Here is a 143279-nt window from a genome sequence, read left to right on the forward strand (position 1 = left end):
GGGGTTTGCATGTTTTCCCTGTGTTTGCGTGGGTTTCCTGCAGCAGTGCAAAGACATGCAGGTTAGGCTGATTGGCGATACTAAATTGACCCCTGTATGTGTACTCGCACTGCGATGGCCTGGCTTTGTTCCTGCCTTATGCCCAATGCTGGGCAGGGTAGACTCCAGCACACCCCGCTACCCTGTTCAGGATGGTTAGACACTGGCTGACTGTTTAAGTACCCTCTCTAGATAAGCACATATCCGTGTCAAAGACGATACGTCCTTTCACATACCTGCTAGCATGTCAAGGTGACGAGTTCGTGGAAGGAGTTTAATTTTGCATTGAATATGATCAAAATTAAGTACTGTATATAACAAAACATCCATCCATCCATCCATTTTCCAACCCGCTGAATCCGAACACAGGGTCACGGGGTTCTGCTTTGTGCCAATCCCAGCCAACACAGGGCACAAGGCAGGGAACCAATCCCGGGCAGGGTGCCAACCCACCGCAGGACACACACAAACACACCCACACACAAAGCACACACTAGGGCCAATTTAGAATCACTTGTCAAGTATTTCTGGCAGGTGAGCACAAGGATACATTTCATTTCATAACAGGAATTAATTTTACTTATTAATGTCATTTTCTAACCCGCCTAGTCCTGAACATGATCGCGGGGACTCCTGGAACCAATCCCATTTGGTTTAGGGCGCAAGGCTGGAACAAACCCTGGACAGGCTGCCAGTCCATCGCAGGGCGAACACACACACACACACACCCCAACCCCACACTAGGCTAGGGCCGTCATTTCACCTAATCTCCATGTCTTTGGACAGTGGGAGGAAACCAGACCACCCGGAGGAAACCCACGCAGATTTATGCATTTCCAGAAACTGACGCATGTGTGAGATTAACGCTTGCAGATTTGCATCTTCGCTTATTGTGAAACGGACGTACAGCACGCGGCTAGCAGTAACTCCTGACACTGAAGAGGAGCTCGTCGTTTATTGAAAATTGTGATTGTTTTCCAGCTTTTCTTGCTTCTCTTCAGCACAGCTTAAGCGTCCGGAGGAAGTCTTCCGACACGTACGGGGGGAAGGGGGGCGTTAGGCGTGGGAGGTTTCACCCACCAGCTGCCCCTTTTACTCTCCCTGCACCTCTTTGGACGGAGCGCCATCTATAGGTGGATTGTAGAAACTGGCGACCAGAAGCGTCTAGTCGCCGAACTTGTGGCTGCGGTCCCGCAGCTCCAGCCCAGCTGTTAGGCTTCCTGTTATTAACGTATTTCCGAAGAACACGCCTACTCTTATTTTAGTCACATCCAGTTTTTTTTCTTACTGCTGTTTGGCTCAGTTCAAATTCAAAATTTGGGTGAATCACATTTGGAATCTGAATGCTCATGTACTCTTTCCGGGGAGTCACCGTTCAGTTCTAATGAATAGCGAAGGTGCAAATCCAGTGCCGGATTAACCAATAGGCACATGTAGCATGGTGGATGGTGGACCCAATATTTAATGAAAAAGTGTAGCATTGAAAAACTGGTCTTTAAAAATATTATCTTTACGTTTTTAAACTGTAAATTTCTTACACAACAAAACTTTAGGGGCCAAACACATAAAATTCACATAAATATTATAAGATTCTTATTATAATCAGGAGTAAAATAATTATTTAGAATCTAAACTTCAGATGACGCAGACCAAAAGGGCCCCCAAATTTGAAATGTGCTACGGGCCCCTAAAGCTCTTAATCCGGCCCTGTGCAAATCCCTCACGTCTGTTTGTTCCGTTTAAAGGACATCCATGGTGAGGTGCTAGTTTGTCAACTATTTCGTGAAACGCTTATTTATTTGGAAACAGACAGAACAATGTAGGCCATTACTCAAAGAAATACAGACTGCCGTTAGTTGCTGGTGGCGCTGGAAGGCCAGAGGTAACATAATTTAGAACATACTGATTTTATAAATGCATCCCGAATATCTATATACACTCCTAAAGACAGTGTCTCTTTAATGGTACTTTATGCTTCTTTATTGGACTGTGCAGATCCTCATAGCTCCATTGTTTGACAAAGCACCATTTCATTCAGGGTTCCTTGCATATGACGTTGGTTCTTTGTGCCTTGAAAAACTTCCTAATATGTAGAAAAAAACTGGAAATCTTTAATGTATGGTAGGCCACCTAAAAGGTCATTAACAGATTAAGAAAACTTGAACTTAGCCTGTGTTAATGAACGTATACAGTAGAGACCTTTTAAAATTAGGAACCCATTGGTATTTCACAACTTTGTTAACCATCTAGTCATGATTATTTACTTTATGGAGGCTATCACAGATTTAAATAAATAAAAGTAATTTTTGCAACTTTCATGTGGCCGGGTATTTTGGGAAAAGAAGAAACGGTTCACCTATGGCATCACTCTAAAGGACCACTCTGGCATCTTTATCCAAATCTTTAGTCCGAATCAGTCCATTAGTGGATCGAAAGCACATCCTGGGTATATGGCAACTTTGTGGTCACTACTGCTCTGACAACCTATTAATGTTTACTGCAAAAATAGAGGGTTCAGGTGGTGGAGTGCTGTGTTGATGAACAGGTTACACGAAAAAACACAAATCTACAGATTTCGGAGTAAAGATGTGCTCATGAGTGACTTACTTGTGAGGAACTGCTGTCTCATCAGGGTGGGTTCATGCTTTGTCCCATTTGCTGCTGAGAAAGGTTCCAGCTTGCCACAGTAAACAATTCACTGAAACAGAGGTGCTAAAATGTATGTTTGTCCACACTAGGACACATTGTAGGATGTAAAATAACTAGGGGGCTCCGCCCCCTGCTCGCTTCGCTCGCCAACCCCTGGTGTTGGGAATGACAAAGAGCGTGATGTATGAATGAGATATAGAATAGTGTGACGGTGTAGATGATGCAAATAGAAAGCAAACAATAAAGTGTGTGGCACAGTGTAAAGGTTTATTTGAAAATTTCTTTGTACACGCCGTTTAAGTGTAAAAGGTAATTCCAGCTCAGAACTTGTAAGGTCATTTAAGATGGTTATTGTTGTGATCAGAGTCAAGTTTGTCAGAGCTTAGAAAGAGTTGTGTCTCTCCAGGAAGTAATGGAATGACTTGGGTTTTATTGTTTTCCATATTAATATTTTTTGGACATAATATAGTGCGTTGTGTTAAAAGGGGCATTTGGTCTAATGAGATTGCTGTTCGAAATGTCTCTGTAACTAAGTTGTCGCAGATAAAGGCTTGAGGAATTGTAATAATATGTGCCTGAAGTCCAGCTGTATTGGTGAGTGTACCATCTCTCAGTTGTAATAAGCAATTGTTATGATCTGGTTCTGGACATCGTATCTTTTTTACTAACTGTATCTTTTGAAAGCAATGCCAATTGTCTGCGTATTTTAAGGTGCACTGAACAATAGCTGAGTGCATGGCATCTGGAAGAATAGCTAATCACTGTTTAAAATCTCCTCCTCATAAAAGTACCTTTCCTTCAAATCGAATATTATTATTCATAAACGTTTGTAGAAGTTTATGAATGGTGTTGAGTAAGTGACTTCATGCCATTGAACATTCATCAATAAACAACATTTTTTCAAGACGGATGTCACGTGCAGTGCCACCGTTAATGTTCATAGTGGATACCGATTTGTAGGATCTAATGTAGTTGATAAAGATTTCACTTTCAGGTACATCGTCAGTTATAAGCCTCTGTAGATATTCAGTATATGAATGTAAAGAAGGCAGTCTAATTTGACCCTTTTGACAACAACGTGTAAATGTATAACTTGTATTTCCAGTTGTTTCTTCAGGGAAGTGAACTGAATGACAATGATTGCAAATGACATTCATTAATCCGAATGAATTTTACTGGTGTATGTTTTGCTTGTGCCGTTTGAGAGGCGCGTTGTTGCATGTGTAGTATTTGGGACGTGTTGTTTTGGAGCTCTAATCGATTTGCCTGTGCTGTGTGAGAAGCCCGTTGTAGTCTTCGCTGCCATTAACGTATGTCTGAGACGGGAGGTGTTTCGTTTTGAATCCGTGCCTGTTGCGATGCAGCACTTTGATTGATAGTTTGCGTCATGTGGATCTAGGATGTAGATTTGTGCATATTTGCGTTGTTGATTTGTTTCAGGGTGCACTGTTCCAATGCGATGCAGTATTTGTGCACATATGCGAAAGCAGTATGGGCCATTGCCTTTTGGTGGCCTGATATTTACTCCGGTATATGCAAAAGCAAATGAACCATTGTAGGATCTAATGCAGTTCATAAAGTTTTTACTTTTAGGTACATCGTTAGTTAGAAGCTTTAGTTGAGCTTTGCGTTTTTGGAGTCGAGACATTTTTTCTTTTAGAAATATGGATAAGTAATAAGGAGAATTGCACTCACTGTTAATATGGAGCCTTTTCTGCGGTTGAACGGTTAATAGTGCCTTATTGTAATGAGATCCACCTATGCCGCATAGCCGTCTATTTTGTTGTTTCTTTCGTGTTCGTGTGTTTGTTCCTGTTATCCTTTCCTTTTCGTTTTGTACCCGTGACCGTGTATTCATGACTTGTTTCTTTCTCAGAATGCGAAATATGGATAAGTAATAAGAAGGATCGCAGTCACTGTTAATATGTTTCTTTTTCTGCAGTTGAACGGTTAATAGTGCTTTATTGTAAGGAGATCCACCTATGCTGACACCTATGCTGTCTAGTGTGAAGGTGTTGATGTTCACTTTAGAATATGTGGCTTTGGGTGTCACTTCTTATGGATGTGTGTGTGTGGGGGGGGGGTTGAGGATTGTTGTCGCGCGAGCGTCTTCTTTCTTTTTGTGTTCCTGTGTCTTGTTGAATCCCCCTCTTTGTGTGTGTCCCGTCCCTTGCTTGTAGGGTCTGTGGGGTGGTTTTGTGTTCTTTTTTTTGTGTTCCATGGGCTTGTTGAATCCCCCTCTTGGTGTGTGTCCCGTCCGGTGCCTGTAGGGGGGGGGGGGTGCCTTGCTGTTGTGCGCGAGCCTCTTTTTTTTTTTTTTTTTTTTTTTGGGTCTAGTTTCGTGTGCAATGTGTTTCGTGCTTTGCTTGCATTTGAATACTTTTTTATGTGCCGTTTCCTTTTTTCGGTGCTCTTTGCGCCTCATTTCACAATTTTTCCTGTGCTCACTCCTTTTTTCTGTGGTCTTGTCCGCCTCTCGCGGACCCTCATCCGCCTCTCTCGCCCTCTTTTGTCCGCCTTTCTCGGCTCCTGAGCCGACCCTCGCGGACTCTTTTTGCGCCTGCGCAGTACGTCTTTTTGCAGCTACGGCCCATTGCCGGATGTGCCTGCGTCCATCATCCGGTTTAGCATTCTCGGTTAGTAATATGGATACTCTCCAACCACCTTAATCCAATTCTGGGTAGCACAACCCCAGCAGCACTGGGTGCAAGCCAGGATGGGACGCCACTGAGTCTGAGGGTCTTCTCACCCATACAGGGTCAGTTCAGAGTTTAGTTAAATTGGAAAAAAAAAAACAGAGCATGTAAGCAAAGGAATAAAAACATGCAACTCAATATGAGTACACTCACAATACTGGAGTCCCAAGAGGCAGCAATAACATGTTTAAATTAAGACAAAGATTAAAAAAAATAAACTTACCAGCAAAGTATGATTTTTAAAACACACATCTACAACTTGCAGTTTAATAAACCTTAAATCCAGTCTGGCATTAGTTTCTGTTTTGTGTCAGTTACTGCCAGGATGTGCCGTACTTATCTTGTTGCTGTACAACAAAAAATTGAGCACAGGAAACGGCTGAAAGGATCTTTAAAAAAGAAATTATTGTACTCAGCTGTGTTCAGCAGGAAAAGGCAAAAGTGAGTAGCAGGGTGTTTTTTGTTCCACCCTGTGAAACACAATATGGAGATACAATGCCTGCCCTGCTTCTAACAAAGCATTAGCTGTGGTAAATAAGGGATGTTAAATGCCTTGATCACTCGCACATGAATACTAGTGACAGAAAGGAATGGTTAGACTGTCACACAGCAACAGGACCTGCAGAACTTGTCCTGTCTGATATCTCACATCTCATTTCATGATAAAGCATCACACCTAATATGGAAATATTTATCATTACCATCCATCAAGGAAGTAAACCGGTCATTTTCTAACTCATTTTGTCAAAGAAGTAATTTTACAAAAAATAATAGGGCTGTTATCAGTGAAATGAGCAAGGAGCAGAAAACGTGACAAACTCCTCTGACCTTTAACGTTTTCATGTCGCTGTATTGATGTAAGTTCTTTATAAAAACAGAAACATTCTCTAAGTGTGCTTAAATTTTCTTTAGCTTTTAGTTGGGTATACTATACACATTAGAGAGTAGGTACTGTGGCCGGGTACAGGAATCATAAAGATAAAAGTTGGGACGCCAACTGGGTTGTCCCACTTAATCAACAAAAAAGAAGTCCAACAATAGAAAAGCCTTTAGGCATTATGTTCCCAGCCCTTAAGCAAAATATAAACAAACAGATTTGTCTCTCAGCCGCCGAATTAGGGGTCATTCACAGTAGCTATATCTAGTGGGTTGCTCTCGTCGTAAAAGATGCCACCTTCTGGGCAGCTGGGTTTCTTATAGCGAATAAACCGGAAGGAGGGGGATTAACTGTATACGCTGGACAGTTTCTCAACGCTGTGGGAAGAGAAGGAGAAGAGAATGTTAGTGACAGCGCCCCCTTTTGCCCCGACAGGGTTATTACAAACCTTAATCAAGCCTGTGAGGAGATCCTCCGATGCTCATGCGTGACAGTATGTATTATGATTTTATTATTATTACCCTTCAATCAATTTTCTAACCCTTTTTCAGTATCACAGTGTGCTGACATCTATAATAGTAACACTGGGAACAAGGCTGGAACTAAATCCATCCAGAGCAGATGGATATTATTATTATTAATAGTAACAATAATAATTATTATTAATATTTTTAGTACTATGCTTAACATTTATTTCTTTTCCCCTTTGGCAGTTTGCTGGTAATTCCAGATCTCAAAAAGACAGCAAAGCGATTTACCCAGACACCTTACAAAGAATGTCTGCTGTGTCCGTAAGTGGGATCTTCTGCACTTTGTTAGCTTGATGGATGGCCCAGGAGCGTCTTTAGGTTCTGATCAAATCCCTTCTTCAATGTGCCTAATGCCTCTACTATAACTGGCACAACTCTCATTTCCAAGTTCCACATCCTGCTGCTCTCGTTTTCCAGGTTATTGTATTTGCTGAGCTTTTCAGTTTCTTTTAGCATGATGATTGTTCAAATAATCTGGAACGGCTATCGATCAACAGGCAGGCTTTCCGTTTTTCATCATGCAGCATGATCTCAGGACGATTAGCTTAAATGGTTCTGTCAGTAATTATTGGTATATCCGACCTGATGATAGAATCATTGATGTTAAGGACCTTGTCAGGACTGTGTTCATAATATTTATCTGGCACTTGAACACCCAGCTGCTTGCATATAGTCCAGTGAACACAGCTGGCCACTTTATTACAGGCGATGCAAGTGTTGTACAACCTGCAACAATATGACTTATGTGTTCTTCTGCCTTGTTGCAAAGTCTACATTTACTGTCTACTGGCCATTTCAAGATATTTTTCTGGTGGAATCTGGTGTTTAGTGCCTAGTGCTGAGCTGTGATTATCAGACTCTGTCTCTCCTTTAAGACCAGTGCTGCTTAGCCACTGCACAGATGCTTCTCCATCATCATTATTATTATTATAGCAGCATAATATTACAGGTGGACAGAGCCTCTCCACACAGCACTGGTTGCAAGGTAGCAGGGTGTACACCAGTCCATCTTAATGTATTTACAAATATTTTGGGGCCACCATATTATCATTATCAATCCATCCCTTCTCTAACCTGCTTGTCCAGTTAGGGGTGACAGCTCACCCGGTGTCTATCCTGACAGAAGTAGGTTCAAAAACCTGTACAGGGTGGAAGTTCATTTCAGGGCACTCACACATTAATAAAAGTCTCAGCTTCTGCTGGTTGCTATTGACCAAGAATCCTCTGGATTCTTTAGGAGCCATTACTGGTAAGGATCTTACAAAGTATGTTGGCTGTTCTTGAGGAAGAAGATCTTCTGACTGCATGTGAGCAGCTTTTGCTATGCCAGGCAGTTCACCGAGGTACTTCTGGACTACGACTATGATAGGAATCACCTTTGGAATGAGCCTTTGTGTTCCGCATGCAAGAAAGGTCTTCTTCTTGTTCTTCTTATTTTTGTTCTTCTTGTTCTTCTTTTTTAGATCATTGCAACATTTATTACGTGAAGAGGCCATTTAGCTCAATCCTATTCGCCTAGATTCTCCAAAATAACTTCGAGTTGAGACTGATCTTTGGCTTTGATGACTCAGGCGCCGCCGAGAGTGGCAGCCTTTTCAGCAGCTCTGTGTATGTGAATTTCCCCTTGGGATTAATAAAGTATCTATCTATCTATCTCTATCTGTCTATCTATCTGATCTTGCTATTGTTCTGCTAAACCTGGCAATAATGTAGAAAAATGAAATATATATTTGTAAAATCTGCAGCCATAGCACAAATGGTTAATTTTTTCTCTTTAGTTTTGTGGATATTTAAAAAAAATTAAAAATGCTAATTTCATTTTATGATAATATTTTGACATTTGGATTGAAGGTGGTACTTTTCTGATCATTTGCACACATGATTGCTCAAGGTTCTGGCTTATATCCCACTGAATCTGATATTTGCTGGCTCATTTGGCCCCCTTTATATTTGACTTTTTTTGTGTGTGTGTCATATACTTTATAAAAGGTCATCACTAGGCCCTGTAGCCTTAAAACATCTTATAATGAAAATAACGGGTATGCATGCTGTGCCAAGATTCAGGGTTTCACTATACAGTATATCACATACAGTTAGGTCCATAAATATTTGGACAGAGACAACTTTTTTCTAATTTTGGTTCTGTACATTACCACAATAAATTTTAAATGAAACAACTCAGATGCAGTTGAAGTGTAGACTTTCAGCTTTAATTCAGTGGGGTGAAGAAAACAATTGCATAAAAATGTGAGACAACTAAAGCATTTTTTTTAACACAATCCCTTCATTTCAGGGGCTCAAAAGTAATTGGACAATTGACTCAAAGGCTATTTCATGGGCAGGTGTGGGCAAGTCCGTCGTTATGTCATTATCAATTAAGCAGATAAAAGACCTGGAGTTGATTTGAGGTGTGGTGCTTGCATATGGAAGATTTTGCTGTGAACAGACAACATGCGGTCAAAGGAGCTCTCCATGCAGGTGAAAGAAGCCATCCTTAAGCTGCGAAAACAGAAAAAACCCATCCAAGAAATTGCTACAATATTACGAGTGGCAAAATCTACCGTTTGGTACATCCTGAGAAAGAAAGCAAGCACTGGTGAACTCAGCAACGTAAAAAGACCTGGACGTCCACGGAAGACAGCAGTGGTGGATGATCGCAGAATCATTTCCATGGTGAAGAGAAACCCCTTCACGACAGCCAACCAAGTGAACTACACTCTCCAGGGGGTAGGCGTATCGATATCCAAGTCTACCATAAAGAGAAGACTGCATGAAAGTAAATACAGAGGGTGCACTGCAAGGTGCAAGCCACTCATAAGCCTCAAGAATAGAAAGACTAGATTGGACTTTGCTAAAGAACATCTAAAAAAGACAGCACAGTTCTGGAAAAACATTCTTTGGACAGATGAAACCAAGTTCAACCTCTACCAGAATGATGGCAAGAAAAAAGTATGGAGAAGGCGTGGAACAGCTCATTATCCAAAGCATACCACATCATCTGTAAAACACGGTGGAGGCAGTGTGATTGCTCGGGCATGCATGGCTGCCAGTGGCACTGGGACACTAGTGTTTATTGATGATGTGACACAGGACAGAAGCAGCCGAATGAATTCTGAGGTGTTCAGAGACATACTGTCTGCTCAAATCCAGCTAAATGCAGTCAAATTGATTGGGCGGCGTTTCATGATACAGATGGACAATGACCCAAAACATACAGCCAAAGCAACCCAGGAGTTTATTAAATCAAAGAAGTGGTAAATTCTTGAATGGCCAAGTCAGTCACCTGATCTTAATCCAACTGAGCATGCATTTCACTTGTTGAAGACTAAACTTCAGACAGAAAGGCCCACAAACAAACAGCATCTGAAAGCTGCTGTAGTAAAGGCCTGGCAGAGCATTAAAAAGGAGGAAACCCAGCATCTGGTGATGTCCATGAGTTCAAGACTTCAGGCTGTCATTGCCAGCAAAGGGTTTTCAACCAAGTATTAGAAATGAACATTTTATTTCCAGTTATTTAATTTGTCCAATTACTTTTGAGCCCCTGAAATGAAGGGATTGTGTTCAAAAAATGCTTTAGTTGCCTCACATTTTTATGCAATCGTTTTGTTCACCCCACTGAATTAAAGCTGAAAGTCTGCACTTCAACTGCATCTGAGTTGTTTCATTTAAAATTCATTGTGGTAATGTACAGAACCAAAATTAGAAAAAAGTTGTCTCTGTCCAAATATTTATGGACCTAACTGTATACAGTTATATGCGTACAACATACATTGAAATGTCAACCTGGTTGGTTAGTCAGATTATGCAAAAGAGATTAATATATAAAAAAGTATAGTGAAATAGATAAATAAGTTAAGACTATAAGACTAAATTTTAAACACAATATCGCTAAAGAGAAACAACTGAAATTCTATATAAAAAATAAATAACTGCAGTGGCAAAATGACATCATTTTATGTGATCAAATGAGACCAGTGAGTAAGTAAAGTACAGAGGCCGTCACGTAGATTGGTGTTACAACTGTGCCAAGTACTTGCAGCCATGTGTAACGTGTTTCCTGACAACTTTGGAAAACTAAGACTTTGACGTGAATGCAACCAAAATGCATATATAATTCAGAGAGCTGGTTCTTTATGAAAATTTTTCAAGGCTTGAACAATTCTGACAAACCTTATCGGTATGCCTGGAATCAGCACTGTCACAGGGAGAACTGTTTAGGGTCCCAGACAAATTGCAAATTACATGTAAATTTAGTTTGTAATGGAGAAGATGCAAAGCAGTGGAGGCAACACAACTCAGTTTTCACCCACAGATGTTGTCAGCTAGTTGGTAAAACGATGTGTTGGGTATAGAGTTCCCATTCTTGAGCAGGAGAATTGAGAGTAGTACAGAACGCCCAAAAATGGAGGAAGAGACCACGAGGATGGAGATTAGTGAGTATACTGCAGGGTGAAGAATCCTATAGCTTTGTTACTTTGGGGTCATTCCAGAGGCCCAGAGATCAGTTTTCGTCTGACAGGTGACAGCGGGGTGTGCAACAGTTTGGGGTAATAGAAAGAGAAACAATAGTGCCCTTAGGCATCCTTCATTCTGGAGCGCTCCACAATATTAATTCTTTCTAGAGTTACTATAATGAAGGCAACACTGTGGTTAGAATAGGCTAGAGATGGTTGGTGAACAGGACACAGACCAAGCACAGCCTGTACTTTATTAGGAAGACCTGTTGTAATGTTAGTACTGCTAGAGGGCTATCTAGTTCCCAGAAATGTGGGAAGGCACCTGATAGAAGGCTGTAGGCCCTACACGTTTATTAAATTCCCCAGAAGTAACTATTTTGTGGGTAGCAGACTAATAAAAGGCTATGGCAGATGTGCAGAAGTTTAGGAGAGTACACCCAAACTGCCAAGGTGGCAGGACACTATGTCCACATGGGGCAGCTACAGCTCTGTACCATAGCATGGTAAAAAAGGAGACAATGACAGGTGAAACAAAGGTGCCTGATCCATCGAGTATGTACTGGGATTACAGGAGTCTACTGTATGGCATTACCATTAGACACATGGCAGAAACCAAACGTGGACTTGGCATGAGTCCATGGCAGGGCACAGGTAGGCATACACCCACATTCACTCATACTGGGTGATTTTTGAGTGACGAGTTCACCTGCAGATCTTGAGGATGTACCAAGAAACCGAGAACCCAGAGTAAGCAACGCAGACTCAGCAGGCAAACTACTGTCCAGCGCACCACCATATTTAAACTGCAACAGAAGTGTGCAGATGGGCTGTCTATATAGCAGTCAAAAGTTTTAGAACACTTCAGTTTTTCTTCAAATTTAAGTTGTTTATTGTCATTGTATAACACTATGAAATTACTTTTGTGACAACCCCAAGGTGCATTTAAAATCCAATGTCAAATAGTTCAGATAGATAACAATACAACAAATAAATACAAGAACTAAAAACAGAGTAATCATACAAAATATGTCTGTATATATTAGCAAGATGCCATATACAGTGTTAAATGTTCAGTAACCAGGACGGATTATTATTGCATATACATACAGCAGCATAGATTATTATTGCACATGTTAGTAAACAGTATATTACACACTACCTACGTAACTTATTGTACATGTTCAATGAAAAGTGATCTCAGAGTGAGGAGATATCACAGTTCAATAAGTTTATAGCAGTTAGGAAGAAGCCACTGTACATGTACAGACTGATCTGAAGCGCCTCCCTTGCTTAAACAAGTTATGTCCATCCAGGACTACTGATAACCTTTAAGACCCTTCTCACACAGCGAGTCTTGTATACAAGATGTCCAAGTGAAGTGCCAATAATGTCCTGTGCCTCTTTTACCACCCGCTACAGGGTTTTTTATTTTGGCATTGGTGCAGCTGTTGTTGAAATGCAATGAATGACTAGGGGCGATACCTCCCTAGCTGGAATAAGTTCTTTTGTAATTGCGGCATTTTAAGTAACCGAAAACTATATAGATATGATATTAAAAGGCGATATCCCTCCCATAAGTGATACGGCGGTAAAAATCACATAAGAGAAAATAGCTTTCTTTAATGACGATTTACGTGGCATAACAGATGAGAAAGCCATGACAACACTTTGTATATAGTTTGTCATTTTCGTCACTGTGCTGAAAGGATTTTCAGGACGGATGACATTATCACCCATCCGTCCATCGGCTTCGAAGTGTTTGGCTGATGTCCAAGTCTTTTATACTGGTTCCTCCATGTGCAGGCCCCCACGTCAGCAAATAGCCCATTTCCAAACAAGGAAAGAAGATTCAATTTCATCTCTAACATACAGAAATAGTACAATGGCCATTTTTGTAGTTGTACCTTTTCTATTCAATTGTTTGCCTAGCAGTTCTAAATGTTCTAAAAGAGCCCCTGTGTGCTAACTTTGGTCTGGCCTATACATGTGAGTGGATTTATAAAATAATGTTTGTACAGAGCACATTGACATTAAACTTATTTTCTTATTACAATGACCTAAAATGGTGAAAAGGTACTGTAAGCAGCATCCTATAGCAAGACAATGACCCAAAACATACCTCCGGGCTATGTCAGAACTACGTTAAAAGAAAAGAACAAGAAGGTACACTTCAAAACATGGACTGGCCAGCACCGTCTCCAGACTTGAAACCCCTTTGTGTTAGCTTGGGATAAACTGGACAGAGAGTGCAAGGAAAGCAACACCCATGTGCAACACATTTGTGGGAACTTCTTCAACAGTGCTGGGAAGACAGGAGGGGGACTGGACATTTATGTGAATAAGGAAAGGCGTAAAAGCGAGCATATATATAGTAAAACTAGTATGTGGCTTTGTCACCTGGACAAAGCTGGCAGCACTTTGAGGATTATGTTTTTTGATTTCTCTAGCACCTACAATACCATCCAGCCATCCATGTTAAGGGGTAAACTCAGAGATATGCAGGTGGATGGCCCTATGGTGTCCTGGATAATGGACTACCTGATAGATAGATAGATAGATAGATAGATAGATAGATAGATAGATAGATAGATAGATAGATAGATAGATAGATAGATAGATAGATAGATAGATAGATAGATAGGATAGCCTTTTACAGAAGCTTATTAAATACAAGAAATGCAGAGCTTCTGTAAAAGCCTGCTACTTACACAATGCCCGGAAGTCATGGAGTTATTTTGTCCCAATATAAGACTAATGGAGTGCTGTTGTCACTTAATCAATTTGAAATTGTTCCTTTTTGCTGAGTGTGTTTAACCTAATTTCTATTTTTATTTATGGACATCACTCAATTTGGATTATAGCTGTAAGCTTGTTACATTAGGACACCAAAGGAATGGCTGCTGAAAATGGGGCTTTGCATTTGTATGCAAATAATAATTAAAAAATCCGTCATTTCAAGCAGTGATGGCTATTAGCAACACTAGTAATGCCTTGGTTGTATTTTTAAAACAATTTAAATGTACTTTAATAAAAAAGGAGTCATTTAATAACAAAAATATGAGCATTTCTGGGTGATTCTAAACTTTTGAATGGTAGTGCATATATATATCTAAGATATAAAGCTGACTGTGTGTTGTGTGTTTATACACAGTGTTGCACTTTTCTCTTCCAAATTTTGCACAGATTCCCCATTTGTACAGGGGACCATAAGCTGTGTTTCATTGAAAAATTATCATTTTGATCGTTTAGTTTTATTGTTCTATTTCCGTATCAAAGCAACATGCAAAAGCACAGCGCAAACTAAGACTTAGGAAGACCCCGTATATGTCCTCAGATGGTAAGACCAAACATCACTTGCATGGAAAAATAATATAAAACAATATAATCAAACAGATGTATTGAGTCAGAGTGTTCATTGAGTCCGAGTTTATACTGTTTAAAAAATGCCACCTTCCCAACTGAGCTGCCAGTTTGCATAAATGGTAAAGCCAACCCTGATTCTCATAAACAATGACTCGCTTTAATATTTTTACACTTATTTTCCCAGAATTCTTTTCTATGTCCATTTTGCATAATCAGAATTTTATCTTGTCCACTCTTGTATTGTACCTGCCAGCTGTTTCTGTTACAAAACATACATGTAATACATTTTGATTTCACAATATACAAAATGTCAGTTTTCCCATATGAGTTATGAGTTCACAACTTAAGAGCCATTATCTTGATGAGCTCTACTGAGTAGAAGTAGATTTCCCTGCAAGCACCTCATACCATATGCTCTATTTCACCCAAGGTTCCTCCCCACTGGGGTTCAAATGAAATTGTGCCATGTATTTTGTGGGCGATCCCCACCTGCCCATCACCATCAAGGCCTATAAAAGCCGGTATAACCCAGAGTCCTTTGCGGTTGATTGTCAAAGTGCTGATTTTTTTTGTGATTTCTGGATTTTTGACCATTCTTGGATTTCATGTTGGGTTTTTGGTTGTTATTGGTTTTGCCTCTTTTGAAGGCATTGCCTTCTATGCTTTTGTGCTCCTCAGATCTTATTTTTGTTCGACAAAGCTTCTATTAAATGAACCCCTTTTATTTTATAAAGATTCTTTATTGCTATTTTTGTTTCTAAACAGAGTTTGAAGGTATATTCCCCCTGTGGACTTTTCCGAGTCACTGTTTGGGACATTCATGCTTTGGGACTCTCAAGATTATAATACCATACAGGTGAACTGGGAAGTGCTGAACTTGCTGTCCTTCCCAGTACTCTTGTAAGCCATTGTGGTCACTGAGAGTTTAAGTAGCTTGGGGTCACACATTGAGCAGCAAATGGTAACTGAACTGGCACTGGACCGCATATCCTTCCAGGATTAATTAAAACTACCCATCTGACCCTACTTTATGCAGTTCAGGGTGGCACAACAGTCAATCCCAGGGTGCTTTTACTTACACCGAGAGTCATCTTTAAATGAATGAAAGGGAATGTTATGTTTAATAATGATATTTCTCAGTGGAAGCTTGTAAAGTAAAAACAGCAAAGGTCCGAGTACTGAGCCCTGTGCAATACCATTGAAGTTCTGAATATAATGACGGAGACCTGTCAAGAACTTCCTGTAAACATTGAAATCAACAGTAAGCATGAACTAACAACAAGCAAGGCTGGTGCCTGACAGCTCAATGTAATTTGTAAGCCTATGTAACAAAACAGAGTGGAGAATGGTGTCAAAGGATGTGCTTAAATCGAACAACATAATTACTGTAGCATTGTCTTCTTCATCAGAAGAAATTAAAATGCCATTTACAACACGCGGTAATGATGCCTTTGTACTGTGACCGGTGTGAAAGTCAGAATGGAACTTCTCAAGTGAAATGTGATGCGTAAGTTTAGAATGAATCAGTGTGGCACCTATTTTTCCCGATAATGCATCCTTACTGCTGTCACACACGTGCTTGTAGGATTCAACTAAAGGGCCTGAATAATGGCAATTCCACGTCCGACCAGGGGGCGGCGGGTGCACTAACTGTTTGTCTTGATCCCTTGCAGACCATTCGTGGGAAATCCTGCAGGGTTCCGATGCCTCAGATGACATCACGTCCAGCCCCTGCCTCTGATGACATCACTTCCGCTTCCGGCCCTGATGACATCACCACTTCCTACACTGGCCTTTAAAGCCGCCATCTTGATTCAATACCGCCATACAACTCACTATCTTTAAATACCTTTTTGCAGCCAAGGCACATTATACGGGTGGCTGCCCCAAACCTTTATGATGTCTAGTTGTCGTTCTTGTGACACTGCTCAAACCCCCAGAAAGCCACAAATAGCTTAATACAGCTTGGGTGAATGTAAAAATAAATAATTTCTTGGCACACAGCATCTATTGTTTATAAATATTTTCATTTTAAATGTTAGCATATAAAAAAAAATAAAACTCCAGTGTTGCTTGGCTGTGAGGCAGAAACCTGTTTCAGTATTTATTAGTAAAAAGCAAAGCGGCTGGGCATATAAAATTTATACACAAACTATAAGCTAATTTTCATGATGGCACTTGATATAGTTTTTTCTTCTTTTATAATGTGTATTCTCCAGTTTAGTCCTGTTTTATTCTACTGGGAGTGAGAACGACCCACAGGCAAGCTGTGACATGAGAGGCTTTCCAAAGCTGGCATACAACCCCTTCAGTAGTTAACCATACAAAAAGAAAAAATGACGCTTTCCAATCATCTGAAAGCATAAAAATTGCATTAAGTGAAAATGATATTTTTATATACAGTAAATAGTTTATAAAATTGCAGTATTACATATTTCTCAGCATATGTAGGTAAGTGGCAGGAGCATGATGCACTGAGTATAATAATCAATAATAATAATAATAATGATTACCGTATATACTCGCATTTAAGTTCTCAAAGGGGCTCTCAGATCGGCACAAGCTGAACTTTCCAAGTCCACCAGGAAATCTAAATTTAAGTATACAAAGAAGATTAACAACAACTTCTGTGACTCAAAAAATCCTAGGATTATAAAATCTCACCACAGGCCAACAGCACTGATACTTGTCTCCCTGACATGCTCAATAATTTCTAAGCACATTTTGATGTTCAAAGTAACACATGGGCATATAAGTTCACGCACTCCTCTGACCCTGCCGATGTAAGGCAGACGCTTTCCAGAGTCAATCCACAGAAAGCTGCAGGACCGGAAAAACACTCCTGGGTGTGTGTGCTTAGAGACTGCGCTCACCAACTGACTGATGTCCTCACGGACATCTTTAACATCTCCCCACGGCCTTCAAAAAGACCACTATTATTCCAGTGCCAAAGAAGTCAAATTAGACTTAGGGGTCATATAGCTATTAGGATAAAGTTTTGTGATATGCTTTCCATATTAAAATATAGCATTCATCTTAAAGAAATAGCATAAAGGGTTAATACATGTCAGAAACCTGTTGAGGCATATCAGGCCTCCAGATAAAGGTCATATGAACAACAGAGACAAACATGTAGTACATAAAATGTACTGAAAGATGACTAAGAAGTTGGAAGATGTGTTGTAAACAACCAGAATGGACAGTTTTGACATGCATAGAAATGTCAAAGGTGATGGCTAAAACCAAAGGGTGTAATAAGAATAAGAACAGACTATTATTTTATATAGATCATTTGGGTGTGAACCAATCAGAATACATATATGCATTGATTGACACAGTATGTAAATTCAATAGTTTATAAGATGAACCCTCTATCCTTTGTTTCTCTGACCATTTTCATCATGCTGTAGAAGCATTAGTTGAAGAGTAATAAACAACACAATGAACAGCTTTTCTCCTGCCTGATTGCTGACTTAAAAGGTTTTATCAGACTTGTCTTGTTAGAGGATAAGTTTCTTTCTTTAATTAAAATAATGATTTCTGCCATAAACACAGTTTCTTATCGTGATGAAGTGCTTCGAGCGGTTGATCAAAAGACACAACAACTCCATCCTCCCCACCTTACTGGACCCACTGCAGTTTGCTTACCATCCATCCAAACCACTCCATTGATGACGCCATTTCCTATACCTTTCACGCTGTACTGTCTCAGCTGAACACCAGGGACACGTATGTCAGAATGCTGTTTGTTCAACATGATCAGTCTCCAGCAGTTCGTGAGGAAACTCTCTCTGCTGGGCCTTGACACTCCATTGTGTAATTGGATTCTAGACTTTTTGTTAGTGAAGGTACAGTTAGTGTGAACTGGCAGCAGAGCATCAAACACCATTTGACACTGAGCCCACTATTGTTCACGCTTCTCTTCAACGACTGCACCGCCAAATCAGATTCCAATGTCATCATCAAGTTTGCGGATGGTACAACCATAAAGGGCCTCCATCGGCAAAGATGATGACACATCCTACAGAGTGGAGGTTGAACATCTGGTGAGGTGATTCAGTGAAAATAGCCTGCCTCTAAATGTTGGTACGACAAAAAGTACTCTTGTCCCTTTCAGGAGAACATCGGCTGACTATTCCCCACTGCTTATAAATGGCTGTACTGTGGAGTGAGTCAATAGCAACACGTTTCTTGGTGTGTATAGTTTTGATGACCTCTGCTGCACAATCAATATCAACTCTGTTGTCAAGAAGGCACAACAATGCCCTTTTTTTCTGTGGAGACTGAAGAAAATCGGCTTGCCAAAACCCATTCTTGCCACCCTTTGCGGAGGAACTGTGGGGAGCGTCCTGACATACTGCATCATTGTGTGGTTGGGAACAGCAAAGCCCTTGAGCACAAGATTCTGGAGAATGTAGTGAGGACAGCTGAGAGGATCATAGGGGTCTCCTTCTCCTCGAAGCGCTGTCTGCACAGAGCCTCCGGCATTGTGACAGACATCTCTCACACGTCACACATACTGTTTGACCTCCTATCAGGTCCTACAGCAGCTTCTTTCCCCAAGCTGTCAGACTTTTGAACTCTTACATGTCACCCAGTACTATATCTCTATAACATTCCCCCAATTATGTACTGTCACTCTACACTCGACTGTGGATACTGAGCATGTTTGAGCTTCATAGTCCGGCATCTTTTATTTTGTTACATTGTATTGTTGCACTGGTTTTAGTATGTTATGGTGTATGTTAAATGTATGCATCGAGGACTGTAAGGAATTAAATTCCGTTCAACCATATACTATGTATGTGGATGAATGACAACAAAAGTTGAGTTGAGTTGAATTGAGTTGGAAGGACCAAATGAACGCAGGACTTGGCCGAAGAATGAGGTGTTTTATACAAAAAATAGAATGAGTATAACTATATTGAAAATTTGGCACATGTACCGAATCACATGTAAACAAACAAAAAAAAATTGACTGTTTATTCTTGTATTCACGTTGATAGGTCTGCTATTTCTGTGAAAACACTGAAACTGAGCTACATTTACTTGCAGATCAATCTGTCCATAATGTGCCATCTCGCATGTTCTCCTATCCCCATGTCAAATTGATACTGGCTGTGCACTTTGTATACTGACAGCTTTACGGCTCCCAGACGCTTGGCACACTTTGATGTTATCTGTGTACTTTGTATTCCAAGTTATGTGAAAAGCCTTAAATGCGGAGTGGAGCATTTTACGTGTAATGAGCGCAACACGAGAAGGCAACTTTCTCACATTTCAACAGAAACTGCATACAAGAAAATGAAAATGCGGAATTAAAAACATTCGACTTTCTTTGCTTGTGTATGCAACTTCCGTAAAACCATGTGTGCATGTGATTTAATATGTGCACCAACCTGTTAAAAAACAAAGAAAAATATCAGAGAAAGAATTTCAGAGTTACAAAGGCAGGGGCAGCAAAGCAGGAAAAGTCCATGATGGACAGGAGCTTGACATGCACACTGACAAAACAATTAAAAATTTTAAAACACAATACCAAGTGGCATCAGCCACAGAATCCATCCATCCATCTATTATCCAACCCGCTATATCCCAACACAGGGTCACGGGCGTCTGCTGGAGCCAATCCCAGTCAACATAGGGTGGAAGGCAGGAACAAACCCCGGGCAGGGCGCTAGCCCACCGCAGCAGCCACAGAATGTCTAGTGTTAATTCATAAACATTTGTTAGCTGGTAAAGGCATAAATAAATGTTAAGCATAAAAAACTAAATGAAGTGATGCTGCATTTTGGTAATAAATCATATCATATATCATAAACTAATGTGTGTTTGACTTCAGTAATTAAAGGCAGTTTACAATGTCTACATTTGTATCGCAGTGGAAATCTTAAAACTACATACATAAATTGAGTGTTTGTTAAACCAGCCAATATCTAAAAGCTCTCTTGGGTTAAATATAGAATAATTTTTCAATGATATTGATATCACAGTTGAATAGTTGAAACTTACCTAAGTTTGTTGGCTCATGCTCAAAAACTGTTTAACATGCTGTATGCTGCTGCTGTTAGGAGTATTCTTACTTCTGGTCATTTTTTACATCTTTTATGTTGAAATTTGGAATCGTCTATTATTTTAGGGCCGTTTTGACCACTATTTAGGATTGCATATGTTCGACATCATTCTCGGTGCTCATCTTTAGGGCACATGTAATTGTCATGACCCTGATTTCAAATGAAGGCATAAAAGGTTTTCCAGAGCAATCCTTCTCTATCTAAAACTCTTTTCAAGTCCTGCTACAGAAAATTCTCTGTGTATGTTAAATCTCTTGTATACTAACCTTTGCTATCACATTTTGTCTCTGAGGTCATCGTTCCTCATTGTTTGATACCCTGCTTTTTCTGGTCTTTCCAGTTTTGGCCCCTTGCCTGTTTTTGTGCGCTCCTCCCTTGGTCACTGTCAAATATCACCTGATTTGTAGCCATAACATCTGAGAAACTTAACAACAAAAACTAAACGAAACAATAGACTCCAATTGCAGACTTACAATGATAGAACACTTTGTTGCTGCTCCAGCCGCAGGGCTGTGGCATCATTTCACAGAAACAGTATTGTAGCAGTCAGCTGTTGGCCCCCGAAAATGGATGGAGCTGGACGCCTGTTTGACAAAGTGCTGGCACACAGGTACATGGAGCGCTGCATTTCAGGAAGGAGCTACATTCAAGAATGCAGGCAGATACTTTCAGAGGAGAGAATAAATGACACCCTCATGCAGAACATGACAATGGTCTTCGGGGGACAGAATGGAAAAAGCGTGCATGTGAGCAGGACATAGCTAAGCGCATATTTGTTATATTATGAGCCATGTCCCACACCCAATAAGAACAGGAAAGTGCATGCATGGGTGTTAGGCTTCTTGACAGATATATATTGTGATGCATGAGTCCCTGTCTTGCACCCCTGAGGCTGAGTCTCAGTACTTTAGCAAAAGCAGCTTTATTCAGCTTGAAATAGGAACAGCAACCGCTCTCCTATACACAGACACAGCAAACGAGATAGGGTGGGGACCAGGTTAGTGGCCAAGTTCTACTGTTCCCTGTATTTGTAATGTCCCTTGCATGACAGGACAGGAGCTTATAGCACGATCTCGTTCGGCTCCTAGTTAGTTCCACGGCGCTATGCTGCTGCACTGCAAACCTGCAATTGCCTCGGCGACAGACAAGCAGTCCTCCACAGACGGGGCAGTCACACTTTGGCGTGTTGTCCAGTTGGCATGTTGTCCCGTTTCCTAAAACAGTTCAGAAACCTCACAACATGAAGATCTGTCATTGTTAAATAAACATGTCGAATATTGTTCTATTTGGTGTGTGCCTCCCTCTTTCCATCTTGGTATTTGTCGCAGAATATTTAATATGTTTTGGTCCTGTGGACCAACCGGATGTCTCATTTTCAACAGAATCTTGTTCCAGGACCCTGCTCTTCACACCTCCAGTTGCAGGGTCCTCTGGCTGAAGCAGAATCAGAGGGGTCTGTCAATGAAGGTCTGCAGTCAGACATTTTCAAGGACTAGGAGTCCCAAGCTCTATGAGCATTTCCAAAGATGCCCCATTGGAAGGATTTATTGTCAAACCCCGGGTAGAAATGAGGGCAAACACAGGGCCTTCACAAAAGTAAAACGTTTATTTTCAGAAAAATCCACTAAAGCAAAAACAAGCTCTGTAAAGGAATTTCCTGAAGCAATATGGCAATCAAACCAAACAAAAGTCTCATACAGTGTCCAGAAACACAGTCAAAAACAAAGCGACATGTCAAAACACAGAAAAAGGCACAAGTAAACTTCCTACTTCCAGAAGTGTTTGAAATGAACTGCCAGGAGCCATGGGAGAGCCTCTGGAATTAACGGGTGGAGGGCAGTTTCTGGCAGTGATTGGCAGGTGGCTTCGCCTCTTGGGGGGGGGCCAGTCACAAAGTGCATGGAACATAATGCAGACAGCTTATAAACATAGACAAAATCAAAAACAAACAATAATGTACATAATCAAAATTAATAAAATAATCAAGAAAGACATAAAACATGAATTTGAACCCCTGCTAAAGGAGGCCTCTGGCTCAAATATATCAATAGTTCATAGCATATTTGTTGTGGCTTAGGAGTCCCAAAACACATAAATCCCTAAAAAGCACGTCCAAAAATGACCACTAGAGGGGAAAACCGTCAACCCTAGCTAGTAACAAGACCAACAAAGAACTTCATAAAAATAAAATGGTTTTATTTCCACAGAAATGCTCTGTGAAACAGTGAAACTCTGTAGAGCACAAAAGCTATACATGATTTGCCTCAGCAAGAAGGCAATCCCAAGCAAACACTGTTCCAAAAATCACAAATTCAAAGCAAAGTCAAAACAGAAAAAAAGATCAGAAATCCAGAAATACCAAAAAGCACAGTAAAAAATACATAAACTAACCCTAAACTCCCAAGTGGATTCGAATGAACCACCAGGAACTGTGGGAGGCACTGTAGATATACAGACAGTGGGCAGTCCTTGGCAGTGATTGGCAGGTGGCTCCGCCTCTTAGGGGATTTCCCACAAAACACATGGAGCGTATCCAGGGCATTGATGAAAAACAAAGAATACAAATAATAAACTTAAGCAAAAACAACGTAGTAGATGATTCAAAAATGGACAAAAAGGACATAAAACAAAGATCTGAACCTCAGCTAGAAAAGGAATCCTGGCCAGAACATAGAAATCGTGAACTTTTTTGTAATTTTTTTCATGGATAGTCTGAAAGTGACAGTTTTAGTTCATTAGGCTCTTGGCGAGTTAATGATGATCTGTTGTTAATGCTGACTGCTAGAACAATGATTAACCTTTTTGTTCATTTTGTGTTTACACAGCCTAAGGGAAAGGTAGGTATTAAATTATATTTCAGAAATGAAAGCAATTATTTTCTTGTTCTGCAATCAAGTTAAAATTTTTTGAGTAGTGTGCCGCAGGTGAGAGAGAATTTGACAATACATTTACTTTGTGAAACAATGACGAAACTGAGGATCTGATATTATCAATCGTATCATTAAAGAAGTTCTTAAAGTCTGCCCTGCTAAACTTTATAGACACATGAGGGTTTTGGATTCCAACAATAGTAACTTTTCTACAAAGCACCCAAGGATTATTTCTTTTTGATCTATTAATCTGGGACATTAGTCAAAACAGGCCAGAAAAGTGTAAAAACTGTCAATGCAGTTTGGAAGAATTGTAACTTAGCTGCTCTCCATCTATTCTTGAGTTTTCAGTATTCTAATTTCAGAGTGCTCTCATTAAATGGGTTTCTTTCTACTGTGTGTACTCCAGTCTCTTTTGTTTTAAAGGGAACTACTATATCTAAGGCCTCTTTCAGAGACACGTTATTATTATTATTACATGTCAGCTTGTCTGTGGTGTTTTCCATAATGAAATTTGTCAGATGTGCTATCGAGATACCACACAATGTACAGCAGTGCGATTGTATTTGTAAGGGCAGGAACAAGTCAAACATAATTAAGTAATGATCAGAGATAATTTCATTTAGAAGAGTGGTACTTACATTTTGTAATGCACTAGCTGCGTGTTGTCTTAGGGACAAAAAACAACCCAAAGACTCCCTAGCAGTTTTACCGTATTGGTGAACTTGCAGTGGTGTCAGCTAAGTAGGCCAGGACAGGTTGTATCCTGTGCAAGACGGACATGTAATTACAGTGGGACAGGCTGGAGCTTGTCTCAGGCAAATGTATGGCAGCTTGTTGTGTGACATACAACATGCCTGTACTACAAAGCTGAGTTTGTCCACTTGGGTTGAATGAGAAGTGAGGTGTAAGCACCAAAAAATGTAAATGCACGCACCATCTCATCAAGTGCTAATCACACTTGTATAACCTGTACATCTTCAGTAGAATTCACACCAACTCCTGTGACAGTGGCTGAGCATGAGCAGAGCGGACTGAAACCCCGATCGACATCTATGGAGAGACCTGACGATGGCAGTTTACCGACACTTCCCATCTAATCCAACAGAGCTTGAGTGGATCTGCCAGAAAAAATGGGATAAATTACCCAAATCCAGGCGTGCAAAGCTTGTAGAGACTTACCCAAGAAGATGCAAAGCTTTAATTGCTGCAAAAGCAGCCCTGAATTAAGGGCCTAAATATTTATGCTGCTGCTTTGCAGTAAGGAGACTGTGGAAGATTGTGGGTTTGCGTCCCGGTTCCTCCCTGTGTGGATAGCGCTTTGAGTACTGAGAAAAGCGCTATATAAATGTAATGAATTATTATTATTATTATTATTATTATATGAATAAGAGATTTCAGTTTTTGATTTTTAATAAATTTATAAAACTATCTGAAAACATCCACACCATCCTTCCATTTTCTAAACCCGCTTAATCCTGAGCAGAGCCACAGCAGAGCTGGTGCCTATCCCAGTAAGTATACTGCACAAGCACAAGCCAAAAACAAACCCTAGAAAGGGTGCCAGTCCATCGTAGATTTGAAGACATGTTTTTACTTTGTCTTTATAGATTGATGGGCAAAAATGACAGATTTAACCATTTAAAATTACACCTACATCATCATAAAGTGTGCAGTAAGTGAAGGGGCCAGAATACTTTCTGAAGCCATTGTATGATTATGTCATCCTTGCTTTCTATAATTTCTTTGCTTTAAGTATTTCTTTTGTGTAAAATTAAGGTAAAAGGTGCTTCCAGGAAGATTTTTGTAATATATATTTTTTTTTTATTGTTGCCTGTGAATTTTAATAATTGTTTTCTCTCCAGGGGCCGAAATACTTTCTGTAGCCACTGTATGATTGTGGCACCCTCAGGATATTGACTACTAGATTCTGAAGCCTCATGTATGAACGGTGCATACGCACAAAAATGTTGCATACACCCATTTCTACGCACACTTCAAGATGTATAAAAACTAAACTTGGCATAAAGTCACGCACATTTTCAAGGCAGCCTCCCCCTTTAACTACTCACTTTTCTGCTCGGTTTTTGCGTCAAAGCAGTGCTACTGTTTCTGTGGTCTTTTCTTTTTTAGAGTCACATCTATGATGTGGGTTTCATCAAATACACTGAAATTAATTGCATATCATTTACAAATGTAATTCACTTGATTGTAATCATTCTGTAACAATATAATGGTGCATGGAATGGCCAAACTATTGCAACTACCATAGCTGCTTTGGTGTTGTTAGAAGACATCACAAATGGAAGAATTAGAAGAGACTGCGTTATTTATAAATGATGATGACTGTCTTCTAAGTCGATTTCGATTTCCAAGACCTATCCTATTGGAGCTGTGTGCTGAACCAGCGCTGACTTTACAAAGGCAGACTTTGAGGAATTGTGCTTTACTTGCTCCTTTACAAGTTCTGTCCACCCTCAGGTTTTTAGCCATAGGAGCTTTTCAACAAGAACTTGCTGACTGATCGGGTATTTCTCATTTATTACTGAGTTGCGCCATGCCAGCTGTATAGGATGGTATTATCCTCTTGTCATCCAGATATACAGAATTTCCTTACACTGTGGTTGAACTGGAAAACATAAAAGCGCAATTCACAGCAACATCCGGTTTTCTAAATGTAATTGAAGTGGTCAACTCCACGCACATTGCTATTGCACTGACACTGGACAAGTTACATCAGCCAGGGATAAATCACCAAAACAATGAGCTGGCATTACATCATATATAGCTGGAGAACCTATAAAATGACAGCTCTGCACAGTCACAGGTGCTTTTTCCAACTAGTGTGTCAAAGGGCAAGCAGTCCTTTTAAGGATAGCGAGGCACCAGTAAAGAGCAGAGAATTGATCTGCTGTGGCGCTCGGCACCAGCGTTACACTATAAAGGCGCCTTCAGAGAATGAATCTGGTTATGTAAATAGAAAGCATTTCCACTCTATTAATGTCTGCTCTATAGTGTGTTGCATTGTGCAAGCATGTAGTCTGCTGCATATACAATGTGGCACACAATCATAGCTATCCTGTACCTGAGGAGATGCAGTATGATGAACCTGACCCACCAAATGATCAGCCAGATCAGACAGCGTTACAACTTCGTTTGAATGTCATCAGCAGAATGTAAAAACAGGCAATCACATGCAGCATTTATTTTTTAACCAATTCATTTAATTTCCGGTCAGTATCACATAGTTACAGCCCTTATATTTCTTGGTTCATTGGCCACATCTCTTAAAACATCCACTTTTGCATTTTGTGACTCCAGAACAGTCCATCAGCACACAGCCATGTGGCCTCCCAGAGGTTTCTGAGGCAGAGGTGTGTTTGCGGCCAGCGCCGAAGACGAGCTCGGCACAGCAGCACTAATCATGTCATTGGAATGGGGTCAGTTTTTGTAATATTGTCTGAAACAGAATAAACAGATGGTGGGCTATGACTCGCCTTTTCACGTCAACTGTAATATCTGACCACTTCTTTATTTCGGGCACTGTGCGACTTTCTGAACTTGAACTTTTGAGTGTCTCTGCCATGCTTTTGTTGTTTACAGTATACCACTGCTTAAGCCAACAAATAGTTGTTGTTTCCTTGCTTCCACTTTGCATTTGCTGAAGTTTTTGTTTTTTTCACCTGCTTTTGCCATTGTCTTACACCTAAACAAAGAACGGAAGGTGATTTTTATATTAATTTGCATATTAAAATATGCAAAATTCTGGGAGGAGTTGGGGTGGGGTGGCAGGCAGGTGCACGTGCGTTACATTTCCCACTGACTGGGATTTATGGAGCTGAAGTGCGTAGAAGATGGCTTCTGCACAGTGTTGTGCATCTGGATATTTTTGTGCATACGCACATTTCCACTTTTGTCTGTACACCATGTTTTAGTGTGTATTCTACACACAGCGTTATACATGAAGTCTTTTTTTTAAATAAAATCCCACAGGCACAGTCTTCCACGCGTGTCTTTAACAGGTTCCTTTAAGTAGAGAATGCTTCCACTCGGGTGCTGTCATTGCCAGCATTTCCTCACTGATATTTTAGAGCTGCTGTACTTCCTGTTCTTTTACTTTGAACAGATTCCAATATTACAGCAAAGTATAAACCTGGGAAATTTGAAGAACTGCTGGAAAAGCAGACACTGATTGACAACAAAAACTATTCAGAAAAACTGGACCAGTCTTCAAGAAATAAAATAAAATTTAACATATAAATCTTCAAAATTCAGCATGCAATGAAAAGAAATATAAAGTTTAAATACCAGAAGGGGACAAGAAGTGCATCCAGGGATCAGCTAGCTGGACAGAAAGCAACTAACTGCTCCTCAGTGTGCAAGACTCAGAAGACTACAGGAAGCACAATACAAAAAGAAACAAGAAATTCACCTTCTTTTTAGCTTCACAACAACACCCTCTTGTGTGCAATTTGTGCCATACAGACATCAGATCCACCATAGAGACTTACAGAATGCTTTCTGAAAAGATTTGTTGAAATCCTTATATGAAAAGTGTGAACACCTATTAAAATACACATTTCAGAGAATCCACATTAATATGGAGGAATAATTCAGGCAAAACTAAATAAACGAATAAATACAAGTACTGTGAAATGTGACAATAAATAAAGAAAAAGAGCATGAAGTAAAGAAATGTGTCACAGAAAATGTTTTTTGTTGCTTATTTTTTTATTCCTCCAAACAACACGAAATAAAGCTGTCGCTTTCACTCATCAAAGCCGAGAGGGTGGGCTCTAGCCAGGACAGCCTTTTGATTGGAGAATCGTCCAGGAGAAAAGTTCAGGTACCCGGGCCAGGACTTGCTGTCCTCCAGAAACTCAACTTTCTGCTAGAAAACTAGTAAGGTGTTTGAAAAGTAACTGGGAGGAAAGATGTAGTCTGAAATCAGAAAAGAAGTCAAAACTGGAAAGAAGCCCAGATCACTACCAAAGACAGAGAACAATAAGGCTTAAAGGTTTTATTTTTTTACTCACAAATTCAGATAGAAGGTGAACTTCCTGAGGACCCGTCACGTCATCACATCAAGCAGAAAATGGCGGCAAGCATAATAAACAAAGATGAAGGCAAAAACAGTGCGATAAATTTATACAATCAAAATCAAGCCACCAGTCACCAAACTAATATTAGATTCATACTCTTGGGTATAAAAAGTGTCCAAAAAGTGTGGGATTACAAACAAAACATTAAATAAAAATGCAATTCATAACATAGCTTCCTGAACTTGCTAATCTGGTTTCTGGGGGATCCTCACATGGGGCCGATTCAAGGCGTGTGGCACATAAAGAGCCCCAAACCAACCCAGGAACCATTCAGTGCTGAACCCCAACTTCTTGAGACGAAAATGGACTGTACCTTATATTCCTCTGAATAATCCATTGACACTGCAGGAGAAGGAGAAATGCTTCAAATTAATGTAACATCAAAATCAAACCACGGATCACCAAACTAATATGAGGCTCATTATCTAGAGTTGAAAAACCTCACAACAATGTCCAAATCTTTTCCAAAAAGTGAAGGATTACACAAAAACAAACAAATAAATAAAATACATAGAATCACACTTCATATTTTCTGGATGGAGTTCAGCTGTGTCGTCTTTGTTAAAGTTTTGTTTTGGTTTGAGTTAATTTTATTTTGCTTTTTAAATTATCTCTTTTATTTATCAGCGGTGAGGTCTGCAGCAGGAGTGACAGATGAATTCAAGGTGGAATTTTTGCAATGGTGATGGACAGGTTGACAGACGAGATTAGACAGGAGTCCCCGTGGACTATGATGTTTGCTGATGACATTGTGATCTGTAGCGAGAGTAGGGAGCAGGTTGAGGAGACCCTGGAGAGGTGGAGATATGCTCTAGAGAGGAGAGGAATGAAGGTCAGTAGGAACAAGACAGAATACATGTGTGTAAATGAGACGGAGGTCAGTGGAAGGGTGAGGATGCAGGGAGTAGAGTTGGTGAAAGTGGGTGAGTTCAAATACTTGGACTCAACAGTACAGAGTAATGGGGATTGTGGAAGAGAGGTGAAAAAGAGAATGCAGGCAGGGTGGAATGGGTGGAGAAGAGTGTCAGGAGTAATTTGTGATAGACGGGTATCAGCAAGAGTGAAGGGGAAGGCCCCCTAACAGCAGCAGCCAACAGAAGAACAAGACTTCATTTCCATTCCCCACCCTCATTAATGTCAATACCTGATCTTAAACTGCAGTTACCTGCGTGTTCTATTTAAGACTCAGCCATCCAAATGCGCCTAACTGTGGCTTTAGTTAGAGTCAGTTGTGTTTGGTCTTTGTTCACTTAGTTTTTGGTTAAGAGACGTAGTGCTCTGTTCTTTTGTATGTGTAGAAGGATATAATTTTGTTTCCGTGTCATATAAAACTTAATGAAAATATTATTGGGGTCTTTTTTTTTTAATTCAAATAAAGTCACAGTGCTCTGGAGTTTTTGAGTATTTGGACTTTGACTTTATGATTTTAGTTTCATTGTAACTCCTTTTCTTTTCTTTCATTATTATGTTTTCAGTTTATATTCTTGTTTTCACCTTTTCATTTCAACTGCTGTATACTTTTTACTGCCACAAATCTATGGGAGACAACAACAACAACAACACAACAACAACATTTATTTATATAGCACATTTTCATACAAAAAGTAGCTCAAAGTGCTTTACATAATGAAGAAAAGAAAAATAAAAGACAAAATAAGAAATTAAAATAAGACAACATTAGTTAGCATAGAAAAGGAGTAAGTTCCAATGGCCAGGGTGGACAGAAAAAACAAATAAAACTCCAGACAGCTGAAGAAAAAAATAAAATCTGTAGGGGTTCCAGGCCACGAGACCGCCCAGTCCCCTCTGGGCATTCTACCTAACATAAGTGAAATACTCCTCTTTGTAGTTAGGGTTCTCACGGAGTCACTTGATGCTGATGGTCATACAGACTTCTGGCTTTTAATCCATCCATCATTGTTGGAGCATCATGGTGCTTTGGGTAGTTTTTACCAAATCTTTTATTGATGCCATCAATGAATTAAATGAAAAGTTTGCTCCTTGTAGTTCTTCAGTGGTTATGGTCTTTCTGTTCTGAATTATATCCACAGTAGCCTTCTTACCAGTGTGGTGCCCACTCCCAGCTCCTCTGTTGTTGTTTCCCTTCAGACTGCCCTTTATCCCCTTAATGTTTTACTTTCCCCTGCCAACCTCTGGCTAGCCAGGCACTCATTTATAAAAAGCCATAATAATTTATTCCAGAATAAAGCGCTAATTATTGCTTGACATCCTGTACTTCCTGGAACAGACAGGATATGTCAGCCTCTACTGAGCGTGTCCCGACTTATTCTTAAAAAAATATTATTTGTTCCGTGACTGAAATGTGACTGATTTCTCAATGCAACCTCTCTTGGGAGCCACTTCCTGCCTTGATTGCATTCTCATAAAGCCTGCTTTTCAGACTCGGCCATTTTGAGACGTCTTTCTCACCTCCTGTCTGCTTTTTGACTACCATCATTGGTAGACAGGCCCCTGTTTCCTGCTGTGAAAACATAGTGCCTGTCTTTGAGGGCGACTTAGGGTATGCGTCATTACTGTTTGGTGACCCACTGATGTGCTATTCGCTTTCTGTCATTGAAATGACCCATTTTAAGTCCCTTTAGTAAAAATAAAAAAAAATGTAATCAGGAATTGAAGTTCATACTCCTAATGTATTGTGCCATTATGTCTACCACTGAGCCACTGAAGCCAAACTGACCAAATGCATTGTTCTGAGGGAGTAGACACACACACACACACACACACACACACAAACACAGCAGCATTTTATTATATTGTACATAGTTAGTAGTTTACATACTGTAAGATGGCATTGTAATCTAACAACTCAAACATGGCCTGCAAAAAGACCTACAAACCAGATGAGGACCTTCACTGTCCAACCTAAAAACTGACAGCCTCACCCTGAAAGGCTACCAGGTTTAGAAGGGATGACCAGGAGAGGAAACGTAAAACTAAAAATCAGTCATAGCTTGTTTGTACACAAATCTTTACCCAAGAATCATAGTGAGAAAATCGAAAATAAAAGTCCACCACTGGGAAATCTAAATAACAAAAGTCATAACGTGTATGAAGGGTTGTTTTTCTTTAAATACAATCAAACCTCGATTATCAGTCACTCGTTTAACCATCAGTTTCCCTTAACCATCAGGGCAAAAAAAAAAAACATTGCGTACGCCAGTGTGTCCCTATTACTACAGCCGTGTGGTACACTGCGAGGTCTGCACATTGGTACAGCTCTACTTTCTGCTAGCACGTAGTGTTCTTAACCAGCACCGCGTGTCAAGCAGTATTTTGACTTCACAGAGTCAGTTACGTACCTTCAGTTTAAATACAGTTTCGTAGCATTTCTCTTTTGTTATAATTAAACTACTATCCATTGTTATGGCCAGTAAACATATGCATGTGGTGTTGGAATTGTCACAAAAAACTATTAAACATTTATGAAATGGCAAAAGTGCTTCAAGTATTGCTTCAATTTACAGAGTAGGAAGAACAACAGTGAACGATACAAAGCGTAATGCCGACAAAATTGAAAAACGTATCGAAAATGGAAACCACCAACAGTAATGTTATTCTATGTTAATGTTCTTCTGCATTGTAATTTTCTTTTTAAATTCTGTTATAATATGTTTTGTTAATATATTGTGATAAGCAGGCAGCTTGTGATACGCAGTATGAGAGCAGAAAGGGCAGAATGCTGTAAGTGATAGGACTGGGTGAAGGGCTGCTGTTCTTTAAGGGGTGGATGAGTGACAGGAGAAGTCGGGGAAGTTTTCAGTAGGGACTCAGGAGACAATAAGCAGGAGTACTTGTGGTACAGAGAAAAAAGGAACATAAGTGGCAGGAGATAAACTGATTGGTAGGGAAAGCGTTCTTTTATTATTTTGGAGGTGTGCTCTGTAACCCGGATAACGGAGTCTAAGACAGGGCACCGTTTGTTACAGAATGAAGACTCCAAGCAAAACATAGAAATCTCCAGTGCCTTTGAGTTGTATCTGCTTATTACACTGGTCATTACAATGTTATATAAATTAATTCATTTTGTTAATACTATGTTATATTTTTTTTTGTATATAATTACGACTATTTGCTAATCTACTGTATATCATTTTTAAAGTAGCTGTTCTCTTATCTGTCTTTTCTCTTATCAGTTTCAACCCCTTATGGATAGTCGAGGTTTTACTGTATATGCAGACTTAGATAATTATGCATCTGACATGCCAATTGTTAAAGATGCACACTGATAATGTCAATCACATTACTTCTGCAAATGTGTTCCATACCAACCATCGGCATGTCATTACGATAGCGGCACAAAAGGCAGGGCCCTTGGGAAAAACAAAACACCAATGAAAACTGTGCAAAATAATTTCTGACAACTGAAAACAGCTTCCGTTATGAAAATAAATGCAAAACCCATATTCAGGACCTCAGAAAGCCCATCATTCTATATAACCACTGTCACAAAAGCAGACCACAGACATACTGTAAAAAGATTTGGGGCAGCCACCCGTATATTGTGCCTTGGCTGCAAATTGGTAGCAATTGATTGTGATGTTCACAGGTTTGAGTCCAAAACAGAACTGAATGTAATAGAAAAAGATGGCATCTTTAAAACCAGAGTCCAGAAGTGGCGTCATTGGGAACCGAACCGGAAGTGACTTCATCTGGACCGGAAGTGACATTATCATTGGCGCCAAAAAATGGATATGATGTCTTTGATACTGGAAGTGACGTCATCCATGGTGCAGAGGAGAAAAAATAGAAGTGACATCATCAATGGCGCCAGGACCTAGCAAGGTTTCCAGTGGATAGTCTGCAGAAGATTGAGAAAGAGAGTTAGTGCAGGTCGCCACCCCCTGGTCTGGCATGGTAGTACTATTCTTAAGGCCTTTCAGTTGTCTTTCAATCGCACGTGTGTGACACCACTAAAAAAAAAAAAAAGGTTTAGCAAGCGAGCAAAAAATGACTAACATACATAATCATAACATCACCTCAGGCAACCGGACTACAAACCCACAGGCCCAAAACAGGGTTCAGACTTTTAAAGTTCAAAAATATGCCTTAAATGTTCAAAACACACAAAATGGCCACTCAAGAGAAAGGATAAACCGTCAAACCTCTCAAATGAAGAATCTTTCTAAAATAATTTAATGGTGCACTTTGGTGGTGGGGGCGACACGGTGGCGCAGTGGTAGCGCAGCTGCCTCGCAGTTAGGAGACCTGGGTTTGCTTCCCGGGTCCTCCCTGCGTGGAGTTCGCATGTTCTCCCCTGTGTCTGTGTGTGTTTCCTCCCACAGTCCAAAGACATGCAGGTTAGGTGCATTGGTGATTCTAAATTGTCCCTAGTGTGGGTGCTTGGTGTGTGTGTGCCCTGCGGTGGGCTGGCGCCCTGTGCTGGCTGGGTTTGGCTCCAGCAGACCCCCGTGACCCTGCGTTAGGATATAGCGGGTTCTAATATTACTGACTGACTGTCTTTGGTGGTGGTTGAAGTGGCTCCCCAATGTCTACATAAAGCACCCTTGGTAGGTTAGAAAAGCACTACATAAATGTAATGAATTGTTATTATTATTATAAATGTGCTGAATGCATGAATTTTCAGCAGTAGTTAAAGAGTCTCAGCGGCTTAATGGAGGGCCAGAATGCTTTTGGTGGAATTCATTTCCACATCTTCTTCTACATGGCCACATGAATTGACTTCTACTGGCACTTTCGTACCCCCATTTTATTCTTTCTAGGTTTTGCAATCCTATTTATTAAAAATTGGCCACACAGTGGTCAACAAAAAGCTTGATAATAATACCATCACCACCATGCTGACATGACTTCAGTCACCAGTCTATAGAATGTGGCTGAGCAACTATGGAGGTTCTGCGACAAGCTAATCAAGGTATAGACAAAATATCCCGCAGTAACTTCCTCTAACCATCCTCTGCCACCAAGATGTTTCAGAACCATTACTGCTGTCTAGCATCAGGAACCCTGCCTTGTTACAGCCAAATTCATGGTGGGTGGTACTGATAGATGATGGCCATCTGGCATTGGGACTGGTCTTATGGGAGAGTTGGCCATTGGAGTCGTGCAGTGGTTAGAGTTATGGTGGGCTCAAGCCGTGGTTATTATCCATCTGGGTATTACTGCCACACCACCAAAGTACAACTTTAAATGGTGAATCTAAACTGGCCCCAAGTTAGCATGGATGTGTACATGAGTGAGTGGACCCTAAAATGGAGTGGTGCACCGTCCAAGTCCTGCCTTGCACCTGATGCTGCCGGGAAAAACCTCAGCCCAACGTGGATGAAGTGGGCTTGAAAAAGTTATGGAATAAGAAACAAACATTTTGATTGGATGTTATATTTGCAGCAGTCGGAGGCGGTTGGTATGACGGTCCAGGTATTATCCACACTCCCTGGTTGCTTCTGGGAGCCTCTTGAACACAGAACCATCGATAATTGTTAATTAAGAGCCAAGAGCCAAGTAAATGAGGACACACACAGACAAGCAAGGGGTTGATGCAGAAGTGCCAAGTGATTTACTAAAACCAATCCACAATGTTCAAAAAGTGCAGTGCATCCAACAGTCCATCAAGAAATAAATAATCCTTTAAAATGTGAAAATGTGGAGGTTAAAATGTTCAAAAAACAATCCAACAAAAACAAAGTTAAAATCACAGCTGGAATCTGTCCATTGATTTAAAATAAAGACAAGCCCCAGTGCATCTTCCTACAATCTGGCATGTCCTCAGTTTATCCCATCAGGACCATGCAGCATGAGGAGATGCCCACCGACAGGTGAAGCCATTCACTAAATCCTGGGTCCGGGTGCCCACTGCCAGTCCGTCAGCGTCAGCAGGACTCCACGCCGAACACCACGTGTATCTCCCTCAACCAGTCCGTCACCGTTGGCAGGGAGACGCCACACAACAGGGCCAACCCTACCCCTTCTCTTCATTGCTCAGTTGGCACACCCGTTCTCCAGCCCCACACTCGACATCAGGACTGCCACTCGCTTCCTTAGGGGCAAACTCCCGACCACCTGCCTCCTGTCCTCACAACATGGGCTCCTCACCATCCTGCCTACTTCTCCTTCCTTAACCTCCGTTTGTTCTTTTCTCTCATCCACTTTCTTTGATCTGATTCTTTTTCTTCTTCTTTTCTGATCTGTTGTTTTTTGATCTCATCTTATTCTTCTCTTCTTTGATCTCCTATAAACTGCTCTGTTGGGTGCAGGTGTTGTCCTCCACCTACTGCGAGGTGTGAGTAAGACACCTGACTGACCCGCTTGTATTGGCATGTGAATGTGCGCTCAACCAAGCATCCCAATCAACCTCAGAGTGCACACTTCGCCACGGACCTCTTATCACAGTCAGGACCCCACAACCATGTTTATGTGGAGTCTAAACAGGGGGCACTGTGCACACGCCACTCTCTGACTAAAGCATAGTGAGCTGCTTTGACCACCACTGCCCGGTGTCGACCACAGTGTGCAGGATGTGCAGCAGGTCCCTGTTTTTATCAGCACACACTTGAACCTTCACATCGTACTGAAGTGATTTCTAAAAGGTGAGTATTTAGTGATGGAGTACACGTCAAGTATTGGTGAGGTATCGTTTTTCTTTTATTTCCATTTTTCTAAATTGTCCAACTGGCTTTGGTAATCCAATTAATCTCTTAATTCTAATCTTGGTATGGTATGTTCTTTATTTTTCCATCTTTCTTCTGTAAAGTCCATTTTTCCACACCTTCACTGATTGTTCAGCCAAAATCTTTAAGTTGTTGACTGGGAATCGTCATTTTTTAATCTCTATAGCTGCCTAACTTCTTTAGCATTAACAGTCTCATCTTTGTCTTGAGATTTGAATTATAGGCGTCAGAAACTTAAAAAAAAAATCAGGGACACAATAAAATGATGAAAAAGTAAGGACACGACATGAAAACTATTTACTTTTTCAACATATCTGAACAGGCAAACATTGGATCTTCATGCAGACTGTGCCTTCAGATAAAGATGATACACTTGAACAAATGGCAACATCAGCATTGACTGTAACCTGGAACTACTGGACCGCCAGAGCGACAGACTCATTTGTTGCTGGTGCTTGACCAGCACCACCTCCATGACCCCTGTCTGTCGAGAAATCTGCGAATGTCAGAATGCTTCAAGTGCATCGATTTCTTTTAGGTGTGCTGCTACATTAATATTAGAGAAGGAGCTAACACTAGCAAATCTATAAGGAACAAACGGAGGACTATGGACTGGCCTAGTCAAAGCCCTGAGTTGAATCCCATTGAAATCTTGTGAGGGGATTGGAAGCGGACAGTTCGGGAACATCTTGCAACTGATGGTATTTTGCATGGAAGAGTCAAACATTTCACCAAGTCAACATCGGAGACTGGTGGCCAGCTATGCAAAACATTTACAAGAAGTTATTTCTGCTAAAGAGGGAAACAGCAACTTCTCAGGCCTATCGTGTACTTATTTCTTCCCCAGTACACCATATCTAGTGATATATTTGTTGAATAAACAATTACAAAGGCAATTTTCCTGATGTTTTTATTCACTTCATCTTTATCTGTAGGCTCTGTTTCCGTAAAGATTTACTGTTTGCCTCGTTCAAATATCCTGAAAAAGTCAACAATTGCCATGGGGTGTACTTACATTTTCACATGGCTGATATAAGCGGACTCTAGTGCTTCTATAACAGGTACAAAAAAACACCATAGATGGTAGTACTGGAGATGAGCTGTAAATAACTGGCCACACTCATCACACTGACAATGGCTTGATGTCCCCGTTCTCTTTCTGAACTGGAAAACGTGGACATCTGCCAACATCTAGCGAAAGGTTTGCATTCTTCTCTCCATTAGATCTTGTGGCTTTTAGACAGTTGCTGCTATTTTCAGTCCCTGTGCCCCTAACACAGACATATCCGTCCCCATGTCTGGGTCGATTACATTTGTGAAGCTTTTCAAAGGGTTCAATGATTGTGGAAGTCGATGGCGGTGTTATATAGAGGCAGTCAGAGAGTGAGACTGCCATATTAAGGTTATTAGAATAAACTGACCACCCAAAAAGTATAATGAAATAAAATAGCAGCATCTGACATGACGTCAAGCATAAACAGAATCTCTCTAGGCCGGGTTTGGCATCTCTGAAATGAAAGCCGCACGGCAAAAGCCAAAATGATACACTGGTAAATGTTAAAAGTGGCCAAAACAGTTCTGCCTGCCAGCCTGCTTGTGATCCTGCGTCTCCTGTGGCCTTGCAGGCAGCGTCATACTGCTAACTGCCTGTTTAGGAAGGAGTTAAAAAGCGGGCTGAGCTGCTAGAATTGTATTAGCAACTTCCTCCTGTCTATATCTGATAAGCCAGCGGTTAGCACTTCCTCTTTGAATACAAAATTTAAATATCATCATAAAGCCTTCAGATGTGAGCAGTTCCAAACTTACGCAATTCTGCATGTTAACTTCCCATAATACTTTAGGAGTGATGCTAAGGATGGAGGCCCAATTGCTCAATTCCATTACACACATACAGAACCTGTTCTCTTGTAAAGCACCACTGAAGTAAGTAGGCCAACACATCCACAAAGGTTTGAAGAAACAACTAAAGAAGTGGTCAAGGCCAAGGGAGACCACTGCAAATAAGCCCCTAAAATATCCAAAATCTGAAGCCGGTTCACTCCAGCAGTGATGAATGAGAATTGCAATGCAATCCAGTTGGGTGGCATGGTGGCGCAGTGGTAGTGCTGCTGCCTGCGTGGGTTTCCACCGGGTGCTTCAGTTTCCTCCCACAGTCCAAAGACATGCAGGTTAGGTGCATTGGCGATCCTAAATTGTCCCTGGTGTGTGCTTGGTGTGTGTGTGTGTGCCCTGCGGTGGCACCCTGCCCAGGGTTTGTTCCTGCCTTGTGCCCTATGCTGGATGGAATTGGCTCCAGCAGAACCCCATGACCCTGTGTTAGGATATAGCAGGTTGGAAAATGACTGACTGACTGATATCCAGTTCCACTTTCATAATGAATAACTTAATATCATTCAATTTATTTCTGGTTTGTCTTGTAGCATTAAAGAGGCTGACGTTATTCTAACAAAATATTTTCTAAAATCTTACATTTAGAACAGAAATAACCCGTGTCCTGCTTTGGATTTGCCGTCATTGTTAGGAGGAAATAATTCTGTTATTATCAGCAAAATGAATACAAAACTCAAGAGACATAACAAAATCCTAGAAAGAGCCAATGTGACCACACTTGAGCTCGTTCTGCACACAATGTTAGGAGGACCTGAAAGGCACTCAAGGTTTCTACCTTTTATTTTGTACTTTTCTGGGGTGAGCCATTCCTCTCCGTGCGTGTGTGGCGAGTATGATGAGTCTCAGAGACATGACAACACCAATTCTACTCCCTTTCCTGCTTCCTTTCTGCAAGTGAATGAGACGCAACTTGTTGGTTATGAACAAGCAAAACATTAAAGTTACAGTGAAACAGGCTGACCCACCATTACACAGCAGTAATTTGATCTAAATATTACTATCATTATGGGAAACCCAGAAGGGAAAACTCAGCACATGTCTTTTCACTCCTGATAACACCAAAGAATTAGGTGAGCACAAGGAAGTTTGAACGTTTGGACCTGGCGTAATATCAGCGGCTGAATAAAACAAGAAGGTGGAGGACTGGAGGAATGTGAAAAGCCCCAGTAATGGAAATCAAATCGGCATAAGGACAGAACTGTAGGAGAGCACAGGGACAGCCAGAAAGATTAGGACAAGAAGAGACTGCTGGGTCAGGATACGGTGTGCGTGTTTGTTTCATTATATACGTCTAAAACAACGCTTCATGTGGACAAATTCAGTTCATAAATAATACAGTTGAGTATTGCATTTACTGTAAAGAAAAGACTAAATTTAGGGTTGTTATGCATTGTGCCATTTTTCAAGTTGTGGCCACACAGACTACATCAGGAAGGTGGGTTTAATCCCACGATATTTTAATGTGCGTGTGGGGATGTCTCCTCCTTCAACCAAGCTTGACTTAAACAGATGAGGGCTTCAGCCTCTTATGAACCTCAATGGCTGTGCTACTCCTGGAGTTTTCTGAGCAGCGTTGTCTTCTACACTTCCTGCCACTTAAGTGGTTGACAACAAACCCTTCAATCGCACACCCTGCCCTACTTATAAGGGGTCTGCTTCTTGTCTTTGGCATTCACGGGTTAACCCACCTTTGGAAGTAAGGACGTTCATGAAAGTCGAGGCAGGTGACACTTTCAAAAGTTGGATTCATATTAATGACGGACAGAGAAGGTAGAGACCAGTTTTAATTTTGTTGAAGAAAAATATAACAAACAATACTTGTCAAGTATATTTTTTCAGTGATGAAAATGAAACAAAAACTAAATAAAAATGTGCCTTTAATGACTAAAGTGAAGATGAATGCTTTTAAACTTATTGTTGATGAAAAATAAATGAAATAAAAATGTTACAGACAACTGGACAATGAGCAATGTGAAGCATAGAAAAGGTCTTTGCAAATTCTCTATTAGGCAAGACACGATGTGCCAACCAATAATAAGCGAGAATGCAGTGGTGCAATTTTAACAAGTTGTATACGCTTCTAATTAGATAAGGCTAGTTTGTGGCAGCACTGCTGCCTCGCAGTTAGGAGACTTGGGTTCACTTCCCGGGTCCTCTCTGCGTGGAGTTTGCATGTTCTCCCCGTGTCTGCGTGGGTTTCCTCCCACAGTCCAAAGATATGCAGGTTAGGTGCATTGCCGATCCTAAATTGTCCCTAGTGTGTGTAAAGATGGGTGTGTGTACGTGAGCGCCCTGCGGTGGGCTGGCGCCCTGCCTGGGGTTTGTTTCCTGCCTTGCGCCCTGTGATGGCTGCGATTGGCTCCAGCAGAACCCCGTGACCCTGTAGTTAGGATATAGCAGGATGGATAATGGATAGTTTGGGCTCATGCGGTGACACGGGCATCAGGGAATCACCATGCCAGCAACCAAAATGACTTTTAACTACAACGGTGGTGAAAATAAAACCCAGTGCAAGCCACGTGGAATGAAGACCAAAAGAAATAACACCTGATGGGGCATCTAGAGACATAACATCCTGAGATTCATACCAAAGTATGCAACATTAACTAGATGGTTAGCTAGCATGGCAGCTTGACCAGCACCACCTCCATCACCTCAGTCTGTCAGTCAATCTGCTAATGTCAGAATGCTTCAAGTGCATCGATTTATTTTAGGTGTGCTGCCACATTAATGTTAAAAAAGGAGTTAGCAATCTGAATTTTCAAATGGCATAGCATTTACTCTTATTTTTTTGTTTGCTTCCCTAGATTGTGTATGCCTTTTTAGCTGCCTATTAGCTTATGCATTTATGGTTATTATTTTAATAGTTTATTTCAACAGTTTTTTTAAACTACAGTTGTCACACCACTCAACCAAAGACGAAATAAGGGTGCGGATTTTTGAATATTTAAAAAGATTACTTTTACTGTAAGTAATGAATTGATTATAACAACACCACCATTTATTTATTACCAGCAACAGCGGACTTAAGCATTCCTAGTTTTCATCGTCTTTCTCTGTATGGTTAGCATTCGTTTGCTCAGAGGTTGATGCGCCTGCTACTTCCTGAGCAGCTCTTCTTTTCTCCACCCTAGAGGCCTGCTTCTTCTCTTCTTTTGTCTGCATCTTTTCTCGTTAAAACTGATTAAGTCAGTGTTTGTGTTGCAATTACATTACACCCCCCAAAATTCGCGGGGGTTACGTTCCTAGAGCACCCGCGAATTGTGAAAAACCACGACTTTTGGATGTAGTTAAAAAATGCCTTTTAAATGCCTATTTTTATAGTTTAAACGCTATATACAGTATGCCCCCAAAGCACTTTAATTTCGTTGCAAACGCAGCTTAATACATTAATACATTACCTAAAAACAGAATGTAAAGGTAAACCCGTATACTGTACAGTACTGTACTGTCTCCTGCGGTGCTAGAATGTAAAATACTGATGTTACCGCTATACATACTGTAATTCATGCAAGCACGTTTTCTTTGTTATAAGTAGAGTAAATACATATAATACAATAATTTCATTTAATTAAAATACAGTAAAATGTACGGGTGCTCACCAATGATGAACGATATTGATGATGAAGTAGCTGTGCAGTACGATGCAGAGGATTTAAAACTCCTCGGGTGGCACCTCTTCTTCAGGCGCTTCAGGAGGAGTCGTATCTTTGTACGGGTCTTCTTCTGGTGGGGTTTCGTGCTGGCTTTTCTTTATAGGTTTCAGGAACATTGTGATGGGAAGTTGCTACATTGTCTCCTTTAGCAAACTGCTGGCACAATTTCCATGCTTCTCACGGATGATGTTACCATCCAAGGGAATGTTCTTCCTGCAGTCGGTGATCCACAGTGTCAAAGCAGATTCCATCCTGACGATATTTTTATTTGTTACGGTCATTACCTTTTTGGCACTATCACAGAAACTTACAGATACGGTACTCCTGATCACTGCCTCATTCTTCTTTATGTAGCGTGCGGTGCTTTCATTAATGCCATAGTGGCACGCTACTGCAGCATAACCTTTTAGTTCCTGGAGCAAATCCAGTAGTTCAACCTTCTCCTGGAGTGTTTTAAACTTCTTCTGGCACTTAGGCTCAGTGCCAGAAGCCTTAGAAGGTGCAGGGCGACTCAACGTCATTTTGTGCGTTTAAGAATAACAAAATGAATACAATAACAAAATGAAAAACACAAGGACACTCAGCTGGAGTTGCATCACAGGGCAGCAATCAATCAGCAGCAAGGAGAAATGAATAATGCTCTCGGATTGGCTACTTTTACCATCCCAAACCGCGTTTCCCTCAGCGGTTGCTTCCTGTTGTCAGCAGAAGACCAATCAGATCCACTGCAGGGAATGCTGGGAGTTGCAGTTTCAAATTCTATTGGCTACTTTTACCATCCCAAGCCACGGTTCTCTCTACAGCACAGTATTGCCACGAAAAAAGCCATAAAAAATTGCGGAGAATATTTGCGCTTTCTGCTAACAAGTAATAGTTAGGTTCTAAGGAAAAATTTACGAACGACTGAGTCCGCAAACCCTGAACCGCGACTTCACGGGGGTCTACTGTACTTAGTACGTTTTCTTTAATTTTTCACTTAAGCTGGCACTTAAGGCTTCAATCTGCTTCAAGAATGATTTAAGATATGAAGAGGCAAGGGAAGTGACAACGAAGGTGGTAGGAATGAGAACGGTGCCCATACGCATGGGCCGCCCTGCTGCCGAGAGCTGATTCTACAATAAAATAAAACAAAAATAAAAAGGGGAATAACCTTGGAGGTCAATCATCACCCCGAAAGTGGATAGAAATAATGTAATACAATTCTCAGTATTTTGTAGGAGTATACAGATGTAAAGACTAAAATTGTTAAGTTGAACTTTGGTAGGCTAATTTTGAGCAGATGCGACAAAGTCTAAGTAGGATACACTGGGATAAGCTTTTAAATGTGGAGACAGTCGAGGAGCAGTGGAACAGGTTTAAAAATGTTTTACATGTAATGCAGGACAGATACATACCTAAATTTGGAATTAATAGGAAACTAAAAAAAACTCCACAGTGGATTAATAAAGATTTAAAAAAGAAGTTGCAAAGGAAAAAACTGCTTTATAAGGCATATAAGACTAATGACTGCAGAGTGAATCGTAGAGCGTATGAGAACATGAGGGCAACCATTAAGAAGGATATCAGGGAGGCTAAAAGACAGTTGGAGAGGAATATAGCTAAGGCAAAAGACGATCCTAACAGATTCTTTCAGTATTTTTGTAGTAAAAGAACAGGAGGTGAACTGCATAAGGAATAGTAAAGGGGAATTAAAAGATAGTGAAATAGCGGATGCCCTAAACTTACATTTTTCTGAGGTGTTCACAAGTGGATAACCTCCCAGAGGTAACAGGGACTACTAAGGAGGTACTGAAGGATTTAGAAATTGTAGAGAGAGAAGTGCTGCTCAGATTAAATAAACTGAAATCAAACAAATCACCAGGACCAGATAATATTTACACTCAAGTTCTTAAGGAGGCTAGCGAGTACATATATAAACCCTTGACACATATTTTTAGGAAGTCACTGCGCACTGGAGAGATTCTGAAGGACTGGAAAATGGCAAATATCATCCCATTATATACAAATTTGACAGGGCAGATCCAAGTAACTATAGGCCAGTAAGCTTAACATGCATCACAGGAAAATTAATGGAAGGAATTATTAAGGATAAGATTGAGCAACACCTGGCAAGGACAGGAGTTATTAGGAACAGTCAGCATGGGTTCAAAAGAGGGAGGTCGTGTTTCACTAATATGCTGGAATTCTATGGCAACAAAAAGATAACATTAAAGTGGAGCATATGATATTATTTATCTGGACTTTCAGAAAGCATTTGATAAGGTGCCACACGAGAGGTTGGGCATCAAATTAAAAGAAGTGGGAGTTCAGGTAGATGTTTTTAAATGGGTGCAGAATTGGCTCAGACACAGGAAGCAGAGGGTGATGGTGCGAGGAACCTCATCAGAACTGGCCGATGTTAAGAGTAGTGTTCCACAGGAGTCAGTGGTAGGGCCACTGCTATTTTTAATATACATATATATAAGTAACAAGCTGGTTAAGTTTGCAGATGATACCAAGATAGGTGGATTAGCAGATAATTTGGATTCTGTTATATAATTACAGAAGGACTTGAATAGCATACAGGCTTGGGCAGATTTGTGGCAGATGAAATATAATGTCAGTAAATTTAAAGTATTACACATAGGAAGTAAAAGTGTTAGGTTTGAATACACAATGGGCAGTTGGAAAATCGATAGTACACCTTATGAGAAGGATTTAGGAGTCATAGTGGACTCTAAGCTATCGACTTCCCAACAGTGTTCAGAAGCCATTAAGAAGGCTAACAGAATGTCAGGTTATATAGCGCCTTGATGTATGTAGTACAAGTCCAAGGAGGTTATGCTCGACCTTTATAATGCACTGGTGAGGCCTCATCTTGAGTACTGTGTGCAGTCTTGGTCTCCAGGTTACAAAAAGGACATAGCAGCACTAGAAAAGGTCCAGAGAAGAGCGACTAGGCTGATTCCAGGGCTACAGGGGTTGAATTATGAGGAAAGATTAGAAGAGCTGAGCCTATACAGTTTAAGCAAAAGAAGATTAAGAGGTGACATGATTTAAGTGTTTAAAATTACGAAGGGAATCAGTACAGTGGACCGAGACTGTTATTTTAAAATGAGTTCATCAAGAACATGGGGACACAGTTGGAAACTTGTTAAGGGTAAATTTTGCACAAACATTAGGAAGTTTTCTTTACACAAAGAACGATAGACACTTGGAACAAGCTACCAAGTAGTGTGGTAGACAGTAAGACGTTAGGGACTTTCAAAACTCGACTTGATGTTTTTTTGGAAGAAATAAGTGGACAGGACTGGCGAGCTTTGTTGGGCTGAATGGCCTGTTCTTGTCTAGAGTGTTCTAATGTTCTAGTAGACGTCACATAGTATATGTGTACCAAATGTCAGGTCTATAGGTCAAACAGTTTACAAGCTACAGGTGATTTAAAATCCTGGACAGACAAACAAACAGCCACGGTAACGTATTATATATAAAGAATTTGTTATTGCACTGCCCTTGTAGCTGTGTGATTACAGCTAGCATGTCTCATGTATCTTGTCGTAGCCTCATACAGCCCTGTGTTTCCTGTAGCATGCTATTCTGCCTGCCGTCCTGACAAGTCCCCCATTACAAAACTTTATTACTCCTCTGTAGTGTGGTAGGTTTCAAAGGTATTCCTATTGTCTGGTTCTAACATAAAAAGGAAATAACAGTTTGGAAATAACCAAAAGCAAAATCCTAAGATTAGTAAGTTTTTAAAGAAAATAATTTATAATATTTAGATAACTAATGTCCAAGAAAACTCAAAGAAGTTAATGAACTGAAGGTAATGAATATACATTGTGACCTGCAGGGAGCGCTTGTAAGCAACTCCCAATACAGAATGATGCTGAGACGCAAAAAAAAAAAAAAAAAAAGGACTTTATCGACAGAAATTGGCCGTTCCAGGGAGGATATAACAGATAATATGTATAAGCAACAAAGAAACAAACTATTCCACTCTTGGTCCCAACTAAACACAAAGTTACTTTCCTACCTTTATGTCTCACTCCAGGCCACTGGTCCTCCTTGCCAGGTGAGCAGTTGTCTGCTCTTCTCTCCCAACTCCATAATCACCTGGCTGAGAAGTTGGAGCTCCTATTAAAGAGGGGGCCATGAAGACTTCCAGAGCACTGGCCATGAAGCACTTCTGGGTTAAAAAGTCCAGGCACCCTTAACAGTGCTGATTCGGACTGGTCCAGAGGACTAAGCCTTGACCAGATGACCTCCTACAACAGCCTTCAATGCCCTGTGTGGCATGGGGTCTACTCCACCCCTTGAATGACTGTTTGACATCCTGTCTGGACACTGGTCAGGCTCCTTGGCATTCTGGCCACGCTGTAATCTCATTCCAGTCCCTAGAGGAACAAAAATTTGTAGTGCGGCTCACCTCCCTGCTGTCTTTCAGAACATACTGTGTATTTTGTCAGAAATTATAAATAGTAGAGATATTCTTAAATGCCAGGAATCACCACCTTACCTTTTTTATACAATGAATGAAATTCATGAATCAGAGTTTATTACTTTAAGGGTAAACATTTTTTGGAAAAACAAAAATTCATGCATTTCACTTTAGATTTCTTTGAACTTCAGAAGAGTTGATCCCTGAGTACCTTCAATGTGAATGCTCAAAAGCACTATAAGGCACAGACAGGACTACAATATCTATCTATCTATCTACAATAAAGTGCAGCGTTTATATATGCAGTACACATTATCTTATCACCTTTCTCTCTGCACACATACCTGAAGATCACCGATTTCTTATACTCTACTCTAACTTCAATATTTCATTTAAGGCATGACATAAATCACAGAGAAGCAGTAGCTATGTCCAGCAATCCCATTTTCTGTTACTTGTAGCTGTTTAATGGACTAAACATACAATACATATGGTGCTCCAACTCCCTGAGTTCTCCTTTAACCCTGGCCTAGCCGTTCATCTGCAGGCGATCACTGCTGACCTCATCCTGGTTAGAAAAACCCTAGCTGGTCCTGTCCCTTGCCCTAACCCTAACAAGCTGCGCAGAAACACTTTTCTTTTCCAGCCATAGTCCTCTTTTGCCCCTGTTCTTCCAACTCCGAGTCTCATTAGAAGAAAAAAAAACACGAAATGAGTGAGTTGAGCAAAACACTGCCATTCGTAAGTGTAAATGGAGCACAATTACTGTTTTATTCATGAACAGTTCACTAAATAAATAACGATTTTTAAAGAGTTAATTTCGATCAATCATAGAAGCTGTTTTGTATCTTAATTTTAATGCTTACATTTGTGTTCATTTTGAAAATGATTGTTTTTTTACTTTGTTTAGACCATTTACAAGGTATAAATCTGATGAGGTCATGTCAGTTATTTTTGAGGGTTTACATTCATGATATTCATTCAAGCTTTACTTTGTTCCATAACTTTTATGTTAAGTAACTTATTGAAGCAATCTGCAAAAACACAATAATAATCATAATAATTCTTTACATTTATATAGCACTTTCTCACTACTCAAAACAGCTTTTTACATATCGAGTGGGGAGTCCCTTCAACCACCATAATATGCACCATCCATCTGGAAGATATGACAGTAGCCATTTTGTGCCAACACACTCACTACACATTAGCTGTTAGGTGGTGAGGAGATGAGAAACAGCCAATTAGAGGCAGGGGATGATTCGGGGGTGAGAATGACTAGGTCCTGATGGACAATTTAGCATGAGCATCGGGAAACACCTTACTTTTTATGAAGGATGCCCAGGGATCTTTAATGACCACAGAGAGTCAGGACCTCGATTTTACTTCTCATCTGAAGGACGGCACAATTTTTAGAGTACAGTGTCCCCGTCACTACACTGGGGCATTGGGATCCACAAAGAGACCATTGGGTAAGTGCCCCCTGCTAGCCTCACCAACACTTCTCCCAGCAGCAACCCAAGCTTTTCCTGGTTGGTTCTTCATTCAAGTACTGGCTTGGTCCAAACATGCTTAGCTTCAGGTGGATGACCTGTTCTGAAGTGCATGTGGTATGGCTGCTGCTAATCACAGTTTAAAAGCAATAAACATTTGCTGTCAAATGAAGTTCAAGCTCTCATATTAGTAGTGTTGGGGTTCAAGTAGAGTCAAAATGTAGTTAGAATGCTGACATTAGATGTGGCCTTCTGCACCTTCACATCAAACATTTCATTGAATAACAGGTCAAGCTACTGCTATACCAGCTACAAGAAAATGAATCGTACAAAGTAACAGGCAGTCACTAAAATTAAAGAAAAAAATACATCAGCTACTGGGGAAACAAATCATTTAATGTCTAATTTCCAGCTACATATGACTTATTTGTTAATAACATTTTGAAATATTTTAAAATATTCTAAAGTACATGCATGAAGTTTTTTTACAGGATATATTGAAAACTGATTTAATCTAATGAAGACATTAAAATGCATTATTTTACTTTAAATTACTGTTTAACATCATCTTAAAGAATAACTAAACTAAGATAGTATTCATTACATATATTTTATGGACATAAGCAATTAGTCAATTATAAACTTTTTTTTTTTTTTTACATTAATAATATTTTTTTTATTAAGTAAGACTTAATGTTTAAAGTGTGAGATTTGAAACAACATGGTCTTGCTTGATCCATCCTGTATTTGACTTGACACAAGATATATATGGACATCTTCAACAGAAAGTGATTAAATACTCAGGATAGGCTTGTACATCATTAAAAATCACAAAAACTTTAGGATTTTGAACATTGTCTACCACACTGTCATACAGATCAGTTGGATTAGCAGCATTTTTGGAAGGTGGGACAATGAAGGACGCATTTCCTACAGTAAACACTCCAGTAAGAACTCTACTCAGGTACATGTGTTTATTTCCTTGAAGATTTGGTACAGAGTATGTGTTATGTGCAGAGTAGCTTGCATCAACTGCAAAGTAGGTTCCTTTACCATAGACAGCCGCTAAAACAGGAAGAAAAAAAGGATATAAAATACAAACATGAAAACAGAAAAAGACTTGTTAACTTCAAACACATTAAAATGTTGTACAATTAAACAATGTACTGAACCTACTGTTTAACAATAATAGAGAAAAAAAGATATTGGGTCATTGAAAAAAGCTATTCAGCATTAGTGTGCTATATATTTGTAAATCTGATCCATGTAATAATAATTTCTTGTTTAGAATATATGAAAACTCCCAAAGTTTTTATTCTGTCCTTTACTGAGCATGCCTACAATTATAATAGTCTTTGTCATAGTTGCTGGCTAACTCAGTAACTCTGGAATTTATGAGTTATTAGCATGTGCAAAAAAGCCAGAGTTAAGTATTCTGCAGAACTCAATGAGTGACCATAGCATAAGTCACACAAATTTGGCAGCTCTGTGTTAACTATTGAGAGCCATGTTAAATATCAAGCTTCATCTCACCTTATGCTGCTGTTATAAGTTTGTTACTTGACTTGCCTGCTATCTGTACCCACCTTAGGCCAGGTGAACTCATCTGACATTTAAATATGTGCTATCTATTTTTAAATTACATATCAAGATTAACAACACATATTGTGTAAAATACTAGCTCTTCTGGCAATTACCACAGTGCTGTGGAAATCATCAGCAGACATTTGCCTTACGTTTTGTTTATTTCTAAAATGAATGTTCGTAGTTCAGGTGTACTATGAAAATATGCATTTATGCTATTCACCAGCTACTTTTGTTTTAGGCTAAAAATATTGCAAATTCAATTTATTCTCATTGTAGGTATACTAATTGCCAAAAGTGAACACCATACATCCATCCATCCTCTTCCGCTTATCCGAGGGGGCAGCAGCTTGAGCAGAGATGCCCAGACTTCCCTCTCCCCGGCCACTTCTTCTAGCTCTTCCGGGAGAATCCCAAGGCGTTCCCAGGCCAGCCGGGAGACATAGTCCCTCCAGCGTGTCCTGGGTCTTCCCTGGGGCCTCCTCCCGGTTGGACGTGCCCGGAACACCTCACCAGGGAGGCGTCCAGGAGGAAACTCATTTCAGCCGCTTGTATTCGCAATCTCGTTCTTTCGGTCACTACCCATAGCTCATGACCATAGATGAGGGTAGGAACATAGATCGACTGGTAAATTGAGAGCTTTGCCTTATGGCTCAGCTCCTTTTTCAACCACGACAGACCGATGCAGAGCCCGCATCACTGCGGACGCCGCACCGATCCGCCTGTCGATCTCACGCTCCATTCTTCCCTCACTCGTGAACAAGACCTAAAGATACTTGAACTCCTCCACTTGAGGCAGGATCTCGCTCCCAACCCTGAGAGGGCACTCCACCCTTTTCCGGGTTCAAAAGTGAACACCACTCCTTATATTTAGGAATTCTTCTGTGTGTGTGCATTTTAAATAAAGCCATTTGTTCAACAGGGCAGCATGGTGGCACAACATTTAGCTCTGCCATTCAAGACTCTCCGTCATACTGCATAAATTCAGAAAACAATATGTCAAAGAGAGACATACTGTAAAGTCAGCAAAAAATAAATACTAGTTAAATAAAGCCACTAATTTTAAATGCTTACTCAAATAAAAAAAAAAAACTGCTGCTTGATGATGCGACATTGTAGTGTTTTATTAATAAAATTGACTTTTAAAGGCATGGATGACAAACAACATTATTTCAGAAAGTTTAATAAAATAAATATATTTCATCAGTGTTCCACAAATCTTGTTCAGTATGCCATCGATGAGAATTGTTGTTTGCTGAATGCAAAGAATATGCATAAACTAAGTAGCACTTTCACTCATTCTGGTTGAGAATCAAGGTGACTAAAGTGCACAAATACTCGAGTAATTTGATGAAAGCAGTCCATCAAGCATATTGTGTAGTGTAGCATGGATTGCTGATTATTTCCAAAATGCATACAAAAAAAGTTTACTGTAACTGCTTACTTTTGTTTTCTTCAATAATTTTCTCTAAATGAATACAAATAAGCTTGCTGAGGATTTTATTAAATCCTATCAACATAATAACATTAACTTTCCCAAACCTGCTCAATCCAAATTTGGGCTGTTCTTGGCACTGAACGCAACAGAAGGTGCAGAAGAACCCAACACCCATCTTAAGGACATGGGAGAAAAAGCTCTTCATAGACAGAAAAAAACATGCAAACTCCATACAGACATCAACTAGGAATGACATTCAAACCCAGGATGCTGGATCTAGAAGGCAGCAATGGTAACCATTGTGCCACCATGCTGCCCCCATTAACATTTATCAATTAGTTAATTCTGTAAATCTATGCACCAACAAATGCTGCTAAATGTACACTGTGGAAGGAGACATTTCCATCCTAACATAAGCGTACATTTTCACAAGGATGGGTTGAACTAATTTGTAAGACAAAAAATAGTAATGCTTGTCTGTTAAAAAAAAAAAGAAAATGTTGCGGGACACCTTTTTTCTTGAACAAAATTTGCTAGATATATATACCGTAGTTTGTCTGTTTGCCAAGAATTAACAACCTTCAAATATTAGCTTCTTTCATAATAAAAAAGGGAGTGCTTGTGGTCAACTTGGTAGCACTGGTAAGTGCCGTCTTATGAGTACACTGACCAAGGTTTAGATCCTTTGCTTAATTACCCATCTGGAATTTTGAAGTTCTCCCTATGTCTATTTGCATCATCTACAAGGTGACTCTAAATTGGTCCTGTCTTGGGTGCGTGTGAGTGGGCTTTGTGACGGACTGAGGCCCTATTTAAGGATGATTCTGCCTTGGATGCACCAATGATGCTGGAATACACTTTGCTGCCCTCACAACTCTAAACTGAATTAAGAGTATTTGAGGTTATTGTTTTATATCTTTGTTTTACAAGAACCATGTGAAATGACAAAGGCTTTTAGAGTAAAATATTTTCTCATGTCCCAGATACAGTAGTAGAATGCAAAAATACTTCCTTACCATTCTTTCCTGCATAGCTGCGATTAAATCCATGGTTATTAATATGATCAACAGATCCCTCAGCCAGTCCATGAAACAGCTGTCTTTCATTATTGGTGTTTTGGTTCTTCAATTTCAGAGACTCCTTCCTTATTTCATAGCTCTTCCAAAGATGTAGATTCTGAATTCTTTCAATCTAAAAAAACACACATAAGCATATAAATATTTTCATCCATGATCTTGAGCTGGGTAAGTGAACGTGAAAATTAATCAATGGTAGCATGTTCTTAAGGAACTAAAATTAATAGGTAACAATAAAAAACAAACTAAAATGACAAAGCAATGACATCATTGTAATAACGATAGATAATATTACCAATCATGCTAAAAACAGCAGCAAATATACAAAACCCATGATAAAAAGAATCTTCTATTTCCAAAATCTAGATTATAAGAACTACCAACACAAAACGATAGTACAGTTAATGGTGTGGGCACTTATTGCTGATGCATCCATGATGTCAACAAGTTTGTCTGACAGGCTGAATGCACAAAGACCAGATGGTATACATTGTATGCTTTCACATGTCCAATTTTATTTTGTACAACTATCTGGTCTCCCACTAGTGTTCCATACTAATGATAACTAACTGGGGTGACTATCACTTGTGTTATTTGCTTCTGCAATAAGCATTTGCTGCCATGTACTATCAATAACAAATAATATACTGAGTTGCACAGCCAGGCAGTTGGTTGGTGTCATATTCATATTTTAATTGGAATAATTAAGCCTAATTCAGTAGTATCCCGTTTTAAGAACAATTAAACAAAATCAAATAAGTACATATTTCCATTACTCAATCCTCCCCAAAATAAAATAATAAAACAATAACTGAACATAAACCAGTACTACACATTTCTGTTGTGCTTTATCACTTCTAATAATTAATCATTCACAAGGTAAGGGAGCTATTTAAGTCATGGAAGACATATTTTTCAATGTAGGATAGTCATCCATCCATCTATCCATTTTCCAAGCCTACTTATCCTGAGCAGGAGCCTATCCCAACAGGCAACAGATTCATGGCATGAAAAAATCCCTGGACAGGGCGGCACCTCATCACAGTGTTGGTAAAAAAAGTCACTCTTATGGCTCTATAGACTGGTAACATGTTCTATGTTGTTTAGTATATGCAAATAAGAATTTCACTGCACTCTGAAAACAATGACCCAATAAACCAATAACATAGCTGGATCCAGAGACTGAAATTCTGATCCAACTGAGCATGATGTCAATCTGTAAACTGCAGCTCTTTATCATGCTGTTTAGGCCTTTTCAGTATAAGCCTTTAGCACTCAGAAAAACCTCTTAGTAGTGCTAGCATTATAAAATAAATATAATGAATATACCATTTCAAGAATACCTGTACTGTTCATTTAAAGTTAGTTCTTAATTTAATTCTTCAATGTCCCTAATTAAAAACTAAAAAATGCCAGATATTTAAGGCATTTAAGTTAATTTTAAAATATTTACGATATAAATCTAGTGGCATTTACTTTAAGACTTCCTTTGAAATGATCAGAATTAATCAATGCAAAAGAAATATCACCTTGAGCTGTGCCTAGTAAGAGTTCAGTATTTAACAAGTTAAGACCAAAAAATTGTAGTACCTCAAAGAAATTCAATTCCTGGAAGTGTACACCTAGAAAACAGGTCAAGAACCCCTCACCTAGATATGTCATACAACATTTGATCATAAACTATGCATCAATAATACGTTGGGGTTAAGTATTTGCTTTGATTAAAAGTTTACTATTATCCAAAATCACTGTGTTTGATTACTGGTGGGTGGTACTGACCAGATGATACAACATTTTGGGTGGCCTTGGCTTAAAACGTTTGGGAACCCATGGGGATTAGAGCATATCTGAAAGCTTAAATCTTTCACTGTTGAACTTTAAATCAGGACTAGAATACATAGAGCACTAGTGATGGCACTTTGCAAGGACAGATGCTTCTAAAAGTATAGGTAATGTTCTGGTCTGATAGAGCTTTTACTAATTTAAAGAACAGAAGCAGGGTAGAGAAGAGCACTGTACGGTAGCCAAAACAAAAGATGTAAATCGAGATCAAGGACTGAAAAAGTGACTATCAGGAAGACATTTAGCACATGCAATGATTCACACTTGCATTTTCTTTTTAGCTTGAATCCACAACCAGGAAGTGCAAGACCTTTTATGGTCATAACAATGATGTCACACGTGGCACTTTGCAGTTTATCCCACCTAGCAAATGCTATTCACAAAATGCAATTGCAGAGAACATACTATAAATGGTTTTTACCATTGTCCTCACTGCTTCTATTTCAAAAACAAATGTGACCACTGGATTCACATACAGAAATTGTATTCAATGATAGGAAAGAAAGAAGTCAGGTCCTTAAAAAGAATATAGATATTTTGGCTTTCCGTGGACATCAGTGTAAATTAAGAGGAAGTGCATTTAAAACTGAAGCTAGGAAGTACTTCTTTATGCAAAGAGTTGTGGGACTCTGGAACAAACATGTAGTTGAACTAGAAACCTTGACAACGACACAGTTTAACCATTAGCTAAAAAAAACAGGCTTGATAGACTGAATTGTCGTCTATCATTTGTCAAATTTCTTATGTATATATGTTCTTTACAAATATGGCCAGAAGTAAAAAAGCTGGGTGTCATTTTAGATTTAAAGCTAAATTTCAAATAACATTAATTTTTTTAGTAAGACTGTGTTCTTTCACTTAAGAAATACTGGATGCTGAAAAAGTAATACACGCTTATGTCTTTATCTGTCTAGATTACTGCACACTATCAAGATTACCTGAAAAGGTACTACAAAAGGTATAAAAATAAGGAAATAAATCTGGGCACATCTCACCAGTCTTAGCACCGTTACACTTGCCATCTGTATTCTCTTAATTGTACTGTATAAAAGGCTCTGAACAATCTAGCACCTTTTTATATTTTGAAGTGTTTGTCCCCTACATTTCTAATCATAATCTTAAATCCTTTATCACTGGCTTATTCAGTGCGCATGACAGTTAAACATATAAGAATTGGCGAGGCAGCATTTTGTTTCCATACACTAAAATGAGGAATAATTTACTGTTAAGAGATATACCAGTGCAGTATGGTTAAACAATAAAAAATCAAATTTGTTCTTTTCTTGATTTGTTAAGAAATTTACATGCATCACTACTATTCACTCATAGTGGTGTGAGATTGAAATTAGCTCTTATCATAAAATGCAATTTTATTTGCTGTTTTACAGACTAGTCAATAAGCACTACTTATGTGTTTCATTTAATTCTATTGCTAGGTTGTGGCACTTCACAACACTACTACTTGGCCAAAGTATGATGTAGCCACCTGTGATACTGGGAAGATAATAGGAAGAAAGATAAAGAATAAGACAATAGGAAGATAATATAGGTCAAATCACATTATAGAGAATATCAAAGTAACAAAATTTTCAGAACAACAAATATTTTTTGTTGGCCCTGACAACCGTTCATACAACATCATGTTAAACAGATTTCATTTTAAACACCACATAAATTACACATAAATTTAAGGAACAGTTTCGACCAAAAATATCCACCAAAAATTATAATACGATAAAAAAAAAAATACTTAATGCCATGCCTAGCCTACATTTTCGATGAGTCCTGGGAAACCTGCAACAGGCTGCCTCTTTCTAGTTAGACCAAAAGAAAGTGACAGTTTGTTGCAAAATTTCCATTCTTGGGCAGTCTCAGTGAGGCTAGGTGAGAGTGTAGATGCAACATCATACAAGTATAGCTGAATTCAGTACTCCACTGGGTGTCTGCATGGGTAGTTGTGTCATGTGCAGATACAGTACTGTTCAAGTGTCATAGCGCTTCTCAAAATTTTCTTTGCAATGAACAAAAAAAGTGAGAAACAGCATTAGTTTACGCTGAAAGAAAAATGATCAATCCTGGAAAATGCTTCTTCTGGAATGAAGAAAAAATATGTGAAAGCATTTGGAATCGCTGCTTCAATGCTGTCAACAATTCTGAAGTATCAAAAAAAAAAAACAGAAGTTAAAGATCGGGTGTGACACCTCAAGAAAAAAAAATTAGAGGCTCTTTACATCTAACTTCTCATTTTCATTCTGTATTCATACCTGTATTTCTATAAAAATAAATGTTACATCTAATGTCTGATTTTCAAATAAAATATTTTTGCAGTTTAAGAAGCACTTTTTTATACAATGTGATCAGTAGGGTGCACTGCAGCCTCTCAAACCTCAGACACAATAAAGCCCAAACACACTTTATGCTCAAAATAAGGGTTTTTATTGAGCCCAAACACCTTCTCCAAAAGAATAACCAACATAAAAACACAACAATCACAATTTACCTTTCTCGTTTTTAAAGTAAACCCCAGGAATTGCTTAAGGTCTCCTCTCCAGGTCACCCTTAACGGTTCTGTGTCATGTGAAAACCAGGGCAGTCCTCCCCCAGGAGGGCCCTCTGGCGGTCCCCAAAGACCCTGACAAGGTTCCGTCTCTGGACTCCATTTCCCATGCAACTCTGAGGGTGTCCTAATTGGGTTTAGCCCTGAGAAACACTGCCACCAGCCATGTGGGGGAATGACCTGCTCTTGATGAACCTGTTCTTTCTGTCCTTCCATTATGGTCTCCTGGGCATGTATAAAACCTTCTCTTATCCTGGCCAGGATGCCTATTCCAGACAGAAGAGCAGCTTCAGCAACAGACTGCTGTCACTGTCCTGCTCCACAGACAGATTGAGGAGATCGTTCCTCCCCCAAACTATGCGACTCTTTAATTCCACCCGGGGGGGGTAAACGTTAATATTTAACATTATACATAGTTATTGTCTGTTTTTTCACCTGCATTATTATCATTCTTTAATTTAATATTATTTATTGTATCAGTATGCTGCTGCTGAAGAATGTGAATTGGATTAATAAAGTTTCTATCTATCTATCTATCTATCTATCTATCTATCTATCTATCTATCTATCTCTTTCTTTGGTTCTGGTTACACACAATAAGTATTGTCAAGCTTCAGTCACAGAGTTAGTGGCACGAGAGACAGAAAGGAGAGTCCAGGTTGGGTGTTAAATGTTCTAAACACTGTGCGACAAGCACGTTCTGCAGTAAGCCTGATCCTGCAGAGGACAACCAATTACTTTGCCCTTGGTTTACAGTTTACCAGACTCAGCAGGGCAATACTGAGCTGTCCTTGTGCTGTTGCCATTAGAATCGCCAGTGACCCCTGTCACAACAGTATACAAATTTTCCTCATATTCATTATAACGAAACTTCCATTATAACAAAATATTTGTATGGTCCCATGGATTTTGTATGGTCCCATGGATTTTGTTATAATGCGATTCCACCTGTAAAATGTAGATAACAGGAAGGAAGATCCACATGAATATCCTGTTACTGGTGACACATTTATGGGCTCTATAATGCCCAGGAAAGACTGAGCGAACATTTGACCTTGGAACCCATGGAGGAATATTTTCTCCAGCATCCAGCCAATTGGAGTTTTTTTTTTCCCTCTCAGCATTTCCTCACCACAGCGTTTGTCATTATGTTGGACTTTCTTTTTAATTTCCTAATGTTTTATATATTGTAGGCTTTTAAAATATATGTAAAAAGTAAGGAAAAGTTATTTTCTACTTTCTTTCTCTAACTCTGTTTAGCTAATACTATTGTAAAACACTCCACGCTACTTTCATGTATGAAAATATGTAATACTGTATATATAAATGTTGTTATACTTACCCTGCTAACAACAAAAACTTAGAACTGCACTTTATGAAGACATACTTATTGGAGTTCGGTTTATATAGTGCCCATCTACATACAAACAAATGGTCGGAGACCTTATTAAAATTGGTTATAACTTTGATATTTATGTGAGTTTATGTGTTAAAAATATTAGCATTTTGTTGCTAATTCTGTACAAAGTAGAAGTCTTCATCTTTTAAAAAATAACATAAATTATAAAAAATATAAATTATAAAATAACAAAATCATGCACACCACTGTTCATTTTGATTATCAGTGTTTCAAGATGATGCCACTCATTTTCACTTAATCATTCATTTGTGAAAACCCATCACTTTATCATCCATCCATTATCCAATCCGCTATATCCTAACTGCAGGGTCACGGGGGTATCATTTGAGGCTTATTGTTTCTCAAGCAGGTTCAGTTATGGGATGCATACTCAAACCCACTCGAGGAAGTAGAAGAGGAGAGAATGAGGACAAAACTGATGGCCATTACAACCAATGCTGCACATCTTCTCTATGACACACTAATACTGAGAGTAGCACTTCTATATAAAGAATTATTCAGCAGTAGCATGTGAAGAAACACTACTATAGCTCCTTTATACCTACAGCAATATGCCTTTCTAATGTCAATCTGTAAATGTCTCCTTATCTTTAGCTAAGTTAGAAGTTTTCACTATAGTTTTTGTGTATTTAAAATAATGTAATTTTTTTAGTGTTGTTGGAATAAGCTTCTGTGGTAAAGAGCAACTTATTATTTGCACATAGCTGCATACGTTTGTCATGCCATCAAAAAAAAAAAAGTTTTATTTTACTTTATAAAACTTCAATAGACATAATATGCAGGTAAACTTTTCTTTCTGTCACATTTTATTTTTTCAGGCTACAATCAAAACATAATTTGACAATATTTTTTAGCTACACTCTTAATACAGTATGATTTTGTAATGTAAGAAACTACCATAAAATATTTTTCCCATGCATTTAATCAGATATCTTCAATATATTACATATAGGTCAGCCACAATAATATTTATATATGAAAAGTATATGTTTCTTCATGTTTACCGTGACCAAGTGATCTTTCCTGGAGATCAGAACTGGAGCACTAGATTAGGCACTCAGATGTTCAGGTGTAAAAAGGTCACTACAGCCAAGGAAAAGAAGAGCTTCACTAAAGTACAAGGGTCTGGCAAATGGTACAGCAAAAGAGGGTTTTAATCATCAAGGTTATTGGAGTCTAGATGATGGATTGACAGAGTTCCAGACATATTGTACAACAGTATGAATCCACATTTATATGGACAAAGTATCTTTGTATCCTTTACACATCTGCACTTGAGGATAATATGGTATTTATGGAGTGCATCTGTCATAGTTCTAGCACCTGCACTTAGACACATATACTGGTCAACCAAGCAACTATTGATAAGCAAAGCTGCTAAGCCAACCTTGACATTTACTTATTAATGGCTTAGCAGACACTTTTATCCAAAGTGACTAACAAAACATGCCAAAAATAATTGAGTAAATCATGCAGTCTATTCAAACATAATTTACAAAGAATAATATTTACAACATAATCAAGTAAATCATGCAGTCTATGCAAATATAACTTACAAAGAATAATATTCACAACCCAAACATAGTTACAGTCAGTTCCCACTTGATACTATAAAGAAACAAAAGATGATTAATTTAGCTGGGTAAGATTACATGCGACTTGGATGTTTTTAAAAAAATTATGGGAAACAAACCAAAACTATATTTTAAGGTAATGTACCTAAGGAAAGAATGCAGGTAAAGCTGTATATAGCAGGGTTTAGTCTTCCTCTTAGAACAAAGACTTTTAAGGCAACCCAAAGCTTCAGAATTCAACCCTGAACAAGTAGATAAGTGACATACAAAAATCTAATTGGATGAATTGTTAATGAAACCACTGTTTGGTAAGGAGACAGAGAGTCCAGATGGAAGTGGATTTTGTAGCTAGAAGGCTAGAATATGAATTACCTCCGTCCCTAATTAGACCTTTATAAAACAGACAAGTCTATAACATTTCAAAAATAGTTTTTGATCTTTCAACAGTTAGCACTATGTTTTAAATGTTGTGCCCTTATTTTTATATTACTGAATGTGGTCTGATGAAATCTGTAAGTCAACCAAAAGGTTGCCTAATCATGTTATAATTTCGTTAAAAATACACTGTTGAAAGAACCACAGCCTTTTAGTTTTCAGTTGTATTGCAACTGGTGTTCATATAGATTTACTGAAAGACCTTACAAATTGTCATATTACCTTTATAATCTGATTTTTGCATGTCTTCTGAAATAAGACTTCCACATCCTTGTACTCTTGTGAATGTGGTAAAAGTGCAACTTGAAGCATAGAATTTCCCTTCATGTCATCCCAGTGCGCTGGAACAGTATCTGTGGCTTATAATAAAAATGAATAATGCAAACATTACTTATCTCAGGAGTCTTTTGAAAAGCAAGCATAGGACTTTAGTTTTCACATAAATGGGAGATTTTGGCCTCTTCTGCAGAGTTAAACAAAGGTGGAGAGGATTAAATGAAATAAAACTGTATTACTATCAACCATAATATAGTATTGTCTTAAGAATGTAAGCAACCATTAGGTAAAACGTCATGCAGTCAGCTTTATAAAGCACCCTTTACTTTTAGAATTTCTCCAAGAGAAAAACACCAGTCAGTAAAAGATCAGGGTTATCAGCATTAGCTGATACGACAAACAGAAATTCAGTGACTGTTAGAAAGGAGGCTGATATCAACATTATTAGAAGAACACAGATTTTGCAGGTTCATATTGGCGATGGAGGATGAAAAAATAGCACACTCTGACAGTTTTGTCATTTCCCTTTCTAAAGTGAATGAGAAAATGATGGGCAACAATCAAAAACATCACATCCTTCTGCAGTATCTGCTAGCCCTTCCCCTTCTGGTCACTAAGTATGAAGGAACAGCACAGACCAAAAAGGATGTTATTGATATTTGCCAATTGTCTTCTCATTTGCTCTAGAGAGATCAGTTAGCCACAGTTCCATTTCATTCCACTTCCTCCATTTGCTCTAGAGAGATCAGTTAGCCACAGTTCCATTTCATTTCACTTCCTCCCCTATGGAAGCAGTAAACCATTCAACAGACTCAAAAGTGTGACAACACTAATTTGATGTCTACAAGAGATATATATGCAGGACAATATCAAACATATATAATAAAATACAGAATACATTTTATTTATATGATAAAAAAGAAACCAGAAGAAGAATATACCTGGATGATTTTTAGGGCTGAGTATCAGCACTGATGGTCCGATTTGATTCCATTCCAATTCACCCCAATTTGATTCAATATTGATTTTATCTTGATTGAATTATTGTGCACTGATATATGTGAAGTGGTGGCTTTTTTAGATATTATGTAGCCATGCAAACAGAATAATATAATGTGACAATTTTCAGTAACACTTTATTTGAAGAGTGTCTGCTTAGTGACTTCATAACATATGCATACACATGGAATGACATTTAAGAAGAAATACTTGATTAGTAATGAATAATTAATATCAGTATTTGGAAGATGTGGAACAAAATATCATTACTATTAAAAAAATAAATAAAAATAAAACTTTTCAAAATTCACCATAATTTAACTAACATATGTACTGCCATATCAGAGTCCACACATATTATGGGGTGCTCCTTGTTTTATTACAATGCAATGGTATCAACTTTATAAAATATCTCGTATATCATCTTGCAAATGATATTATTATAAAATATTCAAAGGTCTTTTCTTAAATAATAAATGTTATTCAATAACATATTTGTGTGTTGTGAATCTCCATGTAGACACCCTTCAACTAAACTGTTAGCCAAATTTATTCCCCTATTGGACATTTTAAATAATCTTGAATTAGTTGAAATTAAAAATACAGCAGGAAGCCTCGTGTCTTTCTATAATTCTACAAGTTACCCATATCTTCAGTTTCTCACTTATAGCAGTCACATTAATCAGAATCGAAAATGTGTCCTGACAGTCCTCCGAGAACAAGCAAGCATTTTAAAACGAAGATCTAGAGCTGATGTTTGCAGACAGTGGCACTGAATGAATGGAACATAAAAGAAAAAGAACCCGCCATCATGACTACTAATGCTGCTATTATGGAGCTACTTCAAGTTGGCTGCTTTGAGCACACGCTCACTTTTGTATTGCTGGCAGCTCTGAAAATTCCAGGAATTGCCCGCTTGTTTTACCAGGTGAGGTGCATTGTAGGGTTTGTTGTCTTTAGGGTCTTTTATCTTTTACAGATAAAAACTGCTATAGATTCTGTTGCTTTTTGGGCACAGAAGCTTGGAGCTAAACGCAGTCTAGAGTGTAGATTGTTTAGGCTCTACTTATTTAGTGTCGACTGAGACAATGTTTCAGGGTGACATCAGGACAACTTTGTTTGTGTTACAACAATAATTAACTTCTCAGCTGCACAGCTTACATATTGCTTTACTTTTATCCAAATGATCTTTACCAACACAGCGCCTGAATCTGTAGTAAGTCCACACATCTGATTTAAGTGTCCTAAATGGTGATTTCAGTTAAAAAAGACACACCATTTTAAGTGAAGCAGTAAAGTGCTTTTTCCGTAGAAAGCCTTAACATGTGCATTAGTGCCATCTACTGGATCAGATGCCAAAAATGAATATGAGCAAAAAATCTACATATAGTAATTGAGCAGGAAATAGATTCACAAGATTGATCTAAGAATTGATATTGAATCGTTTAAATGAAAAATAATGATTATTCAGAAAATCGAAATGAAATGAAATACAGAAAGAAAATTACTTACTTGTTTGTATTCTCCTCACTTTAACTTTGTCACTATTCATACCCAAACCAATATTCTCAGCTAAAATGACATAATATTTTTTATGATTAATGTCAACCGGGACCTCATGTACTTTGTCCTTATAGCCTGTCTCTAGTCTTAGGTTTGATATGCTGTCAAATGAGTGAAATGTTCCATTGGCTTCATACTGCCAGTCTACTAAAGTCTTGTAAATCTCAGCCTCACGCTTCTGGGTTTCCGCATCTCTTATACTCCTTATCATGTCTTGAATTTCTCCATACACAGTGAGCACATCTCTTGTAAGTCCTTCTACTTGAATGCTTGCTTCAGACCTGGTGCACTCAATTTTCACACTGACCTGCAGATTTGCCTGCAGGTTTCTTAGCTTTTCATGTTCCCTTTCAGTGAAATGATAGATTAGTTCATCTTTTATGTTTTTTTCAGTTTGCTCCTTTATGATTAAATTTGTTATCCACGTTTTAGCACTTGTCACAGCATTTGATGACTCGCCAACAATGTGAAAAATTGCTGGATCAATCTCTCCCACAATGACAAACTCTTCTTTCTTCTGTGTTTTGGTCATGCTTCGAAAATATGGTGCTGAAATAATGTAATAAATAAAAAAGAGGCACCTTAATACAAACCTAATAATCATATTTCTTATTTTTTCAGTTAGAATTACAGATAAGGAATGTAAGCATGTCACCGTTTAGATGAAAACTGCATATTGTACACATATATTTCAGTTAAAACTAAAGCACATTCAGCACAAGATCCAAATTGTGAACAATGTCATAAAGTGTGTGTCTCCCTAGGCCATATGTTATACTGATTTTGATTAGTGATCAAATGCACATCTCTTAGATAACCTCAGGCCTAAACTCATTTCTAGTCCTGTATTACTGCAATTTTCAACTAACACCAGAAAGGATAGCACTGTATGATAAAATATGTACCAAGGTATCCAATAGTGTGTTTCTTGCTCAGACTTAATTCCTCCACTGGAAGAATCCTAATTGGCCTTCCATATGTCAATTTGAAAGTGCTTTTGTATATTCTGTAGCCCCAATGTTAAAAAAAAAGTCTGGTCTTGATACTGACAATCTTAACAATTTCCGGCCTATTTCCACTTACCTTTCCTGTCAAAAGTTCTCGAGCGTGTTGTAGCTTCCCAACTCAGCAATTACTTAACCTCTAATAACTTGATGGAACCCTTTCAGTCTGGTTTCAGGGCGCGGCACAGCTGTGAAACTGCTCTTCTACGGGTAACCAATGATTTGCTTATGGCAGCAGACTCTGGACAAACCAGCATATTAATTTTGTTAGACCTCAGTGCAGCATTTGACACTGTCAGACATGCCATTCTACTGTCCAGAATGGAGAACATGCTGGGTATCTCTGGCACTGCCCTCCAGTGGTTCAAGTACTATCTGACTGATAGGCAAGAGTTTGTTAGCCTTGGCAACAGCAGATCTAGCTCAGCGCCAGTCACACAAGGAGTCCCTCAGGGCTCTGTCCTCGGCCCTCTTCTCTTCTGTATTTACATGCTTCCCCTTTGCCATATTATACGTAGCTATGGACTGGGCTATCATTTTTATGCAAATGATACTCAACTCTACTTCAATGTTAAAAGTGGAACTTCATCAGAGCTTTCTCAGCTCACAACCTGCCTTAGTGAAATTAAAACCTGGATGGAGCAGAACTCTTTAAAATTAAATTGCAACAAAACTGAACTCCTGCAAATTGGGACTAAAATGCAACTTAATAAAATGAGCTCCTTCCCAGTCCATCTTGGCGGTGATCTCATCAGACCTGTCTCTACTGTAAAGAATCTTGGTGTCATTTTTGATTCCTCCCTCTCTTATTCTGCCCACATAAATCACATTAAGAAAACTTTCTTACTTTCACCTCCGTAACATATCCCGTGTTCGCTCCTTCCTCTCCTTCTCTAATGCTGAGAAACTTGTCCATGCTTTTATCACATCCCGCATCAATTATTGTAATTCCCAACTGGCAGGTGCCCCTTCTAATCTTATATTACAGCTCCAGCTTATTCAAAACTCAGCTGCAAGAGTCCTTACAAAGACCAGCAGCAGTGAGCACATCACACCCATCCTGCTCCGTCTTCACTGGCTCCCGGTGTCTTACAGAATCAAATATAAAATCCTACTAATAACCTACAAAGCCTTAAATAACCTCGCGCCAAACTACATCAGTGACTTTCTCCATCACTATGTGCCTGCAGGCCCACTAAGGTCCTCTGATTCTGGCAATCTTGTTGTGCCCCACACTTATCTACACTCCATGGGTGACAAGGCCTTCAGCTGTATAGCGCCCAGACTGGAATGACCTACTGAAATTAATTAGATTAGCTGACTCCGTAAATTCTTTTAAAACACAACTCAAAACTCAACTGATTTTATTACCCTTCTTTCAGTTTACCTCTATGTCTAGATGCTCATATAACCTGTATGTGTGTGTGCTAGACCATCAATTATGTTGTCTGTTAGGCTTTCTTTCTCTGAATTCACTGTCGTAATCTTCTTTATTTATTTATCTGGTTTGTACAATGCTATATACTGCATACCCTGCCATTATTTCTTATATTCTGTAAGTGCCTTAAGCATGGGAAAGGTGCTATATAAATAAAATGTATTATTATTATTATCTTAACATGGAAAACTTTCCGGTTTCAAGGAATACTCAAAAATAATTTAGATTTTATAATAATTCATTTTTGCCATTCTAAAATAAGCATGGCAGCCCACTGTTAAACCTTGTTTGCTGTGAATAAGGGCAATATTAAATTAGATACTCTTATCATGGATCTTTAGAATTGTTTAGGGGAAGGAAGATGTTTTAATTTTCTTGGAATTTAATTTTGTAACACAATAATTGTATATTACTTTATTGTTTGCATTACTGTAGTTTTGACTGCACTTTGCTCAACTGTTTGAATTGTATTCTCTTAATAAAATAAACACATGAATTTTCAATTATGGGCAGTCGGGTGGTGCAGTGGTTTATGTTGTTGGATCATAAATTCATAATCCTGGGTTTAAATCTGCATCCAGGTACTTTGGTTTGCCTTGCATAGCAGCAAAGACACATAGGATTGGTTAACTGGGGACTCTAAATTGGCCTGGTGTAAGTGTGAGTGCAGAGGTTTGCATGATTTGGCCTTGCCTTCAAGAATTTCTCAATTTATGCCCAGTGCTGCCAGTATCGCTCCTGCCTGTCATGACCCTGAACTGAGAATTTATGCATGTATATATATGTCTGAGAATGAATGAGAATATATGTGTATTTTTATTACCTAAACAGAGGAGAATGTAACAGTAATATTTCTGTTTAAATATCTCTGAAAAAATGTAATCCCAGCTCATTTATTCATGACATTCAGATTTTTTGTGTTGTGTTTCCATGTTTTATATTAAGGGATGGAGGAGTAAATGGATGGTATCAGACACTGCATGTCAGCGTTCTCAGTTACTAAATATTATTGTATATAGTGTTAATAGCATTATGCACATTATCACAACTGATTAAGCAAACAAGATTAGAACAAAGTATCATATGTAAAGCTCATACAGTATGTTAACATCATCTGCCTAAACTTTTGAAACAAATAAGACTTCCTTATTAAACATGTTTCTTCATGTATCAACTGTCTGAAACTAACTCTTCCATACTCTTTTGTGCTATTGGTTATCTGGTTTCAATGGATTCCTCCGCTTCCACAGTGCATTGTTCTTTATTATTGGTGCTAAATCCAACTTTCTCCTACTATATTTGGATCATGCATTTTATCAAAATGCAATTGATTTTTCATTATACTTGTGATTTTTTTTCAGACTGTATACAAGGGCAAGTAGTTGTTTTTTAGTCTGTTTTCAAAACAAATTAGGACCCATATGAAAAATGTCATTTGGTCTGAAGAAAAGTAATAGCTGAACTTCATCTATAAAGTTCTAAAAGCAAATAATGTGTTTTTTAAGTAAAGTGGAAAGAACAGTTCTCATGGGCTCACCACCTGTAGGAGGGGTGAAGGAGGTTGGGTGCAGTGTGAGTCAGGTGGTGGCCGAAGGCGGTGACCTTGGTGGTCCGATCATCGGCTACAGAAGCTGGCTCTTGGGACGTGCAATGTCACCTCTCTGAAGGGGAAGGAGCCTGAGCTAGTGCGTGAGGTTGAGAGGTTCTGGCTAGATATAGTTGGGCTCACCTCGACGCACAGCGTGGACTCTGGAACCAATCTCCTTGAGAGGGGCTGGACTCTCTGGAGTTGCCCCCGGTAAGAGGCGCCGAGCAGGTGTGGGCATACTTATTGCCCCCCCGACTTGGAGCCTGTTCATTGGGGTTTACCCTGGTAGACAAGAGAATAGCTTCCCTCCGCCTTCGGGTGGGGGGACAGGTCCTAACTGTTGTTTGCGTGTATGCGCCGAACAGCAGTCTGGAGTACCCACCCTTTTTTGGAGTCCCTGGAGGGGGACTCCTGCTTGGGACTCCCTCGTTCTGCTGGGAGACTTCAATGCTCACGTGGGCAATGACATTGAGACCAAGGAATGCCCCCCCCAGATCTGAGCCTGAGCTGTGTTTTCTAATTGGACTTCTATGCGTGTCACGGATTGTCCATAACGAACACCATGTTCAGGCATAGGAGTGTCCATATGTGCACCTGGCACCATGACACCCTAGGCCTCAGTTTGCCGATCAACTTTGTGGTCGTGTTGTCGGACTTGTGGCCACATGTCTTGGACACTCAGGTGAAGAGAGGGGCGGAGCCGTCAACTGATCACCACCTGGTGGTGAGTTGGCTTCGATGGTGGGGGAGGATGCCAGTCAGGCCTGGAATGCCCAAATGTATCGTGAGGGTCTGCTGGGAATGTCTGGCAGAGTCCCTTGTCAGAAGTAGCTTCAACTCCCACCTCTAGCAGAACTTTGACCACGTACCGAGGGAGGTGGGGGACATTGAGTCTGAAAGGGCCATGTTCCGTGTCTCTATTGTTGAGGCGGCTGACTGGAGCTGTGGCTGTAAGGTGGTCCGTGCCTGACGTGGCGGCAATCCCCGAACCCGTCGGTGGACACCGGTGGTGAGGGATGCTATCAAGCTGAAGAAGAAGTCCTACAGGACCTTTTTGTACTGTGGGACTCTGGAGGCAGCTAATAGGTACTGGCAGGCCAAGTGGAATGCGTCTTCGGTGGTTGCTGAAGCAAAAACTCGGGCATGGGAGGAGTTTGGGGAGGCCATGGAGAACGACTTCCAGATGGCTTTGAGGAGATTGTGGTCCACCATCTGGCGTCTCAGGAGGGGGAAGCGGTGCAGTGTCCAACACTGTATATGGTGGGGATGGTGCGCTGCTGACCTCAACTCGGGATGTTGTGGGTCGGTGGGGGGAGTCCTTTGAAGACCTCCTCAATCCCACTAACATGCCTTCCAATGAGAAAGCAGAGCCTGGGGACTCGGAGTTGGGCTCTCCCATCTCTGGGACTGAGGTCACCGAGGTGGGCAAAATCCTCCTTGGTGGCAGGGCTACAGGAGTGGAGGAGATACGCCCGGAGTTCTTCAAGGCTCTGGATGTTGTAGGACTGTCTTGGTTGACACACCTCTGCAACATCGCATGGACATCGGGGACAGTGCCTCTGGATTGGCAGACCAGGGTGGTGGTGGTCCCCCTCTTTAAGAAGGGGGACCGGAGAGTGTGTTCCAACTACAGAGGGATCACACTCCTCAGCCTCCCTGGAAAAGTCTATTCGGGGGTCCTGGAGAGGAGGGTCCATCAGATAGTCAAACCTCTGATTGTGGTTTTCGTCCTGGTCGCGGAACAGTGGACCAGCTCTACACCCTTGGCAGGGTCCTGGAGGGTGCATGGGAGTTTGCCCAATCAGTCTACATGTGTTTTGTGGACTTGGAAAAGGCATTTGACCATGTCCCTCGGGGAATCCTGTGGGGGGTGCTCCGGGAGTATGGGGTACCGGATCCCCTGATAAGGGCTGTTCTGTCCCTGTACAACCGGTGTCAGAGCTTCCTCTGCATTACCGGTAGTAAGTCAAAGCCATTTCCGGTGAGAGTTGGACTCCACCAGGGCTGCCCTTTGTCACCGATTCATTTCATAACTTTTATGGAAAGAATTTCTAGGCACAGCCAGGGCGTTGAGGGGGGTTTGGTGGGCTCAGGATTGGGTCACTGCTTTTTGCAGATGATGTTGTTCTGTTTGCTTCATTAGGCCGTGATCATCAGCTCTCTCTGAATCGGTTTGCAGCCGAGTGTGAAGCGGCTGGGATGGGAATCAGCACCTCCAAATCCAAGACCATGGTCCTCTGCCAGAAAAGGGTAGAGTGCCCTCTCAGGGTTGGGAGCTAGATCCTGCCCCAAGTGGAGGAGTTCATGTATCTTGGGGTCTTGTTCACGAGTGAGGGAAGAATGGAGCGGGAGATCGACAAGCGGGATCGGTGCGGCATCCGCAGTGATGCGAGCTCTGCATCAGTCTGTCGTGGCAAAAAAGGAGCTGAACCATAAGGCAAAGCTCTAAATTTACTGGGTGATCTACGTTCCTACCCTTACCTATGGTCATGAGCTGTGGGTAGTGACCGAAAGAATTAGATCACGAATACAAGCTGCTGAAATGAGTTTCCTCTGCAGGGTGTCTAGGCTTTCCCTTAAAGATTGGGTGAGAAGCTCAGTCATCTGGGAGGGACTCAGAGTAGAGCCACTGCTCCTCCACATCATGAGGAGTCAGATGAAGTGGCTTGGGCATCTGATCAGGATGCCTCCCTGGTGAGGTGTTCCGGGCACGTCTAACCGGGAGGAGGCCCCGGGGAAGACCAAGGACATGCTGGAGGGACTCTTGGCTGGCCTGGGAACACCTCGGGATTCCCCCGGAAGAGCTAGCAGAAGTGGCTGGGGAGAGGGAAGTCTGGGCATTTCTGCTCAAACTGCTGCCCCAGCAACCCAATCTCGGATAAGCAAAAGAGGATGGATAGATGGATGGAAAGAACAGCAGTACTGAGTAAATTGTAATGAATAAAATGAAAATGAGGTTTTTAAGTTTGAAATTGGATAATATTATTCATATTTGGATCAAAATGTGTTTTTTCTGCAATGATCTAACAATCAAGACATTTAACTTCAGCGGAAGAACCCAGGAGACCATAACTAATCCTTACTCAAATAATTATAAACATATGTCTGTGCCTTATGAGTGACTGATAACCTTGGAGTTACCCGAGACTGGAAATTTCACTAATGAGTTAATTTTTCTTATTGAAGCTCTGTCAAGTGTATATACAACCACCCAAAAGTAAATGATGGTTTACTGTACTAGAATGGAAGAAAGACTCAACTTACCCCTTTAAGATTCCATTAATTGTTAAAAGTAAATTGAAAGGAATTGTTTAAAAGTATGAAAAAGTATCTAATTAAGCTAACAACTATACTTTTGAAAACACCATAACTTACGTAATAATTTTGTCCACCAGCTTTCCTGTGATGGGAGAGCAGTACCTTCTTTTGCTTTCATGCTTTCATAAAACACTTCTCCCATATTAGTTTGGAATATCACAATTCTGATTTTCTTCAAAGACTGTACGTTGGATTTGCTGGCAAACTCAACAATACAGTCAATCATTGCATTAGCTACCAGTGAAGGGTCAATGCCTGCTTGTCCTGTAAAAACAATACATTACTTTAAAAGTAAATTATTATAAAAACATTTATTCCTCATAGAAATATAAAAGGAATGGAGATTTAGTAGTGTAAGAGCCATTTGCTAGTTACTTACGTTATATTAAATGTTTGCCTAAATATTAGTGCATAGTCTATGGGAGGTTCCTATAACTCCCACAAGTAGAATTGAATTGGTATATTCTAACTACTTTTTGCCCAAGTAACTATAGAATAGTCTCAGTTAGTGACCTGCCATGACGTGTGTAAGGCATGGAGGGCACATGGTTTTGAACCATCCCTTACGTACTCAATAGTATGGAAGTTAATGTGCTCTATTAAATGTACAGTGCCATACGTTAGAGCGTACTGAAGATGAAGTAAAGCATTTTTAAGTATAGAAACAACTGAAGTTTGACAAGAAAAGCTCATTTTTTCACATATTATTTTTGCTTTTTATTCTACGTGTGTAACAACCTTTTTTCTTTATTCTTGTGTGGACTATTTGCTTTAAATTTTCACTAAATCTTTTAAAACAAACTTTTAGACTGAGTGATTTCTTTTGCCAAGCGTTTTACCTGTGCTTGATCCTGCCTTATGCATCCGCAGCTACACTAAAAGTTTAAAACCTGCCTAAGATTAAAAGAAAGACACTTGCCTGTTTAAGTCAGACATTGAGCTGCGATGGAGGACAGAGCAAGGACTTGAAAGACTCTACAGGCACTTTAATCTTTGTCATCTGATCGGAGTTAAACATTTGAAAGAACTGCTAGCGCTCCTTGTGTGACTATATAAACTAAGATAAAGGAGCTTAAATAACCTGTCCTGGTGCTTGATCGACATAACATCTCTACCCGGAAGCCCGAGGAGATATCAAACTCTGCACAGAAGCCTGAGTGGTTACCCCGATGATTGTGACGCAACAGAGGAGGACCATCTCCAAGACGACAGCAAAGCAGTTTGCCGTTCCACCACAGCATGGGTTAATCTCTGGACGCATGCTACTGGCCAACCCTTCAGAACCAGGTGTTGATCTTCACTTGGAAATAGACAGAAGATATGGAAATTTATCCAGATTGATGAATTACATAAAGGATTTACAAAAAAGTGAATCTAACTAACTGTGAAAAACACAACCATTAAGACAGGCTTCTACATTATGAGAATGGAATACAAAAGTTTAAATGACAAATTCCTTTTCATGTAAAGCGACGAGGACAAACAAAAGAGGCTATGTAAAGGTTTTGATGCTATACTCAAGACTTTATATGCATTTTTTGGAAAGACAGTGGACTGGGGTATGGAAAGCGCGTCAAAATAAAAGCCTCAATAAACAACCTCCTGATTGTGAAAACCAGTTCAAAGTGTACAAATTTGTCGATGATATCACTCCTGCCGACAGTGTTTCTCAAGTTTCTGTAAAAACTAAATGTCAAGCAAGTTCATCGGCTACCACAGTTAATGTCCACAGGACTGTAGAAACAATGCATGCTGTGCTGTTAGCCAGAGCTGAGGTTCAAAAAAGACAACAGACTCTAGATATAGAAGAGGCACAGTTGAAAGCCAAAAGAGAATTTGAAGAAGCACAGCTAAAGGCTAAAAGAGATCAACTGGCGTTAGAATCTGCAATTGCAGAATCCAATGCAAAATTGAGAGCTCTTAAAGGAAGCAGTCGTAGTCCAAGTAAAGCAAATTCCTATAATGTTCCTGAGAAACCAGATGTGAGAAATGAAGAACCATATGACACATGTATTCATAACGTTTCATATAGAAATTTGAACCTCACCAACAGCATTATGAACAGCAGAATGAACAGCAAAATAAGGCATAAGTACATCATGTGCTGTATAGAAAGATCCCAATATTTGATGGCGATCCAATGAACTATGTAGATTTTATTGGAGCTTTTGACCGTGCTATTGATGAGGTGGTGGAGAACCCTCGGGATAAATTGGACTTCTTATCACAATTTACTAAAGGTTTGCCCCCACCGGCAAAAGGTTACAAAAAGGCCAGAATGAAGCTCGAAAGCTTTTATGGAAACCAACCATGGACACCAAATGCATACACGAGGAAAGCCAAAGGGTGGCCCACAAATAAAGGCAAACGATGGAGAAGGTCTGATGGATTATGCGGTCTTTCTTGGTGGCTGTATGAACATTAAAGGACGGACATGAATTTGAAAGTAGCGATAACCTTCGTACTACAAGACCTACTAGGACCAAGGCAACATGTAGCTCAGAGTATCGAAAGTACGGAAGGCAGACAAGCATGACTCGTCAACCTAGTGGACGTTCTGGAAGAACAGGCAACACAGCTTTGGATCCTGTGTACAGCACAGCCCCTCAAAGCCATACCTTTAAGAAGTAAAAGGACAAGACTGATCAAGGGAAGTTTCCACGGAAATTCGGCCTTAGAAAAAGCAGTTTTGCTACAAGCTTTGCTGTTGCTGCCAAAAAAAAGGTGTGACAGACACCTCAGTCAAAAAGTGAGAGACTGCTGGTTGTGCATGTGGTAAGCACTGTGTTTTTTGCAATGAAAGTCACAATCTTGTTGCATGCAGTGAAATCCAGAAACTAACATATGAAAGTAAAATTGGACTTTTTAAGATCTAACAGCTTATGCTTTAAGTGCCTTAAACAAGTACATCTTAGTAAAGACTGTGCAGAAAAAAATTAAATGCCAAATATGCTCTCATTTACATCCAGTCATTTTGCATATGGATAAGGAAATGGATATCAACGATAAAGCCACACCTCCTAAAAAGGAGAACGCTAAGTCAGAAAGGAAGAACATTTCTTCTTCAAATATTTCTGTGGAACCACTAGAGACTTGTACTGCTACCGGGGCCAGTTAAGAATGTCTTAGCTGTGATTCCAGTTAAAGTTAAGTCTAAAATTAATGAAAAATGTGTAGAAACATGCTCTAATAGACTTTGGCAGCACAGCAACATTTTGCACAGAAAGCTTGTAAGAGCAGTTAAATCTTCCTGGAAGAAAAGCTCAAGTCCATATAAGTAATGTAGAAAGGGATAAAGTAAATAAACAGAAATTAGTAAAATGTTCAGTTTTATCGGAGTTACAAGTCTGTGGGGTAGAAGAAAACATGTTTATTGAATTGCTAGAGGTGTACACACTGACCTTTATATCAGTGAAAAGGAAGAACATTCCTATGCAAGAAGATCTCACAAGATGGTCTTATATCAAAGACGTACATCTACCCCAGATAAAGGCTGAAGTAGGTTTGTTAACAGGTACAAATGTCTCTAAAGCCATGGAGCCATGGCAAGTCATAAACTGTAAAGATGAAGGACCTTATGCTGTGAAGACGGCTCTTGGATGGATTATTAATGGCCTAATAAAGGGGACAGACAATAAAAGACTGCAAAGTTACTCAGTCAATTGTGTGTCAATAATGGAAATAGAACAAATGTTACTCCAGCAATACAATACAGACTTTCCAGAGCGCAGTTATGAGAAGGAGGAGAAGGAGGACATGTCACAGAAGGACATTAAGTTCATGTGCATAGCCTAAGAGTCTGCCAAGCTAGTGGATGGACACTATTGCATTAATCTGCCTTTTAAAGATTAGACACTTAAAGTGTCAAACAATCACTGTACTGCTGAATGGTGTGCTATTGGCCTCAAGAAAAAACTAACAAGGAATCCAACAACACATGAGGATTAAAAAATTTTAGACAAAGGATATGCTATTAAAGTACCCACTGAACACCTGTCACTCAAAAAAAGAAAGTGTGGTACATCCCTCATCATGGAGTATATCATCCAAACAAAAATAAAATTAGTGTGGTTTTTGACTGTACAGCCACTTATCGAGGCTTCTCACTAAATGAACAGTTGCTGAAAGGACCCGAATTAACTAATACACTCATTGGAGTTTTTACAAGATTCACAGAGCAGCCAATTGCTCTCATGGCAGATATCAAATCAATGTTTATCAAGTGAAGGCTCCAGATAAAGACACTGATCTACTTCATTTCCTGTGGTGGCCTGAAGGTAATCTAAACAATGGACTAGAGGATTACAAAATGACAGTACATCTTTTTGGTGCTACTTCCTCCCCCAGTTGTGCTTCTTATGCTTTACGAAGAACAGCAAAGAATGCCAGGCATAGCATCTGAAGAAGCAGTTAGCACTGTGCTTCATAATTTCTATGTTGATGACTGTTTAAAGTTAGTTGCTAAAGAAGAACAAGCCATAAAATTGTCCAAAGATCTTTAAGCCCTGTGTTTTAAGGGAGGGTTCCATCTTACAAAATGGATTAGCAATAGCAGATCAGTCTAATTGTCCATTCTGGAAGAAGACAGGGCAATTGATTAGAAGAACTTAGACTTAAGCCATGATTTTTTTGCCAGTTGAAAGATCCTTAGGTGTTCAATGGTGCACACAGACTGCCAGTTTCAAGTTCCAAGTAAAGCTGCAAGATAAGCCTGCTACAAGATGTGGTATTCTGTCAGTGGTCAGTTCAATATGTGATCCACTTGGATTTTTAGCACCAGTTATATTGCCCGCTAAACTTATTTTAAGGGAACTGTGTAAAGAGAAATATGGGTGGGACGAAGAAGTGGAAGTTAAGTATGTCCAGCAATGGAAAAAATAGATGGGCGATTTGCAGCTACTTGTGGATTACAATGTAAAAAGGTACATTAAACCAGTTGGATTTTGCCATATAATGTCTGCACAAATGCATCAATTTAGAGATGCTTCAGAAGACGGGTATGGCACTGTTTCTTACTTTCTCCTAACTAATAAAGAACATGAGACATTGTTCATTCGTAATAGGGAAATCAAGAGTGGCTCCACTGAAACCTGTCACTATACTAAGGTTAGAACTTACAGCAGCAGTGGTAGCAGTCAAAACAGATAAGATGCTAAAACACGAACTGCAAATTCCCCTTAAAGAGTCAACCTTTTGGACTGACAGCACCACCATATTAAGGTACATTGCAAATGAAAATGCATGCTACAAAACTTTGTTGTCAACAGAGTTGCAGTGATAAGGGAGCACTCCCAGCCCTCGCAATGGAGGTACATTACATCTGCACAAAACCCAGCAGACCAGGCATCAAGAGGATTGACCACAGAAAGCTTCATCAAAAGTAAGACATGGATTCAAAGTCCAAATTTCCTGCTTCACCTGGAACACGAATGGCCAAAGAGACCATATGAAGTGGACTTTCCAATTAATGATGACCCAGAAATCAAAGGATATGTAGTAAGTTTATCAAGCACGGAAGAAAAAACTGAAACAGTTAAAAAGATTTATTGACTAGTACTCAGAATGGTTACGCTTAAAAAAGCAGTGTCAGGGTTGCTTAGGTTCAAAGAAGTGCTACAGCATCTGTAAGAAGAGTGAAAGGCATTCCAATACTGTATATGGTCAGTCAATCTGGACACAGCCCAGAAAGACAAAAACCACTAATCACAGAACATATAAAAGGAATACAAATCAACAATGAAGCTAAAGCCACTCTCTCTGAAAGACCTGTCTAAAGCAGAAAAGGAACTTATTCATCTCAGTCAATTACAAGCTTACCCAGAAGAGATTAAAGCCGTACACAAAAATCACCATGTAAAGAAAGGTAGCAAAATCTACAAACTTGACCCAGTCTTGCAAGATGGAATACTGAGAGAATTGGAGGAAGACTCAGCAAATCTGCTAGGCCAGAAGAGGCAAAACACCCTGCAATCATTCATAAGGATTCACATGTTGATACTCTCATTTTGCGACACATTCACAAAGAACATGGACATTGTGGACGTAACTACATGCTAGCACAGTTTTCCTCAGAAATATTGGATCCCACAAGCCAATTCTGCTATTAGAAAGATTATTTAAAAGTGTACTACATGCAGAAGATACAATGCCAAAACAGGTGAGCAAAAAATGTCAAGATTTACCAGTGGATTGTCTACTCCCTGACAAACCATCCTTTACCAAAGTCAGAGTCGATTATTTTGGCTCCTTCCAAGTGAAAAGACGATGAAGTCTAGTTAGGATGTATGGAGTAATTTTCACTTGCCTAACAACAAGAGCAGTACATTTAGAAATTGCATACAGTTTAAAGACTGATTCTTGTATCAATGCTATACACAGATTTATTTGTAGAAGAGGGCAAGTTAAAATCATGTGCTCATATAATGGAACAAATTTTACTGGAGCAGAAAGAGAGCTATGAGAAGCAGCTAAAAATCCTGACCAAGAAAATACTTGCAATGCCATGATGAAGAAAGAAATCGAATGGATCTTTAATCCACCGATGACCTCCCACCAAGGCGGAGCATGGGAAAGACAAATCAGAAGCATAAGAAAGGTCCTAAACTCAGTTCTGAATCAACAAACTCTAGATGATGAACGTTTCCATACAATGATATGTGAAACAGAATCTGTCCTAAACAAAAGACCTCTCACAAAGGTATCAGATGGCCCAAATGACCTGGAGGCACTGCCACCCAATCACATGCTATTGTTCAAGACTCAATACATCCTACCCCTAGGTCTCTTCTCCAAAAATGACCAGTATACCCAAAGGCATTGGAAACAAGTACAATACCTCTCTAATTTGTTTGGAAAAGATGGACTAAAGCAGGGGTACTCAATCATGGTCCTGGAGGTCCGCAGTGGCTGCAGGTTTTTGTTCTAACCCGGTTGCTTAATTAGAAAGCAATTCTTACCAATAATTTAATTTCATGGCTTGTTAGTGCTTTTACTCTGCTATGTCAGGTCATTCTCATATCCTGGATTTTCTTCCTCTTTCTAAGGATATCATCCAAATGATCTGAATACTAAAATGGATGAGTGATTCTTAGTCCTTCACTTTTTTCTCTTCACTTTCCTTCCAAATATTTAATTAAACCAATTAGTGCACGATAAATACAGAGGTGCAAATGGTAACAAGCTAAATCGAGAAATGCTGGTCTCTTTTGTCATTTGCATGTTACTGCTAATAAGGAGCAATTAAAAACCAAGACTACAGCTGTTTAAGACTAAAATAAGCAATAAGGGTTCAAAATCTTAACGAGCGAGACAACTAAAGTGAAGCAGAAGTGTTACTTGAGCAGTAAGTGCTTCTTATTAAGCGATTGGGTTGGAGCAAAAACCTGCAGCCACTGCGGACCTCCAGGACCGTGATTGAGTACCCCTGGACTAAAGAGTATTTACCAATACTTCAAGAACATCAAAAATGGCTCACACCAGGAAGAAACTTTGAACCAGGTGACATTGTTCTCATTGTAGATGAAACTACACCCCGTAACTCCTGGGTAATGGGTGAAGTCATCAAGACAATGCCAGATGCAAAAGGAGCAGTCAAAAGAGTTTGTGTGCAAACCAAAACCAGCACACTGGACATACCTGTGAACAAACTGTGCCTGCTCCAAGAAGCAGCAATTAATTGAAATGACTAGTCTTAACATTTTCTTGCTCAAATTGTATTTGTGTTTCTACATTTCAGTATAAGTTTACATTTTAAGTTTCTTAAGTTTGGTTTAAGTTCATTAATAGTTAAGGCTATTACTAAGTAATGTTAAAATAATTGATTTCTGCTCTTAGCATAAACAATTAGGGGCCAGATGTGTAAGAGCCATTTGGTAGGTACTAAGTTATATTAAATGTTTGCCTAAACATTAGTGTAGTCTATGGGAGGTTCGTATAACCCCCACAAGTAGAACTGAATCTGTATATTCTAACTACTTCTTGTCCCTGTAACTATAGAGTAGTCTGAGTTAGTGACCTGCCATGCCGTGTGTAAGGCATGGAGGGCACACGGTTTTGAACCGTGCCTTACGTACTCAATAGTATGAAAGTTAACATGCTCTATGAAACATACAGTGCCGTACATTAGAGAGTAGTGAAGATGAAGTAAAGCATTTTTAAGTATAGAAACAACTGAAGTTTGACAAGAAAATCTAACTTTATAAAATAAACATTTTTTCACATATTATCTTTGCCTTTTATTCTACATGTGTAACAACCTTTTTTCTTTATTCTTGTGTGGACTATTTACTTGGAATTTTCACTAAATCTTTTAAAACAAACTTTTGGACTGAGAGATTTCTTTCGGAACACGTTTAACTTGGGCTTGATCTTGCCTTACGCACCCTGCAGCTACAAGTAGACTTGAAATATAAATTGTTGTAAAGTCTGAGAAATGACATTTCCAAAAAAACAGAACTGATTCATTATAAAAGAAATCAATATTATAAGAAATTTTTTGAAAAGGTAACAAATGTCAAAGTATTAAAACCTGGGGAATTTGGGCTTGTGGTTAAGGATCTAGACTTTAAAGTGCAAATGATACTAGAGACTCACTGGGCAACCAAAAATCTAATAAAGCTAAAATGTGCTCTAATTGTAATAATAATGTTGTGGTTTTCTATGCAGTGTGGGTCAAAAATTGTCCACGACAAAGAAACCAGGAAGCCTTTAATAATTAACTGCATGGTATCCAGAAGTATTCAGCAGTATCATTTAAATTGCTGAAACAAATGCTTCTTAACAGATCATTGCTCTAGCTCAAAGTACCGAGTGCTTTTAGTGTGTGTCTATACATCAAGTCTGTGAGGCATCAACTACACCACGCTGCTGCTGTGCATGACAACCAAGATAACTGCACCACGGGTAAAAGTCACACTGAGCAAAAGAGTAGCATAACAACAACCCTGAACTTTGCTTTTCACTACAATATGTACATCTGAAAACTATGCATGAAGCATTACTGATATTTACTGATACTGCAGTTAATAAGACACACCACTGACATAATAAACACAGAACTTTCAAAAACCAGATTGAAGTATGTTTGAGAAGGATTTCATAATAAGCTCTGTGCAGGACATTATGTGAAGGCTATAGAAATTTAAACTGTAGAGACCAATTAGTTGGCATTTTCAATCACATCTTTAACATATTATTTAGATACTCTGTATTACCCACCTTCTTTATAAAGGAAATACTTATCACTGTGTGAAAGAAAACAAAAGTGGAATGTTGCTATGACTATAGACCAAAAGTATTTACTCCTATACAAAGCAATGCTCTCAGTGACTGGTGCTGAGACACATTAAAAATAATATTCCAGTTTGGACCAACTCTTGTTTGCATATCGTTCCAACTGGTAGAAAGAGGATGCCATTCTGCTCCACTTTAAACCATTCTGGCTTATAGATGATATGCCAGAGTAATGTTCATAGATAAATAAATTCACATTATTCACATTTAGCATTGTTATACCATCACCAGATTCCTAGACTTTTTAGACTTCATGTCAACCACTGCAACTGGATTTTGAACTCCCTAACTGTCATATCTCAAAATGTACTGATTGGCAGAATGACATCCTCTTACTGACACTCAAGACATGTACTTCTCAGGGTAGTGTGCTGAGCCCACTGATGTGCTCCTTGCTCATCTGTGTTGCTATATATAGCTCCAAATCCATCATTACATTTGAGGTTAATACCATATGTCATACGCCTCATCACCAGCAATAAAAGAGAGGTCTTGAAGAGAAGAGATTTGCCTCCAAACACACTGGTACCTGGGCAGCAATAGCTATAAAGTAATGGTAAAATTCAGGAAGCAGGATGCAGGTCACAATTCCATTTGTTTCAAAGGGATTCTTGTGAATAGGGTCAGCATCTTTAATTTTCTTGGGAGTCATCACTTGCAAGTCAAGAAGTCAAGCTAATATTTTTACTTATGGCATCTGAATAAAGCATAGATGTCTTCATCTATGATCACCAACTTCTACATGTGCACAGTGTATCCATATTCACTGGCTACAAAATATACTAGTATGGTACCTGCTCATCTCAAGATAATAAAGCACTTCAGAGAGTGGTAAAATCGGCATTAAAAATTGCATGCTGCCTTTGAAATACATTTAGCATTTTTAAAGTCCTCAACTATGCTGCATAATCACTATTCTCCATTAGTGTTAATATTAAGATTAAGGGACAGTTTTTATCCTGAGGTCACAAAATTACTTTAAGTATGCACGAGAACACACAGACACAACTATATATATATATATAATAGTATAGTATATACGGTATATGTTATATTCAGTATAAGCTGTTGTATTTATTCTTTTTTTTTGCTCTGTTGTTGATATTGTATTACTGTCATTGAAGTTTGTAGGAGATATGGAAGCAAGAATTTAATTTTACTATGCAGAATGAAACAAATTTGAACAGAGATGAACTGTAATGTCACTTGGAATAAATTTATGACAATACATTTTCATGGAAACGCATATTACATAGGCCAAAGAATTTAAATTCACAGAACTATGATTAGTTGTGGGTTTATGTTTTTAATAAATGTAAAAAGTTTAATATAAATACCTGACAGCATATATAGATCCCATTTTAGAGACAAGTAATGTAATTCTCCAATCATTATCATCATTAAGCAATCTACTGTACATTGTTAGTAAGTAATCCTATTTGGGAGTTTTACATGTTTAATTTGCTGTTATGCTAGAAAGGAAATCCAGTTAAGTTAGTAAGGTGTAAAACCACAATCTGAAAATGCTACAAATTCAGCTTTCACAGCAATTACTGAACTACAATGAATAACTTTTTGAAAATAAACCACTTAAGCTTTCCTCTATATAGTGCTTATCATAGCATCATAAAAAGACATTTACAACACCGTGCAATCAAAAACAAAGTGGTACAATTAAGAAATAAAACAAGTTATAATAAAATAATTAAAAACATGCAATGTGACTAAACAATGACACGACTGTAGCTCAGAAGAGATAAACAGCATTGCGTAAAATAAGGTAAAAACCAGAAAAGTAGTAATATTTTAGAAGAAAATGGGTGGAAACAGGCATAGGAACAGATCATCATATAGGAAATGGATTAAGTTAAACTCACCAGTTCCCAAGGCAGGGAAGGACACTGATGATAACTTAAGATGCTCACACTGCTGAAGAGATTGTTTTACCATCTCCTTAATACCAGAGGCATCTTTCCGACCAGCTAAGTGAATTATATAAGTACACTGCAGATTTCCAGATTTTGTTACTATCAGTCCATTTTGAGTTTGTGTAGCTGGAGAAAGGAAGGCAGAGAACAAAATATTAAACAAAGGCTATCAGAACTGATTTAATGGCTTGGATTGCACTGTATTATGACATTTTATACACTTCCTCCTGCCAGAAATTACAAACACTCACAAACACACATACACACACACCTCAAGAAAATATAGATTAGAAAATCCCATTTTGCTGTCTGGAATATTTAAAAGTTTAACGATGAGAAAAGAAACCATCTCTACATAATTTCAGTTGCTTCAGCTGCAATTACTCTTTCTTTTATTATGTTATTATTATTAAAAGTTAATATGGATGCTATAATTTTCCATTGGTATTTTATATTGTTATGTTTATTTGCAGAATATGTACAATATCACAAAATATAACAAAACACCTTAAGAAGTATCAATATGAGCACTATTTGTAGCTCTACTGCCTGTATTATTGCACACTTTATGGAAAAAGTAGACATGGATGAGTTAGGGTGGAAGCAATTGACATTTAGGCAATTGACATTTATTTTTGTTGCACATGCAACATTCAAATTGCCATACAACATACAAAGTTCATCAGTAGCAATACTAGAATTGCATAGAAAGAGTTTGAATTAAGCACTACAAAATGTTTTTTTTTTCTGATACCTTAATATTTTAATACATAATGCATGTAATTGTTACTCAAGCTGTAAGTGCGAACTCCTGAAAGCCTTTAGCTATCATTAACAATTTTCCACTGAAAATACCATATCAAACAGACATATTGTACACAGTAAATAATCATCCTAAAAATTATATCACAACAAGTAAGCCAGTATGACAAAACTGACCTTCTTTAACCTTTGCTGTTTTACACCCTTAGTTGGATGCCTTGAGATATCAAAATACATCTGCACCTGAATTTATATTATTTTAACTGTTCAATAATTGTTTTTAATTTTTAGTTTAAGAACTTATTCATAGTTTTACAATTGAAAAATTAACCAACATTTGGCACTTACCCAGCATTTGGCACTCACGTTCAACCATCGGCCCAGCCTGATCTAAGATTGCTTTGGAAACACCTTAAACAGAAAAATGAAACAGGATACAAGGTTAAATATGTGTTTTTTTTTTGTTGTTGCAAAAAGCCTTATCAACAGACATCTGAAAATCTCTTATGAAAAGCCCAATACATTCACATAGGGAAGGCAAATAGAATTAACAACAAAATACTCGATTAGTATATCACAGGTTTTTTTTCCCCAAATGATTTCTGATCAGCCTTTGTGTCTAGAAAACGAGCTTCTTTAGGTAGTAATCAGCCGCTCTCCGTTATCAGTCATCAAAGATGATAACACATAAAGATGCTCACTAAATTACTAGCCTTTAAGATAAGAGATTTTTTTTTTTGGTTTTCAGATTCAAAGCCTCAAGTTAAAAAATTTAAAATGTATTATGTAAAGGTCACTTTATGTACTGCTCTGTGTATCATCTTTAGCAGATACTATATATTGTACACAGGTACTAGATGTATATTAGCTGATGAAACCTGTAAATGGACCAGCACACATTTTACATACTACTGCAGAAGTCAGATTTTAGCATGTGTTCTAGGCATTCTTTTAATACTTGACAAGGTTTCTGACTCTTGGTTGCAAGTAATCCATCCATTTATCTACTGCACATTCCTAACTTGCTGATACTAGAATACTACTAGAATAAAGGGGAGTCACTTCTTAATGTGGCAGCCTTGAATGTGATGCCAGTCTATTACAAGGCTAAATTATTAATACATTCATCATATATCCATACAAGATCAAGTTATCCTTTATGAAATTGAGATATGGGGGGAAATCAGTGTATCTAGATAAAAATATCTGGATAATAAACAGGTGAAGATGGGAAAATTCCACACAGGCAGAGGCCAGACCAAGATATGAAATACAAACTTTAGAGAAGTCACCATGTCACCTATAAAAAAATAAACATTTTTTTTTGGCACATCTAATAAGAAGACAAACGTAAAAATAACACATGCTCTTTAATTTGCTCAGTTTGACGTTTTTGATAATAAACTGAGAAATAGTTAGACTTCAGTTTATGATTGCTGCATAGTTCAAACCTTCTTTTCTAGATTATTTCTAGTTAGGCTAATTTTCCCAAATAATTCTGGCTGTTTAAAAACATTAGATTTTCAACGTATCCATATTACTAACCAAAGGTTGTAAACCGGATGGGCACAGGGCGGATGGCTAACCGGATGTACGGCATCCCCAACTCCCCAAAGGTCCATGCTGTGACAACGCGCGCGGCTCAAACAAAGAGTCACGGCTCAAAAACGAAAGGATTCAAGGGCTCAAACCAAAGGTCCATACTGTGACAACGTACGCGCCTACAACGCGCTTGCGAAAGGAGTCACGGCTCAAAAACGAAAGGATTCACGTCTCAAACCGCGGGGCGCAGGGCACACCGGATGTACGGAATCCCCAAAGGTCCATGCTGTGAGCGCGCCTACAATGCGCTTGCGAAAGGAGTCACGGCTCAAACCAACTAACAACAGAAACGACAAAATTCAGCGCATATTTCAATCGCATTCCAGTAGTACAGTACAGAAACCCCACACGTCCACACTACACAGCATATGTACGCTGGCACCTACAACGCAAGCGCCTATACAGTAATAATAAGTCACAGAAAATACCGAGACAAGAGCAGATGGATAAACACAATAAACGAACGCTCCGCATTAAACGTAAGTGCCATTATAATTCATAACAGTAAACCAAGTATAGCTAACGGAGTCACGGCTCCAAAAAGAAACAGCTGAACTAACGGAAATACACACACGATCCCGCATAGATAGACACAATAAACGCAGGCTGCTACAATGCGCTTCTAAAACACCAGAAGCAAAAGGACTCACAGTTCCACAAAGAATGCGCTCAAGTCACGGAAATACAAAAACGAACCCGCATGGATAGACAATGCACGCAGGCGGCTACAGCACGCATCTGAAACACCACCAGAAAAGGACTCACGGCTCCAAAAAGAATGAGCTCAAGTCACGGAAATACAAAGGTGAACCCGCATGGATAGACACAATGAACGCAGACACCTACAACGCGCTTCGGAAACACCCCAAGCAAAGACGTCATGGCTCCAAAACAAAAGAGCTCAACTAACGGACATCCAAAAATGAGCACGTATGGATAGACACAATGAGCAAAGGCGCCTACAACGCGCTTCTCAAAGGGAGGATAAACGACGTTCTGTATTCCAACAACGAAAACACCAAAGACAGGAACGACACACGGCCAATGAACAATTCCTCAAATTAGCTGACAACGCATTCTATAATGAGTTCACTGTTAATGAACATTCATTGGGATTAATAGATAGATAGATAGATAGATACTTTATTAATCCCAATGGGAAATTCACATTCTTCAGCAGCAGCATACTGATACAATAAATAATATTAAATTAAAGAATGATAATAATACAGGTGAAAAAAACAGACAATAACTATGTATAATGTTAAATATTAACGTTTACCCCCCCTGGTGGAATTAAAGAGTCGCATAGTTTGGGGGAGGAACGATCTCCTCAATCTGTCTGTGGAGCAGGACAGTGACAGCAGTCTGTCGCTGAAGCTGCTTTTCTGTCTGGAGATGACACTGTTTAGTGGATGTAGTGGATTCTCCATAATTGATAGGAGCCTGTTGAGTGCCCTTCGCTCTGCCACAGATGTTAAACTGTCCAGCTCCATGCCAACAATAGAGCCTGCCTTCCTCACCAGTTTGTCCAGGCGTGAGGCGTCTTTCCTCTTAATGCTGCCTCCCCAGCACACCACTGCGTAGAAGAGGGCGCTCGCCACAACTGTTTGATAGAACATCTGCAGCATCTTATTGCAGATGTTGAAGGAAGCCAGCCTTCTAAGGAAGTATAACCGGCTTTGTCCTTTCTTGCACAGAGAATCAGTATTGGCAGTCCAGTCTAATTTATCGTCCAGCTGCACTCCCAGATATTTATAGGTCTGCACCATCTGCACACAGTCACCTTTGATGATCACTGGGTCTATGAGGGGTCTGGGCCTCCTAAAATCCACCACCAGCTCCTTGGTTTTGCTGGTGTTCAGGTGAATGACTGTCATTTGCAGTCATTGTCATTCACTTAACTTCCCTGAAGAAACGACTGGCAGGACAACTAATGAGTTTACACGTTGTTGTCAAAAAGGTCAGGTTAGGCTGCCTCCTTTGGATGAATATCCACAGTATCTACGGAAGCTTTTGACTTACAATATCCCCGAAAGTAAAAGCTTTATGGACTGCATTAGATCCTACAATAGTTCATTTGCTTTTGCGTCTACCAGAGTAAATATCAAGCCACCACCTGGGAATGGCCCATACTGCTTTTGCGTGTGTGGACAAATATTGCATCGGATTGGAACAGTGCACCCTGCACCAAATCACAAACGCAAATTTGCACAGATCTACGTGTTAGATCCAGATGACGCAATTTATCAACGCATGAACCTTCTTGAAAACAAGCAATGCACAGAGCTCACACTGAGAAACGTCGCTGAAATCATAAACGATCATCCATTAGCTAAGTCTATAAACATGCTACATGATGTTGAAAATGAAGCCAATAAAAAAGCGGAGGCAGATGGTGTGGCACCAACTACAATTGCTTTAGTATTAATAAAGGACAAAGAACAAGATCCAAGACGATACAATCTGCCCATCGTTAATGAAGTGGCGATTGTGTTTCAAAGTACGGATAGTGAGCCTCCATTTGACTGCGATATTGTCCTGCATTTACGTGCTGATGAAAACACCCAACATAGATTCCAACGCGTGGACATTTGTTTTCCTAAACTTGATACTTTGACATACCCCATTTTGTTTCCAACTGGCCAGGACGGATGGAGTGCTAGAATCTGTACGTATAAACAACATCAAGCACAGAAACGATCACGTGTGTCAATGAAAGAATATTTTGCATACAGACTCTCAGTGACAGACGACTTTAATCCATTACTCAATGCAGGTAAGCTAACTCAACAATATATATGTATTTAATTAAATCCATAACCTCCCACAACACTCCCACCCTCCATCATCTGTCATCCCTCCAACGATTATATGACACACACAGTGATTGCCATGCGTTTATTTACAATTCGTTAGAGAATCGGGGGTTTACTGGTCTGCTCTATATTGAAATAAACTCTGGTCCTGCAACGAACATTCTTGATCTAAACACTGCTGTGCTTAACATATGACTCATCAGTGGTAAAGCACCAGAACTCTCTGATTCATTGTGGACTGCAATCTTTATATGTCATGCAAACATTGCAAAAAAAAAAAGGAGTTTCCATCTCTAAATGAGGCAACACCATCAGTGTAACATTCTATCTGGAATCTAAACCTAACATTAAACAAATAGCCATTGAATGGCCAATGTCTTTCATTTGGGTCTAAAACTGAAAATGAAATCATGTTTTATCCTATTCAGTGTTAAAAGTATAAATTTTATCAACCTATTCACCAAAACTAAAAACAAATTTTGTCTGATCCTTATAATAGAGTGTACAAATGCTCAAGTATAAGACAAAACAAAGAAGATTATAGTAAGAATTTTTACCCCAGAAGAGTCTCTCTGTCAATTTCCAACATTATGATTTCCTGACTTTTAATGAGAATAACTTGCCCAAGATGTTCTGTACAGTTCATACTTATCGTATGTGAAATAAGCCAAATACACCCTGTTATGCTGTACACTACATGTCAAAAACCTAATTACAATTGCAACAAATTCAACCTAATAGCTAATTTTATACTTAAATACACAATTTTATATTTTCGGTTATCCCCTTTGCAAAATATACAGTATATGATAACTGAATTTTCATCTTTATACTTGTATTTCGCAGGTGTATTCTCATTTATAAATATCCCTATGAGTCCAAAGATCCAAGAAAACTGTGTACAAATTATATTCAATGCTTAAATGACTTGCAGATGTATCTGAACAAAGTATGTGCCACTTCCTTTTCTTTGTGAGCTCACAGTTAATAATCTTAAATTAACAAGCAATAGTTGACTCTACCGGGCGGCACGGTGGTGCAGTGGTAGCGCTGTTGCCTCACAGTTAGGAGACCCGGGTTCGCTTCCCGGGTCCACCCTGCGTGGAGTTTGCATGTTCTCCCCGTGTCTGCGTGGGTTTCCTCCGGGCGCTCCGGTTTCCTCCCACAGTCCAAAGACATGCAGGTTAGGTGGATTGGCGATTCTAAATTGGCCCTAGTGTGTGCTTGGTGTGTGGGTGTGCTTGTGTGTGTCCTGCGGTGGGTTGGCACCCTGCCCAGGATTGATTCCTGCCTTGTGCCCTGTGTTGGCTGGGATTGGCTCCGGCAGACCCCCGTGACCCTGTGTTCGGATTCAGCGGGTTGGAAAACGGATGGATGGATAGTTGACTCTACCTGACTTAAGTGTAAAGTCATCATTGGAGGAGTTCACTATAGCATCTGTGGTTTCCTTGGTGATATCTCCTGTCAATACTTCCAGATTAATTGGTCCAATTGTCATCTGGTACACACCCAAGTTTGGCAAAAACACATGGCCAATAAAATCTGATGAGAAACGAAACAGTTAATCAGTTAAATGTTTACTCAATAGAATAAATAAATAAATAAATAAATAAATAAATAGAGAGAGAAGCACAACAGTTCATCAATATATGATCATAAAAATGAAAAAGTTTACATATGGATTCCTTAGGTATCAGAGACTGCCTAAATCCTAAACTGTAGCACAAAATGTCACACTTTGTCCCATTAAAGCAACAATAAAAAGGATACCAAAAACAGGATGCCACTGACTGCTAGCCAAGGAACAAGTAACACACTAATATTTTACTGTTACAAATAGGACTATAAACTGCAGGTATGAATAACCCCCTCCTAAAATGTACTCTTAAAATCCTGTGGGCTTGAGTGCATCAATGATTCTTAGCTATGTTATTCCTAAAATTCTGTGCTCCTGATAGGATTACCCACTTCAGGCTGGTTTAAAGGGATGGGTGCAGTGCAATGCCAGCTGGATCACAGCCAAGTATAGGATTCTCTTGAGAATCTGAACATTACTTTTGTTATGAGAAATAAGATAAAACTTGTGTGTGAGGTAAAAAAAAACAACTAAATGTGGTCAGACTCAACTTTACGCAGAGAACAGGCTCTAAATCTTAACTTCTTGATCAAAGGTAATCTCGGTCCTGTTCTGGAGTTTCCCCATTGGAGAGGGCCCTGTAAGAATCCCCCATTCCTACAGCTGGAAGTTGTCCTGGTGGATAAGAACATTGTTTCACCATGACTTCAAGTCACAGAGAGGGAAATGTTTACTGTTGTTTACATGTATGTACCAGACAACTATTCAAATTATTTGGCCTTTTTAGAGTCATTGCATTCAGCACTAGGAAAAGTTCCATCTACAATCCTACTGGAAGACTTAAATGCTCACATTGGGAAAGAGACACCTGGGGGGTATATTTCAGGAGAAACAGCTTACCTGATATGAATCCAAGAAATAAATTGTTATTGGATTTCTGGGTTAGTAATAGACTTCAGTAACAAGCACCATGCATGAACAAAAGGCTATTCATAAATGAACCATAACAGAGCTATTTGCCAAGGATCAATGACTTGATAAATTGTTGTCTGATAAGGCCGTATGTAATAGTCAGGATAAAATTCAGGTGGTGGTGGTGATTGTAGTTAGGATCTAGTAACCATAATATCATACATTCCATAGTATTTTGGCTGAGAGCATACTTGAAAACTAAGACTGCTAAGTTTAACATTAGTAAGGCAAATTTTTGGCAACATTTAAAAGAGTTAAACTGTAATAATCTTTTAAGTGTGAGGAGAAGAAGTAGAGCAAGTGTAAAACTGTTTTATGTTTAATGATGGACAAGTTTCTTAAAGAAATTTTGAAGTAATAAGAAATTAAAGAAACCTTCACAGTAGATACCAAAGGAGCTGAAAAAGAGGTTGCAAAGGAAAAACAACTGCAAAAGATGTACAAAACAAATAACTACAGTGCTAAGTGTGGAGAGTATGGCAGACTGAGAGCAACAGTTAAAAATATATTTGGAAAGATCGAAGGCAGTTAGAAAGAAATGTTACCAAACCTGAAAGACGCCCGTAAGAGAGTAAGAATATTGAAGGATGAGGTGAACAGTATTAGGGACATTAAGGGCAAATTAAAACATACAGACAGTGAAATAGTGAATGCTCCGAATGTGCACCTTTCTGCAAGTATCGATAACCTTTAAGTAGCAAATAAGACTATCAGAGAACATGCTGAATGATATGGCATTTGCAGAGGGAGAAGTTCTGCTCTGTGTGGATGATATAGACCTGTACATTACTAATCCAAATGTATAATTGCAGATCTTAATAAATATTTCTGTCTATGTCCTATCAGTCTCCATTTGAAAGTGTGCTCTTTTCGGTTATAAGTTGAGACAGTAAAATAAAAACAGGAGAAGCCAGCAGATTTAACAAGTTAATTATGAAGGTTCATTCGGTTGTGTGCACTCTGGATTTCCCTGAGGCAGTAGCAAAGAGGAACATGTTGGCTAAACTGATTGCTAACATGAAAAATGTCACTTACTTTTTGCATGTCATCCTGATCAACCTGCAAAGAATGTTTAGCACAATGCATATTCCAACACAGTGCTCTAAAAAGCACTGCTTGACTTTTTTTTAAACAGCTGACTTCTTCTTCTTTTGGCTGCTCCCGTTAGAGGTCGCCACAGTGGATCATCTTCTTCCATATCTTTCTGTGCTCTGCATCTTGTTCTGTTACACCCATCACCTGCATGTCCTCTCTCACCACATCCATAAACCTTCACTTAGGCCTTCCTCTTTTTCTCTTGCCTGGCAGCTCTATCCTTAGCATCCTTCTCCCAATATACCCAGCATCTCTCCTCTGCACATGTCCAAACCAACGCAATCTCGCCTCTCTGACTTTGTCTCCCAACCTGAGCTGACCATCTAATGTACTCATTTCTAATCCTGTTCATCCTCGTCACACCCAATGCAAATCATAGCACCTTCCCTTTCACTCTTGTTGATATCCGTCTGTCACAAATTACTCCTGACACTCTTCTCCATCCATTTCACCCTGCCTGCACTCTCTTTCTCACCTCTCATCCACAATACCCATTACTCTGTACAGTTGATCCAAAGTATTTAAACTCATCCACCTTCGCCAACTATACTCCTTGCATCCTTACCATTCCACTGAACTCCCACTCATTTTTACACATGTATTCCGTCTTGTTCCTACTGACTTTCATTCCTCTCCTCTCTAGAGCATATCTCCACCTCTTCAGGTTCTTCTCAACCTGCTCCCTACTATCGCTACAGATCACAACGTCATCAGCAAACATCATAGTCCACGGGGACTCCTGTCTAATCTTGTCTGTCAACCTGTCCATCACCATTGCAAATAAGAAAGGGTTCAGAGCCGATCCCTGATGTAATCCCACCTCCAACTTGAATGCATCCGTCACTCCTACCGCAGACCTCACCACAGTCACACTTCCCTCATACATATCCTGTACAACTCTTATATACTTCTCTGCCACTCCCGACTCCCTCATACAATACCACAACTCTTCTCGAGGCACCCTGTCATATGCTTTCTCCAGGTCCACAAAGACACACTGCAACTCCTTCTGGCCTTCTCTATACTTTTCCATCAACACCCTCAGAGCAAACACGGCATCTGTGGTGCTCTTTCTTGGCATGAAACCATACTGCTGCTCACTAATCATCACCTCATTTCTTAACCTAGCTTCCACTACTCTTTCCCATACCTTCATGCTGTGGCTCGTCAATTTTATCCCCCTGTAGTTACTGCAGTACTGTGCATCCCCCTTATTCTTAAATATCGGCACCAGTACACTTCTTCTCCCCTCCTCAGGCATCCTCTCACTTTCCAAGATTCCATTAAACAATCTGCTTAAAAACTCCACTGCCATCTCTCCTAAATACCTCCATGCTTCCATAGGTACGTCATCTGGACCAACGACTTTTCCATTCTTCATCCTCTTCATAGCTGTCCTTACTTCCTCCTTGCTATTCCATTGCACTTCCTGATTCACTATCTCCACATCTTCCAACCTGTTCTCTCTCTCGTTCTCTTCATTCATAAGCCTCTCAAAGTACACTTTCCATCTGCTCAACACACACTCCTCGCTTGTGAGTACGTTTCCATCTTTATCCTTTATTACCCTAACCTGCTGCACATCTTTCCCAGCTCGGTCCCTCTGTCTAGCCAATCGGTACAGGTCCTTTTCTCCTTCCTTAGTGTCCAACCTCTCATACAACTCATCATACGCTTTTTCTTTAGCCTTTGCCACCTCTCTTCACCTTGCACCTTATCTCCTTGTACTCTTGTCTACTTTCTGCATCTCTCTGACTATCCCACTTCTTCTTTGCCATCTTCTTCCTCTGTATACTCTCCTGTACTTTCCCATTCCATCACCAGGTTTCCTTTTCCTCCTTCCTCTGTCCAGATGTCACGCCAAGCACCCTTCTTGCTGTCACCATTACTACATCTGCTGTAGTTTCCCAACTGCTTCACTACCACCCAGTGCCTGTCTCACCTTCTCCCTAAACTCAACTTTACAGTCTTCCTTTTTCAACTTCCACCATTTGATCCTTGGCTATGCACACACTCTCTTCCTCTTCTTGATCTCCAACGTCATTCTGCAGACCACCATCCTATGCTGCTTAACTACACTTTCCCCTGCCACCACTTCAGTCAATCCCCTTCAGATTGACTCTTCTTCATAGGATGTAATCTACCTGTGTGCATTTTCCTCCACTCTTGTACGTCACCCTATGTTCCTCCCTCTTCTTAAAATATGTATTCACCACAGCCATGTCCATCCTTTTGGCAAAATCCACTATCCTCTGACCTTCTTCATTCCTCTCCTTGACACCATACCTACCCATCACCTCCTCGTCTCTACTGTTCCCTTCACCAACATGTCCATTGAAATCCTCTCCAATTACCACTTTCTGTCCCTTGGGTACACTGTTCATCACTTCATCCAACTAACTACAAAAATCTTCTTTCTCATCCATTGCACACTCAACTTGCGGGGTATATGTGCTAACAATATTCATCATCACACCTCCAATTTCCAGCTTCATAATCATTACTCTGTCTGACACTCTTTTCACCTCCAGAACACTCTTGACATACTGTTCCTTCAGAATAACGCCTACTCCATTTCTCCTCCTATCCACACCATCATAGAACAATTTGAATCCACCTCCGATCCACCTGGCCTTACTCCCCTTCCATTTAGTCTCTTGCATGCACAATATATCAACCTTCCTTCTCTCCATCATATTGGCTAACTCTCTCCCCTTACCAGTCATACTGCCAGCATTCAAAGTTCCTACCCTCAGTTCCACTCTCTTTACCTTCCTCCTCTCCTCCTGCCTCCGGACATGTCTCCCCCCTATAATTCTCCTTCTTCTTCTTCAGCCAACAGAAGCCCAATTTCCGCCAGCACCCTATTGACTAACAGTACTGGTGGTGGTCGTTGTTAACCCGGGGCTCGACCGATCTGGTATGGAAATTTGTATTGTTGTCCGCATATTGATTTGGCAAAATTTTACACTGGATGCCCTTCCTGACGTAACCCTCCCCATTTATCTGGGCTTGGGACCGACATGAAGAAACATACAGGTTTGTGCATCCCCTGTGGCTGGGTTTTTTTTAAACAGCTGACATTAGCTATTAAAGGAAAATTCCACCCCAAAATATGTCTCTATTATAAAAAAAATCCTGGGAGGGAGACAAGGGTAACGTGATCTTCTCTGAAGACAATTTGACATCCCGCGAGAGATGGCAGTGAGACAACATTTAAAACAAGTTCACGGACATCTAACCAAGCAGTTGTTGGAATGCTTTTGTCAGACAGACATCATGTGCTCCCAGCTCTTAAAACAATGACAAGCAGGACACGCAGTTTTCAGCCGCCCCGCAACCCCAACACCAAATTTCACAACTCGAGCGCCAAATTGGCAAAAGGACAGCAGCTGTACCGGCTTTGAAATGATCGACGCAAAGTGCAGCAACAAGCCAGCAGATGATCTGACTGCAACTCCTTAACATGCGTTCAGCCAACCCCCCCCCCCCCCCCCCCCCCCCTTCACAACGCGAGTGGCAGAAACACGAAGTGGCAAAATGACAGCTGCTGTACATGCTTTTAAATGATTGATGTGCAGCGCAACAAAAAGAACACGCAGCTTGCCACCAGCAAGAGCTGAAAGAGAGCAGATGATCCAACGGCATCTCCTTAGCGTGCGTTCAGCCACCCCCCTTCACAACACGAGTAACGTTATACATCCTGCGAGATGGATTTAACCACGCCCGGGGCCAGAAATAAAGGACAAGTATTGTTTTTACAAAAGTTTTAAAGTAAAAGTGAAAATAATGCATATATAATAATTCCCATGAAAATGACAATCTCTTTAAATTGTATAAAGTAATCCCTCCCTATATCGTGCTTCGACTTTTGCGGCTTCACTCTATCGCGGATTTTATATGTAAGCATATCTAAATATATAACGCGGATTTTTCTCTGCTTCGCGGGTTTCTGCGGACAACGGGTCTTTTTACTTCTGGTACTTGCTTCCTCAGTTGGTTTGCCCTGTTGATTTCATACAAGAGATGCTATTGGCGGATGGCTGAGAAGCTACCCAATCAGAGCACGCAGTTAAGTTCCTGTGTGCTGCTGATTGGCTCAGCGACGGAGTGCTGCATTAACCAGGAAGTCTCATCTCACTCATTCAGCATTAACGTGCTCCTGCTACTGCTTCAGGGGCCGTGTCCAAGCGCCAACAGAAGATGCAAATGATTGCAGAAAAGGTAAAAGTTTTGGATATGTTGAAGGAAGGGAACAGCTACACCGCTGCAGGACACCATTACAGCATCAATGAGTCCACGATTCTTTTTATTTAAAAAGGAGGAAAAGCATATAAGATCTACGGCCGCAGTGTCCTTTAACCAGGGCGCAAAACGAGTTGCAAGTGGACGTGATAAGGTAGTAGTCTAGATGGAATCTGCTTTAGGGATTTGGATTGAAGAGTGCTGGAAGAAGAACAACGGCGGTGCTAAACAATCGCCTGAAGAGGCTCCTTTAGAAGAGCTGTAACGCTATCCTTTGTTGTGCAGTAAAATTAAACTCATCGTTATCGGACAAGTCGTCGTGTCATTGTTGGTGAGTAACCATAATTAATTATCTACGTACAGTACTTATTACATGTACATAGTTTAGTGTCACTGTACACACATTTTACCGTATACAATTTTTCTTGCATTGTACGTATTTATTGCTGGTGGCCTGTCTGTCGTAATGGCTGTAACATATGTGATATCGGAGACGCTCGATATCTTTAAAATAATATTTAGGTTTTACTGTGTTTACATACAGAATTTCAACGAATCTTACCTAATATCTAAGAGAATACAAAGGGTTTATGCTGTATAATTGTGCGTGAAATGTTTATAATAGTGTGGGAGAGTTTATAAGGGCTTAAAATATATAAAAATAACCATGTGAACATATGGTTTCTACTTCGCGGAGGGTTCTGGAACGCAACCCCCGCGATGGAGGAGCGATTACTGTATCTGGTAAACCAAACCCGGGGGTGTGCGAGCAAAGTGAGCAGGGGGCGGAGCCCCCTAGATTTTTATATTTTACTTCCCGCAGACAGTTTGTTGTTTGTGGCTGAAAAAAATTAATCTCAAGTTGTCCATAAACAGAAAGACCCTTCACACAGTGTCACACTTTTGAATTGAAGACAGGACTGGTGGATGACCGGACATCTGGATCACTTGGTGTGTGGATTATGTGACAAGAGTAACTTGAGATTTTTTCATGGACATTTTTGATATTGCTTGCTCTTGTCCAGTGTTGGTCACAATTGGGTCCTGTTCTATCAGAAATTTTGTTACGTCCTTTCTTCACAAAATATAAAATATTTTTTTTTTCTTTAACATCAGTACAAATTACAGTACATGAGTTAAGTAACATATAAAAAATAACATTTTTGGGTGGAGTATTCCTTTAAAATAAAGGAGCTAGTCAATTAGGCATTCATCCTCTGTCTCATTTAGAGATGACTATTCCCTCCTGCTAGGTGCCCCTTCCTGGCTTTCCATGCAATCTTGCAAAATTGACCCTGAACATCTTACAACTCTCACTGCTTTTAAACTCAAAGAACACTCAGCTAAAGAAGGTTCCATGATTCCTTGCACAATGCTGTTTTACAAAAGACAGAAATGCCTGGAATTTGGTTCTGGGAGATATTTAAATATATCAATATTTCAAAATCAGAATCTACGTATTGATGGAAGTAGAATACTGCCTCTTCTTTGTCAAGGCAAAAAATACAGATTTTGTGAGACTTGTTTGATGAACACCGGCCTTGGACATTCCAGTCTGTTAGGTTGTGCTGTGATATTCCCTCTTCATACTTCTACATTCAGTACAGATTACTTCTCAAAGTATGTAAGGCTTCTCTGTCTCAATCTCCCATGCACAGACTATTCAACTTTTTCAGTCTATTATGAAATACTATGAAACTAGTGGCAGTTCTTTATAGGCAGCTATGTTTCCTGTCAGTCACTATCAATTTGTTCAGTCTGGCAATGTGATCTTGTGACCTCCACTGCTCTTCTACCTCTGGACTTGTGAGGGTGTGCTACTCTCCTTGGTTTCACACAACCATCCAAATATTCCTAAGCAGCTCATTCCTTCTCACAAGATTTGGTTTAGGTGGGAGTGGGACTCTTTGTGGGGTGTTTCTTTGTTGAATTTAGCTGTTATTGTTGATGATTATCCAGACAGTTCTATTATGGTTTTTTTTGTTCCATCCCCTTCTTACTAAGACTTCCAATTAATGTCTTTTGACCCCAACAATCTTTTGTGGTTGTTCGTTGTTCATTCTTATTCATATTATTGATTAACAAATAAAGATTGTTCACATGAAAAGAAAAATAAATTTTTGGCTACATCGTGTTTTGATGCCATTTTAATATGTTAATTTTAATCAGATGATGGACATACAATCATATTTTTTTATTTGAATGTGTTTTAATCCTGCATGTATTCTGAGTAATTTGTGTGTTGGTTGTTATACCACTGTAATTTCCCCATCAGGACCAGTAAGGTATATACCTGTCTATAGAGACTTTGAGCATGAAACTTAAAATTGACACTTGTATCTCAACTGATTCAAGCCTACTTAATCCAATTCAGTATCAAAGGAAATTGGAGTCTATACCAGAAACATCATTTACAAGACAGAAACCAACCTTGAACATGGTGCTAGTACCCTGCAGAGCTCACTCATGCACACATCCACACTCACACTGAGGCGTTTAGAAATCACCAATTAACCTAACACACAAGTCTTTTAGATTGTTAAAAAATACTCAAATCCTTCAAAAAAGCCTACACACTGGAACAACATACACAACTCACACAGCCAGTAACTGGTTGTGGGATATACTGCTAAAATATATCAATGAAACATATGGTTATAATGAAATTCATACAGAGGTGTATACTGTATGTGGAAGTGGTAAATCTTACCTGCATTTCCTTTGGGTGGCGTGCCTGATTGCTTAACAGTAGGTTTATTAACCAGATGCTGAGAATTCTTGAATTCAGTAGTAAATGCCTAGTAAAACAAAACCAAGTAACTATCAATTTGACTTTTTTGTACATAATAAAAGATAAATTACACACTATCATGAGGCTTACTAGTGTAATGGAAGTATTTGCCACAGTTATACCCATGAATATAGTTTAAAAAGACAATAGCTATTAGAAAAACAAAAAAGCTTATGAAGATGTAAACAATAAACTATTTTGCTTAACTTAAATATATAACATATGAGCAATCCACAAAATTTCTTAGCACACATGGTTTAAATGCATATCTTGTCATGATAAAATAATTTCTGAAAATCTACAGAAAACTTTCATATCTTTTATTCCACGAAGGATTAGAAACTCTAAGGTTCTGTTTTTTTCCCTGAAGCAGAGTCACAGTAATAATTTGGCAGTGGAGTCAAATTTTCTAGGAGTGTCAATTGTTTTAAGAGTTAATTATTGTCATCATTCTTAAGCCTGTTTAATTCAATTTAGGGCCATGGGGGTTTGAAGCCTTGTGATACTTAATTTTGTACATGGATCTTGCTTAGATAAGCAAATTTTATGTGTGGTATCATGTATTGCTGTTGTCCCTCCTGACCTAGGGCTAATCAGTTTCTATCCAAGCAGTTCATTTATTTGTGACTAATCTTTGTATACTACTTGTGACTTTCAGAGAGCAAACCTGTCACACAGAAGTCACTTTAGTGTTTTCTTACTTGCCAAAGAAACAGCCTAGCACATTGGGTGCTGACCTTGATTCAAATAACATTGAGAGCTTACATCAGTTGATATTGAATAATACAATGCAGACTTTGGCCACTGAATTCTGTACAGAGTTTAAAATCTGAACAAAGTAAAATCCAAGGCCATGTCTCCTCCCTTGTTAAATAACTAGCACAGCAGGACGAAGAAGAAGCTCATATTTTATGACAATTAATAAAGCTAAAACAGAAGATGGATGAGATGGAGGACTGCTCAAGAACAGACAACATAATATTAGTTGGTTTACCCATTATTGTGGAAGCCCTATTTCAGGGACCCCAAACCCCCTGACCCCCCGTTCTGCATTATCGTTCTTTTTGTTATTATTAAACATGATGGGAGAATGGTGGGTGTGGTGTTATGGGCATGCGAGCTAGGGAGGGATGTCCTAGAGTTCCATGGCATTTTGTTTATATTAGTCCTTATGTTTCCTTTTTTTCTGTACTTTCATTATCAGGGTGCTTCTCTATAACAGATTCTAATGACTAATATTAACTTGCTTTCCTAGAGCACACACTCTCTTAATTTGCTCTGTTATCACTCCTGCTGTTGCATCCTCCAAAAACATGTGACATGTTGATCCTTATTCATCGTAATTTGCATACAGTATTTACATTTTGGAAAACAGGGGTGATGGGATTGGCCATACTTCATATTTATGGACTGAAACTGGTTCTAAAAGTAAGGTTGTTTTTTACATTTATGCAAATACACTCTAACTTATCATTTGTCCCCAATGTTGGCCATCCGACTGCTATATTTTTTTCGATATTACTGTTTTCCTGGGACTAGAGGCAAATGTGTTAATTGTTCAATTTTTGAATCATTCCTCCTCCCCATTTCCTACTTACCTCCCTCATCTCTTGTGCTGTGTAAGTTTTGGTCCATTCTAAATATTTTGGACAACTACCAAGTAATGCATCCTATGGCAAACGATTTTTCTCTCTTTTCAGATTATGATTATGTTCTGATTTCTCAGCCTACTTTAGCCCATGTCCATAAAACCAATTTTATTTTGTCTCTGGTCTACAATCTTAAGGTCATTATGGTCAAACTCTCCCTTCCATTGCTTTGCCAGCCGGCAGCAAGGTGGAGATTTAATACACCACTATTGAAAGACAAAGATTTTTGTGATGTATTTTCCACAGAACTGAAGGTATTCTTGTGGCTCTGTCTTAAATCCTGAAATCCTTAGGGAAGTCATGAAAGGTTTTAACAGAAACAACTATATTGCTTATTCATCTCATAAAAATAGGTTAAAAATTAACAAAATAGCTGCAGGTAGGCTAAACTGAATAACTTAGAACATGCATGCTTAAGTATTCTGGATCAATAACTTGAAACACAAGTCACATTACCATAAACTGAATAAAGTTCTTTACTATACTGTTGTGCAGGGTTTTTTCTAGCTATTACATGCTGGATACTATGATAGTGGCTCTCTACTGAGCAAGCTTTTGGCTAAGCGTTTACACTAAAATGAATCACAGGCAACAACCCCAACTATTCAGAATTTAAATGCTTCTATATATAAAGATCCAAATGAAAGAAATGTAGAGTTTGCAGCTTTGTATGCTAGACTGTATGCAGCAGAAGAAAATGAAAGTTAATGTGAAATTGGTAGCTTTCTATCTAAGCTAAATTTTGCTCATTTATACCCTCAGATGCTGCCTTGCTAGATGTCCCCTCTTTGTGAGAACTGAAAGATGCTAATAATTCATTATAAAATCTAAAGCCCCAGGGCTTGATGTTGTCCCACCAGAACTAGTGCTGTACTAGCGCTGAACAGCTCTCTCCTTATCTATTGTTTTCTGCTTTTTTGTTTTAATCATACAGCATATTTATTTTGTATATTATCCCTTTTATGTTATCTAAGCCTATGCACATTTTCTTTCATTATTATCTAAATGTATATTTCAAATGCCAGACAGGAGTAAAGGAAAGGTTAGACAGAGTGCCTCTTTATCAATTATAACTGGAGATACCCTTGACAAAATAAAGTGTTTTTTTACATACTTCCGTGAATAAATCTTTTAGGCACAACCTAAAATCACCTCCATCACCAAGTAGCTAGCCAAATATTTATGTGTAACATGACAAGGTCCGGAACGGCCCATCTGAGAGAGAGAGAACAGAGAGAGAGTCTATTCTATCAAAACACTACATGCACATGGACATGGACATCAAAGACTCCATACATGTATTAGTCCGATAGCTTAATGTAAAGTCTACCCAATAAGACAGCTCCTACTCTGACATGGATGTTACCTTTATCTTTACAAAAACTATTATTTAATCTTTTCTGATTTCGAAGCAAGGGTGCATTTGCTATTATTCTATTTTGACAAATACTCCTTTGCTCTTAAGTTTCTATACTATGTTTGGATATCTTAAATGACTGAAAAACATAAAGTGGTTACAGGGCCCTTAGTGTGGGGAGACTGACACTTTCTTTATCACAGGCTTTACAGGTAGAGAGAGGACACTCAACACAGGGCAGCACGGTGGAAGTAACTCTTCACTGGTTGGAAAGTGATATTGCCAATGGTTTATCTGCCTCCATGTGTCTAGATTATTCTTGGGGACCAAGGTGTGTCAGCCTCCATGTATCTAGGTTATTCTCAGGGACCAATGTCTATTGACCTTGGTCTTGGATATATCATTAGACACTCATGTGTTGTTCATACTAAAGCTGCAACAACACCAATTTTTTTGTACAACAGTGTGCAATGAGCGGTTTATGCACATAAAGCCAAAATATCATAGCTAAAGTACTTCTTAAAAGAGGGAAAAACCATAATTCTTCCACAGTTTTCCAAGATACTATTTGATATTTGAAGAAAAGATTGGGTTGTACTTACTGGTGCTAAAATGAGCATAACCAGTTATTGATTACGAAGGGGTAAATCACCCGAGCAGCTGATGTTTATGTAGGTTTTTATAACAAAATATTAAAAATAAAAATGTAATGTAACTTGTTCACACAGACTATGCCAGGCTTTGGGCAAAGTTCTGATAATATATTTTTTTGGATCATTCACACTAATGAATGAAAACAGAACAGCACTTTCAATACAACTTTTTTTCTTCTCCCAGAGAGAGAGAGATCTGCACTGCTTTTCCAATTTTGTGTATTGTATTTTAGCTCATAAAGTTAAAACTGGTTGATAAAATTACAAATAAACACATGCAATGAAAACATCCTTTCCCTGAAGAGTTACAACTCTTGTATTAAACAAGTTAATGATTTTTAACAAGTATCTAAATTATTTTGAAGCAATACAATAAAATTACAAAAATGTACTTTTAATTAAAGCTATATTTTTATATTTATTTGCATGTATCACACAGTCAGTTGTGCCTAAGTGAAAGCCAAACAACATTAATGACTTCCTCAGCTTTACTCAAATTAAAATCAGCTTTAATACATCACTAATATAGGGCAATATTTCCAAGAAATAAAATGAAAACCTGTGCTATTATAATATGTCAACATATTTTTCTAGTACACATTAACAGTTTCTTTGACATTTTTACACTTGATGTTTACACATTCTTGGTGCCTTGTAGTATTACCTCTCTTATATACACTCTTATCATTTTATACACTCACCTGAATACTCTGGCTGTCACTGGAATGAACTATAAAATGAACATCCCTTAGATGCATGGACTTTTCTCTACGGCTAAAACTTATCGCTTCTTTAATCATGATTGATGCTACTAGAGGTCTGGGAAATCCTAAATTGCCAGTTCCAATAGCTGGAAGTGTAACAGAACTGCATTGTTCATTCTCGGCTTCAGTGAGGCATGTTTTAATCAATGTCTGTAAAATCTAGTATAGAATAAAAGATATTTATGCTTTAATAATGCATACCAAAAAAATTAAAATATGAGAAAATAACAGAGAAACACAAATATGCAAATAACCAGTTCCCAAAATTTGGAAATCCCGGATTCAGACTGTGTCATCCTTTCAATTTTCAATTAAAGTTCTTATTCTTATGTATTTCCCCATAAAAAGTGGGTCAATCTGGTGGTGATTTGCTGATTAGTACCATTAAATATTACTTATACATCTTAAAAATACCAATTAACTTCAAACCCCAGGAATGTCTTTTCAAAAAATACTGCAAGGCTGTAATGATTAATAATTCATGTTATCTTCATCTACAAGCTGATTTTCCTACTTTCTGTTTTCCAATAAATAATGAATCTATAAAATAATACAGTGCTAATGCTAGAAATATACTGGTGTCCGTCTACTATACAATATTCAGCATATTACCTCCTGAGAATTGTTTTGTCCATTATTCCAGTATGGTGATATAGCATGAAAAACCAGTCGGCAACTCAATGCACATGCTTCAGTTTTCACAATGTCTCCTGTTTTTAGGTTAGAAGATGCTTCTTTTTGAATGAGGGTCTGAAGCTTGGATCCTGCTGCTTTCAAAATGGCTTGTGAAACAGCCCCCTTACTTAGTTCTAAGTCGACATCAATTGAATTCACAATGACATCAGTCTGCAAATGTATCAAGAAAGCATTAAATATTAGGGAAAATTTTCATTGACAAGGAAACAATTTATGTAATGAAAACATCTTCTGAAATGTAGTTTTATTTTCATTACTTCTAACAATTGCATCACTGTTTAGTTTTACATGTAGTACAATGAATTCAGCGATATTTTAAACACTGTATGAAAACTATCCTTGTGACTCCTTCTGTGTTAGCATAAGTTTAAGACAACATAAAGTGCTCTACGAGATGTACTAACCCGACTTCACCACTGGGACTTGCACCATGAAGGATTGGGACTGTGCACAAAACAATTATTTAACTGATCTGTCTTGTGGTTTTTGAGAGAAAGCAGTTGTTACTTTCTTGTGTATGTAGACAGACAATGGAAAAATTTTACTATCAAAAAAAAAATTAAGTAATATGTGTTTGTACTAGTTGGGCTGCATGATGGTGCACTTTCATTAGTTTAGATTAGATTAGATTATCGACTTACTGCAGCTTCTTCAATGTTTCCTTTTATTAAGCTGATCATCAACCCTTCTTTAGTTTGCATGCTCTCCAATTTTTCTCCAACGGGAGCTTTGCCAGAGACTCTTTTTTCACTGCTAGACACTCTTGGATTAGCTCTAATAATCTTATTTGGATGTCTGTTTTTCAAAGCAGTACTCATAGCTGTTACAGTTTTGTCATCATTATTAACCAGGTAAATCTGTTTTAAAGTGCGGTCTTCAGCAAGCATTTCACATTGTTCATGAACGGCTTTTACAATTGTTTTTGCACACAAGTCTAAAGGGAACCCAAAGATTCCAGAACTAATGGCTGGTATTGCAATTGATTTTAAATGGTGATCTTCGGCAATCTTTAAACTTGTTTTCACTGCCTTCTGCAACAGAAATATAGCCTTTTCAGAGTTACTGAACATACTCCATCTGGGGCCAACTGCATGAATCACATATTTGCAAGGAAGTTTCCCAGCTTTTGTAATCACCACATCACCTGGATTAAGTTTCTTTCCCATGAGAAGTTGGTCACACATTTTTTGCAGCTCTGGTCCTGCAGCTTCAAGAAGTGCACCTGCAAGCCCTCCAATATGCTGTAGGTCTTCATTAGATGCATTGACTACTGCATCAACAGGTAAGCTGCATATATCTGCTTTACAAACAGCTATCGTAACCCCACTTGGTAAACAAACTTTGACTTGTGGTTGGGTGATGTTATCATCCTCATCTAAAATGGCTTCCTTTTCCTGAAGCATCACTACACAATTGTAATCGCGGAGTACAGTGCTGTAGTACAGCTTCTCCTCCTTTTGGAAGCACTTTTTTGCACCTGCTTTTTTAATTGTTAAACATTCAAGGTAAATATTCTGTATAAGATTCTGTAACACCTTTTTGGCATCCTGCACATAAAACTTTGGTCCAGCCAAGGAAATGCTGGGTCTTCTCATACGCACATCAAAATCAATGATGACTTCTTGTAAATTTATATTCTTCCTCCACGTATCAGCTTTCCGCACTTTGATGAAATCTACAATTGCACTTGATTTTACTACAATATTTTCCTGGATGTGTGTATTTCTGTTAATAAAGTCATACAGCTTCTCATACACCTGCTCCACCGACTTGTTTTCACCAGCAATGAACAGCTGCTTCTCATAGAATTGAAAGGACACGGTGACATTTTCTGAGTTCAGTTCCCTACATAGACCATCCATTAACTGGATGCATTCCTTCTTCTGGATTACGTTGTAGTCATCTGCATTGGTGTTCCTAACTCCTAAAGTGTTCCTTACTTGTCTTTCTGCTGCACTCAGGGCTACTTCGTCACTGCTGGTAAGGTTCAAAACCCCTTGACTGATTTCATAAGCCGCATGTATGCCCTTTGAAGTAAACATTTTATGGAATAAGAGGTTGTTGTCTGCCTTTGTCAGATATTGCACAATAAACATATCAAGTTCAATAGCTTTCTTCTTCAGAATCATAATCTTTTCCAAAACTTGACTTTTTGTGGCATATACTTCTGTGCTTAGACCACAAATGTTTAGACATTTTTCCTTCGGCATGAAGTTGAGTTTTAGGTCAGGGTATTGCATAGTGCTTCTCTCTTCAAAGCCATCACATTTAAGAAGGTAATATACTGGTGTTGTCATTGCAACCTTTTCCATCACACTGTTCTTTTCTCTTTCAATAATCCTAGTTGCTTCTGTCATAGCACTAACCATTATCTCTTGGATCTTGTCAACATTTTCTGCAACTCCTGCTAGAATTATCATGTTCTTATCCAACTCAGGCAATAAAATCACAGATGTTGGCAAATCATTGATAACCTTTTCCTTGGCAATATTCCATGCTGAATGGTCCACGTGATTTTTAAAGGATTTGTACTGGGACATGATCTTTAAGAAGGTATCTGAAGCCTTTTTTTCCCAGCTGTTCACATCTTTAGTTTGTTTGTGATGCTGTAGCTGAGAAGAGGGAGCGATATTCACTGCTGGATTTGAGAAGTCTATTCCACAAAAATGATCTGCCATTTCTTTGCTTATTAGATCAATATGACTGGCATTTTTCTGAAGAAACTTAAAGACATGTTCATCAATGTTCTCAACAAATGCATCTGGCATCTTCCACTGTGGCCTGTCTTTGCCATACAAGGCCGTGCCCAAGCAGTAGTAATACAGGTACACCTTTACAGTAGTTTTTTGGATCACATGGGTCTTCTCCTTTACAGATTCAGCAACTGATGAAAAATTAAAAACAAAATAAATAATAGTAAAACAAATAATTGTAAATGATTTTTCATTATGCTCACTATTTCGGATCACTGAAGACAGAATAAAACAAAAAAATCAAAATGGTACTAATGTTTTATAATAAACAAATGCCTAATATTGAATGAAAAAGGTAATTTTCCATAAATTATAGTCACAAACAATACATACTGTGTTACATTGACTTTCAATATGTAGTCTCAAACAAGTCAAGTTCACTTTTGATCAAAATATTTAATTTATGGGAAACTACATTTGTCACTATGTTTGTGATAGACACTTGTCAAAAACATTCAGTTTTGATGTTTTGTGCTTATTTTGTTAGACCTGGTTAAACAATTTAATGGGATTCTATGTGTGTTATACATATTTGTTATACATAACATTAAAACCTTCTATTACATTATATCTTACAACATTTGAGTGGGTATTTTTTTGGTTTTGATGGTTCATTTATGAGCATATTTAAAGAAACAGCCAACAACATTATATGTTAGAAAGAATGGAATTGTTACATTAATATATCATATATAAATATATTTTAAGTATTATTAGAAGGGTGGACTGCATTTTTTAACAAGAAATGGTTGAATTTAGCTTAGCAGTTGTACTTTTAAAATTGACTTGTAAAATTGTTAAGAGTAACTATGCAAACATTATTAATTATAGCTAACCCTAGATGTTTCAGTTTAAAGACTGGTACTATCTGAACATGTAAACAGTTACCTGATACATAAAACTGTGAGAGCATCAGAAAGGGCAGTGATATACCTGAGTAAGTAATTTGCATATTTAATGTATACTACGAATATAAAAACTGATAACAGGACGGCCTGCTTTTAATTTTTTTTGAAATATTAACTTATTCTTCTTACTAAGTTTATTTTTTTATTATTAAAGAATATATTGTCTCTTCTTCCAGGCTTGTGAAAGAGAAAACAGAGGTGATTGAACGATGGCCTGCTTTAGAGTTGGCGCTTATCATTCACAGTAAATGTTACTTTAAGTTAAAAAAAATGTGAAAATTTGAATGTGATAGGCAACATAAATGTAAAGGAGTAAAAGTAAATGTTTATGGTCTTCAAATGTACTTTAGCAAAAATAAAGCACAGTAGACAATAACTCAATGCAATTTATCCAGAAATGTACAAATACAATTAACAGAAGAATTAACAATAAATAAAAGCTCAGAAAATACATGCTGCATTAGAGAACACATCACATATGATAATTGTCCATATGAATGGATGTTGAATAGTCTAATGTTTTCAAGATAAATACTGTCCTTGAATCTAGAGGCATTAATGCTACTGGTTCTGAAGTTGCAGGATTTAATAACAAAAAATGCATCTCTTGTCAACTTTCAAAATGAATAATTTAAATAAATAAATAAAATCCTCCCTTTTGTTACTATTTTAAATGTTCGTACAGCACTTTTAGTACTTTTCCTCTAAATTCTTACCAAGGAAAAAACAGCATGTTAACTTTTTCTGTATTTAGGACCTGACTCATGCAAGGTTTCTTTTTTTGGCAACACAATGTTTGTATTCCACAATATGTCTGTGTTTCAAGTAATGAAACAAATTATATGTGTTATGCTAACTGTAGCTACAGTGACTAGGTGCTGTAGTTTTATTTTTATTTTTTAATAAAATAGGGATAGCTCATGAAAGCATACAGTAGGAGGGAACATTTACCAAACTTTCTGACATGATCAAAATTAGTTTGGTTGCAACTCTTTACTGTTAGCATTGGTAGATTTTTAGTATATCTCCCGGCCCTAAGGTCAAGTATCACATGTTGCTTTGATGGATGAGTTACAGGCTTGATGACAACATCTAAACCTTATTCACTGAAGACTGAGGAGCTCTCCTATGAAAATGACTGTGTACATTGTTGAACAAGAATCATAATTTCTTCAACTCCACAGAGAACATTCAGGCATATTCACTATGAAGTCTATAGTTCTGAGTAAGCTTTGGTGGTCTGCTTCTGGAAAAAAAAAACGCCTGTGCTTCTGTGGCAGACTTCACAGAAAGACTTTTTCAGAAAGACAAACATTGTGTTCTTTGAGCAGGTACATGCATATCCTAGGTGGGCTGAAATGAAAAAGTTGAACAGCACTACCCCTGCTAAATTGATGGAAGTGCTGATAAAATCAGTGGCAGTATACAGCCAACCCAATGAAATAGTGTCAGATGCAGATTTACCTCATTTTCTAAAGTTAAATGCAGTGAAACGTGCAACCTTAGTAACATATTTTCCATAAAACAATGAGGCAACAGATCGTATTGTACTAGTTTTCAGTAAAACAAGACAACTATAATATGTCACTTAAGTGCAGGACAGCTGATTAGTTTTCTTTACTAATCACACAACATCAACAACTGTAAAATATCCAGAAGATTAATTTCTAAACAGGCTAATAAAACACTGTGGTCAATTATTCAAAAACCTTTTTGAAAAACTATGAAGGAAAAACAAAGGGAAATTAGTAATCAGGATATAACTAGAAATTTGCAGCTGCTGCACCTCGTCTGTGGAACTCTTTACCTCATTACATTAAGGAGTCACCTTCATTTGAACTGTTTAAAACTAGATTGAAGACCCATTTCTGTTCTCTAGCTTTCAGTGACCTTCACTGATATTGATGGTTGTCCTACTCTTTGTCATCTTCTTTCTTTTACTAACAGCTAGCTGTATTTCATTTTATTGTACTTTATTTCTATTTATTTTATTTATGTTCATTGTATGTTTTATTGTAAAGCACTTTGGCTACAGCATTACTGATGTTATATTAAATGTGCTCTATAAATAAATTGACATTGAACCTCATCAGAGTGTGCAGGTCAGAATCTGCCAAGGTGGCAAGTAGGGTAAGCTAATGTACCTGGCACGTATAAATGGGAAGGTAATGAAAAGGCATGTTGACCAATTGTTAGCTACAAGTGTGGAATTGAACCTGAAAGTGAACTGTAAACTACACTGCTCTAATGAAATCTCCAGTAAAGGAATAAAGTTGATGATCCCAATGTTACTGCTGAGACTTTTAGGGAGTTAATAGCGATGTTTCTCTCCTTCCAAAGGAAAACTCGAAAAGACTATGGTACTTGTCTTATAGGCTTAGATAATCTCCAAATAGAATACCTTTAAGAAGTGGTCAAATGATAAAATGTCAAGAATAAAAGCCCCTAACTGTTTAATAGATTTTTTAATAGTATCGTTGGAGGCACACACAGGATAAACCTCTTCACAGGCTAAATAGCCACATCTGCTGCTGTCTGAAAGCAAGTATCTTTAGGGTACAGGTAGATCTTGTAGCTTGTAATCCCAATGTTCTGAGTCTGCATATCACATCTGCAATCTTAGGGTGGATGGCTTAAAATGGAGACTGAGAGTATCAATCCTGAGCAATTCTTTGGCAGTGACAAGAAGGAAACAAAATGTTGCTAGAGAACATTATAGGGCAGGTGTCCAACAACTGACAGAGATACCTGCCCCTCTTAAAAGAGACAAGGTGAGACCACAGAAGTCCAGCAGTAGGGCAGAATACCTGATCTTGGAAGGTGTGTACGTTAAATGTTATTGTAGTAATAAAACACCAGCAGAAAGACATACACCAAAAAGTATACAGTAATCCCTCGCTATATCGCGCTTCGCCTTTCACAGCTTCACTCCATTGCGGATTTTATATGTAAGCATATTTAAATATATATCGCGGATTTTTCACTGCTTCGCGGGTTTCTGCGCACAATGGGTCTTTTAATTTCTGGTACATGCTTCCTCAGTTGGTTTGCCCAGTTGATTTCATACAAGGGACGCTATTGGCAGATGGCTGAGAAGCTACCCAGCTTACTTTTCTCTTTCTCTCTCTTGCGCTTTCTCTGATTCTGACGTAGGGGGTGTGAGCAGGGGGGCTGTTCACACACCTAGACGATACGGACGCTCGTCTAAAAATGCTGAAAGATTATCTTCACGTTACTATCTTTTGTGCAGCTGCTTCCTGAAACGACATGCTGCACAGTGCTTCGCATACTTAAAAGCTCGAAGGGCACGTATTGATTTGTGCTTGAAAAACAAACTCTGTCTCTCTCTCTCTCTCTCTCCCTGCTCCTGACGGAGGGGGTGTGAGCTGCCGCCTTCAACAGCTTTGTGCCGCGGTGCTTCGCATACTTAAGCCAAACAGCCCTATTGATTTGTTTGCTTTTTTCTCTATCTCTGTGACATGATCTGCTCCTGACTCGCACTCCTTTGAAGACGAAGATATGTTTGCATTCTTTTAATTGTGAGACAGAACTGTCATCTCTGTCTTGTCATGGAGCACAGTTTAAACTTTTGAAAAAGAGACAAATGTTTGTTTGCAGTGTTTGAATAACATTCCTGTCTCTCTACAACCTCCTGTGTTTCTGCGCAAATCTGTGACCCAAGCATGACAATATAAAAATAACCATATAAACATATGGTTTCTACTTCGCGGATTTTCTTATCTCGCGGGTGGCTCTGGAATGTAACCCCCGCGATGGAGGAGGGATTACTGTATATAGTATGCAACATATCTATATATATTGTATACACACACACTGTACATACATTGTGGATGAACCTGTCCCTGAATCTATTGGTTTGTTTTTCTAAGACAGTGAGTGTTTTATAGGTCCTGAACAGAAGGCAGCTTGGTGCCTGTAATATTCTTTGCTGCCTTCACCAGACTCTTTAGGGCTTTATAATCTTCAGACAAACAGATGTCATACCATGATGTGATGCAGCCAGTGACGATGGACTCTTCTGTATTGCATATCTGTAGAAATTTGTGAGAATAGAGACATGCAAGCTTTCCTTAGATGTCTGAGGAAGTAGAGACACTGGTAAGCCTTTTTTAGAAAAGAAATGAAGTGTGCGGAGTTCACCTCAATTTACCAGTGATGGTCACTTCAAGAAATTTAAAGCTGGTCACCCTTTGAAAGGCATCCCCTCTGGCAGAGATAGAAGTGTGATCTGCTTTCTATACTCTGACTAGCTACTTGGTTTTGTTAACATTAAGAATGAGATTGTTGTCCTGGTATCACTGGGTCTGCAAGCAAACTTCTCTGAAAGCTGCCTGATCAATATTGGTGATCAGGTCTATGATAGTGGTATCATTAGCAAATTTAATAATGGGAGTTGGAGATGTGTCTAGCCAACCATCATAGATGAGCAAGTAATACAGAATGAGGCTTAGCATATTACTCTGTGGAGTGCCTGTGTTAAGGATTAGCATGGATGATGGGATGGTGCCAATCTACATATGGTTAGTGCTATTGTTTAGGAATTACAACAACAAGTTGCAGAGGGTGATGCTAAATCATAAACTGATCATTTTGGTTTTCAGCTTTGCTGATTCAGCAGTGTTAAATTCTTAGCTGTAGTATTTAAACAGGACTCTGACATAACAGTTTTGATTATCCATATGTGCCAGGATGGTATGGGGTACATTGAATGCTGCTTCCTTTGAGAACTGGTTGTGATGATATGTAAACTAGCAATGATCGGGAATATTCTTTTTAATGTGTCCAAGGACTCACTTCATCATGACTGAAGTGCTACCGGTCTGTAGTCATTCTAGCAGTCTTCTTTTATGTTCTTAGGCACACAGATAATTGTTATCCTTTTAAAGCAGGCACAGACCACAGATTGTCTCAACTGAACATGAAGATGTCAGATAATTGGTGGTTACATGTTTGTAAAATGCCACCTGAAATTCTATCTCGACCAGATGCCATATGGACATAAACTTATTTAAATGTCCTCCTTATTTCATGTACAGAAATTGAAAAGAATGAATCATGTGGTGCTGCAGGCATTAGAATGGCAAGCTTTGAAGTCTGAAACATTTTTTATGAAGTTTGTATGAATTATTACAGCTGTTAAATTCTACCTGTAGTTTACAACATTACTGACATTTACCCACTTTGATTGCTTTTCTGAGTTTGTATCAGAAATTCTTGTGCTCCATGTCACTTTCAAAATGCATTGTCATTTGCTTTCAGTTAGCACTAAAACAGTGGCCACTAGTTGGTAACAGTCAATGTTGTTATGCCGCTGACAAACTTATACCTGAACAATTTATTTCTGTGAGCTTCCAACATTTCAAGCATTACTGTTGGCATGATAAGACTCTGTGAATTTAAACCATTATCTCCCTTTTTTCTGTTATCATTACTGCTTCAATAACAAAATAAAGAACATTATTAATTATTAATCTTGAACAATGACAGAGTAATGGAGTGTTTCACTTTCTGATACATATAATGGGTGCTCCAGATTTTAATTAAAGTATATATTTTGGAAATCATAAATCACAAAGAATTTAAAAAAGTTCTGTAAGGTGGTAAGTGATCTCTCTTTCATCTAGCACATTAAAAACAGATCAAAATTATCTTTATCCTTTCACCCAAAATGAGTGTCTTCAGGCAGCAGAAGAAAAAAAGACATCGAAATAGAAAATAGTACTCATTCTACACATAGGAATAAACTTCCCAGGCCAAGAGCAGAACAAATACTCTTGCTTAAATTTGCAAATATATTTGATTTACCTTTATGATCCAGAAAGTCGACAATTGCAGATTGTTCCTCAACTAACAAGGTAACCTTTTCAACTTGGCCTCCACCGTTTTGTGGTCGCTCAAAGTATAAGCATATCATGTCCTCGTTGATGTTGGTTGGTAAGTCCTCTACAATGATGCTTTTTGTAGGTCCCAGATGTTTTGCTGTGAGCTTATGTTGGCAAAATCTTCCATGTGTTCTGCATTTCTCCAAAAAATGTAGTATACCTAAAGATGCAAATAGTATTAGAATGAAGTTTACTAGTATTCATGGAAGAATACAGAAAAAAGGCTATATATGAACTTAGGCAAATAAACTTTACATACACATGTAGAGAGACTAACAAGTGAGAATATGTTCTTTGCAGTGCTGGACCTTCCACATTGCAGAACCTCAACCTAATCAGGTAGCACTGTTTATTACTAGCAGTAATTTAACTATACTAGCCAACCCGCAGCATAGCATACGCCACATAATTATGTATCGATGGGTGAACACTTCCTGAAAGACACAGTTGTCCACATGAGGTGGGTTTGAGGATACGACTGTAAGTGAATGAAAAGATGGAACTCTAGAGAGAGCAACATACAATTGTCTGTGACTGAAAACTGGAGGACTGCCGGCGTGCCCCCACCTCCCAGAGCGAGGGACGGGTCTGGAAGAATGCCCATTCCGCTCCCTCTGCCCCGGCCCCCCCGCCTCTCCGGAGAAGAGAGGGCCGGACGGTTAGGACCCGAAACCTCTCCAACGACGGGTCGGCACAACCGGTAATGATCCATCTGCAGGTTCACCTACGGAAACCTTGTTACTACTTTTACTTCCTCTAGATAGTCAAGTTCAATCGTCTTCTCGGCGCTCCTTCTATATACAAATAGACGTTTTGATAGCTCAGTAATAAAGGTGAAGTATTTCAGTTATTTCAGCTTCAAAGAGTTATGATCCTGATACATTATACAAAGAACTGATAAACTACAAATGGTAACAAATCTCTTGAGACTGTCTAATACTGGGATTTAGATGAACCGTCAAAGCATAAAAAGGGGCAAATATGCACAATGTACTATATTTAAAACTGAGAAACAGGAATAAGACTGTAAAAGGACAACTTTCAAAATCTTTTCATATGTTATACATTTTAATATAGTACTAATGTCTACTTTTTGTGACAGTGCAATAAGCATCAAAAATCATACCTCTGCCATCCCTGAATGACACAACAGCTTTATTAATTTCAGAGATGAGTTCCACAGTGAAATCTTCACCATCAGCTAAATTGGAAATGTTTTCCACCATCATAATCAATACATCTCTGGAGATATTGTCACCAATATTCTCCACAACAGCCAACATGCATTGTGGCTCTGAACTTTCTTCATCACTGATTGCTTCATGAAAAAAAAAATACAACAGAAAGATCCAGATGGAATCATTTATCTATTTAAAACAACATTCATAAGGTATAAGTAGTTAAGCAGTCATGTTTATAGACACTTAGTAAATTAATGTTAGGGTACACTTGGTAGAACACTGTTATTTCCATCCTGTGAATAGCTGATTCTTATGCTTTTGTATTAAGCAGACAGTGTGAGATGCAAATTGCAGAATTAGACAAAACTAAACAGTGTATAAAAACACTATATATGACAGTAGGAAAAGACAATGGAACAGGAGGTGGGACTCTTGTAGCAGTCCTCCCAAATCAGAAAGATGCCAAAGAGACTAAATTTTTCAAGTATGACGCCTTTACTATAAATAAGGCACACAGCGGGACATGAACAAAGAGTGAACAATAAACTGTACTACTTAAAAGGAAATAATGACCTCACTCCCTCTGCTCTGGAATCATGTGCTGCCACCTAGCGAACTGGAGAGTCACACAAGAACTTTTGCCTGATTTACATGTAAAAAGATTAAACACATTTCTGTCACCAGGGTACCAGATTCTTCTCTCTGTTAGCAATGATGTGTTCCAGGTTGCACATTTCAATCTTTATTCACGCCTTGTTGGCCCCAGTCTCTGTCTCTTACCAAAATTATCTGGAAGGCAAACCACTGCACCAGTTAAGGGGGAAAAACTTTAATATGGTCCTGAAATCACAATTCTAATAATGAGCTCTTAGGAAAAACAAGATTTCTAAATGCAAAACTGGTTTGTAGAAATCTGATAGAGAATAATGCATTTGTTTTTCCAGTGAGCAATAGACAATACTAGCCTGCAAATCATACCACAGTAGAAGGAACATTTTGAAAAACAGCCGGTTAAATAAAAATAGCTAGTATTTGAGATACTGCATTAAACCTTCAACAAAAAAACAAAACACACTTTGCACTTTTATTCCAATTACAAATAAAATACTGGAGTGCCTTATTGTACCCTTTACACTGTACTACACCTGCAAACCACTGCACCAGTTAAAGGGAAAAACACTACAATATGGTGTTGAATTCATAAATGTAATAATGAGATCTTAGGAAAAAGATTCCTAAAAGCAAACCTTGTTTTAAAAATCTGACAGAGAACAATGCATTTGTTTTTCTAGTGAGCAACAGAAAATACCAACATCAACATCATACCACAGTAAAAAGAACATTTTAAAAACAGCAAATTAATACAAATAGCTAGTATTTGTGATATTGCATTAAACCTTTACCAAAAACAACACATTTTGTACTTTTATTTAAATTATAAATAAAATATGGGAGTGCCATACTGTACCTTCCTTCAGTTTCTCATTTTCTTCATTCTGAAAGATACATATGTATTTGAAATTAACATGATTGAGATTTTTAAAATGTATTTCTGGAAAGTATAGTTGATGTACTCACAGGAAGTCGCACTTTAGACTCAGCTTGTTCTGGAAGTGTGACTTTCAGCTTTACTGTTTCATTATCCACGCTCAGTTCGTGGCTGGTCTTTTCAAGGACCTGTTTTCTTACTAAAGCAATATAACAACACAAAGCAAGGTAAAGGGAAATAACATGCACTTTTCTATTAACAATAAAAACGTAGCAACAATAGAACATCCTATTTTAAAAATGATGGTCTAAAATAGTGAATTGTTAAAAGTTTACTTTAATGAAAAGATAAGCAGTTTGATTTTCTCACACAAATCATTCTACAGTTGAAAAAGAAACAAGTAAAAACACTGTAAAACAATAATGGCAACTTAGTTAAATGGCCTATGTAAGGGGATCCAGCTCTAAGAATATTCCACGGGAAATAGCACCATCAGAACAGCACAGGTAATGATGAAGTTCAAAAGAAGACTTCTACAGACAGGTAGAGAAAGAGAGAGAGAGACCCAAGTTGGCAGTGGTATGACAACTAAAAGTGTCAGCGTGGAAGGTAGGGGCACTTACATAACCATAAATCCTGTACACAAACTCCATCACTCAAAAAGTCAACAGGTAAGGACACCAACCATTTATTTAGGGCAGTGATTGCAGGCAGATAGGCACATAATATTCTGACTGACCTGTGGTAGCACATGGCCACTAACTTCTAAGTACTACACTGAATACTCTTGTGCACTTTCTATTATTACCCTTCAGTTTTCATTCATTCATTCCCCACCACTTATCCAAAACAGGGTCACGGGGAAAATGCTCTTAGCAGTGAGGCCCATACATCCCTTTCCCCAGCCACACTTGATAAGTCATACTCTGGGATCCAAATGCGTTCCCAGGCCATTTGGAAGATATAATTCTACCAGTGTTCCCTGGGTCTCCTCCCAGCTGCCCGTGCCTATAAAACCTCCACAGGGAGGTGTCCAGGAGGCATCCATACCAGATGCCCAAACCACCTCAATTGGCTCCTCTCAATGAAGAGGGTCAGCGGCTCTACTCCAAGCCTCTCTCAGATGTCTGCACTTCTCACACTATTTCTAAGGGAGAGCCCAGACACCCCGCAGAGAAAGCTAATTTCTGCCACTTGTATCCGCAATCTCATTCTTTCAGTCATTACCCAAAGCTCAGAGACCATTGGTGGGAGTAGGGACGCAGATGGACCGGTAAACCGAGAGCTTCGCCTTCTGACTTAGCTCTTTCTTCATCACCACATATAGGAAAGGTGACCACATAACTGTGCTTGACACCCCAATCCATCTGTCAGTCTCACCATCCCTTTTACCCTCACTTGTGAATAAGACCCAGAGGCACTTAAACTCTGCAGTTCAAAAAGCTACAAGTAAAAACATTGTACAACAATAATGGCAACATATTATATGGTTGGTATGAGGGGATCCAGCTTGGAAAAAACAGCACAGGTAATGATGAAGTTCCAAAGAAGACTTCCATAAAGAGAGAGAGACAGACAGAGACAGAGACAGAGACCTAAACTGGCAGTGGTATGGCAAGGCCATTTAAAAAACCATAAATCCTGTACACAAGCTGCATCACTCAAAATGTCAACAGGCAGAGAAGGAGGAGGAGGAGGTTGGGATCATGAGCTGATACAGCATGTTGCCGCACCCACCCAGGACGAAGCAATTGCAGGTTAAGGGCCCTGCTTAAGGCCCCCACGCAAAGACACCAGTCATTTATGGAAGGACTGCAGGCAAACAGACACACAATTTCCTGACTGACAAGTGGAAGCACATGGCCACTAATTTCTAACTACTATTGACAGTTTGTTATTTAAGGATGAATTCTACTTTAGTATTAACACTTTACTACTAGCATGCAGACTTGAAGGACCACTCCTGTTTGGAAATGGCAGCCAAGAAGCTGCCATGGAGACCTGGCTTTTAAAGGGCAATTAAAGGCTCATGGGTCCACAGACACCAGAAACCACTTTGGCGAGGCTTTGCCTGGTGCCTCAATTTTCATGTTACTGCTTACGCCCTGTGGTGGACTCTCTGAAAGCACCATGTTTGTGAAGATAGTGGCATGTCACATTGCATATACCTGTATTATGATAGTGGCTGTTTCATTAATGATAATACAGGTCAACTAAGTATTTTAGAATGGCATACTTTTTGGTTCAATTGTCACTAACGCAATGTTACTTGATATACAGTGGTGTGAAAAACTATTTGCCCCCTTCCTGATTTCTTATTCTTTTGCATGTTTGTCACACAAAATGTTTCTGATCATCAAACACATTTAACCATTAGTCAAATATAACACAAGTAAACACAAAATGCAGTTTTTAAATGATGGTTTTTATTATTTAGGGAGAAAAAAATCCAAACCTACATGGCCCTGTGTGAAAAAGTAATTGCCCCCTTGTTAAAAAATAACCTAACTGTGGTGTATCATACCTGAGTTCAATTTCCGTAGCCACCCCCAGGCCTGATTACTGCCACACCTGTTTCAATCAAGAAATCACTTAAATAGGAGCTGCCTGACACAGAGAAGTAGACCAAAAGCACCTCAAAAGCTAGACATCATGCCAAGATCCAAAGAAATTCAGGAACAAATGAGAACAGAAGTAATTGAGATCTGTCAGTCTGGTAAAGGTTATAAAGCCATTTCTAAAGCTTTGGGACTCCAGCGAACCACAGTGAGAGCCATTATCCACAAATGGCAAAAACATGGAACAGTGGTGAACCTTCCCAGGAGTGGCCGGCCGACCAAAATTACCCCAAGAGCGCAGAGACGACTCATCCGAGAGGTCACAAAAGACCCCAGGACAACGTCTAAAGAACTGCAGGCCTCACTTGCCTCAATTAAGGTCAGTGTTCACGACTCCACCATAAGAAAGAGACTGGGCAAAAATGGCCTGTATGGCAGATTTCCAAGACGCAAACCACTGTTAAGCAAAAAGAACATTAGGGCTTGTCTCAATTTTGCTAAGAAACATCTCAATGATTGCCAAGACTTTTGGGAAAATACCTTGTGGACTGATGAGTCAAAAGTTGAACTTTTTGGAAGGCAAATGTCCCGTTACATCTGGCGTAAAAGGAACACAGCATTTCAGAAAAAGAACATCATACCAACAGTAAAATATGGTGGTGGTAGTGTGATGGTCTGGGGTTGTTTTGCTGCTTCAGGACCTGGAAGGCTTGCTGTGATAGATGGAACCATGAATTCTACTGTCTACCAAAAAATCCTGAAGGAGAATGTCCGGCCATCTGTTCGTCAACTCAAGCTGAAGCGATCTTGGGTGCTGCAACAGGACAATGACCCAAAACACACCAGCAAATCCACCTCTGAATGGCTGAAGAAAAACAAAATGAAGACTTTGGAGTGGCCTAGTCAAAGTCCTGACCTGAATCCAATTGAGATGCTATGGCATGACCTTAAAAAGGCGGTTCATGCTAGAAAACCCTCAAATAAAGCTGAATTACAACAATTTTGCAAAGATGAGTGGGCCAAAATTCCTCCAGAGCGCTGTAAAAGACTCATTGCAAGTTATCGCAAATGCTTGATTGCAGTTATTGCTGCTAAGGGTGGCCCAACCAGTTATTAGGTTCAGGGGGCAATTACTTTTTCACACAGGGCCATGTAGGTTTGGATTTTTTTTTTTGCCTTAATAATAAAAACCACCATTTACAAACTGCATTTTGTGTTTACTTGTGTTATATTTGACTAATGGTTAAATGTGTTTGATGATCAGAAACATTTTGTGTGACAAACATGCAAAAGAATAAGAAATCAGGAAGGGGGCAAATAGTTTTTCACACCACTGTACATTTCCCCTTACAACATTATGACAGGGACATTTTGCTAAGTAATTTATTTTGATAGTGAATTTGCACTGCAAATATTGAATGGTATTTCCTGACAAATTACTAACACTTATATCACTGGGTACAACCTCTGTGGAAATTCATGAGAAAAAAAATTAATTAAAATGACTGAGCCTAAGCATCTGGAATAATAACACCAGAATTCATTCAGCGCAAAAGAAGTGTGATAATTCCTTATCATGTGTAGATATACTGTACATTTGATTAGTCGGAACTGAATTAATATGTGTGATGTAAATGAACAGATGACTGGATGAGTGAACAGGAGTGAAGAAGGAGGAGTGTGAGGTGTTTGTACTGGGGTGTGGGTGGAAGGGAGTGCCTAGCCTGGCTCAGCCCAAACATCACTTGCTTTGCAAGAATCTGGTGATCCCAGCTGCAGAGATCAAATCTAGTAGGCCAACTAGCTTTGTTTTGGTTCTGTCTACATTAATAACTTTTTTGCTCTTCCTATTATTATCCTTCAGTTTTGCATTTTTAATACAATATTTTTGTATAACTTAAAGACTTTTCAACTTTTTGTTCCGAGTTAGGGTGCCACACAAAGTGGCCCACTCTATTAAATAAAATAGTCTACTGTACTTTTAATGTTTCACTTAATTCCCAATGGATATTTACATGCAAATCACACACAAAACATTCTCAAACCTGCATAATCCAAAGTCAGAGTCACAGAGGATCACAGCCTATTCCAGTAGGAATTAATTCTGGACTGGATACCAGTCAATTGAATGGTCCACATATGCACACAGCCATACAGGGCCATCTTAAAATGAAGACTGCTTTTGGCAAGTGTGAGAAACCCCCATGTGGAGAAGGGAGAATATCTGAAGTTCACAGATGTATTAAACTAACATGGGATTCAAACTGAGAAGGCTATGATTAAAATAATTACATAAAAGTTAACACTCTCTCCTCACGGCTGCGTTGATATTTATCCCAAATCCTTAACTCTCTGCCTGCAGTATTTAGATTCTGCTACAGTTAGAAATTACCCTCCATAAAGTATCCATTTTCAGCAAACCGATAAAGATCAATCTATCCATTTTCAAAGTCTGCTTTTTTATTACACAGATGCACAGTCTCCTATGATTTAGCTGGGGAACACAGCAAACCTAGAACACCATGATGTCAGTTAATTCCACCAAGTGACATGAGTACAGTAATCTGTTGCAACATTTAAAGTCTTCTGCCAATTGTTTTACAAAAATGTTTTGTCTAGTCAAACTGAGAATATGGTGTTTTTAGTTAGTGCTGTCTGTAATGACATTTTCCTTTCATTCATTACTTAACATATTTAATTCAATTCAGGATCACAGGGACTAAAACATATTTGGGTCAATAGTCAAGAGGCAGAAATTAAAACTGAAAGAAGTGCAATTGTTTAACACAAGGAATATTCACGTGTACACCCTCATTTAGAACTTAATTTTTTGTGATCAATTATTTGTTAAGTGGGTAAAACAAGCCAAATGTTGATAAAGAGTATACACAAAAAACTGATATAATGAAATGAGATGTGATATGTCCAATTAAAATTCTTCATCAATTCAAACATCAGGATTGTAAAAACCAGTTTAGGGGTTGGGAAGGAGAACTGAAGTAATCAGCATAATACACGATGGATGGTCGGGTGTATCTGTGTAGTCAAATTTTATTTTTTGTCAAAACGTAATTATGATTTGCTAAAATAACATTTTAAATATTTGCCATTACAGGTAAAAATAGATATGACATAAACATTTTTAAGATGATGATGGAAACCGGTGTGTCTGCAGAAAAAAAAATGATAACATTTCCTTGTCGCAAACCACAGGTTAACCCTGTGTTTGCTCTTAGATTCCTATAAACGTACAGATGAGTAAGGAGTCCCAAACTGGACATACGTCCGATCCTTAATTGGAAATATGCTGGTGTCTGCGTGTTACGCTAAACAATTGTGTAATAATAGCAGTTCAGCCATAAATATTAGAACCAACAAAATGTTCTCCTTTGGCTCGGCTGGACTAGATGGAGTTGTCCTTAAAGTGCTTTCCTTAGAGGTGTCTATGGAAGATCTGAACCAAAGGTTCCGTGGAGTGCTTTATGGCAGGTCTGAACCAAACGAGACTGGTTGTCATCGATCCGGCGTCGCTCCCTACAACAGAGCATTTCCAGTGGGCCACACGGGAACGCAGGTCCGCGCTGAAAAACATTATTTCCCTGTGTTAACGATGTCCGTCATTGCTTTTATTGAACAGTAGATGTCATTAAAACTGTTACTTCGGTAGTTTTAACAAATATAACCATTTTAGAATGTTATGTTTAGCTCATCCCGGTCAAACCAAACTTGAAATACCGTCACAGAATTAATACAACACAATACACAACGGGGGGGGGGGCAATCAAGACGCCGAGCATCCGTACGTATCCCGACAGTGGCAAACAACACTCGGATGATGTTTAAAACGAGTGCTTGTCTCGCGCCACGCAGCTGAACACGAGTGGCGTGTCTATGACGGAGGGCACGCCCGGTTACTCGAACCCCGAAGCCCGCATCCGAACATACAGCCTGTCAGCGCCTTCAGGTGTCTCAACTTACTTTCTGGGTTCCTAAAACCCACGATGGCCCGAGTGCTGTCTTTATCGTCGTACTCCACGTCACAGTCTCCTCCATTTGACTTTTTCTTACTCTGGAAATAGATTTGAAGTTTGTTTTTGATATTCTTGCCCGCTGCCTGACTCCAATTGCCATCAACAATTAGACGGTAGGGATATTCCTCCGCCATCGCTCCTTGAGGTTCGCAGGCCTGCCGGCCGTATGTTCGTTTCTACGCGAAAAAAAAAAACTTCCCTTTCGGTTTTGCTTCTGCCAAAATCAAAAGCGAAAGTTAGACTCCGGACAATATAAACAGTATGTGGCTTTTTCCAGGAATAAAGGGCGTCTCGGTTTTATACTGCATTTTGTCACATGCTTTTTTAACACAATAGATAATTGAACGTTCTTTTTAACTTTTAACGGTTAACTTAAGTAGAAATTATTGAGTAAAAAATCCATATGACTTCCATCCATCCATTTTCCAACCCGCTGAATCCGAGACTTTTATTATTAAAACCACTTCTTTTTCTTATACAGGATCGTGGGAGGCCGATGTCAGTCCGACTGAGTATCAGGTGCATATAGCAGTGTATCAGTCCAACATTCAGTCCACTGCAGAGCACAGTAAGGCACACAACTTCACAGGTAACTTGGAATTAGAGACAGAGAACTTTATTTGACATTTTTAAATTAAATAAAATGCCTTAAAATAAATAAAATAATAAAGCTTTTTATTTTTATTTTTATTTTTTTTTAATATTTTTATTTTATTAATTTTCATTGTAATCATTCCATACAAACAGATCAATTTATAACCCAACAAATTTGAAAACAAATCAAACCCCACCCCTGAGAAGGAGAGCTTAGCTAAAGGAAAATTTCTTTAAGCTTTTTAATAAGGCAACATTAGACAAAAGAAGGGGAGAAGTAAATATCTATATAAATAAGAGATGGAGAAGGGAGTTAAATGCAATAATAGTTATTTCTCTTATTCTAAAATAATATTGATTAAATCCTGCCATGTTTTGAAAAAATTTTGTACAGATCCTCTAACTGAAAATTTGATTTTTTCCAATTTCAAATAATATAAAACATCGGTTTCCCCCTGACTTATAAGAGGAGAATTAGGATTCTTCCAATTTAACAAAATAAGTCTGCGTGCCAAGAGTGTAGTGAATGCAATCACCGTTTGCTTGTCCTTCTCCAATTCCAGTCCATCTGGAAGGACACCAAACACAGCTGTTAGTGGGTTAGGAGGGATTGTGATACTAAGGCTGTCTGAGAGGCACTTCAAAATTTTTGTCCAAAATGATGTTAGTTTGGCGGCACGGTGGCGCAGTGGGTAGCGCTGCTGCCTCGCAGTTGGGAGTTCTGTGGACCTGGGTTCGATTCCCGGGTCCTCCCTGCGTGGAGTTTGCATGTTCTCCCCGTGTCTGTGTGGGTTTCCTCCGGGCGCTCCGGTTTCCTCCCACAGTCCAAGGACATGCAGGTTAGGTGGTTTGGCGATTCTAAATTGGCCCTAGTGTGTGCTTGGTGTGTGGGTGTGTTTGTGTGTGTCCTGCGGTGGGTTGGCACCCTGCCCAGGATTGTTTCCTGCCTTGTGCCCTGTGTTGGCTGGGATTGGCTCCGGCAGACCCCCGTGACCCCGTGTTCGGATTCAGCGGGTTGGAAAATGGATGGATGGATGGATGTTAGTTTGGTGCAGGCCCAGAACATGTGACCCAGTGAGGCAGGAGTTTGGTTGCAGCGCTCGCAGGTTGGATCCTGGCCTGGAAACATTTTGGACAGTTTTAAGCGAGACAGATGAGCTCGATATATAATTTTTAGTTGAATAATTCTATGCTTTGCGCATATAGAACTCGAGTGAATTCTCTGCTTTGCTACCTTCCACTCCTTTTCTGATATATTGATTAAGAGATCTTCTTCCCAATGTCCTCTTGGATCTTTGAAAGGTAGGGACTCTAATAAGATTTTATATATTGCGGAAATAGTGTTTGTTTCCTCGGAATTGAGCAGTATTTTTTCCAGCATTGTGGAGGGTGCAAGGTGGGGGAAATTGGGCAATTTCTGTTTAACAAAATTTCTAATTTGAAGATAGTAAAAGAAATGTGTAGCTGGGAGGTTAAATTTTGAACGTAATTGTTCAAAAGATGTAAATATGTTGTCTATATAAAGATCTCTGAGCATTTTAATCCCAAAACTTTTCCAGGTATTAAAAACTGGATATACTTGCGAAGGTTGAAAGAGGTGATTCTCTTGCAGAGGTGCCACTGATAAAAGATTTTCCATCTTAAAATGCTTCCTAATTTGGTTCCATATTCTGAGTGAGTAAAGCACAATTGGGTTATTAGTATATTTGCGATAACTTTCATTTATTGGAAATAATAATAAAATAAAAGCTTTTTAAATAAATAAATACATAAATAGCCTAAAAGCAGCCCAAATGAAATGGGTGGTAACGTCTTGCAAATTTTATCGGTATATAATATTCAAATGCAGAGATGCCCGATACAGCAGAGGGGGATTCCTCTTCTACAATAAATTTCCAATTGCAGAGACAAACATAATTTAAATTTACTAATATATAAGCCTAAAAACATACAATACTGGTGAGTGTTTACCTTTACTGCAGTTCATAAAACAGCTACTTATTTAAAAAAAACATTAATTAGAAGTCTTTAAGACTCTAAGCATTTTCTCATATTGGCAGTTTTTTCTTTTTTTAATTTTATTAATTTTATTGTAATCATTTCATACAAATAGATCAATTTTTACAAAAGATAGGATTGAAAACAAGTCGCCCCCCACCCCTGAGAGAGAGAGAGAGCATGGCCAACAGAGTAAAACTTAAGGCTTGTAAACATAAATTGATGAGTTTAATAGGGCAATAGAGATAGATGGAGAAGAAAAAGAAATGTGGAGATAATTGCTGCCTCGGTGTATTACAAGCTTATTCTAAGATATTATTGACTAGATCCTGCCAGGTTTTGAAAAAATTCTGTACAGATCCTCTAACTGAATATTTGATTTTTTCCAATTTCAAATAGTATAACACATCGGTTTCCCACTGACTTAAAAGAGGAGAGTTAGGATTCTTCCAGTTTAGCAAAATAAGTCTGCGTGCCAATAGTGTAGTGAATGCAATCATTGTCCTTCTCCACTTTAAGACCATCTGGAAAAACACCAAACACAGCTGTTAATGGGTTAGGAGGGATTGTGACACCAAGGCTGTCTGAAAGGCACTTAAAAATTTTGGTCCAAAATGATGTTAATTTGGTGCAGGCCCAGAACATGTGACCCAGTGAGGCTGGGACTTGATTGCAGCATTCGCAGGTTGGATCTTGCCCTGGAAACATTTTGGACAGTTTTAGGTGAGACAGATGTGCTCGATACAGTATATAATTTTGACTTGAATAATTGTATGCTTTGCGCATATGGAGCTCGAGTGAAGTCTCTGCATTGCTATTTTCCACTCCTTTCTGATATATTGATTGAGATCTTTTTCCCATTGTCCTCTTGGATCTTTAAAAGGGAGGGACTGCAGGATAATTTTATATGTTGCAGAGATGGTGTCTAAGTCCTTGAAATTGAGCAATATTATTTCTGGCATGGAGGAGGGTGCAAGATGGGGAAAATTGTGCAGGTTCTGTTTAACAAAGTTCCTAATTTGAAGATAGTGAAAGAAATGTGTAGCTGGAAAGTTAAATTTGGAATGTAATTGTTCATAGGATGCAAAGATGTTGTCTCTGAGCAATTTAATCCCAAATCTTTTCAGTTAAAAGTGAAGATTTTTCTGTAACCTTGCTTTTTCCTGTTCCCAGTCTTTGCGTTATCTTTTTGAGCCCACTTGCTCATCTGCATTGGATCTGTGTGGTGATGGAAACAAGTCATACTGAAGACTGTTTTAATACAGCATATGTTCAAACTCACTATACTGAACTATGAACTGATTTGAATTTGTCTTTTTTACTTCATTGTTTCATAATGCCAGACTGCTAGGAATGCCCAAAAACAATCCTTATTTTGCCTGGGTTAAGTAAGATAAGCAATCAACTTGCAGAGAACACATTTTTGTAATGTAAACAGAACATTAGTTTTTAGTTTATCCGTCATTTATGTTATCATTGTTAAATCCACATAAGAAGAGGCCTTTATGTGTGTTATGCATGTAGCACTGTAATGACAAAATAGAAGAGAAGATCTTCACCATTACCCAGACAAGGTGTGTGCATTCCCACAGAAACCGCTGAAATAAAAGACCTCTGTAGGCTGAACAAACTTTTTAATCGGCTATATGCATCCAGGCTTAAAGGGACTTGTCCTCATCATTATATGTTACCTTTACAGAAGTATCTTTTAATAAGACTCTTTTCAAATACAGTACATTTCCTACTTTTTGCTACTCATGTTTTCACTGTGTTTTATTAAGTTTGCCTTATTGCAATAGTGAGTTTATATTGTTCGGTTGGGCCAAGGTGAAATGTTAAGAGCACCCAGTGTGGGCAAATTACCATATTCTCACAGGAGTTTGTGGCCAAGAAGTGACACCGTCAACAGGTGGCAGTGTGGTCAATGGCACCTGCTTAGTAAAAGTGATGCTCAGGTCTGAAGACAACTGTTGAAGCTGCTCAGTTTTGCTTGAGGCAGTTGTCAACATGTGGTTAAGCCTGTGAATGGCCACAGAATTGTAGTAGACACCAAAACAATGGTTGGAGTACCAGCTGGGTGATCCCCATTTAATAAACACCAAAGTCTCAAAAAGAAAGCTTTTCTGCCAACTTAAATGCTGCTCTTCTTGAGCCAAGGGTTATCTGTAGGACTCTGTCTTGTAGTGCGTATGTTTCCATGTGATGACTTCCCTTGAGCCGTCTTCATAAATATATACATTAGCTCCTGGAAGGGGCATGGCTTAGGTCAGAGTCCGGGAGGGTTGGTGTCTTCTTCCACATGTGCTTCATAGCTGTGAGCAAAAAAGGGAGAAAGTGTTAGCACCACCATCCAGGCAAATTAGAGAAAGGGCTGAAAAAAATTAAAAGTGCTTTACACAAGTAAAAGCTGGAAAATAGCTGTAATACTAACTGTCTGAAGTTGGCAGTCCAGAAAGTTGATGATTGGCAGACTAAATATAAGAAGATGGCAGGGAAGTGGCACAGGTCAATAGGGAAGCCATCCAGTGCAGACAGTAAATAGCCATTGCTAGAATTTGTGCATTAGTAGTAGGGTCATGGGATCTAGAAAAATGGAATTGAAATGTGTAGTCAGATGATGATGATATATCTGTGTGCATCTGAACTTCTTGTCACATCACCAAAGCTAAACTGACCAATCAGATTGCTCTGAGGGACTGGACACACAGACCTTGGTGTTTTATTATATAGTAGATACTACCAATCATATACTTAAAAGATTATGATTATCAGTTATGATGAGACAAACCATGATTAAATGTGCATTTTGTTGTTATAAACAATAGTAACTCAGAAGTTTTCAATTGATCATATGCCTTAATCAACCTTTCCCCTCCTTTTTCCAATTACTTTTAGACAGTCGTTGGTTTTCTTGCCTGTTCTTAGATAATAAACATTTTATCTTCTCTCTGTCTCTGTTTGCATGTTTTTTTTTTTAATCATGATCCTCAGCATTATTTTGATTTATTGTCAGCACATTTAGCATTCGGGATCCGGTTGAAGCACATTTAATACTGATTGGCTCTACACAAATACAATTTTAAAACACAATATCAAAAAGGATAAACAAACGCTTTTGATATAAGCAGGTTGACAAAATGCATGAATATGAAAAGGTTAGCAATCCAGGTGATTCAAATGCTCTTTCTAAAGTGTTCTTAGACACACCTGAATTTTAGGAGGGCATTTGGAGGAAATGAAGATCATCAGTGTAGGTGCAATGTGTAAATAGAATGGAGTATGAATGTGTTCAGATATACTGAGATTATTGACGGCTGTATCCTGCACACTCCCATACTTACTCATAATGGCCCAAAGTGAAGTCACCAGTAAAACGAACCTGCACACTTTTGGCATGTGTAAGGAAAACTGAAATACCAACTGAAAACCTACACAAATAAAACTCTCACACATACTGTAGGTTTAGGAAATTGGAGAGCCATTTAGGCACTCATACCAAAATCAGAAGGCTTAATATTATTTTGATACACTGAACATTGTGCAGTTACTTTAGTAGCAGAACACCCTGATTGTTTTTCATTTAAAAATAATTGATTACTTAATCAGTCACTCTTGTTCCTTTTTAGATTTAATTCTGGGACTTTTTTAAGTTGTATTTTTTTATTCAAAGAGTAAAGTGCAATCTGATTAGAAAAGCAAACACAATAAAATGTTATGAAGACAATTAAGGAAGTACAGCACTCAACCCCCACCCAACTCATAGAGCTTTGTGAAAAAAACCTGTTCTTAAAGTGTTTTTTTTTTTGTAAAATAAAACAGCAAATAAAATTAAGATTCAGAACAACCCATGCATGTTTATTTTACCATTAGATTAATGAATTCTTGCCAACTTCTGAAGTGTTTTTAACTGATCATTGTAAAGAGGATGTTAATTTGAGACTGAGTATAGAACATCACTTCACCACTGAGTTATGGGAGGTGGATTGGAATTATTCCTCCAGTTGAGAATAATCAGTCTTCATAAAAGTAATGTGATGAACGATATCACAATAGATTTATCACAGCACAATTTTATCTTACCTGATATGCACCAATCATAAAAACATCTGGTTAATATTGTTTAGGTTCCCTTCATGCAACCAAAACAGCTCTGACCCATTGAGGCATGGATTCCACAAGACCTCTGAAGGTATCTTGTATCTGGCACCAAGGTCATTACCAGCAGAGCCTTTAAGTCCTGTAAGTGGTGAGTTGGGGCCTCCATGAATCAGAAGTGTTGTTCTAGCACATCCCACAGATGCTTGATCAGATTGAGTTTTGGGGAATCTGGGGGCCAGATCAACACCTCTTTGTCATGTTCCTCAAACTATTCTTGAAAATTTTGCATTGTGGCAGGATGCATTATCCTGCTGAAAGAGGCTGCTGCCATCAGAGAATACCATTGTCATGAAGGAGTGTACATGAAGTCAGGTCAGGTCAGGTTGGGGAGTATGCACTGGTACAGAATGTTGCTGCACTCACCACACGACAAAACAGCTTGGGATCCTGGTTGGCAACCCCTCAGGCAGACACACGGTCCAGTCCCACCCTCCAGAAATGACCATCTGACACAGCCAGGTGTTACATGGGCGTCCCCTTAGCCTGGTGGAGCCACTCTGGTCCTCAGGAAATCGCGCTACATGGTCGTAGGGCCAGGTCACTGGATAGCATCAATGTCTTGCAACCATATAGCAGAATAGGAAGCACCAGGACTCTAGAGACTTGGACCTTCGTCCTTTTGCAAAGATATTGGGAGTGCCACACACCCCTTTCCAGCAACCTCATGAACCTCCCATGGTCTCCCAATCTGTCCGCTTACTTCTTAGGAAGAGTCCCCAGAGACATGAATGGTGCTGCTAAGGTAAGGAAACCTCTCCACAGGGTCAACACTCTCTCCACAGACACACTGCTGATGGCTGTGCCCAATAAGTCATTAAAGGCCAGGATTGTATTGGTACATGATGTACCCAAGCCATCTACATTATCTAAAGAAAATGTGATTCATCAAACAAGGTCACCTTGTTCTATTGCTCCATGATCCAGTTCTCACCCTTATGTGTCCATTGTATCCACTTTCAGCAGTGGACATGGGTCAGCATGGGCATTCTGACTTGTCTGTGACTGTACAGCCCCAAACACAGCATGCTGCGATGTACTCTTTGTTCTGACACATTTCTGACATGGCCAGCATTAAGTTTTTCAGCATTTTGTGCTACAGAAGCTCTCCTATGGAATCAGACCTGACAAGCTAGCCTTTGCTCCTCATGGCCATCAATAAACCTTGGGCACCCAGTACCCTATCTGTCTATCTGTTGCAAGAGAGTAGACGGACCATGCTAAAGAGTTGGGGCACCACCTGGTGAACCCTGTATAATGGAAAAGCAGAGAAATGAGCAATAGTGGCAAAGAATGTCATTTTAGAGTTCCACAGTAAACTGAAAATGGCCAAACTTCCAGTTATGTGTCCTCCTGGCAGGAAAAGGAAGGTCCAGGCTGACTGACACCGGAAGTGACGTCAGAGATGCTGCAGGTGTCAATCATCTGGGGCCTCATGTATAAATGGTGCGTACGCACAAAAAATGTTACGTACGAACATTTCCGCGTTCAAATCGCGATGTATAAAACCTAAACTTGGTGTAAAGCCACGCACATTTCCATGGTACCTCATACTCTGGCGACACCCAGCGTCAAAGCAGTGCTACTGTTCCAGTGTGGTTACCCTTTCTTTTTTAGATCCACATCCCTGATGCGGCTTTATGAATACACTAAAATTAACCACATATTGTTTATTAGTTTAATGCATCTGATTGTAATTAACCTGCAACAATATAATAGTCCACAGAATGGTCAAACTATTCTAAATACCATAGCTGCTTTAGCGTTGTTACTCTCACTGCACTTTCTTCTTTCAGCTGTTCCCGTTAGTGGTTGCCACAGCAGATCATCTTTTTCCATATTACTCTCACTGCACCACTCGGGAGTATTTATATCACTGTATCTGAGTGGGGAATCATAGCTGTACAGCAACTGACTGGAAAGAGAATTATCGGGATACAGAATCAAGCACATGCTGCCTCAGCCATACTGTCTATTTGAACTGCTCTCATATGGCAAACAGCCTTTCCTGTTGGGACATCGCGGTTCAGAAACAGTTTCATCCCAAGAACTATAAACGCACTCAATCAGTCCATCTAGTGCTCCTTGTAGAACTGTTTGTACTTATAAGTACAATTACCTCACTGTAAACTTGCACTACAGTTATAATATTGCACAACCTGAGCCACTTTATAAAGCACGTATTTACATATGATAATTTTTAAGATGAAATGCAGCAAAATATGTTTATTATACAGATAAAACTAACTTCATTTAAATAATCTATATTGTTAATAACTGAACATGTGAGGACACAGTGCCGCAGCGCTAGCAATGATCTGGCGCCCGTTCAGTTATTGTTCCTGCCTCGTGCTGTATTCTTGCTAGGACTGGCGTGACACTGGATGGATAGAACAATTAAATATGTACTACGAAGATACGTTTACTTCAATGTTCCTTAAAAGTTTTGAAGAATCTGCATTCTAAGCTTACAGATGGCTTAACGTCTATTACAGAGCTGATTGTGTGGCGATTGGTTACTTGGAGAAAGATAAGGAATGACAGGAATTGGAGGTTAGTATGTTTGAAAGAGACAGTAATATCACGAATGTAATGAATTCTGTGTCCTGTCGGAGGAAGAAAAAGCCCGGAAGCAGGTAGTGATTCACACACTTAGAGCACATAGAAGATCAAATACAAAACAAAGCATTTAACATGCTACTTTAGTTACGATGGGATTTGAGAAACTAGTAAAAACGATTTAAAGATGAAGTTTATGTTCTACTTTAATGACAAAATAAACTATGTGATTAAAGTGGAAATTTCGTGATCAAAGATGACATTTCGTGCTTTTTTCCCCCACTGTGTGCCTGTTTTTTTTCCTCCGTACCCTAAAAAGCTTTCATATGACACTCAAGATGGTGGGCTACGACTCACCTTTTCACTTTGATATCTGACTTCTTTTTTATTTTGGGCACTGTGCAACTTTGTGAAATTGAGCTTTCGAGTTTCTCCGACACTCTATGTCACTCGATCAACTTCTTTTTGTTGTGTATATCACTGTTTAAACCAACAAATTGTACGTTTTTCTTTGCCTCCACTTGGTATTCGCTGAAATTCTTCTATTCCTCCCCGTGCTTTTGCCATTGTCTTTTCACAGAACACTTAGCTTAAGGGCTATTTATATTGATTTGCATATTCAAAGAGATGTAATTCTGGGAGGAGACGGGGTGGGACAGCAGGCGCGTGCACGTGCGTTACTTTTCACGCTGACAAGGATTTGTGTAGCGGAAGAACGTGGAAGTTGGCATTCGCACTGATTTATGCATCTGGATTTTTTGTGCGTAAGCACATTTCTGCTTTTGTCCGTACACCATGTTATAGTGTGAGTAGTACGCACGGCGTTATGCATGAGGCCCCTGGTCTGCAGAATGAGGAAGAGAACAGGCATTAGAACACAGCACCAACCCCTGGAGTAATCACCATCACCTGAGCCCTTAAGCTGTCCCCTATGTGCACATACATGACACTATTATATTATGCCACAGAAGATCATACAGAAAATGTTCCTGACTTGAGAAACTTTGTAATTGAGCTGGATCTGAAGGTAATTAAAGAAACAAATGTGTAACAGCCCCAGGGGTGTAAGAGATCCATCCAGGAATGCTGAAGGTTCTGGACATTATTGGGCTGTCATGACTAACACACCTATTCAATGTTGGGTGGTGATCGGGAGCTGTGCCTCTGATGTGGCAGACTGGGGTAGTGGTCCCTTCATTTTTAAAAAGGGGGACAGGAGGGCGTGCTCCAACTATTGGTAGATCACACTCATCGGCCTACCTGGAAAAGCTTATGCCAGGGTAATAGAAACGAGGTTCCGCCCAGTTGTGGAACCTCAGATCCAGGAGGAGCAATGTGGATTCCATCCAGACTGTGCATCGGTGTAGCAGCTTTTGCCCTCATGAGGATTCTGGAGGGGGTATGTTAGTCTACCTGTGTTTCATGGACTTTGAGAAGGCGTATTCGGTCCTTGTATAATCATAGTGAGAGCTGTGTCTGTATACTTAGAAAAATATCAGCACCGTTTCCAGTGGATGTGGGACTGTGCTGTCTCCTATCCAGTTCAGTGGCCTTAGGTGTTACTCGTGTCATCAGGCTCTGAATTCCAGCATGTATTGGGAAGCAGCAGAGATGAGGAACAACACCTATAAATCTGTGGCTATGGTCCTAATTAGGAAAAAGGTAGACTGTTCTCTCCGAGTGTGAGGGCAAGTGCCTCAGGTAGAGGAGTTTAAGTACCTCTGGGTCTTGTTTACGAATGAGAGGGGGTGAGACTGACAGATGAATAGGGGCGGTGAGCGCGGTTATGCAGTTGCTATACCGATCTGTAGTGGTGAAGAAAGTCAGAAGGCGAAGTTCTTGATTTACTAGTCGATCTACATCCCTAGCCCCACCTATGGTCATTGGCCTGGAGAAAGGGTTTTGGGGCTCAGGGAAGAGAAAAGCAAAAGGAGCAGACATTATTTCTGATCTTTTTGTTCATTCTGTTATTCCGTCATTTATGGCTTGTTTTTACTGGTTGGAAGGCCAGGCAAGTGATAGATGTTTATAGGTCACTGTTGTCACATGTAGGGCTGACGGAATGAACATCAATATTTGGATTTAATTCAAAATTTACTGAAAAAATTGTAAACAAAGGCAATCTCTAATGTTTAATTGTAAAAGAACAGTTCTTTAGTTTACCATACACTAATTTCGAGATTGTGTTACTCCAGACCCATTATACTACGATGTATCTTGTGTTTTGCATATATCTTGCACATCACTTCTGTGATCAGCATTTTTAAAATTTTTGTTAAGTTTTATCGTCTTTTTTTATTGTAAAAGATTTCTCTAGTGCACTGCTCTGCTTTTTGGTTAATGGGTGTACTAACGAGATTTTAAAACACTTCTCTACTGCCCTGAAAGAACTGTTTTGCTCCTGATCATTTTACTCTTAATCCCGAGTTCCCTAATTTGCTGTTTCATATTAAGACTGTTAAGCAATGGCATAGTTTTTCCGCCCAGGGCAGTCTTTGAGTTTGCACCCTCTCCCCTTACAAAATAAAACATACAAAAATGAAACAACGAAAATGTTAAGTACATTTTAAATTATTAATTACAATTTAAGTACAACTTACAACTATTCAAACAATAAATCTACAATACTACTTTTCTTGCTTTTATGTTGGCAAAATCATTGATAACATTATCAGAGTTGATTTTGTTTGGCATTTGCTACTCTATGGAAAGTATGGCAAGGTTTCTTGAAAGCAAGGTACTTATTGAATATCTTAAATCATTTTTTTGTAAGTTTCAGTTTGGAGAAATTTCTCTCACAGCTAGCAGTTGTAATAAGAGCGCTATATAGCGCCCGACCCAGCACAGACTCAGGCAGAGGTATGTACTTAATAAACAGTCTTTTATTTCTTCTTCAGCCGTGGGGCACCTCCTCCTCCCGACTCTGGCTCCCGAGTGATGGTGGCTGGCCCTTTTTATAGCCCACCCAGAAGCGTTCCAGGTGCTTGGCCACCTGGTCCTAATTGCCCTGGGGCTGAAGATATGACCAGCCAGGCTGCTGACTCCATGCAGCTCCCCCTGGCGGCCATCCAAGCCCCCAACCAGGCTGTGGAGGACTCCATGTCCCATGGAGCCATGCGCCAGGCTGGGGAATCATCATCCGCCAGGGAGGCTGCCACCAAGTGTCCCGGGGGAGGTATTGAGCTGCCTGTGGTGGCTCCCCCGGAACAGATGCAGCAGAGGCGTCCCTGCCGGGCATGGAACGCGGCTGTCCTTTACACAGTACTAATAGCAATTGTGAAGAAAATTCGCAGAAGTATTACAATTTTTGGAACTGAACTTCCCAGATTAAATTTTTGAATAAAGTTAAAAAGTTCAAGGAAGCCTTTCGTCATACATTTCATTGCTTGAAGATGAAGAACTACTTGAGCTTAAAGATGGCTTTAATTCAGAAACTGCTTCATGTGCAGTAACAGTAGTTTCTTCACGATTGAGGTATTTCAATAATGCCCTTTCATTCTTTTTTGCGTTTCTTGTTTCTAAAAGTAGCACCAGTCTCTTTTGTTCTCTTCATCTTGAGATTGAGAGAATAATAAAATATTAATAATGAGATTGAAGGGTTTGTCCCTGTTGGTCGGATTAAGTCGACAGAAACTAGTCTTCGCTCGGAGTAAGTCAGTGAATTGGTCAAGATTCGCATTTGTAAAATATAACTTTGCAACATGTGTATTTGTTAACAGTTTTTGAACATTACAAACAGGTGTAATTTTGACATAGATAACACACATTAGCTTGCCAAAGCCCTGTGAAATTTTAGTCAAAAAGTCTAGTACTAAAGTTTATTAAAAAGTGCTGCCCCTGAAAAAAAACAAAAAAAGAAACGCTGGTTTCCTTCATCATTAAACATAACGGGAAACAACTGTCATATTTCTAATTTTCCTTTTATTATTATAAAGGCTTTAAAAGTAACATTTTTAGTAACTGCTTTAAGGTGTTCCAATTCAATCTGCTCTGTCATGCAATCTGCCCTTTTCTTTTTCTGAGTTCTGTAATAATAATAATAATAATACTTTTTGTGAACCAAACATGAGAGATGACTGCATGATCTTCTCTCACTTGTCAGACTTCATATATTTCTTATGCTTTTCTGCACATACACATCGCATTCTCCCACCACCAGCTGTGGTACTGTGAAGGCAGTTTGATATTCAACCAGCTCTGAATCCGCAGGTAACATTTTAGTATTGGAACATCTTTAAAACTACCTGTGTGTGTTTTTGGACAGGAAAAGCAACAGATTTAAGTATGAGAAGAACATGCATACAAAAAGGGACACCAGCTGGGACCTGAGTCAAAGTGCCAGAAAACAATTTATTAGGTATGTAATTATTTTAAAGAGATGACAATATTAATCATTTTTGCATATTCCACATTAGTACCATGCTGTTCCCGAGTGTGACTTAAGACAACTGCAGTATACAAGCTGTTCAGATAACGACAACCGTTTTAGTATAAACAGCCTTTACACACCTTTTTTATGATTTACCAAAAAAACACTTAGTTACAGTTGAAAACTTTTTAAAGACAGTATTGCAGAAAAACAGGACAAGGTACGAACATTTTCTTTTTAACTGCAACTGTTACCCCTCAAATTATGCAGTTAAATCACACATTCTTCAATTTTGTTGCTTGTAAAAGACTGGAAAAACTACAAAGTATAAATGTAACCTTGAAGCCAACTATAAAACAGAAAATTTCAAACTTGAACATTTTCATTTTCAAACGTAAACATGGGCATTATTTACAGAATGCAAAAGAAAAACAAAATGCTCTGTTTGGTAATGTTTCAAGCCATAAAAATGTTCTGCCTGAGGAAGTCTAGGTAGTCACTAAGTTCCTTGTGATTATATCGTCCTCAAATGCGTACGTAAAGATACTCATTTATTTTCAGTACAGCCTGTAGCATGTAAACATGATGATTCATATTTGGCCAAAAGCTAACATATACTTTGTATGTTCCTTTAAATTTACAATTAAATATAATGTACACTTCTACTCATAGTGAGGAGCACTGATACTATAAATGTACAAGTGTACCATTTATTGTTTAAAGAAACATGCAACAATATTTTCTTTAAAAGGCACCCATTTATTATCCTAAACCAAATATTTTACCTATTTGTATCAAAGTCAATATAGAAAGTGCTACTTGTAAACCGTAAGTTAACCCATTTTTATGAAATAAATTTCTGCTAGATATGTATATAAATATTAGTAAACATGTCTGAGTTCTCTAACAGCCAAAAAATAAATCACTTAAAAGTAATTAAGTACTCTGGATAGGCTTGTACATCATGGAATATGACAAACATTCCTGGCTGTGCAACATTGTCTGTCACACTGTCATACAAGTCGCTTGGATCATTGCTCTTGGATGGTGGCACAACTATCCCACCATGTCCATTAGTGAACACACCAGTGAGCACCCGACAAAGGTACATATGCTTGTTTCCGCTGGCATCAGGTACTGAGTATGTACTGCTTGCAGAGTATGATGCATTAACTGCAAAATATGTCCCATTTCCAAAAGCTGCAGCTGTACAAAAAATAAGAAACAAAAAAAGAAGAGTTAAATGTAATGTACTGCAAGGCATTATGATGAGTATTATAAATGTTTTGTATTGTAAAAGTGTCATATTCATAGCCATAGTTATTAAATATACATTCTATAAACCATTTAAACATTCTGATTAGAATATGTCTCACCTAAACACACTTTTTTCAAAGTGTGAATTGTATCGAGCTTAGCAGCATGGCAAGTGTGTATGTGTCTAATGATGCTCTGTCCTGGCTTGGCTTACACTATGTACAACAGGACACACAGGTTAGAAAATGAATGAAGGAATCAAAGTTTCGATTTTTTCTATTAACAAACTGTTACTTTAGGGCAGTGTTTCTTAAACTATGGCTTATTGAGCGATGTCTGTGCATGGGTCATGCTCAGTAAAGAATTACAAGAGTACTCAATGAGAAAGGTTTGCGAATGTCCCCAATTCTCCCAGGGGGACACCATGTATCCCCTTTGTTGGACAAAGGATCAGAACTTTTCTTGTAGCATTTAAAAAGTGGATTTTTTACAAAAGACATTTTTACTCCATTCTATGCTAAAACAGCCTGTTTGGTGGAAACAGCTTATTATTTGGCTAATGAAAATTATACCTTGTCTGCTAATGCTTTTGTGTTTGCTTAAAAAGTATGTATGGGCATATTTTGATATTTATTGTAGTTTAAGTAGAAAGTGTAATAAATGCTGCAATATTGTAACTCTAAGGCGTTGCTTGGCACGGCATGTTTTTGTTCACAGGAAATGAGAACCAATTTAAACTAAATGTATAATGCAGAACTACTATAATACACACAAGACTTCATGTGCTGTTGGCTCCCATTGATGATGTCAGAAGCATTACCTAAATCAGCCGATTTCAAAAACGATTTTACTTTAATGAACTTTGAATAATGGCAAAGAGCTTTACAAGGTCAATAAATGAGCTGATAAATAGGAAGAAAAAAGGAGGAGTGGGAAATGAATCCAAGAATGCTCTGAATGACTACTGACACTTCAAGCAACACAAGACATTGGCCACCAGGAAAATCTAACCATCCAATAGGGCCAGGTTGTATGGTGTTCACACCTGCTTTTCTGCTTGTAGATTTTCTGTATTTTAACTAGCGGGAGATGAGAACCAACTTACTTTCTCAGCTAGGCCAGTTTAGGTGAAGGAGAGAGCACACTCCAAACAGGAAGGCTACAGTGACAGCACTATCTAGATGAAGTCTGACAAAAATACTGAAAGAAGCTAGTGGACCATAGTTCTGGGTGCAAGCACATTGCAACTGTGGACTGTAGATCCCCAAAGGATGGAAACTTTTAAGAATATGCAAATTAAAGTAGTGACCAAGAATTATGTTGTTTGTCCACATTAATAAAATTGTGCATTTGTAGAAAATGGGGATTTATATTTAAAGAGAGGTTGCCACAAAAGCCTTTCCAAGATAAAACACCCTTGTTGACTTTACTGAACTGATGATTTGCAATGCTAAAATCTGACTGGAAACTTGTCTGATGGGCACCAGAAGTCTGTTCAAATTTTATAAAGTTTCTGTTACTGTCTGAAACTTGGCTAAACCCTGTTGCAGTTCATTAAAATATTACTTTATTAGGAAATCTTTGACACTTCAAAAGCTGGCACTGTCCACACACAGAACACGCTGCTTATCTATCTATCTATCTATCTATCTATCTATCTAAAGGTTAAAATGATTTGAAAATCATTGTAGACAGTAGTCCAAAAGCACCAGGCTTACACAGAGATGGGAAAATGTCTAGTTCAGTCTTCACCATACAGTTGAGTGGTACCAGGCCATGATCTATGGAAATTTTTCACTTTTTGCTACTAAAACCTTCAATGTGCAGTGGTAAAATGTTAGATAGTGCACAGGCTTATTTAATGTGAACAGCCAAAAAAAAAATGTATAAATGCATGACTTGTGTTTGGTAAAAATTATACAGACTTGGAACAGAGGTGGAGGAAGAGAATACAGCAGATTCAGAATGTATTCAGACCACCTTCACTTTCTGCCTACTCTGTGTTGTAGATTTAATTTTAAATGGATAAATATTGACAATTTTGCCCATCAATAACTCATAATGACTAAGTGAAAACAATTATTCAGAAAGATTTGCAAATCTAATATAACAGTGTCAACAAGATGGCTACATAATTTACTGTATTTAAAAGATGTTTGACTTTCTGGCCCTGGAAAAGAAAAGCAAATTCCCAAATGTGTCAGCCAAAGAAGACTTGATTAGATATTAACAATTGGAACGACTGGATTGGATTCAGTTCCCTAGTAATATGTAGCTTCTATTCTTTTTATTAATGTATTTATATTAACATCTTGCACTGTCTGCGAGTACAAAACACAATGAGAAGTTTGAGGGCTCATTTTTGGAAGCTGTAGAGCTGAAATACATTTTTTATTTTATTGGTTTTGTGACAATGTAAATGTTTTTCAGTTACTTGTTCTCAATATACTCTGCTGTTTTTGGTAATTATTATTCTTTTTGTTTGCTTATCTACTAAAAAATACCAAGAACCATTCCAAAGACAAAGTTGACAATTTCATATTTATAAAGCTGTATTGAAATGATGTTCCTTTCTAAAGGCAACTCAACATGCTAGCTTGGTAACATTTCTTTTCTGACACCAGGCCTAACAAACACTTGGTACATAAAGTATGTATGTATTAAGTGCTTTTACCATTTTTTCCAGCAAAACTTCGGTTAAATCCATGATTGTTAATTGTCTGTATGGTAGGGGCAGATGTTCCATGAAACAACAACTTCTCATTTGCAACTCCAACATTTTTTTCATCAAAGGCCTTCTTTCTAATCTGATAATTATTCCATAGGCATGGATTCTGGATTCTTTCAATCTGCAAAATGCAAATAAATTAATACAAGTGTGACTTTGTTTTACTGGATACATAAAACAAACTGGTAAACATACACATCACTGTAACTGAGCTCTAAATAAGCAACATTTTAGAAATAAAATTAATAAATAAAACTGTAACCAGGCTAACAATAGTATATTTTATAGTTTTAATATTATAAGAGTGACTTCCAGATTTCTGCCATCTCTGTTAAATTAACTAATAACTTAAATGTGCTGGTATGAGTGACTATGAGTATCTGCTTGGCCCAGTGATGGCTCCCTCTTTGCACATTTTTACTTACAAGACTGGCACCAACACCTCTCAACACTGAACTGGACAAGCTGGCATATAAACCTATAGGATGAATGGATGTGTCTTTTACAAACTATCAATCAGGGGTTTGATTTCTATACAAATGTTTACATAATAGTGGGATTCCTGCTGGTATCAGATGTACAGTAATTAAATTCAACAAGGCTCTCTGTGAAGACATCTATTAATAGTGCTGGAGATGTACTAATTTAGCTCATGAGAGACACGTACATAATTAATATGATGTTGGTAGTATTTATTACATTTGTATTCATAATGGCTATAACAATCTCCAACCTGCTTAATCCAAATCAAGGAGACAAGACAGCCTTAGCTTTTCCTGGCATTACTGGACACAAAGCTAGAAACAGCTCTGGATGTTATACCAGCACATTGCCGATGCCGCAAACACACACATACTCTTGCATTCAACTGGACCAATTTAAAAAAAATTGGCCCAACTTGCACATCACTGGGGCTGTGAAAGAAAAATGACAATACCTAGAAGAAGGCTCACATAGACCCAGAACATTCTAACACAACCCAAACAACTGGATGTGGGATTTAAATACATGATGCTGTCTGTGTGCCACTGGAGTACTAACACTGTCAAGTCAATTTATCTACAGTTATTGTGTACAAAGTCATATTTGTTTCCAAAAGTTACTTTAAAAAGGGAAGCTTTCATTCACATTAACTTACAAACAGAAAATTAGTTTATTATATTTATCAAGTCTGCGGTGGGTTGGCACCCTGCCCGGGATTGGTTCCTGCCTTGTGCCCTGTGTTGGCTGGGATTGGCTCCAGCAGACCCCCGTGACCCTGTGCTCGGATTCAGCGGGTTGGAAAATGGATGGATGGATGGATATTTATCAAGTGTAATAAGTAGCAAGCAATAGTCTTGTTTTAAATTCTCTCCTTGAATTGTAAATTAATGTCATGTGTTCCTAATGAAAACTTTAATGAAGCGAATTTGAATGTTTTATTTAATAATTGGCAGATATGCTGATACAGCTATACATAATCCTCACAGTGCATGCAGAAATCTAAGGACTAAGTCTGTTGGGTCTTTTCAGGTTGACAAGGCATTTTCTTACTACAAGTGTTTACTGGAGAGATAAAGAGAAAAAGAAAAATGCTCCTGCTAGCTGTAGTACTGTAGATCTTTAGGGGAAAAAAAGATGGGGAGTATGACAGATTACTAAAGTAAAAGAAACAAATGTGCAACTGTTGTGAAGTATAGCACAAACTTGTTAAAAAAATAAAAATCTCAAACATTTTGTTCATGTTCCACATTCAAGTTATTTGTCAATCGCATGAGAAACTACAAAGCACATTTGGTCAAGCACATACTCCATCAGCTTTGTATACTGAACAGAAATATTGTCAAGTTGTGATTTAAAGGTGCCCAAGATACTGCATTCAATTTCACTACTTGGCTAAATTTTCTATTCATCTACAGTTCTCTTTAACAGAAAAGTGAGGAAGTATTTTTTTCTCCTATATTTACCTTTAACTTCCACTTAACTCTTGTACACTCTTGCTGCAGAGCAAATTTTAAAGTAATAGCTATCAACAACCTTACCAAGTCATTTCATAATTTTATCATCTTGTGCCTGGGAGAATTATTTCTGAGTCTACTGTAGTGATTTCATATCTTTACATACTTAATAAAATTTCTAGTATCAGATAAAGTACTATTTAATGCACCTCTTCTTCAGTTGCTATGCTTTCAAAAAGTATAAAAAAAACTTTTCTGTGAAAGTAATGCTTTGCAGGCAGTGCTTATGACAGACGAGTTATAAATAATTTATGTATGAATGTATTTTCTGATGTCTCGCAGTTAGGAGACCCGGGTTCACTTCCCGGGTCCTCCCTGCGTGGAGTTTGCATGTTCTCCCCGTGTCTGCGTGGGTTTCCTCCGGGTGCTATGGTTTCCTCCCACAGTCCAAAGACATGCAGGTTAGGTGCATTGGCGATTCTAAATTCTAAATTGTCCCTAGTGTGTGCTTGGTGTGTGTGTGGGTGTGTGTGTGCGCCCTGCGGTGGGCTGGCACCCTGCCCCGGGTTTGTTTCCTGCCTTGCGCCCTGTGTTGGCTGGGATTGGCTCCAGCAGACCTCTGTGACCCTGTAGTTAGGATATAGCGGGTTGGATAATGGAAGGATGGATGTATTTTCTGATCGAGCAACATAAAAAAAAAAAATTACAAAAAAAAAAAAACACTGCTTAATGTAATTCCCCTTTCATCGCCAGTAACTCTGCCTCCAGTTTTAGTGTTATTTCAGTCATTAGGTTAAATAAAAGTAACTCTAAGTAGGTGCACTAGTCAAGCAAATTAGATTCTGTGTTTCAATCATTGCTTTTTCATTATTTAATATCATAGATGCGGGTGACAACATACACTTACTCCTTTCTACTGAAAGTTTCTATTTAAATGTGGGTATGGGTAGATCTTAGATGACTGCATATACCTGAAACCTAAGATTGTTGCCTATGCAACCTCAAAATGACCACACTCCAATCATTTTACACTACTCTTTTACCAAGTGAACAATTCCCAGTTCTTTTCGCAGCCATGGTGTCTTAATAGTGTACTGCTTAGTCTACTCCTTTTCCACATTAATCACAGTTTAAACATGGGTGAATGTCCATTTATTATGAAATTGCTACATTCTTTTTTTTACTCTTAGTTTCAGATATATTCATTTATGTGGGAATTAAAGAGAAAAAAATGCATGCTTTATGAAGATCTTAATGACACACAAGGAGAGGGGAAGCAAGGCAAGAACTTGATCCATTGTGTGGAGTAAATTTATTTTATATGAAATAGTTCAACTTAATACCTTTAGAATTTTATTGTTGCAGGTCTTTCTAAATAAAGCTTCTACAGTCCGATATTCTTTCAGTTTTGACTCCAGTTTTACACACACGACTCCTGTTATTCCAGTCATATCTTCCCAGTTGTTTGGAAGTATTGTGCCTACAAACAAGAACACAATGTAATATTCAGTTAAGAATTATTTATTACTGATTTTTTCAACTCAGTCAAGTAATTCAAGATTGCAAGAAGCTTAGACCCACAGAGGCAAATTGTGAGGAATGTGGCTTAAATGTGGGTGGGAACAATTAGACAATTTACTGAATGTGACATTTCTCAACCAACCCAATGCCTCATAAAAATGGAGCTCAAAGTAGCAGTGGTGACCTTATCAGCAAAGGGCAAAGGTGTTCTAATAAAAATAAACATAACCTGTTGCAAGGGAAATCATACTTTTTTTCTTATATATTCAGAGACATAACCGGGCTAATGATAAAGGTGAACGATGCATTGCCACCACCTGTATGTGGTCTCTATTGCTCACGGGCACGACCAACAATACAGACAGAGTAAATCTGAGGTTGTAAAAATTTGCATTTATGTCTGCGAAAAGATAAACTCTAGAATGTGCATTCGAGCTACTGTACATGGTGAACCATCACGCCCAGTTCTCAACATCCTAAATGTTCTGTTTGTAACTATATTTTTACAGCAGAAATTAGTCCTCATTATTGTTTTTATACAGCATTGACAATGCACCCCTCCAACTAAACCCTACATACAACGGCTATAAATTTATACACATATGCACATACTTGTATATTAAAATGTATACTATCTATACATATACACACACACAACTATAAATACACACACACACATACATTATATATATATAAATATATATACACATACACATTATGCATGTATATATATATTACATATATATATATATATATATATATATATATATACATATATATACATATATATATATATATATATATATATATTACATGTATATACACGTATATATACACACATGTATACACACATGTATATACACACATGTATACATACGCGTATATACACACGTATATATACGCGTATATACACATATACATATATATATATATACACATATACATATATATATATATATATACACATATACATATATATATATATATATATACACATATACATATATATATATATATATACACATATACATATATATATATATATACACATATACATATATATATATATATACACATATACATATATATATATATATATACACATATACATATATATATATATATACACATATACATATATATATATATATATACACATATACATATATATATATATATATACACATATACATATATATATATATATACACATATACATATATATATATATATATATATACACATATACATATATATATATATATAC

At 38.8% G+C, this 143279-nt stretch overlaps 3 protein-coding genes across 4 annotated transcripts in view; all 3 read right to left on the reverse strand.

The window, feature by feature from the left end:
* Positions 1-5862, reverse strand: part of mgat5 (alpha-1,6-mannosylglycoprotein 6-beta-N-acetylglucosaminyltransferase) — a 262957-nt gene extending 257095 nt beyond the window's left edge. The window contains exon 1 of the mRNA XM_051930552.1: positions 5608-5862. The gene's annotated coding sequence lies outside the window, so the exon portion shown is untranslated. The remainder of the gene's footprint in view (positions 1-5607) is intronic.
* Positions 5863-48122: 42260 nt separating this feature from the next.
* parp14rs1 (poly(ADP-ribose) polymerase family member 14-related sequence 1) lies at positions 48123-121114 on the reverse strand. Its single transcript, XM_051930546.1, has 17 exons — positions 120842-121114; positions 114395-114504; positions 114285-114312; positions 112762-112953; positions 111559-111795; positions 102713-104955; positions 101988-102221; positions 101313-101534; positions 96872-96959; positions 87666-87815; positions 82201-82263; positions 81040-81216; positions 69929-70135; positions 62473-63072; positions 59908-60044; positions 51798-51972; positions 48123-48824 (listed from the first exon to the last, which is right to left on the reverse strand). The coding sequence occupies exons 1-17, from the start codon at positions 121026-121028 to the stop codon at positions 48538-48540; spliced, it is 5337 nt and encodes a 1778-aa protein (XP_051786506.1). The 5' UTR covers positions 121029-121114; the 3' UTR covers positions 48123-48537.
* Positions 121115-134532: 13418 nt separating this feature from the next.
* Positions 134533-143279, reverse strand: part of LOC114655513 (protein mono-ADP-ribosyltransferase PARP14-like) — an 83200-nt gene continuing 74453 nt past the window's right edge. For both annotated transcript variants that reach the window (XM_028806571.2, XM_028806570.2), the window contains exons 15-17: positions 141835-141971; positions 138501-138675; positions 134533-135775 (exon numbers count right to left, since the gene is read on the reverse strand). In XM_028806571.2, coding sequence (XP_028662404.2) covers positions 135492-135775; positions 138501-138675; positions 141835-141971 — 596 coding nt within the window. In that variant the 3' untranslated portion in view covers positions 134533-135491. The remainder of the gene's footprint in view (positions 135776-138500; positions 138676-141834; positions 141972-143279) is intronic.

The sequence above is a fragment of the Erpetoichthys calabaricus genome, chromosome 8, assembly GCF_900747795.2.
Source record: "Erpetoichthys calabaricus chromosome 8, fErpCal1.3, whole genome shotgun sequence".
NCBI classification, from domain to species: domain Eukaryota; kingdom Metazoa; phylum Chordata; class Cladistia; order Polypteriformes; family Polypteridae; genus Erpetoichthys; species Erpetoichthys calabaricus.

Excerpts from the sequence above, each read along its gene's own strand:
- parp14rs1 (XM_051930546.1), bottom strand. The coding sequence starts at position 121,028 with ATGGCGGAGGAATATCCCTACCGTCTAATTGTTGATGGCAATTGGAGT. Across the intron at positions 114,313-114,394 it reads AGTCTAAAGTGCGACTTCCT|AATGAAGAAAATGAGAAACT; the intron begins GTGAGTACATCA and ends TGTATCTTTCAG. Across the intron at positions 104,956-111,558 it reads CGACTTTCTGGATCATAAAG|TTGCTGAATCTGTAAAGGAG; the intron begins GTAAATCAAATA and ends ATTTTTCATCAG.